The 101,637-nt window shown below is 40.4% G+C and overlaps 1 protein-coding gene and 1 long non-coding RNA gene across 5 annotated transcripts; one reads left to right on the top strand and one right to left on the bottom strand.

Moving 5' to 3' along the window:
• Nucleotides 1-16,029: 16,029 nt before the first annotated feature.
• On the top strand, nt 16,030-98,437 carry ULK2 (unc-51 like autophagy activating kinase 2). Of its 4 annotated transcripts, XM_038537031.1 has the most exons (28): nt 16,030-16,179; nt 17,359-17,451; nt 18,557-18,598; nt 31,065-31,097; nt 31,386-31,422; nt 36,140-36,313; nt 37,201-37,274; nt 38,961-39,062; nt 40,220-40,278; nt 41,713-41,795; nt 45,330-45,377; nt 45,976-46,064; nt 51,455-51,626; nt 61,651-61,711; nt 69,696-69,833; nt 73,637-73,782; nt 75,773-75,853; nt 77,578-77,864; nt 79,134-79,321; nt 79,924-80,027; nt 87,648-87,797; nt 88,895-89,026; nt 89,300-89,511; nt 91,167-91,345; nt 91,798-91,916; nt 92,284-92,441; nt 95,082-95,217; nt 96,088-98,437. In XM_038537031.1, the coding sequence occupies exons 1-28, from the start codon at nt 16,090-16,092 to the stop codon at nt 96,144-96,146; spliced, it is 3,246 nt and encodes a 1,081-aa protein (XP_038392959.1). In that variant the 5' UTR covers nt 16,030-16,089; the 3' UTR covers nt 96,147-98,437. The 4 variants fall into 4 exon arrangements, with proteins under 4 accessions (XP_038392959.1, XP_038392960.1, XP_038392961.1 ...); XM_038537032.1 differs by lacking the exon at nt 88,895-89,026; XM_038537033.1 differs by lacking the exon at nt 87,648-87,797.
• LOC119871861 lies at nt 20,228-75,191 on the bottom strand. The gene is made up of 4 exons (XR_005359583.1): nt 74,964-75,191; nt 74,748-74,884; nt 74,086-74,223; nt 20,228-20,322 (listed from the first exon to the last, which is right to left on the bottom strand). It is a non-coding gene; the product is annotated as an uncharacterized LOC119871861 (long non-coding RNA).
• Nucleotides 98,438-101,637: the final 3,200 nt, after the last annotated feature.

Here is a 101,637-nt window from a genome sequence, read left to right on the forward strand (position 1 = left end):
TGGAAGAACTACAAAACCCAATGAACCAATATTCTCCAAATGACCAATGTGTGATGCACAAAACCAAGCTTGGATGAAAGCTTCAAAGTGCAAGATCCACCAATAAAGTGTGAAGAGTTTCTGAGATGAAGAACTTTGAGAACAGCTCCACTTGTCCAAACCTCAGGCTGGTAGTAGAAGCCACACCAAGGAGGCCAGACCTTATCTATACTGTGCTGTTGGCATGAAAACAGGTTCTATTACATATTGTGCTACATCCTTGCTGTGGGATCCTCAGCTTTTCCCTCACCTCTCAGGGCCTCTGCTTCATCTGCAGAAATAAGATAATGATTCTTTAGCGACTGGTAGTAGCAGAGAGAGACGTTCCCAGATTCAAGAAATATTTGATAATGCAATCAGAAGGTCTTCATGATATATTGTGAAGAAGAGAGTGAAGAATTGGTTTTCTTTAATTATTACAAAGAAAGACCCTCTCCAGTATCTGACTTCCAAGGCTGCTCTTGTACTGAAGATCCAGCATTTCGCTCAGGCCCCTGGTTCCTCATTAGAGGCATGCATCTCTAATCATGAGGATTTATTTGGGTTGTGTGATTGCCAGCACTGGATAAAGGAGCTTTCCTTCTTTTCTCCTCACTGTGGCAAGAACTGCTGATCCAATGTCTTCACCCAACTCAGGAGGAAGTGAACATTCTGTCCTGACCACAGGGCCCAAAGCAGTTTCCTCTGCCTGCCTGAGGTCAGCCACAGAGCTGACACGCCAGGTCTCTGGAGAAGGAAGCTCACAAAGGCTGGAAGCCTGAGTTAGCCCTCAGCACTGCTTTGACAGGGAGCAGGGGGGTATCAGGAAGCTGGCAGATGTGCTATCCTCCCCAAGGCTTTACAAGAGGAGCCTTCTCCAGAGAATTCACACAAACTTGATTCCATGAGCATCCAGAGATCAGGCTGAGAGACTCTCTCAAGAACAGCTCACATTAATCAAGCTCCTTGACACAGAAGCTGTGATGCAGAAATATACACTAGAGGACCAATTTATTGACTTATGAGAAAAAGTTCAACTGCCCAAAAGTAAACCAGAAAGAGCATTTGGTAAGATCCAACACCCATTTGTGCAAACCAGGAATAGAGGGGAACTTTTCTCATCTTTGACGTTTGTCCCAACCCATAGAATGTGCAACACCAAAAGTGAACCCTAATGTAAACTATGGGCTCTGAGTAATAATGGTGTGGCGATACAGTTTTGTCAGTTGTAACAAATGCCCTACTCTGGTGCTGGATGAGGACAGTTGGGGACAATATGCGCGTGTGAGAATGGGGTGCATGTGCAAAATCTCTGTACTTTCTGCACCATTTTTAAAATTGAGATATATACTTGGCATATAACGTTGTGTAAGTTTAAGGGGCACAGCATATCCACTGTAGTATTAGTTAACACCTTTGTTATCAGGTCATTAATTACCCATTCTTCTAGTGGTGGGGACAACTTTCTCTCAATTTTACTGTGATGATGTTGTTGTTTTGTTAAGAACTGTACAAAGGCTTCTGATCTGACCCAGGGAAAAGTCAGAGTCCTTATAATGATCCATTAGACCCTGCAGCATCTGTTCTGTTTTTCTCTGTGACGTCATTTCCAATCACCTTCCCCTTGATTCACCAGCTCCAGACACTCTGAGCTACAGGCCCGCTCCTTCCTCGGGGCTTTTGCACTTGGGATTCCTTCTGCTTGGAATGCTCTCCATCTAAATATCTGAATGGATCACACCCTCTTTCCTTTATGTCTTTACTCAAATATCACATTCTCAGTGGAACCATTCCTGATAGTCTTTTTAAAAACTGTATCCCTCTCTCTGTATTCCCTATCTCCCTTCCTAGATTTTGTTTTCTCCTTAGTACCTATCACTAGCTAACATCCTATTTTATTTATTCTATTTATGGTCTATTTCCCCCACCAGAGAATAAGCTTCCTAAGGGTAGACACTTTGTCAGTTTTGTTCACTCATAAGTACTTGTTGAATGAATGAATATGTGAACTGTCCAGTGGGCTAGAATGCTTGTGTCCAGAGATCATGACATGCCTCACCACCACAAAGCCAAATGGGAAACCAGAGCTTCAGGGGTACTGAGTGAGCTGGAATTGGAGCCAAGGTCATCTGCTGATACAGGGTGATGGCATTGGAGACAATCAAATCAAGACAACTAAAATTTCAACCAATATCCCCTTGATTCCACCTTTTTAATCTTCAAAGGTTATGAGCCCCTTTCTGATTGGCACGGACTTTGTTCAATTTCATGATCTTGGGAATCATATTTGTTCTCTAAGGTATTTTCTTTAAGATTTGTTTTTTTTAAGTAATCTCCACACCCAACATGGGGCTCGAACTCACAACCTCGAGATCAAAAGATATATGCTCTACCCACTGAGCCAGCCAGGAGCCCTAAGACATCTTGCATGAACTCTGCTGTGAGCCATTGTGGTGATTTTGAACTTTGACTCTTAGAGCCAACCATCTGTGTAGCCATCCTACAAAACGTCGGCTATGTAACGCTTCCATCATGGTCATCCTATGGCCCAACACAGTAGATGGAAGCAGAAGGGATGAGAGACATCACAAAACAGATGTCCCATTAATTTTTTAAAAAGATTTTATTTATTTATTCATGAGAGACACACAGAGAGAGGCAGAGACACAGGAAGAGGGAGAAGCAGGCTCCCTGTGGGGAGCCCAATGTGGGACTTGATCCCACCCAGGTGCCCTAAGATGTCTCATTTAATAAGAGCAAGTTGTTAAATTTTTGTTTTACACCTTAGGAAAAGGTAAGTTTCAGATGGATTAAAAAATCAAATGTAAAACACAAAGAAAAAAAAAACACGCCTCCCAACTCACATAAGAAACCCAGAAGATGGGGGTGCGGGGAATACATGTTTAAAAATTAAAAATCTGTTTTGAGGAACACCATAAGCTAAGCCAATACATAAATTATAGGTTTGGAAAAACAATATTTTCAAGGCAAATGACAAAGTCTGCGTGTGTGTGTGTGTGTGTATCATACAGTTCTTTGAAGAGCTCCAACATGTTGTCAGATATTAAATCACCAAAAAAAAACCCAAATCCAAATGGCCTACAAGTATATGAAAACATGTGCAGACTCCTTAGTTTCTTTTTTTTTTTTTTTTTAAGATTTATTTATTCATGAGAGACACACACAGAGGGAGAGAGAGACACAGGCAGAGGGAGAAGCAGGCTCCACGCAGGGAGCCCGATGTGGGACTCGATCCTGGGTCTCCAGGATCAGGCCCTGGGCCGAAGGCAGGTGCTAAACCACTGAGCCACCCAGGGATCACAACTCCTTAGTTTCTAGGAAAAAATCACATTAGAGAAAAATGGAACATTTTTTTTGCCACAAGAGTGGAAAACATCAAAGAAGTAGAAATGAGAACTGTGGTAGCATTTTAGGAAAACAATCTGGAAAAATCCATTACAGTTAAAAGTTCAAAAAAAAAAAAAGTTCATATGTCCTTAGTCCTAGCAATCCCATTCCTGGCAATCTATTCCAAGTAATAAGAGCCCTAATACATAATATATAGATAAAATGTAGCATAGTTTATAGTGGCAAATATATGTACACACACATACAACAGGAAACAGTGAATGTCCAACAACAGAGGGTGATCGAATGTCTTCTGGTGCATCCATGATGATGTGGGTCGTTGAGCCTGATGGTCAAGAGAGAATTCTTGAGAAAGTTTCACAGTGAGCAAAAAAGTGCTTTTATTAAAGCCCGGGGATGGGACCAGTGGGCAGAAAGAAGTGCACTTGTGCTTGTGAGGAGTGACTGATTAGTTAGTTAGGAGGTTGGGATAAGAAAGTCTTTGTGGAGGGCGCATGGGTGGCTCAGTGGTTGAGCATCTGCCTTCGGCTCAGGTTATGACCCCAGGGTCCTAGGATCGAGTCCCTCATCAGGCTCCCCACAGAGAGCCTGATTCTCCCTCTGCCGTGAGGCAATCATGAGGCAGACGCTCAACCATGGAGCCACCCAGGTGTCCCAGATTTGGGCTTTTAAGAAGGAGAAGGCTCAGTGGTTGAGTGTCTGCCTTTGGCTCAGGTCGTGATCCCAGGGTCCTGGGATTGAGTCCTGCATCGGGCTCCCCACAGGGAGCCTGCTTCTCCCTTGCCTGTGTCTCTGTCTCTCTCTGTATGTCTCGTGAATAAATAAATAAAAGGACAAAGTTTTGGGTTGAGAATAAAGTCACACCAGGCAGAAGGATTACAACAGCAGCCATGTCTCAGAGGTGTGGAGGGGCTGATGTGTGGGACATGACTAGTATGTAAAGTGTCTGGAGCTGAATTTCGAGTGTGTGATGACAAGGGCGAGGGGAAACAGAGCAGGAAGGAATCACACTGTGGATTCTGGTCTCCTGATTCAGGGTCTGGGGATACCACAAGACTCTGAGGGAACCAAGAGAACAAAACCATCACCCACATCCCCAAATTAACTTCCGCTGATTTTCAGATCATCATCTGTCCAACCAATTGTCAAGAAATTTCAATCCGGGGATCCCTGGGTGGCTCAGTGGGTTGGTGCCTGTCTTCGGCCCAGGGCATGATCCTGGAGCCCTAGGATTGAGTCCCATGTCAGGCTCCTTGCATGGAGCCTACTTCTCCCTCTGCTTCTTTCTCTCCCTGTGTCTCTCATGAATAAATAAATAAAATATTTAAAAAGAAAAGAAAAGAAAAGAAATTTCAATCCCTGTGGGTGAGGCAAGGGGACTGCTCCTCTGCCCCTGACACCAGCCCTGTGGGATTTCCTTTGGCCATCTAATGCAGCTCACAACTTTTCAGGAAGAGGAGGTTAAGTCACACCCACCAAATGACAAGCCATACCCACCAAATGACAAAAGAACTGACACTACTAGGTATTGGTGAGAATAAGGCAACCAGAACTCTCATACTTCACTGGTGGAGGTGTATCTTGGAATATACTTTGGAATATACTTTGTTAGCATCTATCAGCATGGAGTGTGTGTGCTATGACCCAGCAACTCCACTGCTGGGGATATGCCAGACAGACATGTATACATATAGTCACCAAAATGCATGTCCTAGAGTGCTCATAGCAGCACTATTTTTAATAGACATAACCTGGACATTACTTAAGTGGTTATCAATAGCAGAATGGATACACAAGTTGGGGTTTCTTTATACCATGCAGTATTGAAAACCAATGGGCATGAACTAATGACAGCTTGGATGATTCTCATATACATAATGCAGAACACAAGTGCCACACACAAAGCAGATAAAGCTAAATCCACAAGTTGGGATAGTGTTACCCCTTTGGGGGTAGTGACTGGGTAGCAGGCTTGAGAGGGTGTCTGAATGAATCCAGTCCACCCGACAAGAAGACTCGGTGCTCCCAGCAGACCCCAGCTGGTCAAGCCACGACCCAGGAGAGGCATCGGACATTTCAGAAGAGGCTGCCTTGGGTTCTCCAGCCCCAGAGGAGCCACCACAGCCAATACCATGTGGGGAAGAGATGAGCCATTCCTGATGTGCACCATCCAGATTCCTGACCCCACAGATCAAATGCTGAGGAATTAAAAAAAAAAAAAAAAGTTTCTTGTTTTAAAGCAACTAAGTGTTACAACATGATGATAAATTACTGAAACAGTTTTTATTCATCCTTTGGAGGCTACTGAGGACAGGGACCCAATTTTTTTTGTATTCAGGGTGATGTTAAAAATATCTAACAATATCTAATATAATCAATATTATATATTAATGTACAATTATATTAATAATTTTGAACATTCCATTTTATTATCTGAGTAAACTAAACAATACACCATAAAGCTTCTTACCGTACATATAAGATGTAGCATCATTTATTACATTACTTTAATAATTTGTGAGTGATTTGTTAAATGTTTTGAAATTTTAGGATGATCATTTTTCTGATGTGGTTCACTGTCATTAGTTAAATGAGGGCTCTGTCTGGACCATGATTTAAACCATAGGGAATATAGCAAACCCTCCTTATGAATTCTCCATTAAATTGAAAGTCATAAACTATTTCAGCATTCTTAATTTGGGAATAATTTCAATATTCTTAATAAGTAGCAAACATCTCTTAATATTAACCATGTTGTTCATGACTCAGAATCCTTTCTTGATCCTTGTAAGAACTCCAGAGATTTAAAAAATATATATTGACATGTTTATTATCAAGTATATAGAAGATTATCAGGGCAGCTTGGGTGGCTCAGTGGTTTAGCACCATCTTTAGGCCAGGGTGTGATCCTGGAGACTTGGGATCAAGTCCCACGTTGGGGTCCTGCATGGAGCCTGCTTCCCCTCTGCCTGGGTCTCTGCCTCTCTCTCTGTGTGTGTGTCTCTCATGAATAAATAAATAAAATCTAAAAAAAAAAAAAAGATTATCAGTATGTCTTATTGAATCAGTTGATGTAATTTTATGACTTTTTGTTTATCCTTAATCCATGAGGCCAAAACATCATTTGAATAAGTTTCAGCATTTAATGAAAAGATTTAGAAATTTACTGTAATTGTCACTTGTGTCATTATTTCCTTATTATGTAATTAAACAACCAAGATTTTCCCTTGGGATTGATACTTTGTTTTCTTTCTTTCTTTTTTTTAGAGGGAGAGAGAGAGCTGGGGAGGGGCAGAGGGAGAGAGAGAATCTTAAGCAGGCTCCATGCCCAGCACAGAACCTGATGTGAGGCTCAATCTCATGACCCTGAGATCATGACCTGAGCCAAAATCAAGAGTCATCCACTTAACCGAGCCACCCAGGTGCCCCTTTTTATGTCTAATAATATAGCATATCTCCTTATTTCTCTTTCACCCACTTATTTGTCATAGTTTTCCATCCTTAGTTTTAATTATTTAATCATGTGCTTAATTAACCCAGCAGTTCTCAAATTGTTTAGCTTCAAGACCCAACATATTTACTGTATTAAAAATTAAAACTAAGGAGGTGCCTAGGTGGCTCAGTTGGTTAAGCATGTGTCTTTGGCTTGGCTCTTGATCCCAGAGTCCTAGGATTGAGCCCCACATCGGGCTCCCTGCTCAGCAGAGAGCCTGCTTCTCCCTCTCCCTCTGCTGCTCCCCCTGCTTGTGCTCTCTCTCTCACTCTCTCTCTGTCAAATAAGTAAATAAAATCTTAAAAAATTAAAACCAAGAAATGCAAAATAGATTTATTCTTAATTTATTTAAAAACAATAATAAGCCCATTATAAGTGTACACAAATAACATATTGTAATGAAAAATAATTATACTTTCCAAAACAGATTTAGTGAGAGAAGTGGTGTTTGTACAATTAGTGCCAGAATTAATACAATGAAAAGGGCAATTCACATTTTTATGAAAATACACAGGAGACGTCATGATCTGACCTCATGGAACCCCTAAAAGTGCCTGAAATCTTCAGGAATCCACACTCTGATGATCATTGGATTGATCCATCAGCTTCAACAATATCTTGTAAAGTACAAACTGTTCTACTGTAACAGATAGTTGACAGTATGTAATACTGCTTATTAAACTCAAACTCATAAGCTTTTCTGTGTATTATTTATTTAGCCACTCCCATTTTGCAATTTTTATTAAACTCTATAGAGCAGGATTGATAGAATTTTTTTAAGTAATCTCTACCCCCAGTGTGAGGCTCAAACTCATGACCCTGAGCCAGCCAGATTAATACAATTCTTTAATTGCTTTGTCATTCTAGGATAACAGGCTGCCTGTCAAGATCCAAGTCTTTATCCAACTGTCATTATTTCAATCCTGCTCTCAAATATTTTATTTCGTTCTCCCTGCTGTCTATGTGACACAGGGTAGTAAATATAACATTTATCAAGGGAAGACTTAAAGTGAATTACTTGATCTGCAAATTCTTTTTTAAAGATTTTTATTTATTCATGAGAGACACAAAGGAGAGGCGGAGATATAAGCAGAGGGAGAAGCAGGCTTCTCAAGGGAAGCCCGATGTGGGACTTGATCCTGGGACTCTGGGATCAGGCGCTGAGCCGAAGGCAGACACTCAACCGCTGAGAACCCAGACATCCTGATCTGTGAATATCTTACCACATCCAGAGATGACTAAACACAGTGACTAAGCATCAAATGGGAACATCTGAATGTTTTCTAAAACTTTGAAATGCTAGACTTTCTCCCTAGCATTACACTAGCACCACATGTACAAAATCTAATGAGGTTTCCCACGAGTATTTCTCATTGAAACCATTTTTTTCTGGAGCACTGACCATCAAATTTAATATATGATTTGGTTTTCAATGCTATTCCTGTTAGCACTACTTCATCCATTAAGAAGGAGTTAACAATCTTCCAAGTCTTCAATTTTGTGTTGTAAGTATAATATTAAAATACTCATAGGTCAGATCCACAGCCAGATGATGGCAGGCCTAGGGTAGATGTGTGAGTGCACCAAGGGTCACCGGCTAGCCTTGTAGATGCCTACAGAGAATGACCTCAGAAGGAGTGTGGCTAGGAGAAGGCCAAATGGCTTCAGGTACAATGGAGCCGCGTGCACTTCGTGAATAAAGGGCTCACTGTCTCGACCTTTGCCTACCAGCCAGATGTGGATCAGGAGCTGGATAAGGTGGAATCTTTTGGGCCAGCTGGTGACCAATGCGTCTGATGTGCTCAGGAGGATGGGAGTCTGCTCCAGGTGAGCCAGCAGCTACAGACCATGATCCACCACTTACAGAACAGGTAGGGCAGCTTTGAGGGAGATGGCCTCCCCCATCACCCAAAGCAAGTGCAGGGCCAGAGCCCCCACACTTAGGACAGCCAGAGAGCTGGATGAGGATGAGGCCAACAGCAAGGAGGATATGGTTGGTGCAGGATGGCTGGCCCACTGTGGGGAGAAGGAAATGGTTTGGGCCTTTGTTTGCTAGTTGTTTTAAGATTCATTTGTAGGAGTTTTTCGGAGGGTTATGGACCTCTGGATCAGTGACTCTACCTTTTCCCTCGGCCCCACTCCCCGTCCCGCTCCCACCAGGGTTTGAAGAGCCATACCGTCCTTGGTCTTGGGGTAATGAGACCTGGTTCAGCACATCCGCTTGAGCCTCAGTTACTGAGTGATGAGGCCAGTTTCCCAACACAGCACCTCTTGGGTGAAGAGGGAGGATGAGTGGGTGTGACTGGGGAGGCTACACAATGGTTGACAGTGGGATTTGTGAAGAAAGAGGACCCAGTGGGAGAACCAACTTAGCCTTAGAGAGGCGACATTCCTGCTGAGTCAGGAACGTGAGGTGAACATGCAGAGGGAAGTGAGATTAATTGCAGATGTGAATGGAATTAGCTGTGGTACCTCCCTCTTCTCCCTGCCCCCTCCCCTCCCCTCCCCCACCCTGGCCAGCTCTAGACTCCTGCCCAGAATTTGGAACCTCCCAGGAACACCTCCTTCCTGAATTTCAGCCTCTAGCCCTGGGTTCCCTGTGGAAGTCTAAGACCTTGCTAGGTTGTGAGCTTGAGTTCTTCTCCCTCCAACTTCCTTCCAAACTCTTCATCCTACCCAAGCTCAGGGATAAGGCTTAAGACCTCAGGAAATAATAGCTGACTGTTCCATCTGCACTTTGACCTATGAGTTGCTTTGGAATCAGCCTTCTGAGCTTTGGAGTTTGGCTTCAGAGCTCAGCAAGGGAGTACTTTCTGGGCCCACTCTAGCAACCTGGTGATTTTTTTTTGTTTGTTTGTTTTTTAGTTTATTTATTTGTTTTAGTAATCTCTGCACCCAAGGTGGGGCTCGAACTCACAATCTCGAGATCAAAAGTCACATATTCCTCTGACTGAGCCAGCCAGGCACCCCGCAGCCTGATACTTTTGGACAAAAGAACAGATGGATGAATGGAGCCCAGCAGCAGTCTGAAAGTTTTCAAAATAAACTGTTTTTCTTTAAAACAAACAAACAAACAAACAAAAAAACAAAGCAAAGCAAAAATACTTGTATGGGAAACAATAGACCCATCATTGACAATGACAGAAATTTTTACAGCCTGACCCATAATTTTTCCAAAACACTGTAGTTGACTTGGAGATATGCTGGCCAGACCTCTGTGGGTTGGGGAAATATGGTCAGCCTCCAGATCTTTGTTCCTGTTCCAGCCTCAGCGTGACAGTAGCCTAGCACCTACAGGGTCAGACCTCCAGTGGAGCCCCATCAGGTGAGGAGTGAGCTGGGACATTCTGGCTCAATGTGAGTCAACTCTGAGCCTTTGCTCTAGAGATTCCCACTGGGGTGGCACAGGCTTGCTCAAGCCTGCAACCCAGTTCTCTCTGCCAATTTTGCTTCCTCCCTCTCCTGCCACCTGTGTTGATTTCTAATCATCATCTTGCACCCCAACTCCAGGTCAGCGCCTGTTTCTGGAGAACCCACCTTGGACAGTGTTTTCTCATTTCAGTACGTATGTGTTTCACCAGAGGGAGCAAATATCTAGATCAGAAGGATACATTTCTATTGTCATTCTTTTCTGAAGTTCTAGTAAATCCATCATGGCTGAAGATCTATTTTTTTAGAACTTATGGTAGATTCTGTTTAAGTTTTTTTTTTTTTTTTGAGAGAGAGAGAGAGAAAGAGAGAGCACAAGTGGAGTTGGGGGATGCAGAGAGAAAGAAAGAGAGAGAGAGAGAGAATCCCAAGCAGGCTCCATGCTCAGCATGGAGGGCCCGATCTCACGACCGACCTGAGCTGAAATCAAGAGTTGGACGCCCAACCGAGTCACCCAGGCACCCCCAGTTCAAGATTTGTTTAAAATTTAAAATTTTTTATTTTATCATCACATCAATAAAATATTTCTTTTAGGAGTTTTAATATTTCAGATGCTTTATTTGGAAAACTGACTCAAATGTTCCTTGCAGTTTATGTCAGTGATGTTTGCAAATATTCTTTATTTCACCCGTTAGCATTAACAGAACATTATGGCCATTCCTACGAAATATGTGTTTAGCAGTTTTAACTGAATGATTCAATTTGTGAGCACTGTTTGGGTCTAACAGTTACGGCAATAACAAAAATAAGCTACTTGTGATCTTGGTTGAAATAATCAAACTCTTTTCCATTTTAGAAATGCAAATTTTATGCCAGTTCTTGTATAATATGGAAAGATGCTCCTTTCTGTTGTCATATTATCAGAGTACCAGAAAATTCCTGGACTGGAGTCTATTTTTGGTTAAGTTTCAGATGTATGTTTATGATTCAGAATAATTGTGGCTGATATTTCCTAAAAGCTTTAAGAAATATATCCAAATCTTGTTGTCTCTTCATTTTAGGTGCTTATTTTCCATAGTTAATTATAAATTCAGGCATGTATAAATATCAAAGCTCTGCATACTAACCATTCACTGGAATTTCATAGCATCAGCCGCAGGATCAAAGTAGAAACAATAGAACCAAAATAGAAGCAACGATGTGATTTGAAGAGAATGATAAATGAGCGATTCTCCAAAATGCTGAGTGCCTCCCTGCGGAGGAGACTGGGCTATGAATGTTCCTCATGTTCACTTTTCCAAGAGGCCCTTTTCTCACCATGACATCCTATAGCATTTGGCTGATAATGTTTATATTAGAATTTATGTTAGTAATTAATTTTATCTCTCATTGTAGTCACTGTTATCCACTTTACTAACTAGTACTGACACATTTCAATAGTTTATCAGTAGGCATGTTTACATGCATGCACACATACAGAGTTAATTGGACAATTTAAGACCAATGAAAGTGGATCAGATTGGCCACACTGAGTCATTTCAGAAGCAAACTAAAACTCCCCCTTGCCTCCATTCCTGAAGAAAGCCTGAATTTGACCAATGGTAAATTCTTCCTGGGTTGTCCATCCAGCCTCTGTTTCTGGGGGAATCTCCTCCCCTGTCCCCACTCTTGCACCTGTAGTCTTGAATTGGGAGCTGTCCTGGTTACACAGCTTGACTTGCCTCCCTCAACTCCACTCCCTGGCTTAAGAGGATTGTTCAGTGCACCTCACCTAGGTTCGGCCAATCAGAATCCTTCCTTAAGAATTTGGGTTTGAGACCGCTGGCTGTTGGTGCTTAAGCCCTACTGCCATGTCGAAGGAGCATGGAGGTAAAGAAGCAAGAAGCAAAGCAGTCCTCCTTGACTCTCTCGTCTTCCTGGTAGTTTGGATTTGAGGACCTGTCTGCAGACACTGAGAGGCACACCTGTATCCTTACCTACATTCCTTCTATTTTTTTTTTTTTTTTTTGCTTTCACATAGTCAGCGTTTGTTATGTGCTACCAACATAGTCCTAACCAAACATTCCCCCTCCCCCTTTTAAGGTTTTGTTTATTTATTCAGGAGAGACACACACAGAGAGGCAGAGACACAGGCAGAGGGAGAGGCAGGTTGTCTGTGGGGAGCCCAGTGCAGGACTTGATCCCAGGACCCCAGGATCAGGACCTGAGCCAAAAATGCTCAACCACTGAGCCACCCAGGCATTCCATAACTAAACATTCCCTTAACAAAGCTCCCGTGCTCCCATCATAAGCCTTGAGGTCAGAGATCCTTACAGTGTAAGCTGCATGCTTTACGTTTTGAAGCGATGATGTGTTATGGGGCCCATGCATCTGATGGCAACTTCTTCTTCTTCTTCTTCTTCTTCTTCTTCTTCTTCTTCTTCTTCTTCTTCTTCTTCTTCTTCTTCTCTTCCCCCCATCCTTTTTTTTTTTTTAAGATTTTATTTACTCAGGAAAGACACGGGAAGAGAGAGCCATAGGCAGAGCCATAGGCAGAGGGAGAAGCAGGCTCCCCGCAGGAGAGCCAGATGTGGGACTCCATCCCAGGACCCTGGGATCCTGACCTGAGCCAAAGGCAGACGCTCAATCATTGAGCCACCAAGGTATCTCTCTGATGACTTCTTAAAAATACCTTCACAGTATCCTAGTGTGGGGATGTAATGTTAATGACATTAAATATAAACAGCTCAAAGTATATATTAATTATGATGAGCTTCAATTCCTAGCAGATGTGATATTGTGAACAGGGTTGGGTTTATGAATTATGTCTCATGATGAAAGGTCTGAGACACAGAGATATGTAAAATACGTATTGGCTTAGATGACAAAGCATATACTGGTCCTCATCAGGACAGTGAGATGACCAGCAGGAAGGTCAGAGTGCTGCTTGCAGATGGTACTAATGCCCAGAGAGGCATGTCAGCAGACAGACCCTGAAGGCAGCATCTTCAGCTGCTTCCAGGCAACCTGGGAGGGTGCCCCTTGTGCTCTGGGCAGCCTGGGAGGGTGCCCTGAAATGTCGGCTGCCAAGTACCATGTGGGAAGGGGTGCCAGACCTAGCCTGGGTATGTTAGCCTCTTCCCCACTGCTCCCTGCTATCCAAAAAATGTATACTAATTGTTTCTGCAGGGAAACTTGATGGGAAGAATTCTCCAGACATGTGTCAGATAAACCACCTTTACATGGGTATAGATGGTCCATCCCTGGAGCTGAAAAGCTTTGATTCTGTTCACAAAAGAACCAACTGGGGGAGTAGACAGAGGAGGGAAGGGGGAACCATCCATGAGGGCACACGTGTGAGATTGGGGAAGTATTTTTTTGGGGGGGGGGATTGGGGAAGTATTGCCTAAAACCAACTTTGATTTAATTTTACTTACGTGATAATTCCTTAAATAGTTCTTTGTACAAGCCAGCCACTGGTTAAGCACTTCACATGTTTATCTCACTAATCGACCTGATAAGGCAGTTGCTGTTGCTGTCTTTGTTTTACAGATGAGGAAACTGAGGCATGGGAGGTTAAGTAACTTGTTCAGAGTCTGACAGCCCATAAGACACATATTCCTGAAGAGCTATTTTATGGGCGGAGGAGGGGAGGATTTGGCACATTAAATCCTATATTCTGGGGCATCTGAGTAGCCCAGTAGATTACCATTGACTTGGGCTAAGGTCATGATCTCAGGGTCCTGGAATCCAGCACTATGCGGGGCTCCCTGCTCCTCCAGTGGGGAGCCTGCTTCTTCCTCTTCCTGCCACTCCCCCTGCTTATGCTCTCTCTCTGTGTCAAATAAATAAATAAATAAATAAATAAAATCTTTAAAATAAAAAAAATCCTATATTCTTTTAAAGTATCCATATTTATTTATTTTTAAAGATTTTATTTATTTTATTTTATTTTTTTATTTTTTATTTTTTAATTTTTATTTATTTATGATAGTCACACAGAGAGAGAGAGAGAGAGAGAGAGAGGCAGAGACACAGGCAGAGGGAGAAGCAGGCTCCATGCAGGGAGCCCGATGCAGGACTCAATCCCGAGACTCCGGGATCATGCTGTGGGGGGAAGGCAGGTGCTAAACCGCTAAGCCACCCAGGGATCCCCTGAAACATTCATATTTAAAGATTTCCAATAAAAAAGCTTTCAAACAGGGAATCATCTCCAGATGAATTTGTGTGTCTTTGTGCATACTTGGCTTCATTTGCTTTTTGTTTTTGAAGGCTCCAGATTTCCAGTGTCTAACACTCACTTGGGCTAGATTTTGAGGTAGGGATAGAATGGTGCAGGTGTGCACAGAAGTGGGAGCAGAGATCCAAGACCCTACATTGTGAAGGTTTGAGGAAGGGAGGGGCTTCCTCTGCAAATTCCAACCAGAGGTTCTTAGGGTCTCTCTGCCGCCTTCAGGTCAGGGATGGATGTGGAGTGGGAAATGTAATTCTGGTGCTAAGGGATAACCTGAGAGCAAATATGCTAGACAACCGAACATAGCCGTATACCTGAGTTTTCTATGATATTTTCAAGTTTGTTGTCTTGAGGGAAAGTTGTCAGAAAAGTTCCTTGCCACTTGAACTTCAGTAATCAGGTGGAAAAGCAAGCTGCTCTAAAGCCATTCAAAGGTAAGCTTGAGGTCAAAGTTGCAGGATACCTGCTGGTTGGGAAGCAGGGGTTCTCATTAGAGCCTGTGGAAAATGTATTCAATACTGTCTGCACGGGGGCGGGGAGATCCCTGGGCGGCTCAGCGGTTTAGCGCCTGCCTTTGGCCCAGGGCGCAATCCTGGAGTCTTGGGATCGAGTCCCACATCAGGCACCTTGGGAAGTAAACCCAGAAGGGTCCGGGGACGACCGGCAGGGGGTGGGCAGCATGACCTCTGGTTCTGGAGGTCACGGGGAAGGTTGGGCTCCTTTGCCCTGAGCGGTCCCCTGGGGTCTACACTGCACAAGGGATGCCCCGTCTGTCCCTCCTGCAGCTAGGAGGTCAAGACCCGCTTCCCCGCCTCCCAGTGGGCTCCAGCCCGGGGCGTGGCAGGCTCGAATCTGCTCTCCCAGGCCCAGCGAAGGCTGCGGCGGGTAACGAACGAACGAGCGGCGGCGCCCGCGGTTCGCCTCCCACGCCCCCGCCTGGGCGAGGCGCTGGGGACGGGCTCCGACTGCGGGGCCGCGCCTCCGGGAGCGCGCGCGCACTCATTTTCCTGGCGGAGGGAGCGGGCCTCGGCGTGCGCTGCGGCCTACAAGACGTGCTGACGTCGCGGAGGGCCAGCAGTCGGCTCGGGAGCGGCCGGCGCGCGCGCTTTGCGTTGGGCGCCGCCGGGAGGCCGGGAGGCGCGCAGGGACGGGGCTGGTGCTGCTGCTGCTGCTGCTGGTGCTGGTCCTAGGGCGGCGGCCGCCACCGCAGCAGCACCCCGGGCGGAGGGCGCCGACGCGGCCGGACGAGCCGGGCATGGGGAGGGCCGGGCCCCGCACCTCTCCCGGGCGCGTGTGCGGCTCCGGGGGCGCCCAGTGACGGCCGCGGCGCCCCTGGCCGGGCAGCGCTGAGGCCGCTTCGCCAAAGGGAGCCTGCGGGCCGGGCCATGAGGAGCGGCCGGGGCCGGGCCGGGCCTCGCTGACCCCCGGCCCCGCGCGGCGGCCCCCCCCGTTTCCGTCCCGGCCTCTCTCGGCATGAGCGCCCGCCCGGCGCGGGGGCCGCGGCTGCCCCAGTCCGGCGGCCCGCGGGCGCGCTCCGGACCGGCGGGCCCGCGGTGCTGATCCCGGCCCGCCTCGCCGCGCCGCCCGCCCGCCCGCCCGCCCCGCTGCATGCCCCGGCGGCGCGGCCATGGAGGTGGTGGGCGACTTCGAGTACAGCAAGAGGGACCTCGTGGGACACGGGGCCTTCGCCGTGGTCTTCCGGGGGCGGCACCGCCAGGTGAGCCCCGCCGGCCGGGGCGAGGCCGGGGTCTGCGGGCCGCGGCGGGGACCGGGTGCCCTGAGGCTCGGCGAGGCCGCGGGCGCCGAGGCCCCCCGCCCCGAGGCCTGCCATTGTGCGCGCTGTCAGCGTCGCGGGTTTGTTTTGGTCGGGCGAGGACTGTGGAGGCCGAAGCCGCTAGGCAGCGCTCCACCTACCGACCGGCCGCTCGGCCTCGGATTTCCTCCTTGCACAGCGCCTGGTAACCGGGGTGCCCCCCAGGGGCTCGGCCCCGCGGCCCGCCCGGCCCTGCCTGGGGTCCCACCCGCATGTGCCCAGGATCCGAGTCCCCAAGGGCCGCGCGGCGCCCTGCCCAGCTCGGGGCCGGGCCGGGGCCGGGGCCGGGGCCGGGGCTGGGGCACGCCCTGGGCGGCCCAGGCTCGCCCTCCCTTCTGAGGTCGACAGTTGCAGACCCAGCGGAAAACGGGCTGGTTTCCCGTGAGCCCGAGACTTTCTCAAACTCCGGGGTGTCGCATTTCCCAGCACTGGTTCCTCCGCGCCCCGGACGAGCCTGGTACCCCCTGCCTTCCCCCCTTCCTGGAGCTGGAGGGTGGACCCTTGGTCTTCCAGTCCAAGTAAACACGAGTGCAGGTTCAGGAATGTCTGAAGCTCTTGCAGCTCCGCACACAGGGTCCCACGAGCTTCTAGAATCGAAAGAATTTGGAAGAGCACCCAGGGAGTGGGAATAATCAGAAGCGTTTGGTAGTCCTGGTTGTTGGCAAGGGGCTGGTTTGGCTTGCTTATCAGAGTAATGAAAACGATTTTCGTTTATTATGAGAAGAACTTAGAACTCAACAAAAAATAATTAAAACAGGGCACAATCCTGCCAAGCTATCAAATGCCACCTTCCAGTGTATTATCCACATTCCTCCCTAACTTTGAAGTGGTTGCAAACTTTGTCCTTTGTTTCACTTTATTGCTAGTTACTATGGTCTTCATATTTACTGTTTTTAGTGGCTGTCTTGTAGGACATTAGCTTGTGGTTTATGAAATCATTTTCCTATTGTTGGAGATTCAGATTCTTTTCCATCCCCCACCCCCACCCCCAGTATTTATGAATTTGCTAAAAACACCTTTGTGCTTATAGATTATGTTTCCATAAAAGAATATCCTGGAGTAACACTCTATTTTCCTTTTCAGAAAACTGATTGGGAGGTAGCTATTAAAAGTATTAATAAAAAGAACTTGTCAAAATCACAAATACTGCTTGGGAAGGAAATTAAAATCTTAAAGGTATGTTTCTTTATGTGTCATACTAGGTTATAACTTATTTTAAATTAATACATGATGACATCTTTTGTAATTTTGGTCGTTGGAGCCAAGTTTGAGAATTTTCACCTGTTGCTCTCATTTTTGCATGCCCAGTTTTTTGAGACATTTGAGTACCCAGAAGCTATTTTTAAGAATAGATGTTTGTGGCTGGTGGCCAGCACTGAGAGAGATTCTGTGAAGATTGATTTTTAGCTTCTCATTTCTTCTTTTCCCTGGTTATTGTGTTACTGTTTGAGAAGAGGCAGGCCCTGCTGATCCATTATTTAGCTCTTCTCCTGGTCCCTTTCAGGTTACACTTAAGTGTTTGAGGGGCACTGGGGGCAGATGGGATTTTTTTTTTTCCTTGTAAATCGAAAAAAATTACTTACCCTTGGGAGTGGTCTTTTTGGATCACTCATGCGCAGTGTTATTCAAGTGAGGTGCTTTGAGGAAAAAAATGGTCTCCTAGTCAAATATATGTGGAAAATCCTGTTTACCGCATACTTCTTGGAGAGTCACAAAGCACTTTGCTCAGTAAAGAAAATCTGAAAAATTGCGCAATGAAGGAACTGATTTAGGTGTAGTTAACTCAGTGCTCCCCAAGCTGATATGAACATAGAGCCCTCACCTAACACCAGCTTTCATCGAAACTACTGCTCTGTGGAGAGCTCTTCAGTAAGAATTATAGCTCTTTGAGCTAAGAATTATGCTTCATTTTCTCGCAGGCAAATAATGTGCTCTCTAAAAGCACTTTAGAATTTTATGCGTTTATTGCTGTTAAAATTGTTTATTGAATTTGAAAGACTCCCAGAGCGTCTCTGGGCATAATGAGAGCACTCACCTTGTTAAGAATCTAAAAAATGATGGTGGTGAGAAGACATTCAGGGCCCAAGTAAAGTTTGATCAGGCGCATTTCCTCTTTTTTTTTTTTTTAGACTGAACTGTTCTAATCCAGTAATAGAAGTGTAGTATATAGAAAGAGTATATAGGTATGTGGATGTGTGTGTATACTTAATACTTATGTGCACATTGAAATGTATTTATTAGAGGGATTACAAATTTTTTAAATTCTCAATTTCCTTAACAGGAACTTCAACATGAAAATATTGTAGCACTCTATGATGTTCAGGTACATCATTATTATTATTATTATTATTATTATTATTTGATTTGCGTGTCAGTAAAAAACTTTGCTATTTCATACGAATGTAAGTGAATTGTAATAGAAATAGGAAATTGACTTATTCTTCTTAGAAAGGTATATGGCTTGAGTTACATGTTTATTAATTAAGAAATTAAAGTAGCATAAAGGGATAGAAAATAATGTGCTGTAATATGTGCTGCTACAGTTATACTATGGGAGTAGTGTTGTTTTAAGTCAAGTAGAGAAATATTTTTTTTTAAAGTAGAGAAATATTGATACCAGATCTAGCTTTTCTTTCTTTCTTTCTTTCTTTCTTTCTTTCTTTCTTTCTTTCTTTCTTTCTTTCTTCCTTCCTTCCTTCCTTCCTTCCTTCCTTCCTTCCTTCCTTCCTTCCTTCCTTCCTTCTTTTCTTCTTTCTTTCTTCTTTTTTTCCTCCTAGCATTTCTGTAATAAATGTAGAAAGGACTATTGTGGGCTATTTAAAAATTAGATGGAGCTTTTTTCTTACTGCAATAGTAATATTTGCTAATTGTAGAGGTATTAGAAAAGAAATAAAAACGAAGAAAGGATGCATATTCATAACCCTGATATATATGTGATTACCACCATGGCATACGGAAGAGTTGCATTTTATTTGGAGGTGGGAAGGCAAGGTTCTGAAGTTCTGTTCTAAGGCAACATTTCCCTTGGAAATTCTTTTAAAAAGTCCAATTTTGGAGAAAATTACTATTTTGGGGGGGCAGACCACCAAAGTAAGTAGTTGGCTTATTATTTAGGGGCCATACTGTTTTAAATTCTAGAACTACTCTACTCTTGTCTAACATGATATCCACTGTGTGAAAGCCAAGGTGATCTGAGATCCGCAGAGGGGGCAGCCAACTAAGCTTCTCCCTAGATTCTCATGCCGAAGCAGACTAGGGTGATGATTTATGTTATTTCCTTTTTTGTGTTTTTCTGAGTCTGGACAATTGAATTCCAGTAAAGTAAATGGACGTTTTCGGTGAGTCTGCTGTTGTGTTTCTAGCTAAAACCTTTTCTAGCTAAAACCTTTTCCGTACACACTTTACTGAAGTTCATTTGTTTTGTAAGGTTTTGAATGGCTACCTAGGCATTGCTCTAAGGGCTAGGAGTAAAGCAGTGAATAAAACAAAGTCCTTGCTTTCAGTGTCCTTAATTTTAGTGAGGTGAGACAAAATGGACTGTTCCTTGTGTGCTGCTTTTTTGTTACAGTGATTTTTCACATAGTCCTACCATACCATGAAATTTTTAACTAAACCCATGTTACAAGATGTTTCTTTTTTCTTTTTTTTCCCCTTTATAGGAAAGTGCAATGAAGATAATGCATAAGTTCTGAGCACAGTTTGGATTTTTTAGGTTCAATTTCTAGCATTGGAATTACTAGGGCAAATAGCACACACGGTTTTAATGTTTTTTGATTATAGAGTGTGATTACTCCCCCCAAAAATTGCAATCTAAATTTCATGTGTAGACTATGTAAGTGCTGTGGGGTGTATTTTACTACCTATTTATATAGGTGTAACTCATTCCTTCAAGATATTCAACATAGAAAGAGAGGGGGAAAGAACTTTAAAGTCAAAAGTAAACTTATCTCACAATCCCTATTTGAAATGTTGATTCTCCTCAGAGCTGTTTGTGTAGTTGGTCTTGGTCTCTGGAGACAGAGGGCAGCAAGTAGTACAAGTCAGTGCCTGGTACAAAAATTGTTAAATAATATTAACTCTTAATTTCCCATTTTTTGAGAAGCACAGAAAACTCTATCAGTGGAAGAGTAGATTTTGCTTTCAGAAAATAGAGAGTATATTTAGATTTCATTCTATTAGTAAAATGTTTTTAAGTACTAGCTTTGGTTATAGAAAGAGATAGTTAGGAATATGTACTCAAAACCTTGATTATCAAACTTTCAGGAATTTCAAGATGACTGCATTAAAATATTTCTATTTTGTGCATTGTATACTATTGGAAATACATAAATTTAAGAAATATCAGCCAAATAAATACACTCGAGCATTTGGCTAATGAATAAACAGAGTCTGGACCTAGTATTTTATATTTTTTTCCTTTATTTTGTTTTCAGTATGATTGTAAAGACTGTGCAGTAATTTTATCAACTTGAAATGAACATCATTTTTCCTGGCCATCAGTTTTGGAGATCCGTCTAAAGTTGGACACACTTTTTATAAATTGAGAACTTTTGACATTGTAAAAATTTGGGTTTACATTTAGATGACACTTAAAAAGTAACATGCTTTCCCTAATTAAAAAAGTAATATATCCCCATAGTTAAAATCATCACTGTAAATATGAATAAAATAGAAAAGAAATGGCAATTTTTAGAGATAACCATTGTTATATTTCTTTTAGAGTTGTATATGTGTGTGTATATATATATATGTATGCAGTTATAATCATTTATACTTAGATTTTTAAGCTTTTCATTGTGAGGGCCTTAATAATAGTATTTTTACATAAATGGAACTTGTTTTTATTAGACTTAGTGTGTATTTTGGATACCTTTTCATATCAACATAGTACCATAGGGCTAAATGACAATTTACTTAAAACCCAATTGTGGCCATTTCAGTTGTTTCTTATTTTTCCCTCTTAGAAACAGTGCTGCAGAGAAAGCTGTGTACATATCTTTTCTTATGTATATGAGTGTTCCTGTGAAATAAATTCCTGTCATGGGATAGTTTGGTCAAAGATATTAGCATATTGTCTTGCAGAAGATTGTACCAATTTATTTTGATCTGATGACCTGTTTTTTTTTTTTTCTTAAAACGTCAGTGTATCTGTATTTCTTCTGTGACTTTCCTGTTGCCATTCTGTAATGCTTCTGTTGTGTTTGTTCTTACTGATTTTTTTGTAATTAGTATTTCTTGAGCCAGTTAACAAGAGTATACAGGAGTATAGTGGTGAACAAAATAGAAATGGTCCTTGTGCTTGTGGAGGTTCCAGCATACTGGGAAAGAGGACAGGAAGCAAATAGCTACTGATTCTAAGTGTGTACAGAGCAATGAGGGAGAAGAGGATAACTGAAGACCTTTGAGAGGAAATCATAAGGGGCTTAGGAGAGTAAGGCTACCCCCTTTGTGGGCTGGGGAAGACTTGGTGAAGAAGTGATGTTTAAGCTGACTTGGTGAAAGAGTGGGAGTCATCCAGGCTGGAGTAGGTGGGAAGAGAACAGGTAAGCACTCCAAGCAGAGGAAGCCTGTGAAGAACAGAGAGGAAGGATGAAAGCTTGAGGAGCTGGGAGAGGCCCAGGCGGGGGCTGGGAGTGCAGGGGGTGGCAACGTGGGAGAGAGGTGGGTAGTGGTAGGTGCTGCAGGCACTGATGTTGGCAGGGCCCTCATGTAGTCTTTATTCTGAGGGCAGCTAAGCTATTGAAGAGTTTTAAGAGCAGGAGAGTGATATGTCTGTTTTCCAGAAGATATCTATCTTTGAGCCCTCTGGGCATGAGCTAAGTACTGGTGGTTAGGAGTACTTTACCTGCCTATTTGTCAATCGTCTGGGTAAATATCCACCACTAGGTAATTGTTAGTATTGTGAGAAAAAGATGATTCATTTAATAAAGTGGTGCTGGTAAAACTAAGATATCAGAGAAAAAGTAAAGTTGGATACCTATTCTCATCATTTTTGACAATAATTTCCAAATGAATTAAAGGCTTAAATGTATGACATAAACAATAAGAATCTTAGGATAGTATTTAGATGACTATATATAATCCAGGTGTTGGAAAGATATTTTAAATCAAGAGAAGAAACCAGAAGCTGTAGGTGTAGGGACATATAACATTTTTTAAAACTTGCTTTGTGGTAAATGATACCCTGAACAAATTGACAGCCATAAAAAGGAACAAACTTGATGCATGCCACCACAGCATATGAATTTTAAATGTTATGTTCATGTTTAAACATCTTAATTGGGTTGGGGCCAGTGGTATGGGCCCTGAAAGAATTCGCTCAAGGCAGAAAAAAGGAGATAGAAGTTTATCGAATATACCACAAGGGAGCAGCAGGCAGGGCAGCAACAAAGGAGAGGCGGTCTTTCCAGGAGGCGGTGGTGGAAGCTGTAGTTAGTTATAGGGCAGAGTGAAGAGGTGTGGGGCCGTATAGAATATTCCCTTTTTTGGTAACTGTACCGGTTGTAAGTAAGCTCGTTGGTCAGTTAGGGTCTGTGGCCGTTTGGAGGTGGGTTGCTGAAGGAGCCTGTTTGCATTCAGCTCGGTGGTCACTTTGAGCCCTTGTGCCTTGCTCAAGTTTCCATTGCTCAAGCCTGTTGCCTAAAAGTGGCCTCTACAGTGTTGAGAAAAAGCAGCCAGCCATATACAGCTACTGTATGATTCTGTTTTTGAGAGATCCAAGAAGAGGCAGAACCAAGCTAGGGTGTAGAAGTCAGGGGAAGTACAGCAGAGGGTGCCTCTGAGGGAAGGGTAGTCACATGAGTATATGCATTTGTCACAACACATTGAAATGTACACTTAAATCTGTGCATGTTAATGAATGTGCATTATACCATGATCAGATTTAAAAAAAAGAATTTACAACACAGGACATAGGAGGCAGGTAACATTTATATCTCAAACATGTAAATCCTCTCAAAAAGTAGTAAAGAAAAGATAACCTAGAGAGACAGTAAAGCAAAGGATATTGATCGTTGATTCTCATAAGAGGAATAAAAATGGCTAAGGTATGAAATGATACTCATGAACAAGTAGTCAGGGAAATGAAAATTAAAGTTAACAGTGAGATGTCCCTTCTCACGCATTCCTTTGGCAAAATTAAAAAGTGCCCAGTTCTTACTGGTGGAATTGGGAAGGAAGTGTAAGTGGGGAGGATCTTCTCATGGACCCCTAGTAGAAATGGGAGTTGTTAGATCCTCTTTGGTATGTTATCTGACAATATTTTGCTTCCACGCCCTGAAAGAATATTCTATAACACTGTAATCAGAATAATCCTGGTGATGTAAATCAGGGCTTATTAGTCCTCTCTGCTCAGACTTGGAGCAGAGCTCCCCTTTTTTATCAGAGTAAAAGCCAGAGTCCTTTTTTGCCCAGCATGACCCTATTATCTCTGACCCTGGCTCCCTCTCTGTGCCTGCTGTTTTTGCTCCATCCACATGGGCCTCTGGTATGGATTGTGTATGGGTCCATTCTCAGGGCCTTTATCTCTGTAGTATATATAGATATATTCCCAACCTTCTTTAGGTCTTTACTCAAGTGTTGTGTTTTCAACAAATACATTTCAGCTTTCTTTTAGCCACCCTCAGTAAAATTACAATCCAATACCCAGCACTGTCTCCCTTCCCTACTTATTTTTCATAGCACTTATCACCCTCTAACATATTGTCTGTACTCAGTTCTTTTGTTTGGTGTCTCTCCCTGACTCTGACCTCTTCAAACTGAAGCTTAATAAGAATAGGGCAGTTAACTGTGCTTGCTTGCAGCTGTATCCTCAGTGCCTAGAACAGTGTCTTTTATATATATATATATATATATAGAGAGAGAGAGAGAGAGAGAGAGGGCAGTTACAAAATATTTGAAAGAAGAGAAATATCTGTTGCAGTTAAAAATACACACCTTTAAAAAAAATACACACCTTTTACTAAGCAATGACTGAGCAGGAGAAAGTTATGGAAAGACATATGGGCTGGAAACATTGACTGTTTGGAGAGCTTGGAGATAAGCAAAAAGGTGGTAATGGCTTATGTTAAAATGTACAGAAATGCAAATATATGCTCCATTTGCATGTGGGTGGATGTATAAATAGGTTTGTGAAAGCATGAACTACCATGTCAGTCTCAGGTGGTGAGATCAAGGTGCTTCTTTCAAATGTTTTGCAGCCTAAGGTTTTGCAGTAAACACTTTACAAATGAGGGGGAAAATAACCCCAATTTTCTTTTTTTGCGGGGCACTATTCACTTTTGCTTGCTTGCTTTCTACGATCATTGGGCAGTCTTCTGTTTATGATTCTCATCCCAGGTGGGAACGAGGAAGTACATATATCTGAGTATTAGACTTAACCATTATGGTTAGAAAAAAGAATGTTCTCCATTGTAAATCAGTTGGGACAGAAGTTTATTAACGTGCGTAAAACACTGGCTACTCTGGAGAGTGGGCAAGGGTGGGTATGGAGCCAGCGTGTAGGAAGTGTCTGAGTGACAGAGTGGTGGTTCCATTGGAAATGGAGTGGCCTGGACAGTTTGGCGAGACGTTTAGGAGGAGGGCTGATAATAGCTGTGTGAGGGGAAGAAGAGGAAATCTGAGTTAATAGCTCTTTGTTGTATGTATTGGAATGTTTTTCCTTGTTTGTCTGTTTGTCTTTTTGGTGGGGTGAGGAGGAGGGCATCTTCAGCATCTCTTTGGTATATGGAAGTTCTTGCGTAGTAAAATGTGTCCATCTCTTTCTTAGTGGCCTCTAGGTTTTTTTTTTTTTTTTTTTTTTTTTTTTTAGGTTTTATATCATGTAAGGATTTCTCCACTGTGAGATTATAAAAATGGCCCTCCTTTTCTTCTAGCATTTATGGTTTCAGTTTTCCATACTTATATATCTTTGGTCTCTGGAATTTATGTACAAAGATCTGCTGTAGGGACTCATCTTATTTTTCAGAAGGGTATCCCAAACTTACCTGTTTTTTACTATAACTGCAGAAGAGGGTGGTATCTCCTGTGGGACTGTTGCAAACAGTTAGGACTTAGGCAGTTTGAAAAATTATGGGCAAATCAGGTTTAGATTAGTTAAGGTATTTTGTTCTCACTTCTTAAGTTTGTAACTGGGGCCCAAGGGTGTAAGAGCAGCTGGCTCCAGGGGTCCCAAATGGACCAGGTTTGACCACTCACCACTGACAAAATCCAAAGACAGAAATGAGTGGTGGTGAAACAAGGAAGGGATTGATTTTAGTAAGGCCAACACCAAGGGAACACAGTGAACAAAGTCTCAAAGACGGTCTCCAAAGTGCTGAAAATACTTCCAGGTTCATATGAGGAAAATGTGGAGCAAAGATTAGTGGGTACATGCAGGTGGGCAGTAGAGGTCAGGTCGATCATTGTCTGGGTGTCCATCACAAGGGGTCTTGCTAGTATGGGGAAAGTCCCTATTGCTGCTTTGCCCTCCAGGTCTTTTGTCTGAGTTAAGAGACAAGCCTGAAGGAAGAATTTAATCAATTAGAAAGTACAGACTGAGGTCAGAATGGAGGTAGTTAACGTCCTCTTTCAGGTTTGACAGATCAGGTGTTTTTTTTTTCCAACCAAGCCATCAACTCAGGTCTAACATTATCTACTTGGAGTTAGCATCAGATCCTACAGGTTAAGGGCTTTGCTCTACAAGACTGTACCCCCCACCACACCCAATATTAGACACCTATCACAAGTCCAGGTTGTCACCTGTGTCTCTGACCAAGCTATAGATCAGAAGTACCAGCAACTTCCTTGGATTTGATTAATTGCTAGAGTGGCTCACAGAACTCACAGAAAGATTATTGGTTTATTATAAAAGGGTATAAAAGAATATAGAAACAGCCAGATGGAAGAGATGCGTAAGGTAAGGCATGTGGAAAGCCCACCACTCTCTCCACATCCCTCGGAGCCTCATCCTTTTGGGGTTTTATAGAGGCTGTATTACCTAGGTACACTTGATTAAGTCATTGGCCATTGGTATTTTAACTCAGTCTCTAGTTCCTCTTCCCTCCCTGGAGGTGGGGTGGGACTGAAATTTCCAACCCTCTAATCCAAGTGTAGGCAACTCTGGCAAACCAGCCCCTATCTTTATTTATTTATTTATTTTTATTTTTATTTTTTATTTTTTTTCAGCCCCTATCTTTAGACAACCTGGGGGGTTTCCAAAAACCACCTCATTAACAAAAGACCCCTTGATCTCCGATCCTTTAGGAGATTAAAAGGATTTTCTTCTTTTAAGAGAAAACCCCTAGGAGTCACCCAAAGGGTGGAGAATGAGTCAGGGAAAGTAGCGGAGAAACGGTGAGGCACCAGTGAGAATGGGGAAAATTAACAAGGCAGGAAACAACAAATGTTCGAGAGGATGTGGAAAAAGGGGAACCCTCTTGCACTGTTGGTGGAAATGTGAACTGGTGCAGCCACTCTGGAAAACTGTGTGGAGGTTCCTCAAAGAGTTAAGAATAGATCTGCCCTACGACCCAGCAATTGCACTGCTGGGGATTTACCCCAAAGATACAGATGCAGTGAAACGCCGGGACACCTGCACCCCGATGTTTATAGCAGCAATGTCCACAGTAGCCAAACTGTGGAAGGAGCCTCGGTGTCCACTGAAAGATGAGTGGATAAAGAAGATGTGGTCTATGTGTACAATGGAATATTCCTCAGCCATTAGAAACGACAAATACCCACCATTTGCTTCGACGTGGATGGAATTGGAGGGTACTATGCTGAGTGAAATAAGTGAATCGGAGAAGGACAAACATTATATGGTCTCATTCATTTGGGAATATTAAAAATAGTGAAAGGGAATAAAGGGGAAAGGAGAAAAAATGAGTGGGAAATATCAGAAAGGGAGACAGAACATGAAAGACTCCTAACTCTGGGAAACTAACAAGGGGTGGTGGAAAGGGAGGTGGGTGGGGGGTGGGGGTGACTGGGTGACAGGCACTGAGGTGGGGCACTTGATGGGATAAGCACCGGGTGTTATGCTATATGTTGGCAAATTGAACTCCAATAAAAAAAAAAAAAAAAAGAAAAAAATGGTAAATGGTGAGGGATGGGTTTTGGGAGATCCCCAAATTTTTCTTGAATCTTTCTCTTGCTCTTTACTGAATTGTTTTGTTACTTTATGTTTCTCCCCTTCTGATCCTAAGCATCTGAATTCTGCTGGAAAGAATACCTGGTCATGCTATCTGATTTTTAAATTCATTTTATCTTTATTGTTTTTTCAGATTACAAAAGTAATAGGCCATCAGTGGAAAAACAATTTAAATAGTCTAGCAGTATATTAAAAAAGAGATGTCCTCTTCTGATACCTCCTTTTTTTTTTCCCAGAAAAAAAAAAAAAACCTGTTGTGTGTCCTTCAAAAGACTTTACTTTTTATTTATAAACACCACCCCCATGGGATGCCTAGGTGGCTTAGCTGTTGAGTGTCTGCCTTTGGCTCGGCATGATCCTGGAGTCCTGCTTGCATGGAGTCTGTGTCTCTGCCTCTCTCTCTCTGCGTCTCTCATGAATAAATAAAGTCTTAAAAAAAAAAAAAAAAACAACCACACCACCCCCTTGGTAAAGAGAGATGATAACCCAAGCCTCCTTACACATAGAATGCTATGAGGCTGTCTAGTACCATGTTACCCAAGGAGAATAATTCTGAGGATTGTGTTTTTACTTGAACAAATTGTTTTTAAAATTTTTATTTCATCTAAATTTTCATATACTGGCCTAGAGTTCTTCATAATAATACCTTTTTTTCCCCTTTTTCTTAGGGACTTTCTTTTTTAAAGATTTTATTTACTTATTTGAGAGAGAGAGAATGTACAAGCAAAGGTGAGGGGGGCAGAGGGAGAAGCGGACTCCCACTGAGCAGAGAGCCTGATTCGGATTCGATCCTTGAACTCCAGGGATCATGACCTGGGTTAAAGGGAGATGCCCAATTGACTGAGCCACCCATGCACCCTTCTTAGGGATTTTCTATCTTTTTTTTTTTTTTTTTTTAAGATTTTATTTATTCTTGAGAGACGCACAGAGAGGGGCAGAGACACAGGCAGAGGGAGAAGCAGGCTCCATGCAGGGAGCCCGATGTGGGACTCAATCCCAGGTCTCCAGGATCACGCCCTGGGCTGAAGGCGGCGCTAAACTGCTGAGCCACCTGAGCTGCCCGGGATTTTCTATCTTACTGAGTTTGAGTAGGGAAATGATCAATTGAAATTCATTGTGTTTAATTTTGTGGATGGAAGTTCCTGGGGAGGAGTTGAGGATGAGGATTTCCTAATTTTAGAAAAAGCAGTCAGGTGTGTGTTCCACTTTGGGAAACCTTTGGTGGTCTGGCTCACAGGCCCATTGGCCTCATCCCTCAGCCTGTCTGACCCTATGAGTATCTCTTCAAGCTCTTTCCTGGCACGCCAGTGCCATAGGAATTTCAGTCTATAAATGACATGATTGGTTTTCTTCTTTTTTCTTTTTGCTGACTCTTTCCTGGCTCTTGGAGCTACTCATGCTCCAGATTACTTAAGTGCTTCACTTAAGAGAGGCACACTGTTTTGTAATGGAGCCTTTCAGGAGGAGGGTGTTCAAGAGAAAATGATTGAACCCGTGGGGACTTGTACTGCTTTAAGGGGGGGGGGGGCGGCAAAAGAAGATTTGCATGAGAAATCAAGGATGTTAAAATATTTCTTTCAATGTCTTCATGTCTAGTGAACAGTTCAGCTTTCCCTAAGGAATTCTTAGTTGTCTTTTCTCTTCAGTACTTAGGATCTGGTACTATTATTTGATTAAGCAATACTGATTTGAGATATTTTTGGGCTTCCTACCTGGGGAGAAGAAAACTGTGTTGAAAGTTACTGGTTTGGGCAGCCCCAGTGGCGCAGCGGTTTAGCGCCACCTTCAGCCCGGGGCGTGATCCCGGGGTCCTGGGATCGAGTCCCACATTGGGCTCCCTGCATGGAGCCTGCTTCTCCCTCTGCCTCTGTCTCTGCCTCTCTCTCTGTGTGTGTCTCTCTATGAATAAATAAATAAAATCTTTAAAAAAAAAAGTTACTGGTTTAATGATATCTCCGTATTTTTAGGGCATTTTGGTCTGGGTTTGATCAGGTTAGATGGCTAAATCTAAGACTTTTTTTTTTTTTTTCACCAAAGAGATGATTTAGCTATTAGAGGCATATTTTTGTTTTTGTTTATGATTAAAGGAAATAAGTATTTCTTATAGACTTGCTCTCCTAGCCTGCTAGGAGCTGACGGGTTCTCCACTTCCTTCCTGCTCATGGGTGTGCTGCTGTTTAGGGAAACCAGCTGTCTGTTTGAGGCTTCCAACTTGGCTGTCCATGCCATATGTGATCCTGCTTGGGCAGGACTGTGGTTCCTGGTTCCCAGCAGAGAGCAGAAGGCACTGCCATTCTTCTGAACTCCCATATGCCTCCCTGTGGGGGCGGAGGTGTGGGGCTCAAAGAATTGGGCACCATGTGTTTTAATTTTTTGTCTAGTCCTCTGGAGAATTAAGTGAAATTAAGTTGCACAACATAATTCAGGTCCTGACTTGTGGCATCCAGACTCTTGGTGAACACTGTGGAACCACTTTGTGGCTGCCCCTTGTATTGTTCCTTGTTGCACACTTGATCTTAGCCAGAAGGCCGGAGAGCAGTGTTCCTCGTTGCACAGAAGTGCTCTAGACTAGAAGTGCTGAGACACCAGTTTTTATGTCTAACTTGTGTGTGAACTGATACTTTATAAAATCCAATAAAAAGGAATTGTTGTAAAAATGAAGCAAAAAAAGGACCTACAAACCTCCAAAGTTTTTTTTTTCAAAGTTTTTATTATTAGGTTTAGCAGACATAAACTTATTTTGTTAAATTGCTTGAAGCCTTTTAAAATTTCTTACTTTTAATTTCTGTAATTCTCTCTTTGTGGGCTAGTCCCAGATAATTCATGGTTAGCACTGGTTCTTGCACCACACTCTGAGGGATACTGCCTCGCCTCTGCTTTTATCTTCTGATAGAACTCCTCATTCTTGAATTTAGGATATTAATGAAGCCAGGTGCTTTTGGGAAGGGCTGTATCTTGAATCACACTTGAACACTGCCTCAAGTTAGGCTATAGGAAGTACAATTTAAAATTGAATTAACATTGTAAGCATTGCTATTGAAGAATTAAGAAGCTAGTCTTTGAATTACTCTTTGATCAACAGATCTGGAGCTATAGGACTTTGAAAGACTTAGTAAAATTTCTGAAATCAGTTCCTTAAAAATCAGTCTGTTACCAAGATATGTGAAGAAATAAATGTCTTTGCCAGCAAGTCCCAGATAATGTGATTGCCTCCAAATAAACACAAGAATTAGAAAAACTAACCATCCTGGGTCATGTATTCCAGAAATCAGATTGTACATTTAGAGTTTTAGGATTATCAAGTCAGTGCTCAAAACATAAACTTTTCAAAGTGGAAGTGCTTCTTTGAGGACCAGAGAATCCTACCCTTCTTTCCCCCACAAATTTACCATAGCTATGACCAAACAATGAATCTTTCTTTAGTTTTTTCCATGAACAGAATTGAATGTAATGACCATATTAGTGTCATCAAAACTTGGCTTGGCTTTGAAGTTGAGATGCTTAAGTTATTGTGGTAGGGATTTTAAATATCACTTACTAACAGGTTTTGTGATTTTATTTTACTTGTTTAATAATGAACAAGTGTAGTATTTTTATTAATTGTCATTATTTTTTGAATTTATGATTCATTTTTTCTCTATATTTACTGTTTACATTTCAGGAATTACCCAACTCTGTCTTTTTGGTGATGGAGGTAGGTAGTATACATGCTGCTTAATTTATTTCAGATTCCTTTTGATTAATATATACTTTAAAGTTGACAGATTATTATGGGAAATTTTGAATTAATAAAGTCCATTTAGTGATTTAGATTCTACTTTATAAGGAATATATAATTAAATTTGCTACCATAATTCTGATGTTTTTCAGACTAGATTTACATTATGTAGGAACTATTTTTAATTAAAATTAATTGATCATAGATTGAATTAATCTTGAATCAGTTTTCTTATTTTAATTATTTTTTTCTTTTATGTGTCAGTACTGCAATGGTGGAGACCTGGCAGATTATTTGCAAGGTAATTTTTGTTTGTCTGTCGATGTTCAATAGAGATAGTTACTGTAGTTTGTTTAATCCTGAGAGTTACTTCTGAAATAATGCTGACTCTGTTTTCTGCACTTGCATAGAAACATTCAATAAATATTTGTGTATTTGTTTAAGTGTGATGACTTTGCTGCCCAACTGTTGTTTGTTGTGGTTTTATTCCTAAACCTGTGTATAAGTGCTTACTTTGTGTGTGCCTCTCTCTGGCAGGGTTTGAGAGATGGGTCCTCTCCCCAAGGGAGAAAAAAAAAACAAATAGTTCCCTTCTTCAAAAGACTCTCCTGCATTACCAGCAGTGAACCATTAGTCCTTTTCAAAATAAAAAAATCATAATGTAAAAATATATCTAAGAATGTGTTTATTAATGTGACTCTTCTTATAAATTAAAAAATTACAAAGGATTAATTAAAAGTAACATTGAAATTATTTTGTGGCAGAGGTAAAATTTTAGTACTAGATGGTGCTTGAAATTCTGTATCCAAAATGTATATCTATAGGATGGATATAAGGCATTCAGATCAAATTGTGTCTCCCACAAGTATTTTTTTTTTTAAATTTTATTTATTTATTCATGATAGTCACAGAGAGAGAGAGAGAGGCAGAGACACAGGCAGAGGGAGAAGCAGGCTCCATGCACCGGGAGCCCGATGTGGGATTCGATCCCGGGTCTCCAGGATCGCGCCCTGGGCCAAAGGCAGGCGCCAAACCGCTGCGCCACCCAGGGATCCCTCCCACAAGTATTTTTTAAAATGGTGTTAGATGAGGCCAGCATCTACTTGTTCATCCCTTAAAATGCAAAGGAAATATGCAAAAAAATCTCAACCTTTAAATCGCGGCAGTTGATGGTGACCCTAAGACATCAGTAGGTATACTTACAAGGGTATGGACAATTTACAAGAACATATTAAAAATGTTCAGTTTCACCTAGTAATCGAAGTGTGATCAAAGTGAGCTTTTAAGAATCTTTAAAATACAAAACATTGCTGACTTTGAAAAGCCGAATAGAGATCAATATGAAGAACCCTGGGGGTTCTTGCCCGAGGCTTGTGTCTGCCTGGTGCTGCAGTGGGTGCAGTGGCTCTGGAGCTACTCCTTGGCACCGGGGACCAGACACTCCTTGAATGCCTACACCCCCCACCCCGCCACCCAGTCTGCCACCCTGGAGCTCCTGCCCCGGGGCGGGGGGGGCGGGGGGATGCTTCCGGCCTCCTCCACTTTCCTCACATGGAGGTGCTGCCTGCTGAGCCCCACCCTCCATCAAAGGCCTTGGAGGACCACTTCCCCCACCCCCAGCCCTCTTGAAGCCAGCATACTTTAGGGGAGGCACTGGGGAGATGGGTTTGTCCAGTTGATGGTTGGGAAGGAGGGAGGGAGGATGGGAGGAAACTGGTACTGCCCGCCCCCCATTTAAAGAAATTACAACCAGTCTAAGCTATATGTAAACCCTGCCCTGGTCTCATTTCTGTCCTCCCCCCTTAGAGAAAACTGTTAGCTTGAATTTGGTAGTTTCTTTCATGTGTAGTTTTTGTTTTTCCTAACCAAGATTCTCTTTTCTTTTTTAACTTAATTTGGTAAAAAGATTTTCTCAAGGGCAGCCCGGGTGGCTCAGCAGTTTAGCGTAGCCTTCAGCCCAGGGTCTGATCCTGGAGACCCAGGATCGAGTCCCACGTGGGGCTCCCTGCATGGAGCCTGCTTCTCCCTCTGCCTGTGTCTCTGTCTCTCTCTCTCTGTCTCTCATGCATAAATAAATAAAAAAAAATTAAATAAAAAAAAAGATTTTCTCAAAATGTCATTTACTAGTAGATAGCAGTGTTTTCATTCACTGCTGGTGGAAAGAAGTTCAAGCTAGAAAACACCCTGTTTGTACCTTCTCAGTGACTCGAAAGAAGTTCAAGCTAGAAAACACCCTGTTTGTACCTTCTCAGTGACTCGAGTTCTGTGAGGTTCTCAGTGATCCGGATAAAAGCACCTTTCCCCTGGGGTCAGATTGAGTGCCCTCATTAGAATATCAGCTTCCCTCATTAACACAAGTCCTACTCTCTGACAGAGGCACTGTTACTGGTGTAGCAGACTGAAGTCAGCTCTGAGGGCAGTGTTCTGCATGATGCTGAACTTTGTATTTGATATTTCAGAGCAGGAGTTATAGAACAGGAGACCCTAGAGGGAGGAGTTCATGAGCTTGAATATTGGGAGTCAGACAAGCAGGCTGGTTTACCAACAGTGCCACTCTTCACTTAATTGCTGTGTTTTTGGTTAAGTCATTTAACCAGGGAGAGCTCTGGTCCCTCTCTGCCACAGTGTTTAAAGGAATCCCTTGCAGTTTGAAAACACTCGTAAAGACCTATAAAAGAAATCTGGACCTCAAGTAATTTTCGAGAGTTAAACAGTCCAGTATGGTAGCCAGCAACCTCATGGGGTTACAGACCTCTTGAAATGTGAGCTGGTCTGAAGGTGTGCTGTAAACGTGAACATGTTTGATCTTGAACATTTCAAAGAAGAGAATGATTATATTTCATTAAGTATCATACTGATTACAGGTTGAAATCATATTTTGTGTGTATTAGATTGAATATATAGTATTTAAACCTTTTTTTTTTTTTTACTTTTTGAAATATGGCTACTAGAAAACTTAAAATTATGTATGTGGGTCACATGTTTCTTTTGGAGAGCACTGGTCTAGATGATCTAATGCCATTATATCACAACATGATCATGTAGTCCTTTTATTTGCTTTGATAAGTAAAATGCCATTCACATTTTCAAAAGATAGAAAACAAATTCTTCTGGTTGCAAGTTTTAACAAATTTTAATTATCAAGTCGTACTTTAACGTGAATTCTAGCAGAATACTTTCAGTGTGGCACCTCTGGCTGAGCCTACTCCCTCTGGGCCTACCTTGCTCAAGAATTCATTTATTTGGGAAGAGTTTTGATGTTGGCCATGCCTTTAAAATACGAAGTTTGTAACATGGGAAATTCAGTTTATAAGATTGTGATGAGAAGTGTGCATTCCATGTTCATAGAACTATGTGAATATTTACTATAGTTTTTGTTCAGAAACAGCTTAAACTAGATCATTCATTTCCCCCACCCTGCCCCCCGCCATCCCCAACAGCTGCTTGGACTCTGAAGCAAATAAATTTTGAGTATATTCAGTTGAATGTCATGGGGAAAAAATTCAAGTGTGAAGCAGCTGCAGTCATTTAAAGGAGCCCTAGAATTAAAATGTGAATGAATGAAATGGAAAAGAAAGCTGTCCATTTTAATTTTTGCGAAGTAACTTATTAAGTAAAACATTACAAAAATAAAGATCTACTCATTGGTATGACCCACCAAGTCTGGAAGCATACACTCCATATTTTTAGCTGTGTTTATTTCCAAAGGATGACATATGGAAGATACCACTTTTGATGTTTTAGTGTATTTAGATTTTTTTGTTTGTTTTTAGTAAGCATCAAGAAAAAAGCCCCAAAGAATAAAAAAGGAGGATAGGCTAAGAACAGCCCTCCCCAGAAAAAGTATTTGAGTTTTTTAAACCATGGGGATTTATCTTATTTGAAGGTGTTAAAGACATAAAATGTCATTGTAATGTGTCTACACTGATTTTAAGTGACAGTATGATTTATTCCAAGCATAGTATCTTTGACTTCTTAATTACATATGGAAAGGTTATATAGAACATATTCTAGAGTGGTATGGGCAGAGCTATGTTCACAAAAGTTTTAGTAGATAGCGTCATGGATATTAAATCCCTAATGTAGATTCAAGGAATCACATTTGTGACTTTTAGATCCACTGTAATAAAAAGTTTATATTTGTGTACTGACTATATTTGAGTGCTTGTTCTGTGTCAGGCTTTTTCTAAAGTCTTCATTATTAAAGGTGCTATTTTGTTTGATTGTCACAAGAACCCCATGTAGTGAGTCTGTTTACAGCTTCTCATAGATGAGGAAGCATGCACAGAGCATTCTTCTTCCAGGGTCACCCAGTAAGGAGGTGGAGGAGCTGGGATTTGAAGAAAGGCAGCCTGACTCCAGATTAAGCTGTTAACCGTGATGTGCTCCGGCATACGCACAGACACGCTGTAGCGTTCACCCTCCAGTAATGTTCACAATGTCTCTCTGTAGAAGTGAAAACAAGTTGAAATGTTCCTTCTTATAGGTGTCTACTTACAGGAGATACTGTGGTGGGGTGGGAGAGTTGCTGCAGGGAAGTGAGGAGAGAGCGATGTGGGAACACAGATCCCTGACAGACACACGTGCTGGTAAAGTCCCAGTCTCCCATTCAGAGATTTCACCTGTTTTTAATTTGTGCTCATTTAATGGCTAGAATTAAATATGGATATTTATCCCAGATATTTGGCTAGTAAGAAGGAGAAGTAATTTTTTTAGGCTTCTCGATGGGCCTCACATTTGCTGAGTACCTGTTGTGTTCAGAGTAACGTGGACAGCTTCACCAGTAAAAACAGGAAAGGGAAAAACCCTGGTGAAGACAGGAGATACAAATACAAATCAAGTGAAATGTTTGAGGTGTCTGATATCTTTTCATAGACTTAAATTGTTAGAGTAAAACAAAAAAAAATTTGAATCCCAGTTCTTTATTCCCTCTGTATTCTTAATTCTGTCGATGGAAGATGCAGATGGTATTTGATTTTGTGTGTGCTTAAATATTTGTGCGATTCCTCTTCTACCAGCTAAAGGAACTCTTAGTGAAGACACGATTAGAGTGTTTCTGCATCAGATCGCAGCTGCCATGCGAATTCTGCACAGCAAAGGAATAATCCACAGGGATCTCAAACCACAGAATATCTTGCTGTCATATGCCAATCGCAGAAAGTCCAACGTCAGTGGTATTCGCATCAAAATAGGTAAATAGCCATGTAGTATTTTATGCAAAGGACAGTTTTGAGATTCAGTCGTTCAGATAACTTTTGCTCAACTGTATTAAACTGATGGATTTTGTTGATGTACTCTTGAAATTTTCACTGAGTTCTGTGAAGTACATTTAGGTATGGGAACCCTTTACATTACTAGCAGCATGTGCTAAATCTCAGGCCCAAGGGGCCTGCGTTAGGAACTCCAAACATGACTCCCAGCAGCAAACCCTATTCTGTTTCTCATCAGAGGGAAGCAGTTAGTATAACCATAGTGGCAACAGTTGAGTAACCCCAGCTTTTTACAGCTCATGGGATTTTAACCCAAGGGATCTAGGAGACCATTTAGATCAGCCTTTCTTTTCTTTTTTTTTTTTTTTTTTCAGCCTTTCTTTTCACAATTATTTGAAGCAGTTTGTAATACAGGGTATTTTTTTTTTTAAGTTTTTCTTTTCATTGTTAAAAAAGAAAAATCCAATTTTTCTTTTACCAGTATTTGAAGAAATTTCTGATTTTACGTATGTTACATCCAGATCTGGAGAAGGAAGAAAACGATTCAAATTCTATACCTGGTATTGATATTTAGTGAGAGATGTATTAATGAATCCTTTATTACAATGAGCGTTTTCTCTCCCAAAGCTTAGTGATTGCTCCTTAGTTATAAAACTGGCAGAGCAGTGGCTTGTACAGGTGGTGATCACTACTAGGTCTTAGCTTGTCGAAATTGAGGTACAAACTTTTTTTCTTTGGCAGACAGACTTATTCAATAAGCTGCAAATTTTTCATAATTCCTTTGTGCCCTCTTGTGTCTTGAAGATACATTCTGTGTTAAGTGTGAGTAAAGTATACTTTGTTTTTCTCCTTTTTATTTTGTGAAATAGCGGATTTTGGGTTTGCTCGTTATCTACATAGTAACATGATGGCTGCAACGCTGTGTGGGTCCCCAATGTACATGGTGAGTGTTTTTTGTCCTTACGTGTGTACAGTACAGTGCCATTAGCATTGGAATTTAAGTATGATGCTGGTTTCAAGTAAGATGTGATTTTATGGATAGTCTAGATTGTTATTTATATTACCAACACTGATTATACTATTGATAATGTTGTAAGTCATCTTTTGCTTTAATATAGTGAACTGTAAAAAGTTAATCACTTACCCATTAGTTACTTTTAAAAAAAAAAAAAAAAGATTATTTAGTCATGAGAGACACACAGAGAGAGGCAGAGACATAGGCAGAGGGAGAAGCAGGCTCCTCAAGGGGAGCCTGATGTGGGACTCGATCCCAGGACCCTGAGATCACAACAACTTGAGCCAAAGGTAGATGCTCAACCACTGAGCCACTCAGGTGTCCCATTTTTTTTTTTTTTTTTTCAAGTAGGCTCCACACCCAGCATGGAGTCCATTTAGCTTAAGTTTAAAAAGAAAAAAAAAGTTATTAATAGTAGAAATTTCCGAATACATTAAATGAAAACACAAATTGATGAAGTGTGGTCATGCTATAGTTGATATGTAGTATTAGGGAAAACTTACAAAAAAAACAAACCCTTTTGGGGATCTTTCTTCACCTCTAAGATAAACATGTTCATCTCTTGCATGTTATTTCTCTTGGCAAGATTCCTGGATCATAGAAGGTTTTTCAAGTAGTGTTACATACAGGGAAACCTGAAAAACCTTAGTTCTCCCCTTCATCCTTCCGTATGGATGTTACTATGTCTGAAAGGACAAGGCTGTGAAACTTCCAAACCAATGTGAAGCCTCAAGCCTGGAAATAGCTTAATTATGGAGCTTTAGAATTCTGCAAAGTAAATCTATGTACCTATCTCAATTCTAAGTTTAAAGTGGGCTTATGTTCAATAAGGATTTTCTCTGATCTAAATCAGTGAGAAGCTTACCAGGGATGACTACTAAAAATGGGATTCCTGGAAAATAAAGTTTCAGGGGCTTTGAGCATGTTTGACATTTCTGTTTAATGTTTGTCTGGATTATTGGTATTTTTAAAAAGCAACACCTAGTGAGAGATGGGAAAAGAGCTGTAACAAAGCAGCAGAGAAAACAAATGCCTTTGCTTTTAAGACAGTTCTTATTGTATTTTCATCATAGTTTGTATTTTATTTTAAAAGCTTTCAAATGACAGGAAAGAAAGGGAGTAATACAGCAAACACTTATGTACCTATTGTCCATATTTAATGAAGATAACATTTGGCCATGTTTGCCTTGATCTTTTTTTCTTTTTCTAGAAAGAAATAAAATATTTCAGCAATAGCCCAAGTCCTTTAAATTTTTCCCTCTTCCCATTTTCCACTCTTCTACCCCGGAGTAACCTCTGCCCTGTAGTTGGTGTGTATCTTTCTTTGTTATAGCCTTAGTACTCTTACTGTATTACTGTCCATATAATATATAGAAATATTTGTTTCTATAAATTGCTTCTTTTCAGGCAATGTTGTTTTTGAGATTTACCAGTAAATCCCAGGGTACAAATGTGGTTTAAGTTCACTGCAGAATCATCTGATTAAGGAAATGTCACAGTGTGATCTTGTTTTAGTAGTTTTGTTAGGAGCATGTGTGACCTTTACCAGATAATTTTTTGGTATTGATTATGTAAATAACATCATGCATGTGTCTGCAATGTTTTTATCCCCAGGCTCCTGAGGTTATTATGTCTCAACATTATGATGCTAAGGCAGACCTGTGGAGCATAGGAACAGTGGTATATCAATGCCTAGTTGGAAAACCACCTTTTCAGGTAGCCTGACTTTTTACTTATGTGCTCAGTTTTGGGATCTTCTCGTTTCACAGTTGCCTTTGATTTATGAAACAGGGGATACATTGAAAAAAGCGTTTTTGGTTCCCTTGTGACTTGTTTTGATTTTGTCACAGGCAGAAGCTGCTATAGCGAGCCAGAACATCTTTTGCTTTTGCTTTTTTATTTTTATTTTTTCACTTGCCTTCCCTTTGTAGTTGGCCTGGGTATAAAGCCTGTTCTGTGTTTTCTGGGCTAGTGAAAACTAGCCAGGGTCAGGACTGACAACCTGGTGGGAAATGGTATGACAGTGATAATCACCTCTCGCTTAGCTTCTTAGCTTGGTTTGGGGGCCCTGGACTCCATGTGAGGGCTAGGCCTGGGCTGGGAAGAAAAGCTGGAAACCATCTCCAGCTTTCTATTCCTGCCACTGCTGGGTAAGAAGGAGGTGATAGTTCAGTTCTTATGGAAATTATTCTGAGTGACTCTTCCCTCTTCTCCACTGTCCTCACATCCTGTCAGAAAGAGTCCCTCTAGAACTAATCAGGATGATTCCTCCTGAGTTCATGTTGCCCAGTTACCAAGAGGTTTTTTGAACCTGAAAACTGGAGCAAAGTAAACATATCTGTCCAAGAAAATAATATAAAATCAGTGCCCTAGCCAGTCTAGACACTCAGTTTCTCAGTCTAGCTTGTTTGGGGAGGGGCAGTGGAGGAGTGGCTTTGGTAATCCAGCAGCCCTTACTGGGAGGGTGCTGCTTGTTGCCAGTTGCCAGGGAGGGATTGGAAGGTAGCCACAGCTCCATTCTTGGCTTGCATCATTGGGGGTCCTAAGGTAAAATATACCCTAATTTTACACAATAAGAATGTATGGGTTGGGTGGGCTGGGTAACCTCCAGAGTAGTGGTTCTTAACTCTTCCTAAGTTTCAGGCTTCTCTGAGAGGCTGACCTCAGCAAAGATACACAAAGCCTAGATACGCAGATTTTGCACTCAGGTCTAGAGGTTTTTGAGTTCTAGTGTCCATCTGTGGCTCCTTGCACCATCCACGGCTTTCAGGTTCAGAATGTCTGCTGTCTAGCAATAAGATGAGCATGGATCACATGATTTGAACTGTTTGCCCCTGTTTAGGAAATAAAACTTTTTTTTTTTTTTTAAACAGGCCAATAGTCCTCAAGACCTAAGGATGTTTTATGAAAAAAACAGAAGCTTAATGCCTAGGTACGTGTTCCGTTTTGCTGGGTTTTACTGTCTGTGAACACAACATTCGTTGAGCTCTGGGTTTTACTGGTTTCCGTTCTTGAATCTTTTTTCAGCTGATGGTAACGTGAGAATGTTCATTATAGCAACAAATCAGAGAATTACTGGTGTATCATCGGTTCCTGGATAGTGCTGTACCATTTTCTTTTTCTTGTTTAAAATGTAAAGTATATTTAAAAGGAAAAACTACAGAAGTTTTATGTGCTCTTTGAGGGGAGGGAGATGCAAACAGAAACAGATGTGTGTGAGTGAGGAGGTCAGTTCCTCCCTGGGCCTTCCTTGCTCTCTAGCGTAATACAAGCTTGTTTTGTTATCTTTCCATATCTCTTCCATGGGAGTTTGAATGCTTATGTCGATATTTATACACACGTGTTTATATTTATGTATTTATGCACACGTATTTCAATACAAATTACATCAACTTTGGAAATTGTTCTGCAACGTTTTTTACTCTACAGTGTATCTTAGACATCGTTGGGCAACAGGATATGGAGAACTACTTTATCCTTTTAAATGGCTCATAGAGTTCTGTGATTAGATGTATCATATTTTGTTTAGTCAGATTCTTGTTTTCATTATTTTATTTCTCCAAACAGTGTTTAGTGAAAAGTGTGTGTGTGTGTGTGTGTGTGTGTGTACGTTCACTTCTGTGTATTTCTTTAGGATGGACTCCTAGAAATGAAATTGTTAGACCAAAAGGTATGCCCTCCAAATTGGCCATGCAGCAGTAGAAGAGAGTGCTTGTTTCCCCACGTTTTTACCAACATGGGATGTTATCAGACTGGGTGTCTCACAAACAGAAGAGGACCAATTAGCTATTAATTTAATTTGCACTATTCTCTTTACTAGTAAAGTTGGCAGTCTTCCATTTGTTTAATGTTCTTTTGTAGTTTTTATTCTGTGAATTGCATATTCCTATTACTTATTTTTCTCTTGGTTTATCCTTAATGGATTTTAGGAAGCTGTATTATTTCTCATTTGTATTTGTTTAAGCTGTGCCCTTTTGTAGGCAGAATTAGAGGTGGCTCTTTCTCTAATAGAGAACTCTAGCAGATATTAGAATCAAGCTGAAGATATGTTAAAACTCAAGACTGTGCTTGTGAAGTACTTTATTCCTGCAGATATTCAAACAGATAATAAGTGCAATGCAGGAATCTTCCCGAATGGATATTCTTTGTCAAAGGCAATTGCTTAGGTTTTGGGTTTTGTTTTTGTTTTTCTCCTATAAGGAATGAGGCTTTACCATGATCTTCTTGGTATAAAATGTATTTGTGAAGTTGCATATTATATTTACGTTTTCATTTACCATAATGAAGGCAAAAGTCATGTAGTTAATATGTCTAAACTCACCACTTAGAGTCTTTTTTTTTTTTTTTTTTTTTTCCTTTCTCCCAGTATTCCCAGAGAAACATCACCTTATTTGGCTAATCTCCTTTTGGGTTTGCTTCAGAGAAACCAGAAAGACAGAATGGACTTTGGTAAGTAATATTTTCAAATTTTGTACGCTTTCTAATTTGATTTTTGTGTATCCCAAAAAGATTGTATTTGAAAAGATACTATAGAGTTTTCAGAAGAGAATTAAAGTCAATTTCTTTCTTTATCTTTTTTCTTTCCCTTATTTTGTAAATACTGAGTGCTTGCTGTGTTCTAGGTATAGGGAATAGAGTAATAAATGATAAAGAAAATCCCTGTCTTCATGTAACACATATTCTTGTGGGAGGAGAGACAAACAAATGATAAACTATAATTATGCACCACATAGAAGGTGATAAGTGCCCTAGGGAAGAAGAGGGACGGGAAATGTGAATGGGGGAGAGATTGAAAGTTTAAGTTCCATGAAGCCTTTTCTGAGGAAGTGGCCTTTGAATAAAGACTTGATTGATGGACAGCAGGATAGTGAGAGAGTGGGCGGTGTGCATGTCTGGGGGAAGAGCTTTCCTGGCGGAGTGAACAGCCAGTACAGATGCCCAGAGCTGGGAGTGTGCCATGTACACTGGAGAAACAGTTAGAAGGCCAGTTGAAGACGTGGGCTTTTGCTCAAAGTGTGATGGGGAGAAATTGAGCAGAGGAATAATAGGATCTGACCGATGTTTTTAAAAAAGGATCATTCTGGTTGCCCATTGCGAACAGACTGTGGAGAGAGGTGGTGAGGTAGGGGGAGGACAGAGGCTGGGGCGGGGGCAGTCAGGGGACAGATGAAGGGGCTTAGGCTGGAATCATAGCTGCAGAAGTGGCCAGGAGTCCACTGAATCCTGGGTCTGTTTGGAAGTAGAGGCAGCGGGAGGTACAGATGAATTGGATATGAGAGTGAGAACTCAAAGATGCCTCCAGGGTTTCTGGCATGAGCACGTGAAGCAATGAAATTGTTGGCTACGGACACGGGAAAGGCTGTGTAGCAGAGCAGGTTCTGGGAGAGTCAGGAGCTCAGGTTAGACCTGGTAGACGGAACACATGCATTCAGCATAGGGGTGCAGATGTCAAAAGGGCACTTGGGGTTCAGAGGAGAAATCTAGGCTGGGGATATATTTGGGAGAAGAACTGGAAGGAAGGAAAGGAGGAGAAACAATCCAGCCTCAAAGATGGGGCTTTGAGAGACAAGGAGGCGCAGCTCTGTGTGTGGCAACCCTTCTGAAGCTTGGTTCTCACCAGCGCTGTAGGGCTGCCCGAGAACAGGCTCTGGCTGTTCCACAGAGGCTATGATTTTAGATTTTTAGATTCTAAAGGCAGAAGCCGTATCATTGATTTTGAGCCTTTCTCCTTTTTTTTTTTTTTTTTAAAGATTTTATTTATTTATTCATGAGAGACACAGAGAGAGAGGCAGAGACACAGGCAGAGGGAGAAGCAGGCTCCATGCAGGAAGCCCAATGCGTGACTCTATCCCAGGAGCCTAGGATCACGCCTCGAGCCGAAGGCAGACGCTAAACCGCTGAGCCACCCGGGCTGCCCCCTTTCTCCTTTTATAATTTAATCATTTAGAGCTAAACATTTCTAAGTATTTTAACCTAACAGTCTATTTTTCAAATAATATTTTTCCACTTCTTGTGTAATGAGAGAATTTGGAATGCTTAATACTGTAGGGATTATCCAGTTCTTGAAGGCTTTGAAATGTTTTTCCCTGAAATTGTTTGGGTCTCAGCTCCTCTTTGGAGGACAGTTTGTTAACTTGTTCTTATCAATGTCATGTAAAAGATTGTTCTTATCAATCTTATTCTTACCAACCATACGTTAAAGCACCATGACTTAAATTTAAATGTCAGACCAGAAAAGCTGTAAGCAATGTTCAATGAAAATGCTTATTAACCTTGATCTTGCATTTTTAGAAAAAAAAGTGATTTTTCTGATAGTAATTAGTTGTAATAGTAATAGAGATTTGCAAAAACTTAGTTCAGAGTTTTGGTCCGTTCATGTGTATTACGGAAATCCACATAGGCTTCTAGATAAAATAGACCAGAGTTTGAATCCTAGTCCTTCAACTTGCTAGCTCTTTGACATTAGAGAAGATACATGGCCTTTATGTGCTTTTTCCTTGTCCATAAAAGGAAAGATAATGCCGTGCATTAAGTTTGTGAGTACTAAATAAGCTGGTATGTAAAGCATGCAGTTCTTTGTTCTAGCAAATGCCCTCAGTTGACAACAGCTCTAGAGGTTTCCATATAGGGGACAAGGTGAAATAGTCTGGATATGTACTTTCTTAAAATTCTGTAAAGTTGGAACTAAATTTCAGCACATGCACTTGGTAAATATTTTTTTCTTTCAGAGTGAGAGATTAAATTTAGAGAGTTACTCTATAACCATGAGAGGTATCAGTCAATACTGAAACAACTTAGTCATCAATAATAGCTTTAAAATGATAGATTATATTAATGTATACTTTCCATACCATAGCAATTGATTTGGAATGTGGTTTCAGAGCATTTGCGTTCAGGTTTTTTAAAAATATCTTTTCTATTTTATCCCTATTATGTCCATAAAAATCAGCATAAAAAATCTCATATGTCAAACTAGAATTTATGTATATGTATATTAATTTTTGTTCTAAAAATGATCTTGGATAGAAAACTCATGTTTTTCTTCAAAACCCTCCACAGTTAAAAAAACAAAAACAAAAACAAAAAACCCTCCACACTTCTATTCCTTAGCAGGTTATATAAATGATAATATACTCTGAGTGACTTTTGGTGATTTATTTCAGTGAGACTCACAGGACCCTTCAGAGGAAGATACGTTCGTTAGACGGACCTGAGTTAAGCTTTCCTTGGTCTTGTATTAGCTCATTTAAACCCCCCACACTGGTGTGGTGCTGCCTTCTTGCCTGCTCTGTGAGATTTACTAGCATATAGGTCTGGGACTTCATGACAGATGAGATTATCTTTGTGGGTTTGTAAAGAAATAATGAAATACTTTATACACATAGGAAAGTAAAGAAAGTAAAATAAGGAACAGCCATGTACTCACCTGCTTATTTATCTTTATCTAATTAGCAGGCTTATTGTGTAGGTTTTCTCCTTGGTGGATAGCCAAAATATTAAATCAGGCTAAACAGCTTTTTTTAAAAAAAAAAATGTGAAACCAGCTGTTGGAATATCTCTCTGGGATAGAAGGATCGGATATATTGTATAAATCCGTTGCCTAGATTGCTTCTTAGAACAATTAACAACAGCCTTGCTTGATGTATGTGCTTAGCAAGGGCCTGCTTACAGCCCTCCATGGGATTGTCTATGCGAGGGCAGCATATGTCAGAGCACATAGCTGCTTTGGTTGCTCGGGGCCTGCTGTGTTGGAATGCACTTGTTGCAAAATTTACAATTATTATATCCAATTTTTCGTTAATAATGACTTATAATCTGATCATTTTTATAGATTTATAAAAATAATAGGCTTTTGCAGTGGAAGGAGATGGAGGCTACATAAAGAAGTTAACAATTATTTATGATCTCAAAGATATCCACAAGATTAACCTGTCTGCTAGCCAGCATCAGTCTAAGAGTTGCATTCTCTTTTTTTCATTACAGAAGCATTTTTTAGCCATCCTTTTCTTGAGCAAGTTCCAGTGAAGAAATGTGAGTACCTAATTTTTTTGTGTGTTTTTACTTGCAGAGTGAATGTAGACTTAAGAAAAATTAATATTTTGTGTTACAAAATTTTCGATTTTTTAAAAATGCAAAGTAGGTCTTTTTTTTTTTTAATTCTTATTTATTTATGATAGTCACACACACACAGAGAGAGAGAGAGAGAGAGAGAGAGAGAGGCAGAGACACAGGCAGAGGGAGAAGCAGGCTCCATGCACCGGGAGCCCAACGTGGGATTTGATCCCGGGTCTCCAGGATCGCGCCCTGGGCCAAAGGCAGGCGCTAAACCGCTGCGCCACCCAGGGATCCCTAATTTTCGATTGTGCCTCTTAAGATTTCATTGAGTTTTTCGTCAATACCCGTAACCATACTTATTTAATTACAGTTTTTTTTTTTTGTTTTCCAAATCCAAATTGAAACAGTTTTAGTAATTACAGCAGTTTTAGTTTTATCCTTGGGAGCTGTAATAAGTAGGTGAATGAATTTTTGGTTGGCACAAAGATGTCGTAGTTCTGCCAGGTTTTCTGTGAGACAGTCCGTATAATTGCACTACAGGGTGGTATCTCTCTTCGTGTGTTTCATCCCCCAGCTTGCCCAGTCCCAGTGCCCGTGTACGCTGGCTCTGTCTCTGGAAGCTCCTGTGGTAGCTCTCCATCTTGTCGCTTTGCATCTCCACCAGTAAGTTTTGCTTTTATTAAAAATAATTTCAGAGTTAGGGCTATTACCTCTGTTCATAATGGAGCCTGCAAAAACATTGTGGATATCCTTTTTATGGACAGTGTTTACTAGTGCTGCTGAGGTTTGGGAGAGAGCATCATTGTTGGGTCAGATGGACCTAGATTTGGACCTCTGCCCTCACTTAGCTGTGTAAGCTTCAGCAAGAAATGTCACTTCTCTGGTCCGTTTTCCTCTGAACAGTGAGTATGGTGCTCTCACCTTTTCATGCCCTAGGGGGTTGGAAAGGATGATAATTGTAAAACATACCCATTACAAGTAGATAGGTAATAAATTGTTTATTTTCTCCAACTGTTATGACGTCAGTTTGGATATCTGTTCAGTACATAGAATTACCAGTGGTGGGGAGTGACCTCTGAGCCCATTCCTCTGACCTCAGTTCCCATAATGGTGGTTATCAGTCCTTTAGGAGTTGCTCCACACCAGCCTCTTCCCTCCCTTGGAGTTTCCAGGCCATTTTCTCCATGGCTCTCTTCCATCCAACCTCAGTGCTTCTTCTAGACCCTGACAATTTCTGGTCACTTCCAGTCACTACTTCTTCCTGTTCCACTCTCCCAGGGTTTTACTTTGCCTTCTTCTGACCCTTCTCCCAAATCTCTGTTGCAGTGTGGGTTGTGACCTTGAGTCTTACCCATAAGCTGAAGGTCCAAGGGCTCTTGTGTCCACTATTGTGAATATTTTCCAGATTAGCCTGGTAGACGTGGATTTCTTGAATTCTGCTGGTGGAGGGTGGGGCAGTCATAAAAGGAAGTGTTTGTATAATTAGCGGGTTTCACCTCAGAGATTTAAGAGCATGCGGCTTGGGAGCTTCTACATCCCTCTCTTGCCACATTGACCAGGACAAATGACTTAATCTCTGAGCTTGTTTCTCATATGCAAAGTGAGTGTGATTGACCTGTTTCATGGGGTTTCTTAAGGATAAATGAGCAAAAGCACTTTACTACCATGTCTGGTACTTACAATACTTAGTAAGTGGCAACTGCTATTATTATTATTTTCAAGGGAAACCTAGCAGCCCATAGCTGAAGTAGATGCTGAACCAGCCTCTCACAAGCAGACGAGTCCTAAAACTGGCAAAACACCTTTTTTGCACAACCCTACAGGCTTAAACCAAGTAGGAAAAGCAGACGGGCTAGTAAGACTTAACATTAGATCCTCATGAATTCTTCTCCCTAAGAGGAAAAAAAAATGTTGTGTATTTCCTGTTTCAGTCTAGAATATAAGAAAACACTGGATTTGGAGTGGCTAGGGGGACATGTAGAGGAGTGTAATGACATGGAAAGACAGTTGGCTTTATTTGGAGCCAGGCACAGCTGGCTTCGGCACTGGCCCTGCTGCTTGCTCGCTTTTAACTTTGGTCAAGTCAGTTCCAGAGCTGAGCTATGGCTCCCTCGTTGGTAACACAGGCTTCATGAACCTTTGGTTGAAAAGAGCAGCCATAGTGAGTATGCGATGAACTGTAACTATTATTATGAAGTCTATATTTGATATAGCATGATACATGAGATGAAAAGCAGAGTTTATGCTTGAGAAAGGAGCCATAGGGCAGAATCTAATTGTGGGAGAGTTGTGGGAAAGCCAGAATAAAGGAGCCTGTTTGTAGAATGACTGAGAAAGAGAGGGTCCAGTAGGAGGGACATTGAATTGGAAATTGCTTTGATTGAAGTGGGCAACTTGGTTTTTTTTGTTGGGTGGGGTAGCATTGGAAGAAAGAGCATACTGAGCTAGGTTTGGGCTGCTGGGGAAGAGATGGGAGTGCTAACAGGAGTGAGGACATGCTGGAGGCAGAGAAGAGGTGTATTTAGATGCTAAAAACTTTGGTGGGAAAACTATTTTTAGAAGGCCTTTATTAAGAGCTAATGCTTGGGTGCCTGGGTGGCTCAGTCCCTTAGGCATCCAACTCTTGATCTCAACTCAGGTCTTGATCTCAGGGTCGTGAGTTCAAGCTCTATATTGGGCTCCACACTGGGCGTGGAGCCTACTTAAAAAAAAAAGCTAAAAAAAAAAAAAAAAAACAACACCGTAATGCTTGAAGTAAAAATAAAAAAGGAAAAAGGAAAGCTGGGGAATAAAAGGAAATCAAGAATGTTTCTGTATAATTTCCAGGTACTGAGATGGTTTAGTAGGCCTTGCTTTTATTTTAATCTAACAAAAGTAAGGTGATTTTGTACATATGTCCCCTTCCTTCCTACAGCTGGAGTAGATTCTCATATGGAAGGTTGATACACACAGGCATGCACATGTAACATTCTCTTTCTTATATTCTCACACAAATATCCAGCTGCTGCTTTATCCCAGAGAAATCTTTGAAAGGAAAAAAATCCAAATCTGTCTTTCAATTATGATACCAGCTATAGTTTAAATGCTATTTAGATAATATTTCTTGAATATTTATTGGTTTCATAACATTTATTATTAAATACCTACTTAGCGTAAGGTTCTGGTTGATAGTAATGATAGTAATAAATGAGCTTACATTAAGGAGCTTTTAATTTAGCTGTGTGGAGAAGAGATAGAAATCAATCATTGTTAGAAGCATATGTGTATGCCTCTTTATTGCCTGTGGGAATGTGAATGAGAGCATGAAATCAGGTCAAGAGCTCAGAAAGGCTGCTCAGGGGAGGGCATTGAGCTGCGTTTTGAAGAAAGACTAAGCAAAGTGAATTAGTAAAAGAATGGTATTGTAGGCAGAGGAATCCCTATTCATGAAGTCATGGAAACATGACCCACTGAAAGGACTCTGTAACCCCCATGCCCACTTAAATTTCCTAGAATTAAGTGAAATTAAAATTTTTTTTCCTGTTCATGTTAGCCACATTTCAAGTGTTGAATAGCCATCTATAGCTAGTAGATCTATACCACACTGGACAGCTTAGATGTAGAACTTCTCCATCATTGCTGGAAGTTCTGTGGACGAGGCTTCTCCGAGCAGTCCAGGCTGGTGGGTATAGAGAGTATTGGTGGTGTGGGGAGGGGGAGGTAAAGTCAGGCAGGGAGCTGCTATATCGTGACAGGATTTGGCTGTAGTGAACCATCTGAGTGGTTTTGGGTGAAGGTGTATTGTAACCCACTAGATTCTTCTAAAAACAGGGTGGAAGTAGACTAGTACTACTGGTAGACTAGCAGAGAGTAGAGTGGTCTATTAGAAGAAAGAGAACACTGCAGACTCTCACACATTATTTTTTTTTTTGTTTTTCTGAGAATGAGGGTCTGAGCTAAGGGGAAGATGGAGGCCAGGTAAGAGAATGGTAGAGTTTGTAGGGTTTGGAATTGCTTGAACTGGAGACCGAATGGATGGATAATGATGAAGTCGCTCAGTAAGAGAGTGTGGGAAGAAGTGCTTTGCAGTAGAAAGGTGGTGAGTTAGTCCCTTGCTCACTGGAGAGATCTAGGCTGCAGAGGTGAGGTGGTACTTGAAGGCAGGAGGGTTGGAGTGGTCACTGGGGTGAGTATAAAAATGTGAGTAGCAGAGGGCCCAGAGTGGCACCTTGGGGAACTCCACTTCCTCTCCTTTAAGGGAAAAGTGAGAAGCAGGTGCCCATAAAAGAGACTAAGAAGTGGGAGGAGAAGCAGGGGCACTGAGTGAAGGGGTAGAGTGTCAAGAACAGTCGGCAGTGCAGGTAACTTAAGAAATAGAGCATGTGTCCACGTGACTTGGCAGTGGGAGTTAATTAACGGTAAGCCCAATAAAGACCATTTCGTTGGACAGATGAAGGCAGAAAATGGATTATGGTGGGTGGAGCGATACATAGGAGGTGAGGAGCTTGTGTCTGTGAGGACTCATCATTTCAAGAGACATTGTTAAAAAGTAGAGAAGTGAGAGCAGATGGCAATTGAGAGGACTGCAGGGATTTGAGGTGTGAGAATCTGGAAGGTGTATATGCACGGAGGGGGAGAAAGCCAGCGGAGAGGGAGAGGATGAGAGCATCAGGGGCAGAGGGGAGCTGGTCCGGGTCTCTGAGGACATAGAGGGGAATAGGCTTAGGGCACAGTGGAGAGACCAGGGGGAGAAGATCCCTTCCACTCAGATGCTGTGGGGGCACCAACTTTACAAATGCAGTGAAGAGCTTGAGAAAGTGCCCACCCAAACCAGTGGAAAGAAATCGTGGAGTTAGATGCTAGGAATCACATCTCGACTGCTATTTAGTTGCATGATCTTGGGCGAATTCCCTAAACTTCGGAGCTTTGTTTATTTATACATATATGAAATGGGTTTCAGAACAGGACTGGGGTTAGGTAAGACGTGGAAAGCTCTCAATAGTGTCTAGTCCATGGTAGATGATCAGTCATGGTAGTATTTCATTGCCCCTTCCCTTTATTACCTTGACACAAAAGGTCTCCTGAAAATGTGATGAGATTGTATATCATGTGTGTGTCACACACAATAAGAGATCTGACACAGATTTCATTGCACTGTGACATTTGGAGGAGCACTAGCAGTGAATTGGGTGTTTAAGACATGGGTTTAAGTTTAAAGGGCATTGTGTAGTATTTTTCCTTAAATAGAAACAGAGGTTAAACAGGATCATAGGGGACTTAACACAATAAGTTAGTAAGTTTATTGTTTGAGAAAACCATTATGTAATCAAGACATTTAATTAGAGGTGTCACTTGAGTCCTTGAACTAGGAAAATGCCAAAGAACATATAGCTGCTTACATCTAATTATTTGTTTATACATTTTATATGCTTTTCTTTCCTTCCTGTCCTATGTCCTACAAACCCACTCCTCCCCCTAACAAAGAGGAACAAAAGGAACATACCTGCAGCCTATAAGGTTCTCCAGATCTTTCTTTCTGCGAGCGTACATGATTCTCTAGGTTTGAATGCAGTTATCCATATTGGTTTATTCACTTTTTTACATATCATGGTGTCTTGCTTTCCTGTTTACAATATGTTCTTCTTTGGAGGTTTAAAACTTCTAAAACATGTACAGGCTGTCATTAGTCCAAAGTCCCTGGACATTGTGTTTTAGTCATCAAATGAATAGTTACTGAGTACCTGCCCTGCTAGGCCAGGAGCCGACACTGGGAGTGATGAGATGATAAAAACACACCTCAGAAATTTCAGGAGAGGCAGACATGTACATGATGTGTGGTATGCTGTATTTTTAAGTATCACTTTTGAAAACCATTTGAGAAGTCTTTATACAAAGACACTTGAAACTGTGCTTCTCTAAGGGAAAGATTTTCTGAAGAGATTTTTTTTTTTTAATTTTAAGATGGAATTGAACTTTATGCCCACTCTTATGAAGACAGTATTCCTTAGTCTAATGGCTATTCTGACATGCATTTTATTATTAGGCCAGTTTTAATTTTATGTTGTTAATTTTAGTCCCTTCCAGATATGCAGCATATTCAGGAAGAAAACTTATCCTCCCCACCATTGGGTCCTCCCAACTACCTACAAGTGTCCAAAGATTCTGCCAGTACTAGTAGCAAGAACTCTTCTTGTGACACGGATGACTTTGTTTTGGTTCCACACAACATCTCGTCAGACCACTCATGTGAGAATCTTTTCTACTTGTACACATTATATTTCTTAATTTACTAGACTAGCATTTATTTTTAACCTTTATATCATGCTCTCTTGGGGAGGGCACCTTTTCAACTGGGCACTTTACTTAGTTGTTTGAATCCCCAGAATGATATACCTGCTTTTCTAAGATCTGCTCAGTCATCTTCCACAAAACAGTCACTTTGGATTCTGAAGGTAGATGAAAGGTTTGCAGGAAACTTATCTCAAATTCTGTTTGTATGCAAACAGAAAGAAATAGAAAAGTCAGCAGAATGGGAGAAATTAAATTTAAGGAAAGGAATTAAAGGAAGATCTCTTTTGCAAAAACAACCTTAGAGTCAAGGGAGTTAAAAGCAGTCTGGATGCCCTTCAGAAGATACTGGTGTGAGGTCATGAATGAGTTTTCATAAATATATAGGAAGAACTTTTATAAAGGAAGCAGAATCCAAGTTGACTAAATATGGGCAGGGCTCTAAGGAATAGTGAAGAGCACCAGAAAATCTGCAGAAAACAAGTTAGAACCCTTGAGAAAGAAGGAACTGTGGTTTGGTGGTGAAGGAACAGGATCAGAAAAACTAGAAATTTGGTTACTTTGATAGTTGAATGGTATCAAGTTGACCATGTGCAAGTACAGATGGTTGGAGAAGTTCATATCAAGGGGTCTATGTAGTTGTTTGTCAAATACCGATTTTATAGCTGCTACTGTTAGGCACGGTGCTAGTGTTGTGAAGGCCATCATCCCTAGAGCAAGTGCACTTTGGGATGTATTGGCTAGGGACAGAGAGGCACAGACGGAGCTGCAGGAGTAGGTGGCAGTTCACGATCAGTGCTCTGACCACTGGGAGTTACCTTTAAAAATCCAGTATAGGGTGGTTTCATTCTATTTTTTAAAAGGAATTAGAACTTTAAAAATTATGCAATATTACGAACAGGAAGTAATACAGCAGATACTCAGATCACCACCATGCTAATTTTATTTATGTCAATGTTTTGCCATTGTTATAGATGTCTTTTCTTAAAGATATAAAATGTTCTAGGTACTGCTAAAGCCCTTTTCCTCATTCTACTCTTGGCAGAGGTAAATTCTTTCTGTAGATTTTTTTTTTTTTATGCTTCCACATATGTCTTTATCTATAAATAACATACAGTATTCTTGTGTTTTTACAGTTCTAAGTAAATGGTATAAGGAACGTTTCTATAGCTTGGTTGTTTTTTTTTTTTTTCATGTTTTTGCTATGTATCTAGATACATATTTAAATGTGTATGTAGTTTAACATCTAAATTTTATAGTGCAACTAAACCCACAAGTTTATCCATTTCTCTGCTGAGGGTTACCTAGAAAATATCTATCTTTTCACTATTCAAAATGTATTGTAACAGATGTCCTTATGTCAGAGTTTCTTCCACATGGATACTCTAGAAATTGTCAACTTCAAATCTATAAAATACTGGTACAGACAAGTTGTAGGCAGCTAACAGTCTCTGCCACGCTGCCCCAATGCAATCATGGTATCTTCTAAAGATTTTTTTATTGTATTTAATTTTATCTGGAACTCACTTTTGTAAATGGAATAAGGTAGAAATCTTATTATTGAATATTCTGTCCTTTCTCTACTGATAGGTAGACTTGTCATATCAGGTTTACATAAAGAATTGGTTTGTTTTAAGGTTTTCTTTTCCATTGGTCTATGTGTCTACATTATAATCATTTTTAAGTGCGTGTGTGTGTGTGTGTGTGTGTGTGTGTGTGTGTGTGAGATGGTGGGAATTGGTGATGGTAGAGAGCATTCTAGTATTCTTTGAAATTACCCTGGCTACTCTTGCCCCCTTTTACTCCCATGTAGTTTAATTTCAGCTTGACAAATCCTACAAAAACCATTTGGGGATTTTGATGGGAATTGTGTTGATTTTATAAGACCTGTATAGTGTAGTTAATGATCTTTACAATATAAAATTGTCAAATCAAGAATATGTGTTTCTTACAAAACAGATGAATGGGGAAAGGAAGGAAAAATAAAGTAAGATAAAAATGGAGAGGGAGGTAAACCATAGGAGACTCTTGACTATAGAGAACAAACCTGAGGGTCCCTGGAGGGGAGGGAGGTAGGGGATAGGGTAACTGGGTGACGGGCATTAAGGAGGGCATGTAGTGTCATGAGCCCCGGGTGTTATATGCAACTGATGGATCACTGAACTCTACCTCTGAAACTAATAATACACTATATGTTAACTAACTTGAATTTAAATAAAATCTTAAAAAGAAAGAAGAGTATGTGTTTCTCCATTTATTTAGATTTCCTTAAAGTGTTTTGATAGATATTTGTATTTTCCTGTATAAAGGACATTCACATCTTTTGTCTTATTCTAGTTACCTTGGTTTTTTGTCCTTGTGAAAATACTGTATTTGAAATTTTTTTTTTCAAAACTGCTTCTGTTGAGGTCTTTGTGCTGCCAAATCTCAAGTCATTTCTCAGTCTTCATCTTTTTGATATTTTTACAGCATTTGTTGTAGGTGGCCCTTCTTTTTAGTTATTCAAAATTTGTTATTGTAGAATACATCATGCATGTTTTTTTTAAAGGTTTTAAAGGTTTCATTTATATATATATTTTTTGGTTTTTTATTTTAAAGGTTTCATTTATATATTTATTTTTTTTAAAGATTTTATTTATTTAGAGAGAGTAAGAGCAAGTGAGGGGAGGGGCAGAAGGAGAGGGAGAGAGAATCCCAAGCAGACTTCCTGCTGAGCTCTGAGCCTAACATGGGACTCGATCTCATGACACCGTGATCATAATCTGAGCTGAAATCAGGAGTTGAACTCTCAACTGACTGAGCCACCCAGGCACCCCCAATTTTTTTTTTTTTTAAGATTTTATTTATCTATTCATGAGAGACACACACACACACACACAGAAGCAGAGACACAGGCAGAGGGAGGAGCAGGCTCCATGCAGGGAACCCTATGTGGGACTCGATCCCAGGACTCCAGGACCACGCCCTGGGCTGAAGGTAGGTGCCAAACCGCTGAGCCACCCAGGGATCCCTCAAGATTTTTTTTTTGGAGCAGTTTTAGGTTTATAACAAAATTGAGAGGAAGGTACAGGTTTCCCACACAACCCCTGCCCCCCCATTCTCAACATCATTCACCAGAATAGTACCTTTGTTACTGAGGATAAACCTACATTGACACATCACAATCATCCATTGTCCAAAGTCTTAGAATTCATTCTTACTGTACGTTCTGTGGGTTTGGAGAACGGTATAATGACATATAGCTATCATTATAATGTACAGAGCATTTTCACTGCCCTAAAAATTCTCTGTGCTCCCCACCTACCCCTTGGAAACCACTGATCTTTTTGCTGTCTCTATAGTTTGTACCACAGTTTATCCATTTACCTATTGAAGGACATTTTTATTTTTTCCAATTTTTGACAATTAAGAATAAAGCTACTATAAACATGTTTATACAGGTCTCTGTGTGGACGTATGTGTGCAGCTCCTTTGGATAATCACCAAGGAGCATGCATGACTGCTGGCTGGTATGGTAACAGCATGTTTAGTTTTATAAGAAGACACCAAACTCTTACAAAGTGGCTGTACCGTTTTGCATTCCCACCAGCAATGGATGGGAGTTCCTGTTGCTCTATATCATCAGCACTTGGTGATGTCAGTGCTCCAGGGTGGGCTGTTCTAATAGATGTGCAATGGTATCTCATTGTTGTTTTAATTTGCATTTCTCTGATGACATGTGATCAACATCTTTTCATGTGATTATTCACCATCCATATGTCTTCTTTGGTGAGGTGTCTGTTAAGATCTTTGACATCCCAGTTTTTAATTGGGTTGTATGTTATCTTATTGTTGAGTTTTAAGGGTTCTTTGTATATTTCAGATAACAGTCCTTTATCAGATGTGTCTTTTGCAAATATCTTTGTTCCGTCTATGGCTTATATTCCATTCTCTTGATACTGTCTTTCACGGAGCAGTTGTTTTTAATTTTAATAAGTTAATTATTAAATTTAATGATCAAATCATTTAAATGAATTTATTTCTTTTATGGATTGTGTTTTTGGTGTTGGTATCATGATACCCAAGAACCTCCAGGTTTTCTCCTATGTTATCTTCTACAGTACTTGCAGTATTTTTCTTTTACATTTAGATCTGTGCCCCATTTTAAGTTAATCTTTTCGAAAGGTCTGTATCTCAGTGATTTTTTTTTCTTGGTCTGTGGATGTCTAGTTGTTCCAGCATCATTTTTTTTTCTTTCAGCATCATTTGTGGAAGATTATATTATCTTTACTCCTGTCAAAGATCAGTTGACTATATTTTTGGGGGTCTCTTTCTGATCTCCCTGTTCTGTTCCACTGATCTATTTGTTCTTTTGCCAATACAACACTGTCTTGATTACTGTAGTTTTATATTAAGTCTTGAAGTTGAATAGTGTCAGTCTTTTGTCCTTCTCCATCAATATTCTGTTGGCTTTTATGGGTCCTTTGCCTCTCCATTTAAGCTTTAGAATTAGTTTGTCGCTATTCATAAAATTAACTTCCTGGAATTGTCATTGGGATTGTAGTGAATCTTTAGATTAAGTTGGGAAGAACTGAAATGTTGACAATATTGAGTCTTCCTATCCAGACATAGAGTGTCTCTCCATTTATTTGGTTCTTCTTTGATTTCATTCATCAGAGTTTTGTAGTTTTCCTCATATAGATCATATATGAATTTTGCTAGATTTATACCTAAATATTTCATTTTGGGGGTGCTACATATAAATGGTGTTTTTAATTTCAAATTTTAATTGTTTATTATTAACATACAGAAAAGCAATTTACTTTTTAAATATTAACCTTGTATCCTGAAATCTTGCTTTCATCACTTAATAGTTCCAGGAGGTTTTTTGTCAATTCTTTCAGATTTTTTTACATAATTGCATCATCTGTGAGCAATAATTTTTTGTTTACCTTCCCATGCTGTATACCTTTCGTTTCCTTTTCTTAAATTAATGCATGAATGCATTAATAAGGACTTCCATGCAGTGTTGAAAAGGAGTGGTGAAAGAGAACATCCTTCACAGATTATATGAAATTGTAATAACCACAGTCAATAAAAAAAATTAGTGGAAGAAAAAAAAAGAAATGAGAGAGGACATCCTTATATTTTTACCTAATTTTAGTGGGAAAGCTTGAAGCTTCTCACCATTTAGTATGATGTTAGCAGTAGCTTTTTGTAGATATTCTTTATCAAACCATTCCTAGTTTACTGTGAGCTTTTATCATAAATAAAAAATGGATTTTGTCCATTGCTTTTGGATTTTGTCAAATGCTTTTTCTGTGATTTTCCTTTTTAGTGTATTAATGTGATAGATTACGTTGTTTTAGAATGTTGTGCCAACCTTGTATATGTGAGATAAATCCCATTTGGTCCTGTTTTTTTTTTTTATTAAAGATTTTATTTATTTATTCATGAGAGACACACAGAGAGAGAAAGAGGCAGAGACACAGGCAGAAGGAGAAGCAGGCTTCATGTAGGGAACCCGATGTCGGACCCCGATCCCAGGACTCCAGGATCACGCCCTGGGCCGAAGGCAGGCGCTAAACTTCTGAGCCACCTAGGGATCCCCTGGTCATGGTTTATAAATCTTTTTATTCATTGCTGGATTCAGTTTGCTAATATTTTGTTGGAGATTTTTGCATCTGTGTTCATGAGAAATATTGGTCTGTAGACTTGTATGTCTTTTTCTGGTGTTGGTATGAGGGTAATGATGGCCTCAGAGAATGAGTTAAGAAATATTCTCTCTGCTTCTATCCTCTGAAAGAGATAGAAAATAGAGATTTGGTATAATCCCTCCTTAAATGTTTGGTAGAATTCACCAGAGAACTAATCTGGGCCTGGTGCTTTCTATTTTAGAAGGTTATTAATTATTGATTCAATTTCTTTAATAGATATAGACATATACTCAAAATACCTGTTTCTTCCTGAGTGAGTTTTGGCAGATTAGGTCTTTCATAGAATTGGTCCATTCATCTAGGCTATCAAATTTGTGGTCATAGAGTTGTTCATAGTATTCCTGTATTATTTTTCTGTAATTTGAAAATGATCTGCCTAGGTGTAATTGTTTTTGAGCACTTATCCTGCTTGGAGTTCTCTGAGCTTCATGAATCTGTGGCTTGGTGTCTGGTTTCATTTAGGGAAAATCTCAGTCGTTTCCAATACTCCCCTCTGTTCCTTTTATTTTCTCTTCTCTTTCTGGTAATCCCATTACACATGTTACACCTTGTGTAGTTGTCCCACAGACCTTAGATCTTCTGTTGTCTTTTAAAAAATAAATCTTTGTTTTTTTTCTCTTTGTTTTGCAGTTTTTGAGGATTCTGTGGTTATGTTTTCTAGTTCAGAGCTTCTTTCCTCAGCTGTGTCCAGTCTACTAATGAGCCTATCAAAGGCATTCTTCATTTCCTTCACAGTGTTTTTTATTCTCTAGCATTCCTTTGTGGTTCATTGCTAGGATTTCCATCTCTCTTCTTACTTTGCTTATTTGTTCTAACAAGCTGTCTACCTTTTCCACTAGGGCCCTTAGCATATTAATCATAGTTGTTTTAAATTTTCAGGCTGATAATTCTAACATCCCTGCATGTCTGGTTCTGATGCTCGCCTTGTCTCTTCAAACTAGGTTTTTTGCCTGTTTGTATGCCCTGTGACTTTTACTTGATAGTCAGACATGATGACTATCATGGGTAAAGGAACTGCTGTAAGTAGACTTGTTGGTGCTGTGGTGGTGGGGTGTAGGAGGAGGGAAGTAGTGTTCTATAGTCCTGTGATAAGGTCTCATCTCAGTCTCTGGTCTATGGACTCACCAGTGTTTCCCAGTTTCTTTCTCCTGCCTTAGGTGAGACAGGATGGCTCTGGGGTCTCCCTGCCCCGAGCTCAGTTAGGTGGGAGCTTAATTCCAGCAGAGAAAGCTCTGATTAAGTGGTTTCCCCTGAGGGCAAGCCTTGTTAGACCAGAAGCAAGAGGGGATTGTTCTCCACCGTTAACTGTGAGCATCTGAATTCCCCAAGATCAATCTGACCATATTATGAGCTACCTCTGCGCAGATCCTGCTGGAATCTTTAACTCTGAGAGTTGTCCGTAGTAATCCTCCAGCAAATTGCCAACCACAGTTCATGTTTTTCTGCCATGGCTGTGGTTTCCTCCAGCCTTCTGCTAGTGTGTCTCTTTGCAGATGAACCACAACTCCCTGTGTTTGCCTGTCTGTCTCTCTTATCCTGGAGCATCAGCTTGCCTTTGTCCACCTCTGTCTTTTAGATCCAAGAAAAATTGGTGATTTTTCAGTCTGTTCAGCTTACTTGTTAGGGTAGAATGGCGACTTCCAAGCTGCTTACATGTGAAACCGGGACCCCGAAGTCCCCACGTAAGATCTTTAATACTATTTAAAAGTAGTAATAAGACAAACCTGAATACATGCCTCTGACTTTCTTTTCTCTTTTGTCTGAGTTTATATTTGTTTTGTTTTATTGCTCTAAGTTTAGGGAAATTTCCTTGATGTTTTCTTTTATTGAGTTTATTGAGTTTCATTTTATGTCCTCATATTTTTAATTGTTAGAAGTATTATTCTTATTTTAGAGTGCAATATTTTATCTCTGAGGACATTAATTACATACATATATTTTTAAACTTTTCTCTGGAAAATATTTCTTTTTTATCTCTCCCAGGTTGTTTTGGAGTCTGGTTTTCAGATTATAAATTCCTTCCTTGGATGTTTGGTAATTGTTGTCTACTCATAATTAAGAATGGAAAATTAGAACGATGTTTGAAAGCCTCCTGTGTAGTGGGTCTTAAGGACAGTGAGTCTACACTGGTGATTTATTATATATTTGGCTTCTGTTTTGGAGGGCTGCTCACATCTTCTGGAGAAGACTCCCTTATACCACATTGGGGAAACTTCTCTTGGCTAAGGATTCTGTCTTCTTGGGTTTCCTAGGTTAAATAATGCTTCAATCAACTTTGTAACTTCTAAATTTTGTGGCTGTTAATTTGTCTATTCTTTTCTTCCTTGTGAATTTAGGCTCTTCTCTTTTCTCTCCTTCCCTAATATGGTATCATATAAAAATAACCATATAATTAACTAAAACCATTTAAAATCTTTTTATGGGGGCTGCCTGGTTGACTCAGTCAATAGAGTGTGTTACTCTTGATCTCAGGGTCAATAGTTCAAGCTCCACATTGGGGGTGGAGCCTACTTAAAAAAAATCTTTTTGTGGGTCTTTTTGTCCTTAGGGTAATCCCCATTAGGAATATCCAATCAATTTACTGAGCTTTAAAGTCACTTGAAAGTGACCCTTCTGCTGATAACATTGACAAGTTGATACATAGTTATGTATGACAAAACATGATAAATATTTTGCTTCATTTTGCTTTTGATTCCTAGGGATACTTTTTTCTTTTTGATTTGATTTTGTTTCATACTTATGTATGGCTCCAAACTCAAAGCTACAAAATGAAGTACACTTAGTGAAATGTAGCCCCAATCCCTGCCCCATCTACCTTGTTCCCTCTGTTACCATGTCAGGAGATACTCTCTTTAAAATCGATACCTTCCTTCCTGACTTCTCTTTATTCTCTTACTCTGATTTATTTTCCTTTATATACATTTTAAAATATTTTGTTTGTTTTTAGAGAGCGAGAGAGCATGGAGCCTGATGCAGGGCTCGACCCCATAACCCCAAGATCATGACCTGAGCTGAAATCAAGAGTTGAATGCTTAACCGACTAAGCAACTGAGGCACCCCTATTTTCCTTTATATTTCTCATCATGCCTGCTGCTGTTACCTTCTTTCATTACTAGAATGGAAGCTTCATGAGAGTAGGGACTTGAGATGTGTTAAAATAAATGCATTCCTCAATTCTTATTAAGGGCCATTTAGAGAGATATTTGTGTTTGGAGGGTCCCCCCCTTTTAAGTATAGTTTAGCGGTATAACCTATACTTTTATTTTTTTTTAGTTTATATTATTTGGTCAACATTGCTATTTATATCAACACATTAATTATGCCTTTACAGCCATTTAAAATCACACAGACAATGTGATATAGTGGAAATATCAGTAACAAGAATGAGGTGCCCCTGCATTCTGAGCTCAGCTCTGTTCCTATATATAGATGATACAGGAGTAGATGAAGATGGCCTATGGCATGTGCTACTGTGTTTGAGAGGCCCCAGGTTCCATTACGTCTTGTTCAACAACCCAGACAAGACAGGAAAGTGTTATGCAGGATGGGGGTGCTCCAACATTGGGGTGAACTAGACTTTGTTTATAGTCATTTGTGCTAGAATGTGACATGTGTGTTCCTAAAATATACCACTCTCTGAAAAAAAATTGTTCAATAAAAACCAGAGTTTATGGGCAAATTGGACTTAGGGGCATAACACTCAAAACGTTGGTGAGTGATGTTGTCAAAAGGAACATGATAAAAATGTTAGCACAATTTTTACTGTGCATGTTAAATGGTGAAGAAATACATAACATTGAAATAAATAGAACCCTTTACCTTGAAAAGACCAGATGTGTGTTTATAGGAGTGGGCGCCAAAGGGTTGTAGCCTGTGAATTCAGCTGAGTGCAGTGTTTTCAGAGTTTATACTCATGGTTTTTTTTATTTTTTAAAATTTTTTTTTTATTTTTTTATTTATGATAGTCACAGAGAGAGAGAGAGAGAGAGGCAGAGACATAGGCAGAGGGAGAAGCAGGCTCCATGCACCGGGAGCCCGACGTGGGATTCGATCCCAGGTCTCCAGGATCGCGCCCTGGGCCAAAGGCAGGCGCTAAACCGCTGCGCCACCCAGGGATCCCTTTACTCATGGTTTTTAACCTGCTTTTACTCATGGAGGAAATTGCAACATAGGCAGGTGGTAAATCTGTGTTGTCCTCAGAGTTTTCCTAATAATGTTGGAACAATTTACATTTTTTAAGCAGGTGGAAGAGCAGAACTGATGGTATTTTTCTCTTTCTCCTTTAGATGATATGCCAATGGGGACTGCTGGCAGACGTGCTTCAAATGAGTTTTTGGTGTGTGGAGGGTATGTTTATAAGTATATTAAAAGATTTTTCATATTTTGTTTTTTGTGAGTAAAGTTATGGAACTTTGACCATGTTTCTGATTCTAAAGTTTATTCTGTTTCACAATTGGTCATTTCTTTTTTAAAAGTTTAAATTGTAGTAAAAAGCACATGAAATCTGTTGTCTTCACCCTTTTTAAGTTTACAGTTCAGTAGCATTAAGTATATTCACAATTTTGTGCAACCCATCTCCAGAACTTTTTCATCTTGCAAAATGAAAACTCAGTACTCATTATGTAATTATTAGCACACCCCATTTCTCCCACCTCTAGGCACTGGTAACCACTGTTCTACTTTCACTATGAATTTGACTTATACCTCATATAAATAGAATATACAATATATGTCTTCTCGTGACTGGCATAGTTCAAGGTTCATCCACGTTGTAGCATTTGTCAGAATTTCCTTTTTAAGGCTGAACCATATTCCATTCTATATAATATATATATACTGTGTTTTGCTTATCCATTCATCTGTTGATGGACAATTGGATTTCTTCTACTTCTTGGCTCTTGTGCATAATTCTGTTATAAATATGAATGTGCAGATATTTATTTGAGACTCTGATTTCAATTATTTTGGGTATATACCCAATATTGGGGTTGCTGAATCATGTGGTATTTCTACTTTTAATTTTCTGAGGAGCTGCCATACTGTTTTCCATAGTGGTTGTACCATTTTACATTCCTACCAACAGTATGGGAGGGTTCCAGTTTCTCTAGATCTTTAGCAACGCTTGTTATTTCTGGTTTGTTTGTTTGTTTCTGATAATAACCATCTTAATGGGTGTGAGGTGATATCTCATTGTGGTTTTGATTTGCAATTCTCTGATTAGTGGTTTTGAGTGTCTTTTCATATACTTATTGGCCATTTGTATATCATTTGTTGTTGAGTTATAGTTTGTTATATATTTTGGATATTAACCCTTTATCAGATACATGATTTACAGATATTTTCTCCCATTTCAAAGATTGTCTTTCCACTCTGTTGATGTGTCTTTTGAGTGTAGAAGTTTTAGAATTTGATGTAGTCTTATTTGTCTATTTTTTGCTCTGTTGTCTGTTCAGGAAATCATTGCCTACTCCAGTGTCATGAAACTTTTTTCCTATGTTTTCTTCTAGGAGTTAATATGGTTTTGGGTCTTATATTTAGCTCTTTAATCCATGTTGAGTTCGTTTTTGTATATTGTATAAGGTAAGGGTCCAGCTGCATTCTTTGCATGTGGATGTCTAGTTTTCACAGCACCATTTGCTAAAGAGACTGTCTTTTCCCATCAAGCAGTGTTGACATCCTTGTCGAAGATCATTTGTCCATATATGCAAGGGTATGTTTCTGAGCTGTCTATTCCATTCTGTTGGTCTCTATGTCTGTCGTTATGCTAAGCACATTGTTTTGATTACTGTAGATTTGAAGTCAGGAAGTATGAAACCTACTATTTTGTTTTTCTTGTCCAAAATTGTTTTGACTATTCTTTTCCAAAATTGTTGTGACTATTCAGGGTCCTTGCAGATTACATATGAGTTTCTGGGGATAGGTTTTTTTCTATCTGCAAAAAATGCCATAGAGATTTTGGTAGAGATGACACTGATCTGTATAGATCACTTTAGGTGGTATTGACATCTTAACAGTACTAAATCTTCTAGTTGATAAAGACGGGGTATCTTTTTAAGTTTTTTCCAGCAGTTGTACTTTTCAACATATAAATCTTTTACCTTCTTGGTTAGACTTATTTGTATTTTATCTTTTTGATATTATTGTACATGGTATTGTTTTCTCAATTTCCTTTTTGCATTGTTCATTGTTAGTATATGGAAATGCTACTTATATCTGTGTGTTGGTTTCATATCCTGCAACTTTGCTGAATGTATTATTTTTTTTAAAGATTTTATTTATTCATGAGAGACATAGAGGGAAAAGCAGGCTCCTTACAGGAAGCCCGATCCAGGGCTCAATCCCTGGACCTGGGATCACACCCTGAGCTGAAGGCAGATGCTCAACTGCTGAGCCACCCAGGCGTTCCTGAATGTATTAGTTCTAATGGCTTTTTGTGTGTGAACTCATTTGGATTTTCTACATTTAAGATCATGTTATCCATGAACAGAAATAATTTTACTTTTCCCATTCCAATTTGAATGCCTTTTATTTCTTTTTCTTGCCTAATTGCTCTGGCTAGGAATTCTATGTTGAATAGAAGTGGTGAGGGCAGGCATCCTTGTCTTGTTCCTGATTATAGAGGAAAGGCTTTCAGTCTTTAACCAGCGAGTATGATGTTATGGGTTTTTATATATGGTGTTTATTATATCGAGGTAATTTTTTTCTATTCCTAGTTTTTAAAATGCTTTTTTATCATTAAAGGATGTTGGGATTTTATCAAATGCTTTTTCTGCATGAATTGAGATGGCCATGTGATTTTTGTCCTTCATTCCATTAATGCAGGGTATATTATAAATCACATTTGGTCATGGTATTTTGCATCAAATTTCATCAGGGAAATTGTTCTGTTTTTCTGTTTTTTTTTTTTTTTTTTTTTTTTTTTTTTTTTTTTTTGTATCTGTGTGTGGCTTTGATATTAGGGTAATGCTGAACTCATTGAAGATGTTCAGGAGTGTTTCCTCGTCTAGTATGTTGGAACAGTTTGAGAAGTGTTGATGTTAATTCTTTAAATGTTTGGTAGAATTCACCCGTGAAACCATCTGGTCTTGGATTTTTGTTATTGTTAGGAGGTTTTTGAATACTGATCCCATTTCCTTACTAGTTATGGATCTGTTTAGATTTTTCTCTTCATCATCCAGTCTTGGTAGGCTATCTGTTTATAGAAATGTATCCATTTCTTCTAGGTTACCCAATTTGTTCATAGTATTCTCTTACAGTCCTTTTTATTTCTGTGACATTAGTTGTCATGTTCTTTCTTTTATTTCTGATTTTGAGTCTTCTCTTTTTTTTTTAGTTAATCTACCTGTCAGTTTTGTTGATTTTTTTAAAATGCCAACTCTTTGATTTTTTTTCTATTTTCTCAATTTTGTTTATCTGCACTAATTTATTTATTTGGAGAGAGAGAGCATGAGTATGAGTTGGGGGAGGGATAGAGGGAGAGAACTTTAAGCAGACTTCCCTGCTAAGTGCAGAGCCCAACACAGGGCTTGATCTCACAATCCATGAGATTACTATCTGAGCCAAAAGCAAGAGTTGGATGCCCAACTGACTGAGCCACCCAGGCGCGCCTAGTTTGTACTTTTTCTAATTTGAGGGGTAAAGTTAAGTTTTTGATTTGAGGATTTTTTTTTTATGTGAGCATTTACAGCCATAAAAGTCCATCTTACCACTACTTTCCCTATTTCCATAAATTTTGGTATATTGTGTTCACATTTTTTTCTCAATATTTTTAAATTTATTTTGTGATTTCTTTTTTGACCTATTGTTTAAGAGTATGTTGTTTAGTTTCTATGTATTTGTGGATTTTCTAGTTTTCCTTCTGTTGATGTCTAGTTTCTATCCATTTTGATTGGAAAAGATGCTTTGTATGATTTCAGTCTTTTAAAATTTCTTAATATTTGTTTTGTAGCCTAATATATGGTCTGTCCTGGAGAATATTTCATGTGCACTTAAGAAAAGCATGTGTTGTTCTGTTGGTGGTGGGAGGAATATTCTGTATATGTCTACTAGATCCATTTGGTCTAGAATGTTGTTCAAGCCCTGTTTCTTTATTGCTTGTTCATCTGGCTCTTCTGTCCATTATTGAAAGTGGAGTATTACATTGTTCAGCTGTTATTGTGGAATTGTTTATATCTCCCTTCAGTTCTGTCAATATCTGCTTCATGTATTTGGGAGCACTGATGTTTAGTGCATAGATATTTATAATTGTTACATTTTGTTGGTTAATTGATCCTTTAATTGTGTCCTTTTTTGTCTTTTATAACAATGATTGACTGAAAGTCTCTTTTGTCTGATACTAATATTGCCACTTCTGCTCTCTTTTGGTTACCATTTGTCTGGAATATCTATTTTTTTTTTAAAGATTTATTTATTTTAGAGAAAGCTTGGGGCGGGGAAGAAGGAGAGAGAATCTTAAGCAGGCTCCCTGCTGGGCACAGAGCCTGACATGGTACTCCATCTCACATGAGATCCACGACCCTGGGATCATAACCTGAGCTGAAACCAAGAGTTAAATGCTCAGCTGACTGCACCACCAGGGCGCTCCTGGGATATCTTTTTCCATCCTTGTACTTTCAGCCTAATAGGGGAGGATTTGTTATTGCTACTTTGTTAGTTTTACATATGTCTGTGGCTTTTTTGTAGGTTTTCTCTTATTACCCTTCTCTGTGTTTTGTTGATCTTGCTGTAGTGACATGCTTTGATTCTCATTTCCTATTGTGTATATTCTATAGATATATTCTTTATGGTTACTTTGGGACTACCTAAAATATCTTAAAAGTTACAACAATTCCTTTTAAACTGATAACTTCAATTGCATACAAAAACTCTGCTCCTATAGAGAGCATACCTGCCCTATGTTATTGATGTCACAGATTGCTTATGAGTTCCTAATAGTAACATAGATTTATAGGTTCTTTTGGTGCTTTTGTCTCTTAGATTATTATTATTTTTTAAAGATTTTGTTTATTTATTCATGAGAGACACAGAGAGAGAAAGAGAGGCAGAGACATAGGCAGAGGGAGAAGCAGGCTCCATGCAGGAAGCTGGATGTGGGACTCCATCCCAGAACGCCGGGATCACGCCCTGAGCTGAAGGCAAACGCTCAACTGCTGAGCTACCCAGGCATCCCTGTCTCTTAGATTCTATATAAAAATTGGGGCATTCTGGTCTTAAAAGAGAGGGGGAAATAGTGATAGCAGAACTAAATAACAACTCTGAAAGGTTGTCTTCTGTCATCAGTCTGTTTCCCTCTACTTTGAGAACAGCGTGTCCCAAATGGGAGCTGCTCTTTCAGTCTACTTCCAGGGGTTATGGGAGGGAGTGTAGAAAGGGGTTCAGAGAGAGGTATTATTTTGAAAAGAATAATATAGTCTACCACAAGATGTTAAGTGCATGTGGAGACAAATTATTAAAAATACATTAAAATATGCTGTATGCAAAATTAAAATGGTTCAGTGCAGGTACAAGACCTTCTTTGCAGAGCCATTAAAATTTTGTATTTCCATGTCCCAATAACTATCATCTTATATGCCAGTCTTTGTAATGTTAGTGGTAGTATACCTCGTTCTTTCCTTAGAACCTCACTTTTATTGAAATTATTATTATTATTATTTTTAAAGATTTTATTTATTTATTCATAGAGACAGAGAGAGAGAGGCAGAGACACAGGCAGAGGGAGAAGCAGGCATCATACAGAGAGCCTGACGTGGGACTCAATCCAGGGTCTCCAAGATCACGCCCTGGGCTGCAGGTGGTGCTAAACCGCTGCGCCACTGGGGCTGCCCTTATTGAAATTATTTTGAAATATTTATCTTTGTAGGAAATTCTCTGACCTCCAGACAAAAATGATTCATTTCAGTAAAATAAAAGTCTGTTGTATTGTGGACAGACTGCTCAGTCTTTCTGGTATTCCACGCAGGTCAAAGACAACTTTCCACATGGAGAATCCTCTGAACTGCTGCACCTACTGGAGATGGGAAGGATGTGCTGGAGACTCAGGGCATACATACAATGACCTTCCCTCTCCTCTCCTTGGGCTTAGGGAGTCAAGTAATGGTTGAATTGTGTTATTAATATAAAGCTAGACAGAAAAGTGGCTGTAGTGGTCTTTACTAGCAGGAGCTCTGGGAATTTTTCCAGGGAAGACTTTGTAGATGAGCAAGTCTGCTTGAAGGTTCTGTCCAGAGACGGAGACCACATTTATAGAACACCTGCCATGGCTATTCATCTTCTCACCTGCTGAGAGAGGATTGCTTGAGATTCTCCGAGAGAGGTGTTTTGAATTATGTATGAAGCTGCTGAGTTTACTTCTTAGAGTAGTTTTATTATGTTCTAATTTCCCTTTGGTGATTAACAAGTACAGGAAAAATATTAGAAGTTGACAATGTATATGTAAAAAAAAATTCCCAGATGTACTTCACCAACAATTTACTTACTCACTGAATTGAGACAGTAGAAAAGTGATGTCTCTTCATTCACATTCTGATCCTTGATGGCTGTGCTGGTTGTTCTCTTATCAAGGAATTTAGCTTCTAAGGCCTTTGTGTGCGCTGGGTTACAGGCATCAGAGATAGTGAAGTCTCATAAAGCTGTTTAGTTTCCAGTAGTAGAAGTTTTTTGTTTATTTTAATTTTCAGGTTATGGGTCAACTTCATAATCAGGTATATATATATATTAAAATCACAGATCATTGCATTTAAAAGATACTTAATGTTACACTTGACACTAATAACATCATGTGTCGACTATACTTCAATATAGAAGGATGGATGGATGGATAGATGGATGGATAAATAAATACATGAAACTTAATGGCAATTACCTAAATGAAAAATAGAGCTTATAGACTAAAAGCTAGAAACAATAGTACTGACTATAGTGTGGTTAACACTAAAGATTTAGTTTTCTTGCAAGATGAGAAGTCAAAATAAATAGTTGTTGCCTTCATTTCTGTGGCTCAAGGAAGTTGTCTCCAATTCTTTTGGCCTGTTCTTCATGGGTTAAAAGTAGCTGCTGAAGCTCCAGCAAGTATACCCATGTTCTGGGTAGGAGGAAAGAGGGAGAATAGATAGATTTCCATTTACATCTCATTAACCAAGAAAGGTATATGACCACACCCATGGCTGCAAAGGAGTCTGGGATGTGTCATAATTTCACTGAGCAAATCACCACCTTCCATAAAATTTGAGTTCTGCTAGTAAGAAAGACTGGGTGAATGGGTATGGAGGAAAGCAACTAAGAGCTTTATTATGGATCAGATTTTCTTTTTATTTAAATATGAAATACTCTAATGGTTCAAAAAGCTCTAAAGTGACACTATAGAAGATAATCATACTGTTTGTTAGATAAGTAGACCTACAATCTCTTTATATTTGTAATGTTGTAATTTGAGAAAAAGTGTTAGACTCGTGTGGCTTTTTTAGTATGATAGAAGGGCAGGGGGATCCCCGGGTGGCTCAGCGGTTTAGCGCCTGCCTTCGGCCCAGGGCGTGATCCTGGAGTCCTGGGATCGAGTCCCGAGTCGGGCTTCCTGCATGGAGCCTGCTTCTCCCTCTGCCTGTGTCTCTCATGAATAAATAAATAAAATCTTTTAAAAAAAAAAAAAAAAAAGGAAAGGCAGAAGAATGAAATAAATCATCTTTTTTTTAAGGTCCAGTATTGTCCCTGATGTTTTTTGTTAGTTTGTAAATTGAATTGAAAGGACACATTATTTTTAAATTTATGAAAAGCAAGGAAAGAGGCTATTACAGAAACCCAATACTAACACTTTAGCATGTGGACTTCAGTAATGTGCTTTGAGAATTGTACAGTGTTATATTCAGTCTTTTTTTTTTTTTATTCAGTCTTTTTAAAAGTCAGAGTTCTTTGGGAATGCTTACTGCATTCATGCTTTTGTAAACATTCCAGTCATCTTTGCTCTTGAACTTCCTGTTCTTTTACCCAGCATATTTTCCTAGAAATATTTTTTCCCTCACATAATAATGAATAGCAGAATGTGAGCAGATGAAACTGAGTTTTGCCAACCTACAGACTTTTCCTATTGTTGTAGAGGAATGTTTTTCCAGATCTTGTTATAATTCTTTGTCTTCAACATGCCTATGAATGCCTGAAGAGTTCTTTAAATGACTAATGTGATTTTTTGGCCTTATTTTTGAGATGATTGTTTTTTATTCACGTGGAAGTGATCATTTGGCTTCTTCTAAAATTTTCTCTAAATATCACCAAGGTATCAAATGAAAGAAAAACAGTCTTACTTGGATGTCTTTTCTTTTTCAATAAATTATGGTTGCAGGCAGTGCCAGCCTACTGTGTCACCTCACAGTGAAACAGCACCAATTCCAGTTCCTACTCAGATACGGAATTATCAGCGCATAGAGCAGAACCTTACATCTACTGCCAGCTCTGGCACAAATCTACATGGTTCTCCAAGGTGAGTATTTTTTCTTTTCCCTTTTAAAAATTTTGTTGTTATTGAAAGATCTATTGTTTCCATGGCTGACATAATCTCTTACATGTGTATATAATGAACAGGTACAAAACTGAATAATAAAAACTTTTGTAATGCATCTATTGAACTAAGCTATTTAAGCTTAGCTGGATAATAATAGTGTGATATGTATATATGATAATTCTTAAGAATTAAGGAAGAACTTGTTAAAGAAAATGAAATCTCACCAGTTATAGCAGATCATTTACATATTATTTCCTCCACATCCTGAAACCCCACTAATGTAGTAAGAACAAAAAGGTCTAAGTCCACAAAGACAAGGAAAATAAAGAATATCTGCTCAGCAGGTGAAAGGTTTCAGCACACTTCTGGAAAACTGAAGGAAGATGAAAGAGGGGTGCCTGCTGTAGGAGGACGGGTGTCAGAGTGCTCCACAGTGCTCCCGAGACCCAGGTCCCACAGAGTTCAGGGAGGGCAGGGATGCAAGTGAGGCATAAGGCTGAAAACAAAAGTACAATCTGGACAAAGAAAAGAAAACTTATTTTAAAAATGTTTATTTTTTTGCCCTTAGAAGTAGATTAGAGACTGCATCCATAATCAGAACAAAATGCTTTTGAAAACAATCAAAATCAAAAAGACCTCTTGGACATTGCAAAATGTAACTGAAATAAAAATAAATGTTGGAAGACAAAGTTGAGGCCATATGTGAAATAGATGAATCAAATAGGGAAGACAGAAACTATGAATAAAAATTATTCAAGTGTTAATGTAGGCATTCCAGAGAGAACAAGTAAAATGTTGAAGAAGAAAATATCCAGGAAATAATCAAGAAAAAGTTTTCTTGGAGAATACAAGATTTTAGATTAAAAGGTCCCACCAAATTCATAGTTCAATGAATGGAAAAAGATTCACAGTATCTCATAGGATGAGATGAAAACTCATGAGAGTTTCTATAAAGGACATTTTGATAATATCTGTGAAAATTATTAATGCATATATCTTTTGAATCCAGCACTTTAACTTCTGGTAACTTGTTCTGTAGATACACAGTCCTTGCCTGTGTACGAAGTTCCATATATACAGGTTGTTAATTGCTATAATAGCAGAGGATGAGAAATAAGCCAAGTGCCCACGAGTAAGTGACTAAATTATGAACATCCATCTATGACAGTGGAACGCCTTCCATAAAGAGGAAGGAAGCTCTGTATGCACTGAAGTAGAAAATTTCCCAAGGTATATTATAAAATGAAAAAAGCAAATTGATAGCAGAATTAGCAGTGGCGTTCAAAGTGTGGTTTGTGTGTGGCTCCCTTTCAAAAGCTCCATAAGGTCAAAAGTGTTTTCATAATGATATTGGGACACTGTTTGCTTTTTTCTCACTATGTTGACACATGCACTAATGGTGCAAAAGCAGCGATGTGCAAACTGCTGGTGCCTTAAAATGCATCAAGGTAGTGGCACTCAACTGCGTGGTGATTTTTCATATCTTTTACCACCACACATTAGTGGTACCAAGGAATGTGTTTAACAAACCGGTAAAAGTTACTATTTCTCTTTGAAAATCACAACCTTAAGTGGCTTGTGGGCACAACCTTAAGTGGCATGTTTTTGGCAAACATTGGAGTAGTTCTCTTAAGGAGAAGCACTTGTATGATTGTTCTAGTTGCAAGTTGAACTAGCTCCTTTTTTCATGGAACACCATTTTTTTTTAAAGATTTTATTTATTTATTCATGAGAGAAACAGAGAGAGAGAGAGGCAGAGACACAAGCAGAGGGAGAAGCAGGCTCCATGCAGGGAGCCTGACGTGGGACTCGATCCCGGGTCTCCAGGATCACACCCTGGGCTTAAGGTGGCGCTAAACTGCTGAGCCACCCCGGCTGCCCGAAACACCATTTTTTCATGAAAGAACAACTGAGCTATAGGTTGTGGGCATCGGCAGCCATTTCATTGAAAATGAACTAAGTCTGCCTAGTAAACAAGTGACATAAAATTTGAGCTCTAGAGCAAAAATTAGAATTTTTAAAAACCTGTATTCACCACTGAGATCTTGACAGCTTCTGTTAGGTTTTGGTTTTGGTTTTTGTTTTTTTTTTGTATTTTTTTTTTATTGGAGTTCTATTTGCCAACATATAGCATAACACCCCATGCTCATCCCATCAAGTGCCCCCCTCAGTGCCTGTCACCCAGTCACCCCATCCCCCCCACCCACCTCTCTTTCCACTTCCCTTTGTTCGTTTCCCAGAGTTAGGTGTCTCTCATGTTCTGTCACCCTCGCTGATATTCTGTTAGGTCTTCATGGTCATTTCTGTTAAGATTTGTGGTGATATCTTGGTATGGATGAGACTTTTTGATATTATATGATGTGGTTGGTCATTTTGGAATATCTGCATAACTCATGCAACCAACATTTTTCAAAATACCAAATGTTTAAAAATCCTGTATAGGTAAAAGATCCAGTCCAAATACAAGATTTGCAAAAGATTAGAGCCTAATGTAATAGAGTACAAAATTTCATTGGCATGGTTTCAGATTCCACATTGCAACTATTCTTTTAGAAATTTCTGAGTCTTGGGATCCCTGGGTGGCTCAGTGGTTTAGCACCTGCCTTTGGCCCAGGGCCTGATCCTGGAGTCTTGGGATCGATTCCCACATTGGGCTCCCCGCATGGAGCCTTGCTTCTCCCTCTGCCTGTGTCTCTGCCTCTCTGCCCCTCTCTCTGTGTCTCTCATTAATAAATAAATGAAATCTTAAAAAAAAAAAAAAGAAGAAAGAAATTTCTGAGTCTTGATGTAATATCAAAGACGAGTGTCACAAATATCTGAAAAGGCTACCAAAATATTCCTTCTTTTTCTGGTTACATATCTGTGTAAGGCTGGATTTTCTTCATGTGCATTCCCCCATATATTGTGCTATATAAAAGATTGAATGCAGAAACAATTCTGAGTATATGTCATCTATTGAGCCACACATTAGAGAGATTTACAAAAATATAAAACCGTGTCATACTTCTCATGAATTTATTTTGTTTGGAAGATATAATTTTCATAATCTTACATTATGTGTAATAAGATTATTACTTTTAATGAATTATTAATTACCAATTTTTTTCAGTTTTAACTTCTCATACAGTAAATACCAGTAGATATAAATTTCATAAATAAAAACTCTGGGATAGGGTGCCTGGGGGCCTCAGTTGGTTAAGTGTCCAACTCTTTATTTCAGCTCAGGTCGTGATCTCAAGCCCTATGTTGGGCTCTGTGCTGGGCGTGGAACCTGCTTAAGATTCTCTTTCTTTCTCTCTCTCTGCCCCTCCACCACCATCTCTCTCCTTAAAAATAAATAACAAAAATCTGTGGGATATTCAGTAATTTTAAGAGTATAAAGGGAACCTAAAATTTAAAAAAAATTTGAAAATAGTTGGTATAGTATATATTACCTTTGTTAAAATAAGATGAAAATAAGATTATATTTTCAGCTTGTTTGCTTGTATATGAATTAAGGAATTCTGGAAGGATATATTAGAAACTAGAAATAGTGGTAACCTTTGGAATAGAATTGAGGGAGTGTCAAGAATTAGGCAGACAAAAAAAAAGAGACAGACAATACAAGGATGGGAGATGGGAGGGAGACTTCACGCCATATAATTTTATACATTTTATATTTGTTCCATGTGACTGTATTATATATTTTTAAAAATTCTACTCCATGGTATGTTGTTATGAAGTTTTAGAAAAAAAAGGACGAGAGTCCCAGAATATGCCAATAATTTTATTTTTCTTTTCAGATCTACAGTGGTACGAAGGTCTAACACCAGTCCTATGGGCTTCCTCCGGCTGGGATCTTGCTCCCCAGCACCAGCAGACACAGTACAGACAGTTGGACGAAGACTCTCCACTGGGTCTTCCAGGCCTTACTCACCCTCCCCCTTGGGTAAGGAGTAAAGCTGTTTTCAACTTTTTTTTCATTATGACAAATCTGACATGACACTACACTCTCTTTAGGAACATTGGCTCACAGCAGTGAGTCTCAGCTGATGGGGAGCCATATCCTACCCCTCCAAATCTCTGCCTTACTCCCGACCCCCACCTGAGCATCTCTATACACATTTGTTGGGACCTCTATTGGAAATATAATAATATAAATGGATCCTACGGATAAAAAGTATCTCCATTGGGTTTGGGCCCCGAACGCACAAAATCAGAAACCTTAGATTAAAGTATGTTAAACACTTACCCTTTTTACCGCTCAGATTTATGAGGATTCAAAGACAGTAGTGTACAACGGCTCTGGCTTCTGCCCATCAGGGGCCTTCCAGCTCTGGGAGGAGGATGGTGACATGCAGTCTAGGCTTTTCTTTCTCTCCTGGAAAGTCTGCACAGCACAAGGGGAATGCCTGAACAAGCAGTGCAATAGCAGCAACAACAAAAACCCAACCAAACAGAAAAACGAACCTTAGACCACATCTTTAGTGAAACTGAGAGACAAAGGAAATGCTCCAACTTCAGAATACATGCAAGAGAGGCCAAAGCAGCTGAGATTGCAGAATCTGTGAGAGATAGCACTGGTGTGGGGGCATAGAGCAGGAGTGCAGAGAGAACCCAGGGCAGTGGACCTCAAACTTGCCCTCCCCATGTATGTGAGTATACACACACACACACACACACACACACACACACACACACACACACACACACATTTTTATGTATGTTTTACTTCTAAAAGAAGAGCCCTCCGCCCTCAGGCAGAACTGCTGAGTAAGAGTAGGGGAATGTGAGGAAACTTCAGGAGAGGCAGAGTGAGAAGAATTGAAGTATGCCCAGTAGCCCTGATTCAAGAAGCCAAAAAACCAAAAACCATAATGATAATGTTTTTAAAAATGTGTATCACTACCTCACCTGTTGCAGTGGCTTTGAAGCTGTGTTTTAGCTGGAAAAATCTCCTGGGAGCAAAATCCTGGTCGTCCCTCAGCCTCTAGCAGCTCCCATGGCACCTCAGGGTCCCCAGAGATAGGGTTCAGGCCTTAATCCTTGCACTGGAAGAAAGGGTGCCCCCTTGGGATCTAACCTTTGCCTGCATACTTAACCACTTGGTGGCCTCTTGTTTTTACAGACCTATGTCTCCTGTCTGCTTAAACTTCCCCGGGCTCTCCCAGCTCTTCCTCTTGTTGGTTTGGGCTCTCAGAGGTAGCTGCAGAGACATGCCAGAGTCACTGGGGAGGCCCCTGTGATGAACATGGGGGGTAAGGTGAGAGGGAGGAGTCTGAGGGAGCCCCTTCAGACCACTTGCAGCTCTGACCCCTCTAAGGGGAAGAGGAACGTAGGAGGAGTGGGCACTGGAGCCTTGACTAGAGTAGAATTCTAAGAATGTTTTGGTGAGGCCCAAGGAGTGTCCTGGAGCACTCAATTGTCCATATCCTCTGACCTGCTTGAACTAGTGGTTCTGCCCATATGCAGCCATTGGCTGTGAGCAGCCTTGGGGAGCAGGCCTTGGCAGGAGCATCAGGAACATGATGGATGCAGCAAGACAGCGGCTGGGCTGTCCATCACCTATGTCCCTGAAGTTCCATGAGCCTCAAACACAACCAGCTCTTTGTACTTCTCTCTCTCTTTTTTTTTTTTTTTTTTTTTTTTTTGTGTGTGTGTACTTCTCTCTTAAGTGGCATGCCTGTTACAGGCCTCAGTTTGTTTACATGGCTTTCTTTCCTGGTGATCCTTTTTCAGGGCAGATTATATGGTTCTTTTGATTGTAGTGTGTCCAGCCCCCAGTACATCAGTCCTCAGTAAGTGCCAGCTGCAATAAACCTTTGCTCATCAAATTTTGTAAACTACAATGTGCTATGAGGTTTGTACATGTGCTCCCTGTTTGCATTCTTCCCAGTTTTGAATCACCTCTCCTTCCTTTCCCTGTTTCCCGCTCATAGTTGGGACCATTCCTGAGCAGTTTAGTCAGTGCTGCTGTGGGCATCCTCAGGGTCATGAATCCAGGAGTAGAAACTCATCAGGTAGGAGATATATTTGGTATATTAATAATTTTAATCCTGTTATAAGTAGGTTTGGGTTATGTTTTTCTACTCTTCTCAAAGGAATAAAACTGATACAAAATATTCTGTTGTCCTACTTTTTAGAATCTTGGTCTGTTTTAGCATATTATATAGTTAATCAAATATCTCCTTTTGGGTATCTGATTCTTTTATGAAAATAAGTCTTGGGAATTAAGTAACTGAGCTAAAAATTCATAGATAATGAAAATCAATCTAGAAAGGGAAATTTCATTCCTTTAATTAATACTATTCTTGGTAAGAGCAACCAGTTAGCATGAGATAAACAAGAAATATAGAAGTTTATTTACTTTATTCTTTTTATTTTTTAATTTTAGTTTTTTTATATTTTATTTATTTATTCATGAGAAACACACAGAGAGAGGCAGAGACACAGGCAGAGGGAGAAGCAGGCACCATGCGGGGACCCTGATGTGGGACTCGATCCCAGAACCACAGGATCACGACCTGAGCCGAAGGCAGACGCTCAACCACTGAGCCACCCAGGATTCCCAAGTTTATTTGCTTTAATGTAAAATATATATACTCCTGAAAAGATCCGTGCAAATCACACTGTTATAAGTCAAATTTTATTATATGTGCATTTGAGGAGTTGGCCAATTAAAGGAATCCTGTGTCACTGAGAAAAGCACTTAGTTTTTCATATTTCATGTTTCCCTAAAAATCTTCAATAACTTTTTCCAGATTTATAACATTTTGCTACTAATTTTATTTGTGTGTGCATATTTATATGCATATATACGTATACACACATGGCAGAACCCAGTTCTGAAATATTAAATACCAGATTTAGGATGAGATTAAGCTAGGAGTGGTTAGTAGCAAAAGCTCCGATTTCATTTTTGGGAAGATTATGGTTATAGGTCCTTACCATTATTAGTGGTAATTTGTCATGCAAGAAGCTCCAAAGAATTTGTAACTGGAGCTCCAGCCTTACTTAGTAGACCTGAAGATGGCAATAACAAAGTTTGTGTGGGGGAATTCTCTTGCTGTTGCCAGCTGTTCACCAGATCAAGAGCCTATTTCTAGGGCTTTTAATATGGTGTCCCCTTAAAAGGCAACAGTATCTGTGGACAGGTGTTTTCTTTGTAGAGAATATGGACACTTTAGGTTAAAATGAATTTCATTAATGAAACTGATAAAAATGAATAAATTATCCATATATGCTTATAACCTTTTTAGACAAGTAAAATAAAATCCCAGAAAAATGTATTATGTATTTAGATAAAAGGTTATTCTGGAAAAGTTTCTTTTAGCTGCTTATATGAGAAAAGAGAGTAATACATTAATATCCCCAAGTACATACATAAAAAATAGAAATCATTTTGTCCAGCATAGGTTTTTCTAGTTTTTATTAACTCTGGCCATTTATGATACAGTTCCCTTTTGTGCTAATCAGACCATCCAATAATCTGAGTTATCTGCTGGCTGCTGACAAAAGCAGCCAACACACCCATCACCATTACCTTCTGTCTCCTGAGAATACCAATGACAGTGTGCTTGTCGCTGTTTTGTAAAAGATGCCCCACAACAGTCTCTTGTCGGATACATAGTTTTTAAAATATTTCCTGTAGAACATGACATTCATTAGAATTCTCATTTTAAGAATTGTCTTCTCAAGTGTCTTCCCTGCATGCTGGGTTAACATGCATGCACATCCTTGGTAGGTTCTCCAGTGCCACAGGCTCAGTCACCACAGCCTCTCCTGTTGGGCGCTAGACTGCAGAGCGCCCCTACCCTCACCGACATCTACCAGAACAAGCAGAAACTCAGAAAGCAGCACTCGGACCCTGTGTGCCCATCCCATGCTGGGACTGGGTACAGCTACTCCCCCCAGCCCAGTCGGCCTGGCAGCCTTGGAACCTCTCCCACCAAGCACATGGGGTCCTCTCCTCGGAGTTCTGACTGGTTCTTTAAAACTCCTTTACCGACCATCATTGGCTCTCCTACTAAGGTGTGTTTTATTAAACTCTTTTGTTGGTGTTATGACTTTGTTAAATTACCATTTATTAAATGGAACACAGGGTGCCAGATGGTGAGCTCAGGTTCAGCAGCAGACCATAAGAGAAACTGAACTAGAGAAGTCCACTACTCACATGTCCAGGCAGAAGTATCTGGCATGCCTTGAGAGGCCTGGAGAGGCCACACAGGGATGTCAAGGCACAAGCAGACAGAGAGAGGACCTGCGGCACATACCTTTATTAGGGTCTGGGGATGGAGTGCTTTGGGGTTCCTGATCTAAAGCTGGATTGATCCATTCAAACCACAGAATGGGATTCTGGTACACATCATAGGAGTTTTATGTGTGTGACACACAGAGGGAGACTTTAGACCACCAGGGGGAGTCATATCCAGAATTTAACATCTACTCGTGACGCTGCAGGCTGCTCTCCAGGGCGTGTGCTTGCCTGAGGGGCTAGTGTCAGGTTAAGGTCCCTGCGGGCCACGTGGCCACACAAAATGGATGCAGTCAGCAGTACTGTGGAGTAGCTTAGCTGGACTCTCAACAGCAGGTCGTAAACTAGTCAGTACAGTAGTCCCCCTTGTCCCCAGGGGATATGTTCCAAGCCCCTCAGTGGGTGGAATCTGGAACCACAGATAGTATGATAAAGTTTAATTTAGAAGTTAGGCACAGTAAGAGATTAATTAACAATAACTAATAAAAAAATAGAACGGTTGTAACAGTATGCCACAAGAGTTATGTGAATGTTGTCTCTCTCAAAATACCTTCTTGTGCTGTAGCCACCTTTCCTGTTGTGGGGATTGAGGTGGCAACCTCACTGCATGATGAGCTGAAATGATGTGAGTGGTGTAGGCATGTGACTGAGTGTTAGGCTATCAATGACGTCCTGATGATACATCAGAGGGAGGATCACCTGCTTCCAGATTGAGCGTGGCCACAGAAAGTGAAACCATGGATATAGGGACTACTGTACTTATGGGAAAGGTTCATGATGAGAACGGCTACAACGTAATGAGGACTTGCTATGTGCCAAGCACAGTCTAAGTACTTAACTTGCTAAATGCTTTATATACATTATCCCACTTATTCCCAAGTAAAGGAAATTGAGGCTAGAGAGTGTGAATGAACTGTCCAAGGTCACAGAGGAAGAGTCCATATGTGAATCCAGGTCTGACTTATATTCTGACTGCTGTGTTGCTCAGCCTGACAATTCTGAGTGCTGCATACATCATAGTAATCAGCTTACGTATGTTTCCTTAGACCACAGCTCCTTTCAAAATACCTAAAACTCAAGCGTCTTCCAACCTGCTAGCCTTGGTTACTCGTCATGGACCTACTGAAGGGCAATCTAAAGATGGGAATGACCCACGGGAATGCTCTCATTGTCTCTTAGTTCAAGGAAGTGAGAGGCAGAAGTCTGAGCAGCAGAACAAAGCAGTGTTTGGCAGGTAAAAGATACCATTTCCTTCCAGCTTTCTTTTTTCTTTTCTTTTTTTTTTTTTTTAAGATTTTATGTATTCATGAGAGAGAGAGAGAGGCAGAGACAGGCAGAGGAATAAGCAGGCTCCCTGTGGGGAGACTAAAATGGGACTCCATCCCAGGACCCTGGGATCACACCCTGAGCTGAAGGCAAACGTTCAACCACTGAGCCACCCAGGTGTCCCCTCTTCCAGCCTTCAATGAGAAAACTGTAATAGTATATATATATTTCTATTATAAAGACAAACCAAACCAAATGAGTTTAGTAGCTGGGTTATGCCATGGGTTAATGATATGAACTGTATACATTTAGAAACTTTGAAAACCACTGGTGCTTCCTGTAACTGTGAATACAGAGCTGTAACTAAATTTCCTGAATGTTCTATGTCTGCTTTTTGTTTGGTTTATTGAAGTTCATCTTTGCCTTGAATTGTCTAGTATCTATTTTTTATCTCCTTATTCTCTGACTTCCGTTAACCCTCTTGTGGTTCGGCTGAAATCCCCCTTATTGTCTAAATGTCTGGGCTTTTAAAGTATACATTTCCATTATGAACATTATTTTTCATTCTAGATCTGTCAGTACTGGAAAATTATCAGATCAACAAGTGAAGATACCTTTAGGTGGACATCAGGGCAGCACAGACAGTTTAAATACAGAACGACCAATGGATATAGGTAAGAAAAATATGCTTTTTTCTAGGCAGGTAATTTGTTAGTATGTGCATTAATTTGCTATTATTGTTGCCATAGCACAAATGTGGTGGTTTAAAACAATAGACACTTATTATCGTGCAGGTCAGAGGCCTCTAGTGGGTCTCACTGGGCTAAGATCAGTATGTTGACAAGACTGCACTCCTTCTGGAGGCTCTAGGGGAGAATGCATTTCCTTGCCTTTTCCAGCATCTAGAGACTGCCCTCATTCCTTGGTTTGGGGGTCCTCTTCCATCTTGAAAGCTGACAATGGCCAATCTAGATTCCAACTTTCTGCATTCCTATTCTACACATTTAAAGGACCCTTGTAATTACATTGGACCCATTGGGTAATCTAGGATAATCTCTTTGTTTAAAGGTCAGGTGATAACCAATTTTGGTTCCATCTGCAACCTTATCCTTTGCCATGTAATGTAGCTTATTCACAGGTTCCAGGCGCTAAGACATGGACATCTTTGGCTAGGTTGGAGGGCAGGAGAAAGTAATTATTTTACCTATCTGCTTCTGTTGACTGTTCAGACTCTTACCCAGATTTCTTCACCCACCCCCTGCCACTTTATCTTCTTTCTCAGCACATCAAGACAGGGGGTGCTTGTTGAGGTATCTTGATGATCACCAGTTATGAGTTAGAAGGAATTCTGACCCAAGATTGGTTTTTATTGGTAGGCTAAAACTGCCCAAAGTTAGCTAAAAACACACGTACTCTTGAGCATTTCTTAATACAGTGAGTAGAACCTATAAAAACAAAAATAACCATAGGTCACTGAGATCCTTTGGCATTTCATAGTTGTTTCAGGGACTCTTATATCCACAGACCCACATCTAGATTACTTGGACTACTTGTCAAAAAAAAAAAAAAAAAAAACAAAGGGTTGGTTGTAGGCCATGACCTAGACTTGTTTAACCGGATTTTCTAGGAATGGATTCTAGGAATCTGTATTTTTAACAAACTCCCCCCATGATTATTATATACACTTAAATTATTGACTCTCCCGTTAGTGTCCAAAGAAGGAATATCTGGACCATCAAATATCTGATTGAACATGATTTCTAATCCAAAGAGAATACTCCACTCTTTCTTGTTTGCATGGTTTCTGAAGAGACGTCCAATGTAATTGTTACCCTTCTTCCTCTATAGGTGAGGTGTTTTTTCTTTGGCTTCTTTCAAGATTTTTTCTTTGTGTTTGATTCTCTGCAGTTTGAATATGATATGTGTAGGTATAATTTTTTTGGTATTCCTCTGGCGTGGTGTTTTCTGAGTTTCCTGGATCTGTGGTTTAGTTCTGTCATTAATTTTGGAAAATTCTCGGTCATTACTACTTCATATGTTTCTTCTCTTCCTTTCTCTCTTTCTTCCCCTCTGATAGTCCCATTAAGTGTATGTTACATTTTGTAGTGTTCTACAGTTCTTGAATATTCGGTTTTTCATTCTTATTTGTATTTGCTTTCCAGTTTTGGAAATTCATACTGACACATTTTCAGGTTAACTGATTCTCTCCTCAGCTATGTCCATCTCTGGTGAGCTCAACAAATGCATTATTCATTTCTGTTTCAGTGATTTTGATTTAGAACATTTCCATTTGGTTCTTTTGTAGAGTTTCCATCTCTTTTCTTATGTTATCCACCCATTCTTACATGTTGTTTACTTTTTCCATTAGACCCTCAGCATATTAATCATACTTATTTTAAATTTCTAGTTTGACAATTCCAATCTGTGCTATACGTGGGTCTGGTTCTGATGGTTGCTCTGTCTCATCAAACTATATTTACCTTTCAATTTGTCTTTTAATTTTTTTTTTAATAAAGCCTGACACGATATATTGGATAAAAGAAATTGAGTTAAATAGAATGAGGCTTTTTGTTTTCCTGGGTAGGAGTTTGGTTGTGCTTAGTGTTTACTATAGCAGTAAGTGTCAGACTAAACTTTTCTCCATGTTTTTGAGTTTCCCTAGATACCCCTTTTTAAATAACATCTGATCTTGAGACACCCGGATGGCTCAGCAGTTAAGCTTCTGCCTTTGGCTCAGGACGTGATCCTGGAGTCCCCGGATCAAGTCCCACATCGGGCTCCCTGCCTGGAGCCTGCTTCTCCCTTGCCTATGTCTCTGCCTCTCTCTCTGTGTCTCTCATGAATACATAAATAAAATCTTAAAAAACAAATAACATCTGATCCTTGGCCTAACTCTATATATTTTCTTCTGAGGGTTTTATACCTTAGTTCTTACTTTTAGATCTGTGATCTGCTTTGACTGACTTCTTATGGATGATGTGATGTAGAGGTCCAGTTTTATTCTTTAGTGTATGGATATTCAGTGGTCTTGGCACTGTTTATTGAAAAGATTATTCTTTCTTCCTCGAATTGTTTTGTCAGTCTTATAAATCTATTGACTATAAACATGTTTATTTATGGACTCCTAATTCTGTTTCATAGTAGTCTATGTCTATTATGCTGGCACCATACTACCTTGATTACTATACCTTCATAGTAACCAAGGAAATATGAGTCCTCCACCTTTGTTCTTCTTTTTCTTTCTTTCTTCTTTTTTAAGATTTTATTTATTTATTCATGAGAGACACAGAGGCAGAGTCATAGGTAGAGGGAGAAGCAGGCTCCCTGCAGGGAGACTGATGCAGGACTTGATCCCGGGATCCCAGGATCATGACCTGAGCCAAAGGCAGACACTCAACCACTGAGCGACCCAGCTGCCCCAGGTATTCTGCACTGTAAAATCACCATCCACAAGAAGTCAATCAAAGCAGGTCACAGCCATTATTTATTTGGATTTTTTTCCCTGCTTTTTTCTGCCTCTCCTCTCTTCCTGGTACCCCCATCATGTATATAATACACATTATGCATAGGTATACTTAGTGGTGTCTCCTAGTTCTTTGAGGCTCTCTTTCTCTTTGTGCTTCAGATTGCACAATCTCAATAGATTTATCTTGAAGTTCGTGGATTCTTTCTTCTTCTAATTCACATCTGCTCTTCAACCTCTGTAGTGAATTTTTAATTTCAGTTACAGTTCTTTTTAGCTCACAGATTGGTATTTGGTTCTTTTTTATAATTTCTTTTTATTGATATTCTCTATTTGATGAGACATTATTATCATACTTAAATTTTTTTATTTGAATATAGTTGACATACAATGTTACATTAGTTTTAGATATACAATGTAGTGATTCAGTGTTATGCTGTGCTCACCACAAGTGTAGCTGCCCCATACATCGCTATTACAATATCAGTAATTCTTTATGCTGTACCTTTCATTCCCATGATTTACTCATTCCATAACTGCAAGCCTGTATATCCTACTCCTCTTCACCCATTTTGCCTTTCCCTCCACTCCTCCCCTCTGGCAACCATCAGTTTGTTCTCTGTATTTATAGGTTTGATTCTGCTTGTTTGTTTATTCCTTTGTTTTGTTTTTCAGGTTCCACATATGACTGAAATCATATGGTATTTGTCTTTTTCAGTCTGACTTATTTCACTTGGACATAATACACTCTGGATCCATCTATGTTGTCACAAATGGCAAGATCTCGTCCTTTTATATGACTAATATTCCACTGTATCAATAAGACACACACCACATCCTCTTGTGTGTCATCTGTTGATGAACACTTAGGTTGCTTCCATATCTTTGCTATCATAAATAATGCATTAAATAGAGGGGTACATATATCTTTTTGAATTAGTGTTTCCATTTTCTTTGGGCAAATACCCACTAGTGAACTTAATTGGATCATATGGCATTTATATTTTTAAATTTTTGAGGAATCTTGATACTGTTTTCCACAGTGGCTGTGCCAATTTACACTGTCACCAGCCATGCACAAGGATTCCTTTTTCTCCACATCCTCGCTAACACTTGTTATTTCTTGTCTTTTTGATTTTAGGTATTCTGACAGGTATAAGGTCTTCCTTTACTTTTTAAATTGTGGTTTCCTATAGTTACTTGAAGATGTTTAAAACAGCTGCTTTGAAGTCTATCTGCTAATTTTGACTCTCAGGAGTAGTTTCTGTTTATTTTTCATGCCATATGTGGTCACTCTTCACTGTTTATTTGCACATACCAAGTTTAAAACTAGATATTTTATATTTTATATAAATTTTAAAATATTTTATATAATATTTTTTGTAGCAGTTCTGGATTCTGATTCCTTCAGGGACTCTCACCCTTTAACTTGTTGGTTTGAGCTTGTTTATTTGTTTAGTCTTGGCTGGACTATTTCAGTGAAAACTGTCTGCCTTGTAGTGTGAAGTCTCTGGCCTCAGTCTTCAGAGGGCACAGTGTTGACCTGTGTACAGTTGCCCTGAGATGACAGTGGCTTTCACAGGACTCTCTATTTCTTTGGTCTCTCAGGCTGTCTGCCTCTGTTGGCATCACACCCAGCTGGTGACCTCTAGTACTTATCCACTGAGTGCTCTATTGTTTTTAACAATAAATTATGGAGACAGAAATTGTTCCACGGCCTTATCTGATTACATTTTGGACCTTTTGCAAAAGTAGTCTTTGGAGCCAATTTTCTTTCAGCCTTGTTCTGACTGTAGGAGGGCTCTTCTTAGCTGTTTCTTTCCCTAGTTCTCTCTGTTAAGCTTCTAGATGGTCTGTTTGTTAGTTTGTTGCACTCATGGAGCTACCAGCCTCCTCTTACTTGTGCATCACCAAAATCTTCATTGTTTTTGACAGTGCTCTTAGGCCTGAACTTTCTCATGATCTATCTCAAATAAAGTCTGTTTCCTTGGGGAAGATTTCAGTATTTTGTCTCTGCCTCCTCCACCCCCTTGGAAAATCTTGTGCACCATTACTCTAGAGCTAGGTGTAAGGACAGTGGCCCATTTCTTTTAGAGTGACTCCCCTGCCTTCTGGACTGGGTGCTGGATGAGGTGGAAGCTTCTGGTCTTCTTGGCTTGTCTCTATTGGCATGAAACCTCTGCCAGGCAAAGTGAACTGAGTGAAGATAGCAAGAGCTCTAGTATTTCATCTCTTGGCCTTGGTTCCACCCTAGAAGTAAGAGCTGGGTGGAGACAGTTCTTAATGAGTTGTGGTAGATATTCTTGAATAAATGTTTCATTTCTGCATGCTCTCACATTTTATAGGCCTTTAAATGATTGTGGGGTTTTTTTGTTTTTGTTTTGTTTTTATTTCTTTAGCGACAGAGAGAGGGAGAGAGAGAGGGAAAGAGCGTGTGCATATGCTTGCTCCACACCCAGGACAGAGCCCAACATGGGGCTCAATCTTATGAACCTGAGAATATGACCTGAACCAAAATCAAGTCAGATGCTCAACTGAGTGAGCCACCCAGGTGCCCCTAGGTGGTGGTGGTGGTGGTTGTTTTTTTTTTTTTTTTTAATAATTTTCATCAGAGCACCTGGGTGACATAGTCGATTAAGTGTCTGACTCTTGGTTTCAGCTCAGGTTGTGATTTCAGGGTTGTGAGATGAAACCCCGTGTTGGGCTCTGCACTTAGCACCAAGTCTCCTTAAGACCCTCCCTCCCTCAGCATGTATTCTACCCTCCCCTTAAAGGAATATATAATCTTAAATAATTTTCACCAGTTATGGTTGTTTCACTGAGAAGCAGGTTGTGTTGCTCCTACACTTTACACTGCCATTCTGAAAGTCTTGTTCTCCATGCTTTTCACCAGAAATCAGTCCCTAGGAATTGGGACAGTTTTTGAAAATCGCTTGTTTGAAAGACCATATTATGTCTTGTCCTCCTTTAAAATTAAATTTAAATTTATAGGGCTTGTAAGTTCTGCAGGAATATATGTTATAATTTAAGTCCAAGTTTGTATATGTGAAACTAGATTTTTCTTCTTTAACAATACCTAAGCATGAAATACATCTTTGGTCATTTTTATCCCCTTTTTCTCTTCTCTTTTCAACATGAACTTTATTATCATCATTTGAAATTACAGATTTCTCCTTCTAATCATGAAGTTTCTGTTTCTGAAAATAAAAACTATTGATAGTAGGAAAAACTTAAGACCTTAAAAAAACACTGTCATTGGCTTTTTTTTTTTAAGATTTTTTTTTTTTTTTTTTTTTTTTGATTCATGAGAGGCTGAGAGAGAGGCAGAGGGAGAAGCAGGCTCCCTGCAGGAGCCTAATGTGGGACTGGATCCTAGATCCCAGGATCACAACCTGAGCCAAAGGCAGATGCTCAGCCACTGAGCTACCCAGCTGCTTCCACATCATTGGCTTTTTTTTTTTTTTTTTTTAAGATTTATTTATTTATTTATTCATGATAGGGAGAGAGAGAGAGAGAGAGAGAGGCAGAGACACAGGAGGAGGGAAAAGCAGGCTCCGTGCCGGGAGCCCGACATGGGACTCGATCCCGGGACTTCAGGATCGCGCCCTGGGCCAAACACAGGCGCTAAACCACTGAGCCACCCAGGGATCCCCCACATCATTGGCTTTTAAAATATATTCATGACCATCTTTAAATACATCTGTACCTACTAAAATAAAATCATAACAATACTGCATAAAGAGAATATGTCATTTTGTACATCTTATGTAACAATAGATATACTATTTAGTTAATTTCCACTTAATGTTCCCTTGCTCCCTAGAAGATTTTTATGAACTCTCTGTTCTGTTGTAAATTAGATACTTCAAATTTATTATGCTCTGTTGGACAGAGCTCCATGGACACTGATGGCAGTTTTTTCTATATCTGGTTCAGTGTATCTACTTTTTTTTTTTAAAGATTTTATTTATTTATTCATGAGAATACACAGAGAGGAGAAAGAGAGAGAGAGAGAGAGAGAGAGAGAGAGAGGCAGAGAGAAAGGCAGAGACACAGGCAGAGGGAGAAGCAGGCTCCATGCAGGGAGCCTGACGTGGAACTCGATCCTGGGTCTTCAGGATCACGCCCTGGGCTGTAGGCGGCGCTAAACCACTGAGCCACCAGGGCTGCCCTGTATCTACTTTTAAATTTGTGGTTTGTGTTGTTAATTCCTGCCTCCATTCTGTGTCCTCAGAAATGTAATGTTTTTGAGATGCCTGAGTGTGAAAAAGCTTTGAACAACTTTTATTGATTTCTGCTTAGTTTGGTGGAGAGAGGCTTTTCACCTTCTGTTCCCTTCAGGCCATGCTGAGCCCATCAGGCCCCTCTGACATTGAGCCCATTCCATTCCTTCCTGACAGGTGTATGGCTGCAGTTCAAGCATATATGTACTTCGACTCAACTTTCTCTCTCTTTTAAAGCTCTTATACTGTGGAGACTCCTGATCTCCCTTCGGCTTTCCCTCACATTTTTATTCCAAGTTCTTGGTTTCCATTTTTTCGAGTGATCCTCAACAGTGTGACTGCAGCTTATGTCCTTTAGAAGTATATGGAAGCAACTGTGAATACAAAGCTTTGGTGTGAAGAAGGTTCACATCCAAGAAGAGATTACTGTGAAATACTATTAATGGAGATCTGTGTTGAATTTCTGATTTTAGGAGTAAAAAATACCTAATATAAAAAAAACAAAAACTCAGAAACCCTAATACAAAAGTGAAGGTCTCCCTATAATCCCACCCTCAAATATAAACACTATGGAAGCAATGTAACATTTTTGTAAATTTTCACTGTAGCCCCTGCAGGAGCTTGTGGTGGTGTACTGGCACCTCCTATAGGAACAGCAGCAAGTTCCAGGGCTGTCCTGTTCACTGTAGGATCTCCTCCACACAGTGCCACGGCCCCCACTTGTACCCATATGGTCCTTCGAACAAGAACAACCTCAGGTGAAGAATTGTCTTATTATCATTTTGGCTGGTGTTTGTGGAGTGGAGTGTTCTGTCAATGACCTAATGATGTGACTTAGACAAGTCCTTAACATCTGTGGACTTCAGTTCCTTTACCAATGACATTGAGATCATCATTTCCTTTACTTTATAGCATTAAAAGGTATAAATGGGGCCTTATTTGTGGGGGGAAAAAGAAACTTTATAAAAGTACTATATATTTATAATAATACATACTATTAGAGCAATGTAATATAAATGTGAGTTCTCTATGGCAAAGCAGCTATGCATGTATGGTGCTTCTTCTATTAAAGGCTTATTTTATTTATTTATTTATTTATTTATTTATATATTTTTTAAGGCTTATTTTAGTACCCGTGGTAAATTTTTTGAAACGGTAGATTGTTGTTTATCTTTGCTCTTTTAGAAACCTCAGTTTTACCTGTTTTTCTATTTTGGGTCCTAATCTTTGCACTTAATCCTACTTCCATTTGTATAGGCCAGTAGGTTGCTTTTATCATCCATGCTCTATAGATAGGTTATTAATACCCCAAATTAAGAAAGTATTTAGATTGGACTTGAAATTAGCTGCCATTGGCATCATTTTCTATGTTGTACCTTGTGTTCTTTAAATTCTCTGATGCTACCTAAGTTACCAATCAAGATGTCAGGAGATTTATAAGCAAAGGATTATAAATAGATAATGAGAGAGGAAGTAGAGCCAATAATCTTGTTCTTCATATTATTAAAAGTATTAAATAATAATAAAATACCGTTTTCAGAAAGGGTCATTTTATACCTTTAAGGAAGCCAACACTAAGATTTAATGCTCAGCGTTGCTGAGGTTTGGTGGGATCTGCGTGCCTACTCCCAGCTGCTGTAGAAAGTAGTGTGACAGTTCTTACCAAGAGCTCTGAAAATGTAACATCTGATCTGTGGTAATCCCATTCCTGTTTATAATATCACTTCAGAGTACTTATCACAAATGAATCATTCAAAAGAAGGGAAAACTTTGGATTTCATTACAGTGTTATTTGTGATATAAAAATCAGAAATAGTATAAATCCTCCAGACAATCATCACATGTATAAATTTAGTGAACGGCTATGCATCCGCTGCATTTTATGATGATGACTGTGGAGCAACAGGGAGAAATGTGTATGCTATAAACTTGTTTAAAGCTAGCCATGATGATGTCTTCGAAATACACGTATCAACAAGAAGTAAAGGTGAACTTGGAAAAATAAAACCTATTCATATGCTCCCGTGAGGGGTCAGTGACTTTACCTTTAACATTTTTCCTCAGTCCCTTGGCTAGTGGGTGGGGGGAGCTGGCGGTGCTAGTGGGCGGGGCCGGGGCTGGTCGGCGGGGTTGGCAGCTAATCGGGGGTCAAGGGTGGGGGGGCCAGTGGGAGGGGCTGGTGGCTAGTAGGAGCCGCGGACCCAGAAGCCCCAGCCTGTGCTCACTGTGGGCCCGCACCGCCTGTCTTGTCTCCTTGCAGCCGGCTCCAGCAGCTCCGGAGGCTCCGTATGCTCTGCAAGTGGCCGCGTGTGTGTGGGCTCCCCGCCGCTGGGTCCGTGCCTGGGGTCTTCCCCTCCAGGAGCAGAGGCAGCTCCCGGCCTGAGATACATGCCTCATGGTGCTTCACCCCCCAGCCTAGAGGGGCTCATCACCTTTGAGGCCCCCGAACTGCCAGAGGAAACACTGATGGAGGTAGAGAAGAGACCACTGCCGCGTGTGCCTGTAATGTGGAGACCACCAAAGGGGGTTCTAGGGATGAGGAAAGAACAAAATACTCTCAAAAGTTCTCAAGTTTTTTTTTTTTTCTTTTAACTTGTCTTTCCTATTTGAAAAACATTGCTGACAAAATTTCAGAATAGTGTTGACAGTGACAACTCATCCAGAACAAGCTTTGCTTGATAGGAAGTGACACACACAGATTTTTCATCTGAAGTTGTTTTACTACTTACAGGACTTGTAAAGCATATTCCTTGTCCTAAAACCATAACTTTTTTTTTCAATGCTTGCTTTTCTTCATTAAGATAAAGATAATGACATCCAGGCTTAAAAAATTAATACAGCATAACGCCAGATTAGTCACGCTGAGAAATAAACCTGCCAAGCAGGTGCTCACATCTGTAGACCAGCACATTCTGTCCATGGAGCCAGTTCTACGGGGAAAAACACATCATAATCAGAAGCATTCTGAACACCAGTTTAGAACAAGAGAAATTAATTTTATGACTCCAAAGACCATTAAGTTCTTGGCTTCAGGGCAGTATCCGTGGCTTGCACTGTGTCCTCCCCCCTGGTCACAGTGCTAACATAGCTTGCACTTCAAATTTAAATGGTCAGTTCTCCAGACCAATAGAGAAGTTCTCTCTCCATGCTGGACCTCTAACATTTCTCCTTTGTGTGAATGAGAATTAAGTATTTCACATAAAAGTTATAAAATGTTGCATGCAAAATTTATTAATGATTTTATAGTAAATTTAGTAGTAATTTCAAACATGTGTAATCCAGTCCTAAAATTGGAAAAGCAGTTGTCAGAGTTTTTTCAGTGTCCATCTTTTAGACACAAAATATTTTCCAAAATACATTTTTCTGCTGTAGTGGAATATATAGTCCAGTATGCTGTCAGAGAGCAGAGGGACTTTCCAAAGTTAATTGGAAAGTTAATCTTCTTTCTCTAGGAAAATGATTCACATCCTTTTTTAATGATAAAGGGAGAATGAGAAGCTTAGTCTTACTAATGTTTCTTTCAGGAAACATTTAGAGCTAAAAACATCTCAAAACAACATTAATTTTAGAATACCCATTTTTAATGCATGCTATTATGTCTACCTCTACTCCTGTCTTTAACTAATTGAACAGTTTACAGAAATTTAGAGCTTTGGTATTAAGAATCACTGTGAACTGAAAGCCTACCAGAAATTAAAGCATCTCTGAATGCTTTAATAAGTCAGTTGAGTTAACAAAACTATCAAGAAGTATGGTTTAGTGTGCAGAATATCCTTATAATCCTGGTATTTATTTTGTCATGTTTTGTCTCACGTATGTTGACTTCATTGTTTAGGGGTTTTGTGTGTGTGTGTGTGTGTGTATGTGGTGAAAGCACAGTGATCTCATATCTTTGAAACAATTTTGTGGCTGCTTTCATCCATACATATGCACACACCCACATTTTGTTTCACCTCTGTTTATTTTCTTACTAGTTTTCTGAAACTTAAAACTCTTAGTCTGTTTTGCTCATCCTGATATTCATAAGTATATTGAAACACAGTAGCATTGGCCATGGTTTATATACAGAAATAAGTGTGTGCTGTTTCTTAGCTGCAAATTTCTAAGACAAATTGGCTTTGCTACAGCGGGAACACACAGACACCTTACGCCACCTGAACGTGATGTTAACGTTCACTGAATGTGTGCTGGATCTGACAGCCGTGCGGGGAGGACACCCGGAGCTGTGCACATCTGCTGTCTCCTTATACCAGATCCAGGAGAGTGTGGTTGTGGACCAGATCAGCCAACTAAGCAAAGACTGGGGGTAGGTGCCCCCTTTGCCATTCACATCCAGATTCTTCATGCTTTCTGTACATTCATGTCTGAGATGGAGGCCTTGTCACATACCAGGGATCATATTTCCTTAGAAAAGCTACAAGGGAGCTCTAAGTTATGTCACTATGCTAGATCTCACTGTGTGAGCTAAGACTTGAAGATTCTGCAACTGTAGCACTGCCCTTTCCTTGTAACTTATGCTGTTAAAGACATTTGATGATGAAGAGATGGTATTGATTTTTGAGTATACCTGTTGTATTCAAGACGCACACACATGTCCTTTTCTGTGCTGAGCCTTTTTCCTTCAGGAGTTATTTGTGCATTAAAAACATCGAGGACAATGATATTTCTTTAGAAATGCTGTTTTAATGGTGACACGATATGTAGAGATGTCTGGCATGTTGGCTCCCACAGTAACATTCTGCTGCCTTCCTGGTACAGGCGGGTGGAGCAGCTGGTGTTATACATGAAAGCGGCACAGCTATTAGCAGCCTCTCTGCATCTCGCCAAAGCCCAGATCAAGTCCGGGAAGCTGAGCCCATCCACAGCTGTGAAACAAGGTATGGCTGGAGTGTGACAGTAATGGACGCACAGGTCCTTAGGCCTCCCCTTTTCCCCATTACACTAAGAGAGTTTTTGATGAGGAATTCTGTGTTATTTAATATTCTTAAAGGGACAAAGATGCTTTTTCGTTGTTTGTTTGTTTTGTTTTGTTTCCATTTAATTGATACAGAGAACAATCAGGGTACTTTATTTTCAACTTTTTCTTAACTGGAAGGGAACACATGGAAGAATCTGATTTCTGGTCCTTTTTTTTTTTTTCAAGGATCATTTAGTGATCCTTGAAAATCAGCAGGAAAGGTGCATGTCACTGTGACATTTTTACTTTTGGAGGAAAATTAAAATTAGTTCTCAACTTCTTTTCAGTTGTCAAAAATCTGAACGAACGATATAAATTCTGCATCACCATGTGCAAGAAGCTTACAGAAAAGCTGAATCGCTTCTTCTCTGACAAACAGAGATTTATTGATGAAATCAACAGTGTGACTGCAGAGAAACTCATCTATAATTGTGCTGTAGAAATGGTAACCCTTTCTAAGGTTGAATATTATGTAAGAGTATCTTTTGAGTTGAATACCCACTTGACATTTTCCTTTTATTTTATTTTTTTTAAGATTTACTTATTTGAGAGAGCTAGTGAAGGAGGGGCAGAGAGAGAGGGAGAGAGAGCCTCAAGCAGACTCTGTGCTTAGCACAAAGCCCAACGCAGGGCTAGATCTCATGACCCTGAAATCAGGACCTGAGCTGTAACCAAGAGTAAGAGTCTTAACCAACCATTTCCCAGGCACCCCTTGCCATTATTCTTTTCAAAAGACTTTATGCCCTTAACCACTCCCAAGTCCCACACATTGTGACGACCTCTTACGAAAAGAGTAATTAGATGTAATTAACACAAGTAACACATGAAGTGACATTAACATTGGCTACCACATTTGGTGACATTTTATTTTACCTCTTAAAAATTGCTAACATCAGGCACAGTCTAATCTTTTTATACTTTGCATCTAAAAACCTTGGCTGGATCTGCATTTTCTACTCTTTAAGAAATTTTGGCATAATAAAACATTAGAAAAAATACTACTCTGTTAACCAATTCATGTGCCCAGACTCTACTTACTGACTTATGTATAGGTACAAAGTAAACTTTACTTTTCCAATTGTGTGGTTATTCTATTAAATGATTTGTTTCTGTCTCATGGCAGGAAAACTGCTTTGAAGTAGAAATAAAATTAGGGACTGTTAAAGAAGTGGTTAAGTGGGGGAAAAATTATTGAACAGTCTTATTTTTTGCCACATTAACGTTACAAATTCACCGCCCCCCCCCAATTTGTCCACTTTGAGTTGTACTATTATATTATCCTTGCCCTCATTATGAAAGCCATTATCAAAAAAGTCAGAGGAAAATAACTTTGGAATATAAACTGTTGATAAGAATAATAGACATTATTTTGCTCTAAACTATTGCTATAAATAACATACATTCTATCACTCTATACTGAATTAAGACTTGATATGATAAATTATTTTTAGAAGTTTGTGCCAGGAAAAATGTCCTCTCCTAAGGAGTTATGGTGCTCCTTTCTCTTCTGATAATAAGAGCAGTACAACTTGAATAAGTTCCTCCTTTTGTCCAGGCTACATAGCAAGCTCGTCGATATTAGCACTATGTCTAGTTGGTTATTTCTTCTTCCTTTTTAGTTTCTGCACTCATTTTATTTGTTTTATCATAAGAGGCATTAATGTATTGTTTGGAAGAAACAAAAGATATTGACAAGTACATTAGGATTCTGGGTTACTGACAGTCCTGGCATTTAATGATTAAGGAAATTGTTAAAAAACAAAATTCAACCAAGTAAAATTGAAGATCTAATTGGCTTTGTTAAACGATTCATGAATCAGGCAGCATCCCATCTAGCAAGCAGAGGGGAGCTCTGCTGAGCTAAACAAAACAGGATTTTATAGACAGAGAGGGGTATAAAAAAGAAGAAAGGGATTTACCAGCCAGGAATGCATGTTTAAGGCAAAGTTGCTCTCCTGGGGGTGGAGGGGGATTGGTGGTGGAAGGGATCTATTGACCAGGAAATGCCTTGTTGATGGTTGAAAGTTACATTCCCAAGGCACTGAAATTGCAGTTAGATTGGGTATTAAGTCTTGGTTTACTGACTTGCTCTAAGTAATGCTATTTGGGGCCTAATTTCAGAACACTGTTGGGAAAACTCAAATACAATGTGTGAGTACTACTACTGTGCCCGCTTTCCAGAAAGCCCCTCCCCACCTTTCCCATCACCTGGCTAACCCCTGCTCCTTCTGTAGGACTCAACCTAAACATCACTTCCTGGAGGCTTTCCCTAATCTTTTCTTCCTTCCATGTTGGATTAGACACACCCAAGCATATATTCTGTACCATTTTGGGGCTTCCTCCTATAAGACCATGTGTCCCTTGGAATTAGAATGCCATGTTTTTCAGGCCTGTATGTCCCTTTAGACTGTGACCACTCCTTCAGTGTGTGGTGTCTGGCACCGGATAAGGTGCTCCGCACATATATCTGAGTGAATGAATGACTACACCAGAAAATCATTTGGTTAAAAGAAGCTAATAAATGACTTTTAACACCATTTAATTATCTTATTATAACAAAATCTACTTGAATGAAATGTCAGGTTGCCCTAGAGTGAAAGTATGTTTAAAATAATTTTTTTAAGTGTAGTCATAGAAGAGCCAGTTTAGAAGTAAAAATTTTATGAGTCCTGAATCTGAGTCCGAGACTTGTTTGAATGTAGAATAACTCTTTCATCAAGAAGGTCCTGTTTTATATTGCTCACCTTTGAATTTTAGAGTTCAGTAGATTATATCATTTTGTCAAAATGTATTAATTTTACTGGCAGCCCGGGTGGCTCAGCGGTTTAGCGCCACCTTCAGCCCAGATTGTGGTCCTGGAGACCCGGGATCGAGTCCCACATCAGGCTCACTGCATGGAATGGAGCCTGCTTCTCCCTCTGCCTGTGTCTCTGCCTCTCTCTGCATCTCTCATGAATAGATAAATAAAATCTTTTTAAAAAGTGTTAATTTTAGATAGATTCCATTAAAAGCTGCATTGCCCAAATGGATTTGTATTTTCTTGGAGAAGTTGAGAATCTTCTCGTTTCTGTCGACTTGGCTTCAGGTTCAGTCTGCAGCCCTGGATGAGATGTTTCAGCAGACTGAAGATATTGTTTATCGTTATCACAAGGCAGCCCTTCTTTTGGAAGGCCTCACTAAGATTCTCCAGGACCCTGCAGATATTGAAAATGTACATAAATGTAAGTTAACTTAGAAACCAGTGTGTTTACTGATGACAACTGAGTTGACTCCTGCAGGTGCAGCAGGAAGAGCTTGGAGTTTGGCATCATACTGTCTGGGTTTGAATCTTGGCTTTGGGCAAATCACTTACCCTTTCTGTGGTCTGTTTCTTCTTCTAGATGATGAGAGAATTGAAGATTGGAGATGATGCTTGTGACGTACTGATGGCTTTTGATTTTTACACAGCATTACTGTGTTGGCAGATGTGTGTTTGTGTATGGAGAGCACTTTGTTTTTATTTTATTGGGTTTTTTTTGTTTTTTTTTATTTTTATTTTTTTTTGTTTTTATTGTTAAAAAGTAATAAATGCAACTATTTTAAGCCTCATGAGCTTCTTAGTGACTAAAGAATTTTATGAAGACTCTGTGATCTGTGAAGACTGTGATAGATCTGGAATATACAGCAGAGGGGAGATTGATAGACTGCCAGGATGATGATACCATTTGTCAAAAGAATACTGGTTTTTTATGAGGAGGTGGTGGACCCTCTGGAGTATATGTGATTGCACCACATTTTGAAGAGCCACAAGGGAATGGCAATTCTAAAATTAATTACAGCTGTGAGCAAGTGAGCTGTTAAACCTGAATATCCTTTATTGTACATGCAAATCTAAGTTTTGCCACTGGGCGTCACTGAGCTAGAAGTTACATCTAACAATTATTAGGCAGAAAAGAAAAAATATTCAGAATGGTTAACTTTGGGCCAAAGAAAGTATAGAGACAAGGATACACATGGAGAATTAATGGTGGGGCTTATTTTTCTTCATTAGTTCTTCTTTCCTTGGTTTTGACAATATAAATGATTTTTGTTCTGAATTCTTTTATTTCTAGATAAAACTAGTATTGAAAGAAGATTGTCAGCACTCTGCTGTAGCACCGCGACGCTGTGAGCCGCAGCAGGCTTGTCCCGCGGACCATTGCTGGGCCTGGGGAGAGAAGTTTGGGATCGAAACTTGGGTTCTGTCTCCCCACCCCCAGGAAACCCTAGTTCCTCACCTGGTGACTACCAAAGAACAAGCAGGACTTCAAACAGGAAAAACAATCCAAAAACTACATACTTGTAGGAAATCTGCCTTATTGGAGACGTCACCCCTTCCCTTTTCTCTGTAGAAGCAGGAGCAAGAGTATTCCACTTGGCTCTCAGTTTGAACTCCGTAAATAAATGTACCTTAGAAACAGTATCACCAGTGCAGTTATTCTTAAGGATAATTAAGAATGAAACAAAGTGAGTGGCTCTGTAATCAGTTTACCAGAGCAGTGTGTGAAATTCCACACAGTTGCTGAGGTATAAAAGTAAAATCTACATCTCACCCAGGCAGTTTGTTATTTGGGGTAGGTTTGTCTAAATCTGAGCACGCATCCTTAAACAGCTCAGGAAGATCTAGCGTGAGAACAAGCTGAAAGAAAGCTCTTGGAAGAAATTGTGAAATCTTCTATTTGATCTAATATGGACACATGTTAATCTTCCAAAATCTTTCATATTGCACTAATTTATTAAAACAACTGTGTATTGGATTTTGCAATTTACAACTAACTGAGGCACAATGGACTTGTTTAAAATATTTTACTTGATTATATTATATACACACACCCTTTCCAGAATTCACATATAATCTCTAGTGGACTTTTAAATGGTAAAAACTTGTGTTCGTGTGAACCTTTGCATTTTTTTAACCTATCCATCTACACATACAGATTTTCTCAGTGGTATTTTTGAGTTGCTGGTTGTTTGCTTTTGGTTGCATTTTTTATTGTGCATGCAGAATGTGCATTGATGCCTGTGATCTCTAGGTTTACTAAAGGCTAGGTTTACTTGGGCAGTATTAGAAGAAATACCAATCAGGATACCCTCAAGAATTTTTGTAGGGCCAAAACAAAGTTGGTGACCTAAAGGCTCGTTGGTGATGTAGAGTTTTGACATGAAGTTAGTGAAAAATGAGGTTTGTCTTCTCTTAGGAAAATGGGCAGCTCTCCCCAGCCTAATGTGTATTTTTCATGTTAATCCTGACAGTTCACCAAATAGCTAGTCATGGAGAATGCTGGCAGTTAACACCTCTCCAGAAATGGCTCCTGCATTGTGTATCGTTTGATTTTTTTTTTTTTTTTTTTTTACTCACCTGCTTGAATACTTGAATAAACCATTCTCCAGTTTTAACCCTTTTACTTTTATCCTTTTAGATAATATCATCCAAACTCCTGACAAATTGCACAGAAGCTCTTTGGCATTAATCTAATTTTAGTGTACTGATAAAGACGAAAACATGGTTTTTCCTTTACTTGGACAAAGTAATGTAATTTTTACCTTATTTATCTGTATGAAATTCCAGCAGTTAATTTGAACATTTATTTATATGATGTTTGTATTTTTAGGTCTTTAATACAGTGTTTCTACCTCTCATTTGTAACTGCATGCATTACTCTCGAAACTAGGTAAAACTCACGGAATTGTTGTGTACTAGCCTTTTTATTCCTGTGTGTACAGATGTATATTAAGGTAAAATAAAACTGACAAAGTGTTTCTAGGGTAAAGCTGGGTCCATATTACATGGCTCTTCAGGCCAGGTCCTTCCTCAGTGAGTTTGGAGGCTTGGTCATTAATATCCTTTGTCCTGCCCCCAGATTTCAGATGCTCAGCCTGTCATGCAGGCTACCACTCGTGTAGACTACATGATGAGGGTTCTGGCCCCTCCCTGCAGGGGTTATAAACATCGTTAGTAGGAATACTGTTTTGTATCACTTTTTCAGGTGTCCCAGGCAATTTCATTTATGTTCTCACAGTTCTCACCCACGTTATCTCCTCCAGGGGGGCTGGGTTCAGTCTGGCCCCTCCGCCTCCCAACCTGTTTTTTTGTTTTGTTTTGTTTTGTTTTGTTTTGTTTTGTTTTGTTTTAAAACACAGGGTGAAACAGGTTCACAGAGAGCAAGTGATTGGTCTGAAGTCAGGTAACTAGGGAGGTAGTTAAGCCATGCTTTGTGACTTCCAAGTTCATTCTTCGTCCTCTTGTATAAAATAAAGGTCAGTCTCGTGGTAGATGCTGTGTGTGAAACCGTGATGTCCGAACAGCAGAGAACAGACTGTAAACTCATGAATAATGGTTCTGATTCTACTTCCATTATCAAGGCCAATTGTTTTCAGAGATTTTGCCTTGACTATAGCAATAATAAACGCTTTACATTTCCATGAGTAGTTTTTAATTTCCTATCATCGATTTAACAAGACAAACGCGGTCCAGTCCACACACTCATGGGGTGCCGCCTGCATCCAAGCCATAACGTGGAAAGTTAGTGAGCACAGGGATGCAAGGAGAGGAGTACTCTGTGGATCTGCTCCCCAGCTATTCCCATGGTAAGGATTTTTCCTCGCAGCACCTGGTCCCTGACCTCATGGTGCCCACAGTTCATACTCCCTTCTCCCCACCAGAGGACCCAGCAGTGGTGGCAGTCCGCTTGCCTGTGCTGGAGTCCTGGAGAGGAGCTTATTGTCAGGGCTGGGTTGTTCTCGGTCTCCATGGGCCGACAAGAAGCTGAGTGGAACAGAGGACCTGAGACCACTGACTCAGACACCCAGGGAATCCTTGAGGCAATGGAAGCGATTGCAGGAGAACTTTGCACATGTTGTCTCTAAAGTGGTCTTAAATTCCTTCCGGAATAAAGCAGGGATGTGTTGCTATAGGAGGATTGCCTGCTGGTGTACAGGACAGTGAGGAGCCACTGCCCAGAGAACGTGATATCCCTCCACAGAGAGGTGTGTCTCAGGAGCCTCCATGCCTGTCTCTACACAGCCCTGAGACGATTTACTTCTGGGGCCTGGACCCTTGAATCTTCAGCCATGGAAGCCCTTGGGACCTCCTCACACCCCTTCCTTCTTAAAGCCCTTGTGAGAGTACTTCCCTGGGAGAGCTTCGAGGTGGTCTGTCCCTCACCTGGATCAGAGGGAGCCACGTCAGGAGCGATCCACCTGGAAAAGCATTGCACCCCAGGAGACTGATGGGCAGCCCCGAAAGTCTCAGCTTGTGTGGAAGAGGCAAAGCTGAACAGGTGAAAGGCCAGCGTGAATTCAGGGGCCAGACTGGGAGGGGCAGGGACGGAGCCCAAGAGCTTGCTGTCCCTGCAGCCCATGCACACTGACCCCACAGGGGCCGGGCAGAGCAAGAGCACACATGTCTGCACTCTGCAGGCCAGGCTCTGTGGGGGTCCCCTTTTTCACAGAGGGCCTCTGAGCCCCATGTTCCACGTGCCATAAAGAGCTTCTGTGTTGTGGGGTGTGTTCCCTTTTGGCAGCTGCCAGGGTGCCTCCTGCGAGTGGATCTGAGCCCAGGAGGCTGCAGAGTTGACTTAGTACCTGGGCTTCCTGGAGCCCTGCATCTGCTCCCACCCTTGGCATAGAGGCTCCTCTGATGTCTGCACTCAGGGGAGGCAGGGGGCAGGCTTCTCCTGGGTGAGGCTGCCAGGCGCCCTGTCCTGCTAGTGCCCTGCACCAGTGCCCTCCCGTCCTGGGATGGCCCTGCTCCATGAGCATTGGCTTCCATCACTAGGAGAGGCCAGCCAGGCCCTTGTTGGTTGACAACTGCTCTTTCCCTCCTTAGGTATGACGGTCCCCTTGGTCTGGACCTCCAGCTGCCCCACACATAGCTGTGTGTCCTTGGGCACATGTCCTGACGCCTCTGGATCTGTCAGTGGGTGAGAGAGCATAGAGCTCAGGAAGTCACGGCAAGGATGAAACAAGTTAGCAAGCATGACATTGAGCAGCCCTCAGCAACGCTAGCTGTTAGGGTGCTGGTTGTCCGCAGCTCCTTGCTGTTTCATTCTGGGGATGGGTGGACAACTGTTTGTTTTGTGTTTGTTGGGGCAAGGCCTGGAGTTAGGGCTCCCTGGAGCCATGCTTGCTTTAGCTGGACAACTTGTGAGAGGACACAGCTCCTCCGGCTGACCTACCCGGCCACCTGCATTCAGACATCCTTTATTTGCCCTTGTGGTCAGTCTGGTCGTGTTAATGAAGTGTCTGTATCAATCTACTATTTATTACTTTATTTTATCCTCATACCACCTCATTTTACAGATGGAAAAACAGACTTGGGGAGAATCCCTGCACCCCCACCAAGAGAAAGGCTGTGTAGTGGCTGGAGCTGCCACTGGCAGGGGTCTGGACCTCCGGGCTAGGGGGAGCCTGGGTGCAGGGAGCTCTCCCTTCTGTGAGATGTGCCTAGTTCCCCAAACCTGCTCACCCCCACATCCTTATGACACCCTCAGCTGATGCCCAGGAAGAGGGAAAGAGGCAGTTCCGTGTCATCTGGACCCATCCTCTATGTAGCTGGAGGCCGCAGGTTTCGGGAAGCAGGTGAAGTCGGCAGCTCTGTGCAGACGGTGCGGGACCTGGAGCCGGGGCTCAGGGCCATAGGTCTCAGAAACCACCCTTAACCTCCAGTGAGAGGGCTTCTGTGGCATATTAATAAACTGGAGCATTTGGTTGACCCACTCTGCAGTTTCCCTGTTTGTTTTTACATGTTGCCGTGAGATTGAGCAGCCGGGAACGGGCCCAGGAACCTGGGGTCTACCCCAACTGTGGCCACGCGGCCTCACGGTCACACGGTGCCAGGCACCCCCAGCTCCCCAGAAGGAGTGTGGCTTGTCATCTTTGTCTCAAACCATCGAGGCCCCAGCCAGTTACTCCTCCTCCCCTGTCCTGTCCTGCCCTCCCCGTCTCAGGGATGAGGCTCCTGTGCCCCCAGGCTGGGTCTGCAGGAGCACCGGGCTCCTGTCTGCGAGGAGAGGCTGGGGAGGAAGACAGGGTGGAGCAGGGCCTGGTCTGCAGGTCTTTCCCGAGTGGGCCGTCCGGGCGACAAAAAGACTTCGTGCCTGGCACACGTAAGCCAGCCGGGAAGCAGCCACAGGAAGCCTGGGACCAGGGGTTCTGAGGGCCCCCACAGAGGCTATTTTTCGGGTCCAGCTAAGCAGGTCTCTGGAGAGATGACAGGTGAGTGGATGGCACTCTCTGGAAATAGACCAGGTGATGGCTCCTTCAGGGATCCCCAGGAGCAGGAAGCGCGGGCGGCCCAGCCAGTATGGGGTGCCTTAAACTGAGGGTGGAGAGTGGGCACGGTTTCTAGGGGAAACCCAGAATATTTTGAGCATGAGTTTTTTTTTTTTTTCTTCTTCTTAATCCCCTTTACTATGAAAACAGTCCTGTGTTGTTTTAGAAACAAGGTTTTCTAGGTATAGGAAAACAAAAAGGCACATAACCAGCTAAGAAATAGAACCGGTGAAGGGAGGTTAAGGTGGAGGAAAGGCTAGTGGAAAAGGACATTCCCTTCAGTCCCGCCGCGCCCGCCTCCCCTGTCCCCAGTCAGGAGCTGCTGGGAGCTGCACAATACCCGGTCCGGG

This window comes from Canis lupus, chromosome 5 (assembly GCF_011100685.1).
Source record: "Canis lupus familiaris isolate Mischka breed German Shepherd chromosome 5, alternate assembly UU_Cfam_GSD_1.0, whole genome shotgun sequence".
Taxonomy (NCBI): domain Eukaryota; kingdom Metazoa; phylum Chordata; class Mammalia; order Carnivora; family Canidae; genus Canis; species Canis lupus.

What these genes read in the sequence shown, in the direction of transcription:
- ULK2 (XM_038537031.1), top strand. Translation starts at nt 16,090, where the DNA reads ATGGAGGTGGTGGGCGACTTCGAGTACAGCAAGAGGGACCTCGTGGGA. An exon ending in CAGAGGAAACACTGATGGAG is followed by an intron (nt 89,512 to 91,166) that starts GTAGAGAAGAGA and finishes GCTTTGCTACAG; the next exon opens with CGGGAACACACAGACACCTT. An exon ending in TATTGAAAATGTACATAAAT is followed by an intron (nt 95,218 to 96,087) that starts GTAAGTTAACTT and finishes TTTTATTTCTAG; the next exon opens with ATAAAACTAGTATTGAAAGA.